The 119,921-nt window shown below is 36.3% G+C and overlaps 8 protein-coding genes, 2 long non-coding RNA genes and 1 pseudogene across 22 annotated transcripts; 7 read left to right on the forward strand and 4 right to left on the reverse strand.

The window, feature by feature from the left end:
- The first annotated feature begins 5,463 nt into the window (after nucleotides 1-5,463).
- Nucleotides 5,464-8,765, forward strand: LOC137745227 (myosin-binding protein 7). The gene is made up of 4 exons (XM_068485144.2): nucleotides 5,464-5,903; nucleotides 6,165-7,750; nucleotides 7,920-7,966; nucleotides 8,283-8,765. The coding sequence occupies exons 2-4, from the start codon at nucleotides 6,380-6,382 to the stop codon at nucleotides 8,380-8,382; spliced, it is 1,518 nt and encodes a 505-aa protein (XP_068341245.2). The 5' UTR covers nucleotides 5,464-5,903; nucleotides 6,165-6,379; the 3' UTR covers nucleotides 8,383-8,765.
- Nucleotides 8,766-10,850: 2,085 nt separating this feature from the next.
- LOC137745587 (arginine-specific demethylase JMJ22) lies at nucleotides 10,851-13,782 on the forward strand. Of its 2 annotated transcripts, XR_015954129.1 has the most exons (3): nucleotides 10,893-12,316; nucleotides 13,041-13,270; nucleotides 13,364-13,782. XR_015954129.1 is itself a non-coding variant. In XM_068485560.2 (2 exons), exons 1-2 carry the CDS (start codon nucleotides 11,007-11,009, stop codon nucleotides 13,602-13,604), a joined length of 1,551 nt encoding a protein of 516 aa, XP_068341661.2. In that variant the 5' UTR covers nucleotides 10,851-11,006; the 3' UTR covers nucleotides 13,605-13,782. The 2 variants fall into 2 exon arrangements, 1 of the variants encoding a protein (XP_068341661.2); XM_068485560.2 differs by lacking the exon at nucleotides 13,041-13,270 and having other exon boundaries at nucleotides 10,851-12,316.
- A 404-nt stretch (nucleotides 13,783-14,186) lies between these two features.
- LOC137746328 (uncharacterized) lies at nucleotides 14,187-20,743 on the reverse strand. 2 transcript variants are annotated; one of them, XM_068486413.2, is made up of 15 exons: nucleotides 20,486-20,743; nucleotides 20,045-20,196; nucleotides 19,471-19,538; nucleotides 19,267-19,396; nucleotides 19,055-19,143; nucleotides 18,817-18,967; nucleotides 18,555-18,739; nucleotides 17,552-17,766; nucleotides 17,367-17,465; nucleotides 16,801-16,922; nucleotides 16,248-16,349; nucleotides 15,647-15,756; nucleotides 15,452-15,539; nucleotides 14,883-15,079; nucleotides 14,187-14,582 (listed from the first exon to the last, which is right to left on the reverse strand). In XM_068486413.2, the coding sequence occupies exons 2-15, from the start codon at nucleotides 20,141-20,143 to the stop codon at nucleotides 14,354-14,356; spliced, it is 1,884 nt and encodes a 627-aa protein (XP_068342514.2). In that variant the 5' UTR covers nucleotides 20,144-20,196; nucleotides 20,486-20,743; the 3' UTR covers nucleotides 14,187-14,353. The 2 variants fall into 2 exon arrangements, with proteins under 2 accessions (XP_068342514.2, XP_088537392.1); XM_088681266.1 differs by having other exon boundaries at nucleotides 20,045-20,159; nucleotides 20,486-20,666.
- Nucleotides 20,744-38,097: 17,354 nt separating this feature from the next.
- Nucleotides 38,098-51,458, forward strand: LOC137744974 (calcium-dependent protein kinase 20). 3 transcript variants are annotated; one of them, XR_015954245.1, is made up of 8 exons: nucleotides 38,642-39,695; nucleotides 41,750-41,893; nucleotides 41,994-42,146; nucleotides 42,729-42,844; nucleotides 43,457-43,624; nucleotides 44,452-44,676; nucleotides 44,790-45,113; nucleotides 51,406-51,458. XR_015954245.1 is itself a non-coding variant. In XM_068484812.2 (7 exons), exons 1-7 carry the CDS (start codon nucleotides 38,783-38,785, stop codon nucleotides 44,883-44,885), a joined length of 1,815 nt encoding a protein of 604 aa, XP_068340913.2. In that variant the 5' UTR covers nucleotides 38,098-38,782; the 3' UTR covers nucleotides 44,886-45,200. The 3 variants fall into 3 exon arrangements, 2 of the variants coding, with proteins under 2 accessions (XP_068340913.2, XP_088537719.1); XM_068484812.2 differs by lacking the exon at nucleotides 51,406-51,458 and having other exon boundaries at nucleotides 38,098-39,695; nucleotides 44,790-45,200; XM_088681593.1 differs by lacking the exons at nucleotides 44,452-44,676; nucleotides 44,790-45,113; nucleotides 51,406-51,458 and adding an exon at nucleotides 50,393-50,651.
- A 4,039-nt stretch (nucleotides 51,459-55,497) lies between these two features.
- On the reverse strand, nucleotides 55,498-56,271 carry LOC148692504 (uncharacterized). Its single transcript, XR_015953954.1, has 3 exons — nucleotides 56,187-56,271; nucleotides 55,649-55,713; nucleotides 55,498-55,544 (listed from the first exon to the last, which is right to left on the reverse strand). It is a non-coding gene; the product is annotated as an uncharacterized LOC148692504 (long non-coding RNA).
- Nucleotides 56,272-62,114: 5,843 nt separating this feature from the next.
- On the forward strand, nucleotides 62,115-69,375 carry LOC137745839 (ABC transporter G family member 22). Of its 8 annotated transcripts, none has more exons than XM_068485863.2 (12): nucleotides 62,115-62,217; nucleotides 62,960-63,338; nucleotides 65,648-65,721; nucleotides 65,932-66,101; nucleotides 66,401-66,636; nucleotides 66,740-66,895; nucleotides 67,061-67,244; nucleotides 67,330-67,641; nucleotides 67,723-68,010; nucleotides 68,234-68,518; nucleotides 68,606-68,713; nucleotides 68,837-69,375. In XM_068485863.2, the coding sequence occupies exons 4-12, from the start codon at nucleotides 66,015-66,017 to the stop codon at nucleotides 69,056-69,058; spliced, it is 1,878 nt and encodes a 625-aa protein (XP_068341964.2). In that variant the 5' UTR covers nucleotides 62,115-62,217; nucleotides 62,960-63,338; nucleotides 65,648-65,721; nucleotides 65,932-66,014; the 3' UTR covers nucleotides 69,059-69,375. The 8 variants fall into 8 exon arrangements, with proteins under 8 accessions (XP_068341964.2, XP_088537817.1, XP_088537815.1 ...); XM_088681691.1 differs by having other exon boundaries at nucleotides 62,118-62,217; nucleotides 65,648-65,786; nucleotides 65,932-66,017; XM_088681689.1 differs by having other exon boundaries at nucleotides 62,118-62,217; nucleotides 65,932-66,017.
- A 3,247-nt stretch (nucleotides 69,376-72,622) lies between these two features.
- Nucleotides 72,623-82,721, reverse strand: LOC137744544 (prolycopene isomerase, chloroplastic-like; annotated as a pseudogene).
- Nucleotides 82,722-89,043: 6,322 nt separating this feature from the next.
- On the forward strand, nucleotides 89,044-92,959 carry LOC137744751 (sucrose-phosphatase 2). 2 transcript variants are annotated; one of them, XM_068484541.2, is made up of 9 exons: nucleotides 89,044-89,240; nucleotides 89,844-89,927; nucleotides 90,013-90,312; nucleotides 90,470-90,571; nucleotides 90,701-90,895; nucleotides 90,987-91,277; nucleotides 92,015-92,201; nucleotides 92,543-92,589; nucleotides 92,672-92,959. In XM_068484541.2, exons 2-9 carry the CDS (start codon nucleotides 89,868-89,870, stop codon nucleotides 92,765-92,767), a joined length of 1,278 nt encoding a protein of 425 aa, XP_068340642.2. In that variant the 5' UTR covers nucleotides 89,044-89,240; nucleotides 89,844-89,867; the 3' UTR covers nucleotides 92,768-92,959. The 2 variants fall into 2 exon arrangements, with proteins under 2 accessions (XP_068340642.2, XP_088537230.1); XM_088681104.1 differs by having other exon boundaries at nucleotides 89,104-89,240; nucleotides 89,833-89,927.
- A 6,289-nt stretch (nucleotides 92,960-99,248) lies between these two features.
- LOC148692505 (uncharacterized) lies at nucleotides 99,249-100,772 on the forward strand. The gene is made up of 2 exons (XR_015954076.1): nucleotides 99,249-99,652; nucleotides 100,482-100,772. It is a non-coding gene; the product is annotated as an uncharacterized LOC148692505 (long non-coding RNA).
- Nucleotides 100,773-107,727: 6,955 nt separating this feature from the next.
- LOC148692506 (uncharacterized) lies at nucleotides 107,728-108,958 on the forward strand. Its single transcript, XM_088681075.1, has 2 exons — nucleotides 107,728-108,074; nucleotides 108,197-108,958. The coding sequence occupies exons 1-2, from the start codon at nucleotides 107,912-107,914 to the stop codon at nucleotides 108,427-108,429; spliced, it is 396 nt and encodes a 131-aa protein (XP_088537201.1). The 5' UTR covers nucleotides 107,728-107,911; the 3' UTR covers nucleotides 108,430-108,958.
- Nucleotides 108,959-113,120: 4,162 nt separating this feature from the next.
- Nucleotides 113,121-116,033, reverse strand: LOC148692507 (uncharacterized). The gene is made up of 5 exons (XM_088680962.1): nucleotides 115,926-116,033; nucleotides 115,322-115,799; nucleotides 114,788-115,288; nucleotides 114,594-114,617; nucleotides 113,121-113,683 (listed from the first exon to the last, which is right to left on the reverse strand). Exons 1-5 carry the CDS (start codon nucleotides 116,031-116,033, stop codon nucleotides 113,121-113,123), a joined length of 1,674 nt encoding a protein of 557 aa, XP_088537088.1.
- Nucleotides 116,034-119,921: the final 3,888 nt, after the last annotated feature.

Consider the following 119,921-nt stretch of genomic DNA (forward strand, 5'->3'; position numbering starts at 1 on the left):
ACTGTTTTGATAAACGATGACCATCTTGGGTAAATGTCGTCTACTAGGTAATATGGCCTTCTGTTGACCTAGTACGTGACTCTTGGTGCTTTTCCTTGCAAGACATCGTTGAACACTGGGGATTGGGTAAGGACATTAAGGTCATTTTGAGCCCCCAGAACACCAAAAAAAGTGTGCCAAATCCATGTATCAAATGATGCCACCACCTCCAAAATGATACTTTTTGCTCCTTTTATGTCCACATAAGCTCCTTGCCATGCACTGGGATAGTTTTTCCAGGTCCAGTGCATACAGTCGATGTTTCCAATCATCCTAGGAAAACATCGCGTCTCGGCCTTTTTCAAAAGCCTTTGCAAGTCCATCTAAGTAGGTCTTCAAAGGTACTCTACGGTGTAGAGAGACTTGACTGCAGAGCAAAACCTTATCAGGGACTCAGGAATGGTTGATTTTCTCATCCTCGCTATCTTGTCCACTAGATCTGCAGATACTCCATATGTAAGTATCCGCAAGTCAGCAATAATTTCTTGCTCATGAAGGAGACCCATAACACCAAAAGCATCATTCTTTTGCACAAAGTAAGAATCATGATCATGATTTTGTTAAATAAATGTCATTTCATTCTAAAACGACGTCTAAAGTACGTATCAGGAAATGCACTGTTACGGACAAAATAATCGTCTAAGAGATTCGTACCTCATCGTTGCCTGCTTCTATCAATATTTACAGAACCGCTGGGCCTGGAGATCTGAGCCACAGCTTGGTTGACTCGACAGGAATGTGAGGCTCTTTGGCTTCTTGCTTCGTCATCTCTCTTTCTATGCTCATCATCCTCAACCTCTTCCATCACATTTTCGCCCACCTAGTTTCCCCTTGCTTAAACAATTCTTTCTCTTGCTCATCAATTTCCCACAACATCCTTGAAGAAGATATTGTAAGAATGAAGCAAAAACTATGAATAATGATAGAGATTTTGATTTTGGTGTGTGATTTCTTAGGATAGATGGTGGGTTATATGGAGGAAAAAGAAAGGATTAGGTTGTAGATAATGCCACATGGCATACTGTTATTCATTAAAAATCTGATCGAAATCTATCCTCAAATATTGTAAATAGATTGTGACACATGGTGCGACATGATTGATTAAAAATCTTATTGGAAATCTATCATCAACGATTCTGAAAATGTAACAACACGTGGCACCACGGCATTGGATAAGTATCTTATCGAAATCTATCACCAAAAATTGTCTTCTTGGATAATGACACGTGGTACAACGAGAATGACTAAAAATCTTATCCGAAATTACAAATAAAATTTTTTTGTATTATTTTATAAAATAAAAAATACTAATATTTTATTGCATATTGTCATGGCTATTCAGTTTAGGGGTGGAGATGCACAAGACAGTTACTGTTCACTAGAGGCTATTCAATAGTGAGTTACCTTAGGGGACCTTTGCGACGCTGGAGTTGCTCTCATAGTAAGTAAACATACCCTTATCTTTATTACTTAAATGTTAATTATCAATTATCTACAAGAAATTGGCCCGACGGAGTAGCAGAAACTTTAATGATAAGTTAGCCCTGTTCTCTTAATAATAGTATATATGAGCTTGCAATGATGTGAAATTAATAATTATGGTTAATCTCAGTTTACTATTCTGAAATTTCTTAGTTTTCAACATTTGGTACATAAAGTTTTTTTCGTCTCAATCTAGTACCTAAAGTCATATTCTGAAACACTTTCATATATCCGTTAACTGATGATGTGGCACCTCTGTGAACAATAACCGGAAGCCATCTGTCACTGTAGCCCACGTGGTAATTAAAAAAAATTTTAAAAAAAAAAATTTCTTTTTTGTCTGGGCTATACCCTGACCCCCAACCCCCTCCATCCCTTCTCTTCTCTGCACTCTCCCTGCACACCCACCTCCTTACGCGAAAATTAATTCATCACCGTCTCCACCTTGTCGTAACAAATCTAATAGCTTAAACAACTTCCTCTCTCAATGCTTTTCGTCATCTTCGCCGTCGTCGAACCCCAATGGGCGCTTGCCGTTGGTTGGATTGGAGGAGCTCCAATTCCATTTCAAGTCATCATCTCCACCGACGCCAGCATCATCGGCATTGCTCATTCAAGCCACAAGACCACCGCCGAAGAAGCAGCAGAAAATGGCGACGAAGCGAGGCAGCGTCTGCGGATTCTTCTCTCCGCGGGCACTGCGGATTCTGATGATATTGATTAATGCCTTCTTCCTACTCCTCCCGCTCCCATTTCGCGACGGCAAGCGAGAGCTGTAGTCGTCTACTGCGGTTGCTTCGCCAATCTCGACGGAGGTGAAGAGGGTGGAGGTGGGTCGGGTATAGAGGGTTGGGTGGGCGCAGAGGAAAGAAGGGAGGGAGCGGGGGTGACGTGAGGTAGGAGAGGTGGGTGTGCGGGGAGGGTGGGTACAGATGGTTTCGGTGCAGATAGAAGAAGGGATGGAAGTGGTTGGGGGCTGAGGAGTGAGGAGACAGCCCAGGGATAAAAAATTAGTTTTTTTAATTTTTTTTAATTACCATGTGGGCTCACAGTGATACGTGACATTCGATCATTATTCATCTAGACGTCAAGTCATTAACTAACAGATGTTTAGACGAAAAACTTAACGGATGTATGATAGTGTTTAAAAAATATGACTTTAAGTGTCAGAGAAACAAAAAAAAAATTCATGTATTAAATATTAAAAAAAAAAAAAAATTAGAGTAATAAATTGAGATTAAATTTAGTTAAAAATCCTTGATAAAGAGAATGTGAAAAGAGAGAGGCATTGCCCTACATTTTTTTTTTCCCGATATAATTATTTCGTGTAATTTGAAACCCACTTGGTCCATTAAAATATATAAATTATGACAATCACTTTTACCAACCTTTTGTTTGATCATTAATTAATTGATGACAATGACGGCGGCGGTCTTGTGGTTTCCACATTTAACTCTATCCGCCACCACTCACAGAATGTTTGGTTCAATAAAGAAAAGAAAAGTGTTATTGGTATTCTAAAAATTTCATTCTACACTTCTTATAAGTGTATTTTTTTTTCAAAATATAGTAAGTTTGGAATGTAAAATAAGATTTATGAAGTGTCAATAACAACTCCCTAAGAAAAAAAAACCAACAATAAAATGCAGATTGAGTGTAATTTTTTAACTTGGGTCTTATCATTGAATTGGTGGGTCGAAGACGTGCTATACTAACGTATAAACATGCTAAGAGTATCTCCAAAAGAGACGATGAATTCAAAATATTACATTTTAATTTGATGTTTGACTTGCCAATTTCACATATTATCAATATCTTCTATCCATCCGATATGCAAAATTTTATTGTTTCATTTATGTTATCTTGAACAAAAATAACAAAAGTTGTTTGGTTACTAGTTTATTGCTTTATTGGTGTTTCAGTTGAAATAATATGGTACGTCATTTGTTACTATTACATGTCTATATGTCATTTTTGACATCTCCTTTTAGAGATGGTCTAAAAAGTTCTTGATGGATTTTGACGGTAGATATCCAAGTGATGTAAAAGATAAACGATATTGACAATTTTGATCGATTTGAAATGTAAAGGACTAAAATGATGAATTAGTCAAACTTTATGAAACTACTTGCGATTAAAATCTTTATGAAAATTAGGGTAGTTTGTACACGAATTAATGGAGATACTATAATGACTCGATCATTTTGATTAGGATGTGATTTCAGTACTTATAGTTTAACATCATCTTTTTTTTTTTTTTTTAAATGAGAGAGGATTCTTGCCGGATTATCTTTGTGAGGATCTTAGGGATCCTCTAATCACATCCGTTTATCGTGGATCATGCGGTCAATTTTCGTCAAGTACTGTTTATATTTAATTTTAAATAAAAAAATTTACAATGATTTCTAACCGTATGATATATGATGAACAAATGTAATTTAAGGATTTTCAGAATCCTCACAAAGAGAATCCGGCGAGGATCCTCACTCTTTTTAAATAGCTTCATACATTTTAAATTGAGTATTTTATAATTTGTATAATCACAATATATGGTATCAATATTAAATTAAAAGTGTCAAAATCACCATCATTTTAAATAAAGAACTTTAACGAAAAATTCATAGTACTATTTACTTTAACGAAAAATCATATTTTTACACTAAAAGGTCAATCATGGTACTATTCACTTTACCATTTATTTTGTCTTTATTGTTAAAACTCAAAGTTCTCAAATTATTTTCATTAGTTTTCCTTTTTAAATATGAGACTAAATCAACAACAAATGAAGAATGGAGGTCCTACCCTCTCTTTGCATCTTTCTTTTTTAAAAAGAGATAAGCGGATGGTTTTGCCACGGTAATCCATCTTTTTAGAAGTTAGGATGACTCACAGATGTATTTCAATCTCTTCCTAATCACCATCATGCGATTCACCAGCATTAAAAATCAAACTCAAAACATGTGCGAAATATAAACCTAGAATTTGTCTTCCACCACTATGTCACCTCTTTGCATCATACTCACTTTATCAAATCCCCATTAAGTATGTTTAGTCTCAGGGCTATAGGCTATAGGTGTACCTAAATCTATATTGTGATTATTTGTAAATATGTGTCCCGTGAAAATACAGAACTTCAATTTAAAATGGATTTGGATCCCATCTGGATTTAAATTGTGGGGATCATAAAGATTTTTACATTTTAGCCATTAATCGTGCATCGTAAGGTCAGAAATCATTTAACTTTTTGTATTTTAAATTAAACACAAATGGTAATTGATGAAAACGGGCCACATGATATACAATAAATGGTTAAAATGTGAAGATTCCTAGGATTCCCACAAAGTCAATCCGGAGAGGATCTTCTTCCGTTTAAAAATTCAAGACTCAACAAAATCCGTACTATTAAACATATAAAAATCTAAATTACACATCGCTTGTCATATAAAATATAATACAAAACGGAACTCGTTCACAGTATTCAATATGACTCACAACAAATTACTAGAACTTCTTACGTAAATTTAATAAGGTTAATGTTCGAGCCACAAATCTCATAACCAAGTTGTGAGTACCTATCATAACGTATTTTGTTTCCGTAGATATATTTTGTTAAATTATTTTTCAACAAAAGACTGGAAAATGCATTAGCAGGACTTCACAATGTATTAGTAAAACTGAAGTGCATTATCCCAAATTAACCATCACAACCACACAAACAAAAATTTTACCATGAAATGGATAAGGTAAAAGTCCATGTAAATCCACCAAGGTAAACGCCTCACAAAGCTGATGATTAACAACAGTCATTAGTGGTTAACCGCGGTAATTATCGAGCTGTATACGTGTTTTGTTCGTGTTGTATCGGATTATGCGAATAGTAAACAAAAAATTAGAGGTAATTAGTAAAAAGTAACTATAAATTGAAAAGGGGCAGGGTAATTAGTTGGAGAGGTTGGACAAAAGCTGCCTCCGTCCCCCAAACAAACAAACAGAACCAGGCAGGTCCTCAATGAGAAAATCCAATCAAACCGTCCGTCTCTCTCTCTCTTCAAGCGACGTCACGAAATTCGAGACGATTAAAAAACAAAGAGGGCAAAAAAATTTTAAATAACAAAAAATCTAGGGTTTGCTTAATTTTCTCTCTCTTTCTCTTCGATTTTCTTTCCCTCCAAACAGCCCCGGGAGCGCGGGTGGGGGCGAAAAAATTATTTTTTACAGCTCGGCCTTTTTTCGTTTTCATTTTTATTTTCCTGTTTTTTGTCCTTCGTTCCTCTTCAGATCCTAAGTTTTCTCGGGAAAAAACTTTTTTCCGGGAAAATTTGGCCTGCACCTCCTGCTCTCCGCGACTTTGAACGGTTTTTTGTTCTTCAAGCTCGTCCAAGGTAATTCTCCCTCTCCCCATCCCTCTCTCTCTGCGACTCTGTTAATTCAATGGAATTTTCTGGGAAAATTTGTATCTTCAGTTTCCTAATCCTCCAATAGGTAAATTTTCAATTTCTTCCCAGATTTTTGGGGAAAGTGTAATTTTTATGCATGCTTGATGGTAGCTATTCATTTTTGGTAAATTTTTTTTTAAATTAAGGCAAAACAGAATTTATTTTGGTATTTTTAGTTTTAATATTGTTGGAAATTTTGCTTTTTAGGAGTTTTATGTGTGGATTGTTGATCTGAGAGGGACGATAGCTCGTAGTTGGAGTGCAGGAAGGGAGGGAAAATTGTTGAAGGTCTTGGATTCATAGAGAGAGGATTTGACAGCTCCAGGATAAGATTTTTGATATTTAGATGGTTGGTTTGTTCAAATAGTCGAATTTACGGTCGCTGATCTTGAATTGGTTGAATTTTGGATGCACGTTGCTCTATGGATTCAGAAGCATTTCCATCCTCAAGGCCGACGGTGAAATGTTGTAATTGTGAATGTAGTTGTTCGTTGGTGAGTGTTTCTTCAGGGGGGACTTGGCTTCGGTCTGTAAAGAGAAAGTATGGCGAGTTTGAGGATGGTAACCGTTTCTTTATACCCGGGATTGAACTTTATTATAATGCACGAGTCCAAATGGAGAACGAATGTGTTGCACTACGCGAGACGCTTAGTAGCCAGCAGAACACGATACAAGATTTGTATACTGAGCTGGACGAGGAGAGGAATGCTTCATCATCCGCTGCCAATGAGGCTATGTCAATGATATTGAGGTTGCAGGGGGAGAAGGCTGAAATACAGATGGAGGCCCGGCAATTCAAGTGTTTCGTTGAGGAGAAGATGTCACATGACCAGCAGGAGCTTTTGGCACTGGAAGATTTGCTGTATAAGAGAGAACAGGCGATTCAGGCACTCACGTGTGAAGCGCAGGCCTATAAGCATAGAATGATGAGTTATGGGCTCACGGAGTCTGAGGCAGAGGGTGAGAATGGTTCCTTTAGCCGTATCCAGAGTGTGGGTGACTTTGAAGCCCAGTATGAACTTCCGACAACGCCCACATATGAATACCCACCTTTGAAATGTAAAATAAATGAGACGCAAGGTGCATTGGAGTGCGATGATGATGCAGATATTGAGAAATATGCATTTGATGAGACCCCTCGTGGGAGCGAGCATTTGAGAAATTTGGAAAGCAGGCTCCATCAGATGGAGAGGAGTCCGGGCGGCGGTCCGATGGGAGGGGATTTTTCAGGTTCCAAGAACATTTTTGAAAAGGTGGTGGTTGGCCATTCTCCTCGGCGGTCAAGACATTCCGGAAGACATTCAAGTGACTCAACTGTGTATACGGTTAAAGAAACTGGTCCAGATTTTGCTGAATCTCCTAGATATAACAGCAGCTTCAGGAAGGCAGACTATGTCTCACAGTCTGAGGACTACCCAAACACAAGAAAGTTTGATAATATATCAGAAGTTGGAGACGACACGAGTGACAGAATTTATACCATTGACTCTGTTCACAACGGAGCACCTTGCAATGGTTATAGAGAAGTCAAATCGGGAGTAACTTCGAGGGGACTGACTGGGCCTGATTTTGAGGATCCTGATGTCATGAAGCTCTATATGAGGCTTCAGGCACTTGAGGCTGACAGGGAGTCAATGAGGCAGGCAATGCTTTCGATGCGAACGGATAAAGCTCAACTGGTATTGCTTAAAGAAATAGCTCAACATTTGTGTAAAGATATGTCACCAGAGAAACAAATGATTGTGAAGAAACCATCTCCCGTTAGAAGCTTTTCTTTCATGTCTGTTTTTAAGGTAATTTTGGATTTCATCTATTGGCAATTGAAATTTAATTTCTAATAGTGCTACATGGTTGATTATTTTCATTTATTCTTATGTTTGAGCCAGAGAATGCTATCAACATTATCGTTTCCATGGACCATTATGTATTAACACTAGTTGTCTGTTTAATTGTTGTGTTCAGTGGATCATGTCCTTTGTTTTCTGGAGAAGGAGGGCGCGCCGAAGCAAGTATGTAGCTCATACTTCTTACTATCAGAACAAATATAAATCAGTAGTTTTACCTTTGTTATACAACTGACACGATCATTTTGTTGACGAAATGAGAACCAATGCATGTTATAATTTGGAAAAGACGAAGGCATGCCCATCTAGGCAACAAGCACTGTTTACAGCAACAATTATAAGCTATGCAGAAGAATAATTTGAAACAAATAATTCTAGTCTCACTATGATGTATATCCACGGCACTCTGGTTTTTTTTCTCGCATTGCTGGTTGTTTATGGCCATATTATCGTTTTCTAATATCTTTGAACATAATTTCAGGCATATGTTTGGGCTATCAGCCAATGTGGGTTTGCTTATGCTTCTAGACAAGGGTCCCCATGTAAGGCAGTGGAGATGTCTTACAAGTACACAAGTGTAAAACCAGTTAGCAAACATCCGTCATATCCATATTGAAAGCTATGCTCACATGTGGACACACACGTACCAAAGGGCATTTTATGTGCAGAATTTGGGTTCTACAAGTAGGTTCGGCATTCTTTTCCTGGCTTGGTTGGTTGTGCTGCTGAATTTGGGTTTATGTGCAGAATGTTGTTTTGATTCAATTTTTCTCTTCCTGGGGGTTTGAGTGTAATTTTCTGGCTGACCGACGAACCGTGGCGATGTTTTGAGCGTGCTTGATCTCATATATGGTTCCTTGGAATTCAGCTCAAAGCTGTGTCATTCGACAGTCCTCTCCTGTACATTGCAGATGCTTGTATGATTGATTTCCAATTCAAAATATGCAATAGGCTTATTCTTTTAGCCCTAGTTTTTGCAGGTTTTTACGGTTTTACCATAAAGGGATTTCAAAATCTTGGTTCTTGTTGGAATATAATTTGGTCATTTACCCCTGTATTATTCCTCTTTGAAACCCAACTGCTCTCTAAAGCATGAGTGGATATGCTTTTTTGGACCACCACCACGCAAAAGTGCTTTTAACAAATCAGTTGGTTTGCTTTGTTTTAATAATGCTGGTTTGATAGGGCCATGTGTACTGTCTTTCACTTTGTCATAATTGCTTTTTTTTTTGTCAACTTTGTCAAAATTAAGGTAAGATTTCCCCAAGTTTCAATTGTACGTTTTCAGATGCTTTCATGTCAGATTTGGACAGTGATTTCTTGTTCTAAACTACTTTAATTTACCGGAGGAGATTAGAACACGGTATTAAGTTGTCTTACATAGTTGACCTAGCACTCGTTTTCTAATTGCACTTTTTCACTTTGGTTTTATGTTGTAGATGGTTTTTAATAATTTTCGTCAATAGTTAGAACTACTTAGTAGTACGAAAAATGAACTGTCAAAAAATGAATTAGGGAAAGACATTTTTTTATTTCCTCAACTAACAATCTAGTGGATAAAAAGTCGGACATACTGAAGACAAACTGTAGCCTGCTGAATTAATCTTGTTACTAAACATACTGATTAAGTTTAATAAGGTTAGAGGAGCACATTGTTTGACCATTCTCATTGACCAGTTCAATGGCAAGGCAGCCAATGGTGGGTGGGTGAGCACATTTTTTCAACCTTAAGACATATTCCTCATGACAACTCATCCTTTTTTCTAGAGAGTATTAAATCCAACCAATACTAAATCTTCTTATTTTCGTAAATGAGAATAGTTTTGAATTTTGTTTTACCAAAAATAGCATGTGTGGCTAAACCAATTAGTCAGATCAATGTGCTCGTCTTTTTGTACCAAGTAAAAATCTCCTTCTCATAGAATTAAAGTAGCTTAGAATATTGTTTTGTAGAAGAAAATATGAATCTCATTCCTTCAATAGCGGCACCATAAAAGAAGAAAGAATAAAAGGGAACAATTAAGAACAATGTGGTACAGCACGTGTTATAATATAAGTGAATGACGAGCTTAAAATGTCCCATTTTAATGTATACTTTTTAATATCCTTCACTTAAATTATAACATATGATGTACCGCCTGATGTTCTAAAATATCTCGAGTAGATGATTTAAGAAATCCTAAAAAGAGGTTTGTTTTCATTGAGGGGTAACTAATTATCTTCCTTTCTATTGTTTTAGTTCGAATTTTAACATATCTAGATTAGTTTGGGAGGGTCAGAATTTTAACATACCTAGATTAATTTTAACATAATCATAACAATTAAGTTCTCTCTCGTGGCTTTGTGGAAAAATATGATAACATTCCAATGTGGGATTTTTGGTCCCAAAAATCACCATACGGCTTCTAAGAGTCAAGACGATGTTGTGGGGGACAAGTTCGACCTATAAGATCGTAGTAGTGTCATATTTATTTTTCCCTACCACAAATCTACTACGTTGTTCAAGAGGGGTTTTTGATTTGGGAAATTGAAGGTTATAGAACAATTTTAATTTTTATGGGAAAGTTTATTTGACCGACATGACATGATAAACATGAATTTTCACACGATAAATATCTAAAATGCCTATGAATACTCAACATGATCGACAACCTTTAGGTCCATTCGATACTCCAAGTGCAAAATCTTAATTGTCGATCGTGTTGTTGTTTAACATGGTATACAAATAGGGGTATTTAAGACATTTCACATGTGTTTTGTGTGAAAAAATGCGGTTACAACGTGTTCTACTACAACTAGTACATCAAAACTTTTCTTTTTATACAAAGATATATTATAAATGGAGAAGAATACCATTAAATTGCAGTACTAAATGGCACAATAAAAATAATTCGTAATAGATCTATCACGGAGAACTTACATGGCATAGTTACATCAACATGGTAGCATTCCGTGCCAATAAAGTAAAGACATATAAATTTTGTCTACATATCTTTTTTTATTAACATAAAACATCATATAAGAGCGTAACCGTACCATATAAGTTGTTCTTCTTCTGCGGTCCGTTACCCTTTATTAGTTTTCTTTTACAAATATTCTTTTTTCTTTAAAATGAACCAAAAAAAAATCGTCGCGCTCTAGCTAAAAACCCTGCCCCATCACTCAGCCGTTGTCCAGTTTCAGCAAAAACCCTCTCCGTTCTCCAATGCTTAGCTGCAAAACCCTATTGTCCCAAAGGATCAAATCCATCAGGAAGAAGAAGAAAACTAAATCCAAAAACAAGAAAACAACCAAATCTGTATCCACAAAACAAAACCCCATTTCCAAAAACTACCAAGAATTAGAGGAAGAAGAAGAAGATGAAGATTTTGAAGAAGGTTTCAATCTCAAGGCCTCAGCTCCATCGAGCTCCCATGGAGTTCAGCCACTGGGTAATCTCTACCTCAGCCCAGGTTCTGTCAACTCAAGGAACACTGGATTAGGTAATCTCCAAACCCTAACAGATGAGCTTGTTCTTGAGATTTTGGGGCTTTTGGGTGGGACCCACTTGGGGGTTTTGGCCACTGTGAGCAGATCTTTTTATGTTTTTGCAAATCATGAGCCCCTCTGGAGGAACCTTGTGTTGGATGATCTAAAGGGTAGGCTTTTGTATAATGGGTCTTGGAAATCTACTTACATTGCTGCTCATTACCCTTCGTTTGATGTGTCAAGTATCCGTGTTTCGGGTTTGAGAGTTAGGGACTTTTATTCTGACTATCTCTTCCAGAGCTGGCTTTGTGCCAATCTTGAGATGAAACCCGAGTGGCTTGAAAGGGATAATATAATCAGGAGAAAGGGAATTTCGGTTGAGGAGTTCATTTCAGATTTTGAGGAACCGAATAAGCCGGTGCTGTTGGAAGGGTGTATGGATAACTGGGTTGCATTGGCGAAATGGGATAGGGATTATTTAGTTCAATTGTGTAGTGATGTTCAATTTTTGGTTGGGCCAGTGCTGATGAAGCTTGGGGACTATTTTCGGTATGCTGATCAGGCGAGGGAAGAGAGGCCGCTGTATTTATTTGACCCAAAATTCGGAGAAAAAGTTGCAACTTTGGGTTCTGAATACGAAGTTCCGGTCTACTTTAGGGAGGACTTATTTGGTGTTTTGGGCAATGAGAGGCCAGATTATAGATGGATAATAATTGGACCAGCTGGGTCAGGTTCATCATTCCACATTGATCCTAATTCGACTTCTGCTTGGAATGCAGTGATCACGGGGTCAAAGAAGTGGGTGTTGTTTCCTCCTGATGTGGTTCCTCCCGGGGTGCATCCCAGTCCAGATGGAGCTGAGGTGGCATGTCCTGTTTCAATAATAGAATGGTTCATGAACTTCTATGGTGCAACAAAGACTTGGAAGAAGAAACCCATTGAATGCATTTGTAAGGCTGGGGAGGTGATTTTTGTACCTCGTGGATGGTGGCATCTGGTTATCAACTTGGAGGAATCAATTGCCATTACACAGAATTATGTTAGCAGGTATTGTTCTTATATAACTTATGGTTCATAGTCTATAACTTTTTGTTGTTTTGCTTGTTATAATGGTGAACTCTCTGCTCGTACTATGTATTAAAAGAACAGATTACATAACACCATTTTTCGAAGCCCACGTGGAAACCCTGTGAATTTAGGGGATTATTAGGTGAAATTTTAAGCATTCAATTGTGATATTTCTCATTGAGTGATTTAAGAAGCAGTAAATGATATACCCTAAATTGCCGCAGCCCTAGGCTGTGATGAGAAATTCGTAGATGCTTGAATCATGGCCGTAGTCCTAGGGGTACAAAAGTATAATACTTTTAAGTAGTCCTGAATGCTGGTTGTTTGATTCTTTGTTTTTCCCGTTGTGTGATTACCGAATTTGTTTCCTTTGGAGTAACTTTAACCATGCAATTTGAAGAAGATTCTTTTAAAGGAGGGGTATTTGATATCTTTCTGCTGTGTTGATAAGAAAGCAAATAGATTTAGTTTACATAAAGATGCTTGAAGTAGAGGCTTCATCGGTCAAGTTAAATCTGTTAAAACTATTACGAAACTGAAAGATGTCTAATAGGCTTGACGGAGATGAAGTTAGTGAATCATAAGGGTTGTGTATATTCTTGATCCCACATTTCTAAAAAAGTAAAACTTTTTAATTACTCCTGCCCTAATGTTTTGTACTTCTGAGCAATTAGTTCACTGTGGATATAACGATGTGGAGCAGGTGTGTCGTGTGGCTTATGACAAATAGGTATTTGAATTCAAGCATATGGGAGAAAGCAGAATTGTTTTAGCAAATAGATACATCATGTTGACAGGAAAACTATGTCAACGTGTACAAAGATTCTTACAGCTATATGTAGCTTCAGATGAAAATGGAACTCCAAAAAGAACCCAAATAACACGTAAAACAGTTCAGGTTGTATTTCTTAACATCGTATTGGCAGGATAAGGGTCTGCATTGCACTGACCATTCATAATATCCACTGTTTTGGAACAGAAAAGGGTGGTTTGCCGTTAGTTACCTGGCTTTTTTTGCATTTGCAGGAGAAATTTGTTGAACGTCTTGGATTTTCTTAAGAGGCCAAATGCCAGCACTCTGGTATCCGGAACCAGAGATCGAGTGAATTTGTATGACAAGTTTAAAAATGCCATTGAGGCTTCTTTTCCCGGAACTATCGATCTCCTGACTCTGAAAGCAGAGGAGAAGAATGCCCAGCAGAAAAAATCATCCTTCTGGGATTCAGTTACGGATTCACAGGCCGGTGCTTTCAAGTTCTCTTTCTAGACGAAAGAGACCACAAATACAGAAAATCCAACTAGTCCTTCCTCCAGAAGAAGAAATCAGAAAAGAACAATTTTGACACTAATTTTATTGGTTTGACATTGTTGTATTTCATTCGTTGACCATATGAGCTTGTACCTTCTTATTGTTCCCAATTTTCAAATATCAAATTCACTAGGAACTTGCTTGGCCATAACTTTAGGAAACTCACGAACATGTACTTGAATAAAGTCGGTTCAACATAATGAAAGCTTGATACTGCCAAGCCGCCATCGAGAAATAACTTACATGTCACCGTGGTGACGCACCTGTGCCATCGATACATCATATGGAGAAACTTACATGTCTTTGTGTCGTTGGCACAAAATGCCATATTGCGTATGTACCTATGCCGTGTAAGTCCTTAAAAGTATCCCAAATGGGGATTTGGCCAGCTCTTTGAGGAGCATTTCGGTATTTCCACTCGCACGTTAACTCTGTTATAGTCAGTCTCAGCCATTCACAGGGAGAAACTGGACATTTTATTGAGGCGTTTTATTCCTCCACAGGGAGAATAACTAGGAAAACATCCAAATAGCTGGCAAATTTCTCATAAGTTCTGTCAATAAAACCATTCGGTATTAAACTGGTAAAACAAATCTTACAGATCGGTTCAAAATTAGATGGTGTACCAAATTAAAGTACAGAGAAATTAAGTTAGGATCAAAGAATGATATCAACCATCACCGTGGCGAAAATATACGACTGTATTTCTAGTCGATTTCCAAGGTAGGAGAAAGGGAAGCTGAATAACAACCATTTGAGAACTTCAAAGTTTTCAAGAAACCCAAATGCAAGTGAGACGTAACGATGGCTTCTGGAATACCAAAAGTAGAGGAGCTTTTGTGCAAGTCTTCAGCTGGCACATCAGGACGATCAGATTTCTCATGAACTGCTTCTACAGCAACATTCAACCCGATTGATGAAGGTTCGTTCATAAAGCTGGAAGCAGGTCAAATCAAATAAAAGAACTAGTTAAGATCGATATTGGATTAGCGTGATAATGCCAACTGAATGCAGACTAGTGTAGTGCAAGCTGTAACAAACTCCAGATTGGAGATAGGCTCAATGCAGCATGGCATCCAAAGGTATAGCGAAATCCATCGTTTCACTTGGCCTTAAATTTGTGGGTATTCATCTACTTACGGAACTTGGTGCACACTAAATCATGGATAAACCTAACGAACTCTGAGCATTAATGCATAAAGGTTCATATAAAACTTGAATCACGTTAATGTTTACCTCGCCTCAAAGCTTCTCCCTTCAGAACCCAAAAGGGCACATAGGCTGCAAATAATCCATGGTGGAAGATATGCATCCTTAATTTCAACACTCGAGCAGAGACCAGCTGATGAGCCTTGCATGGATCCATCATCTTTTGTGGTGGTCTTTTTGGGAGCAACAATATGGTCTGCTCTTTTCAATTCCGTGCATTTAATCTGGAAAAAGGGTACAGTAAGAAGTTCCATTAGTATTTCTGAGAACATTGCAGCGTAATGAAGGCAAGTAGGCACATTCAGAACAAATGGAAGGGGGGAGCGGGAAATTGTTCTCTCCATAAGTCTGGGAACTATATTAGGTTACAACATAGGGCCAACGAGTCACTATCTGTGATGCGCTTTAAATCAGGACTTCACTCTAATACGTTATAATAGCACTGGCAAGCATGAAGCTCCAACCAAAAGCACATTCTCAAACAGACGTAGAATTCAGGTTTTTGGTAACAAGACATGCTGACTCTGTTGTCTAGGTACAGTCCCTGGCACAACAATTAATGGTGCTAAGGAACCCCAAACATTTTTCGCACTCACCTCTGGAGAAGAAATGGCAGCATTCTGAAACGGCACAGGTGAATATAATACAGGGACATCCATTACCACTAAAGCAGTCAACAACGACCTTAACATGAAACCAGAAGCAAGGTAGAGTGAGATGATAAGGATCCAAAATACATATTTAATCAATTTAGCCAGATGACATGGAATTGAAAAGTAAGTATAACATACCTATAATTTAACAAAATATCGAACACTCCATGTACATCTTTATTGCCATTGAAAACTAGCAATGATTCTGGGGTATTATCTATATCAGAAGAGGAACTCAAGCGCCGTGTCTGCAACAATTTTAAATGGGGGCACAAATAAGTGGAGCAAAAAAGTGATATTTGAAACTTGTAAGCCAAGACCTGAAAATGGCATGAGTAAACCAAATACACACATATGACGGATGCAAATGGTCTGAGATGCAAAACCATCCTTCCAGTAATATCTTTTAAAGAAGAAGGGTTTGAGATGAATGATACAAATCACATTGTCTAATAATAATAGTTGGAATGATACAAATCACATTGTCGAGTATAAGACTGACATAACTTTTCTTTCCTTTTTCTCTTAAACTACCCAAAGTTTTAACTATCAAATGGTGGATAAAAACAGAAACTGCTGCCCAGTATACCCAGATCAGTAGAACAATATAGCACCACGTCTTATTCGCCATCAAATCCCACAAAAGGCAGGTAAAGGTATTCCACGACCCTCACCATGCCTACAATCAGATAAGAAAAACTAGTACAAACTGCAAATGGGAAGAACAACAGATATTAACCTGGCCAAAATTCTGTTTCTCCATCTCTGAGAGCTCAACAAGAACATCTGGAGTGACTTGCTCTAGTTTAGAACGGCAAAGAGGCATAGAGAAAGAAACATCCTAATGGCAATATTGTCAAGTGAAAAAAATGTCAGAAATGATAGACAAAAGGGCAGTACAAGGTCCATCCTGATATAAAAACACACCACACAGAAAAGGCTTAACCTTCAGAAATTAGCCATGGTCCATAATTGTGTATGAAAAGCAATATTGAACCAAGAGCAAAAGCTTGCAGCTCAAGTGTTATATACATTTTCAAAGACTTTGTAAGAGGAAAAGGTAGAAGCCATAAATTGGAACCCTAGTTAATTTATTCAGTTCAATGATTTATGACTTTCATCTAGTAACTTAGTGAATATCTAAATGCAAGAGAAAAATGTTCAAATGAAAAATGACATAGATTACATCTAAACAAGACTTCTTTCTGTAAATGCAGTAAGCATTACAACAAAAGTACAAATTAAAGAAAAAAAAAAACAAAGTTTTGAGAAATACTACAAGTAAAACTTACATGCTCTCTTAACAATGATCGTATGGCTCTTGTTGACTGGGAGATATAAGCATTGCTGATGCGTTTTGAGCCCACAGAGACATTACAAGCCGTGAACATTACCACAAAATATGGAGTACACACTAGAAGAATTGTACATGTAAACAGCAATCAGTGTGGAGTCCATGTGGAAAGAAAAATAGGAAACTAATTGGTTCAAAGATATTGCGATGGAGCACAAGACTCCGGAAAGGGAAGTTTATGCCTTCTTGATATGAATGGCAAGCTGAAATTTAAAAAATAATAATAATAAAACAAATATAAAATTGTTTTCTGTTTGATGGTTATAATTCTAATTACAAGTGTCATCATGCAAACACTACCATAACACAAAGGGAGAAATCAACCTTTGTAGATTGAATAAGACAGAATACATATGTATCCCCACTCCAAGAAGGATGGGTACCTCAGGAGAGAGAAACAACTCACAATCAATGATAGTAATTCGTCCGAAAGTAGTACATATATAGTCAAAACATAAGCGAAAGTGGCTTGAAAAAACATAATATACAGGCAAGAGTAATTACCATAAAAGATATCACAGGTACCATTACGAAGCATGTAGTATAGACTCTGAAATGAGTCATCCCATGCTACCTGTCGTTTTCTCAAGAATTCTGTTTCCACTGCAAAGGGGAAAATGATTGATGAAAACATTTCAGGAAAAAGATACATTGGGAATAACAGTATACTAAAAGCTTATGTAGCGCACCTCCCTCAGCTGTTGATGATGTCAAAACTTGTATGAGAGAAGGCGGTAAGGTAGATTGAGGGTAAACCCACGAATATAATTGTTTAGAACTAATGACTTGGGAATTAGATATGAACCCTGAGCCACGGCTCATATTTTGATCCTGATAATGATCGGATTGGAACTTGAGATTCGGCATACTAGTGTAGGCACCGCACGCTATTGTCCTATGAATCCTAAAAATGTGAAAACAACATAACCTGAATAATCAATTACCAACATCCTGCCAACAGTAACCAATCAAAACGAATAGAAGTAACCACAACATTAGCAGAGTATGGGTGTGGCAGGAGCATAGTATGTTGGTAAATTTAAACTCTAAAGACAAATGATATGGGCAGTTTCCTCATGTTTGCACTACCTATTTTTTTAATCATTTATTTACTAATAAAAATTAATGTATGGCTTGAATCCATATGATACTTGCATCTGGGCAATTCTTTTAATATAATATTTGTATATGAACCATCCATAAGCATAATTTGATGATTTGACCAAGACATCAGCAGTGGCCAATGCCTTATATGCTAAAAATTCATTTTTCTAACACTTTCCAGACTGTCTTCAAGAATGTTTAAGTAAAATGTCACATATTTGCACCCCATCTTCAATATTATTAAAGTGAAATTAGACTGAAGATACCTGATTAGGTTGAAAACTTATAAACATGATCATGACAAAACAAGTGAACATACACTACGGGTCATCTTAGTTCAGTGTCTTATGCATGCACCTAAAGAATTTAACCAAGCATTGGGAGAGAATAACAAATCAAAAGGAATGAAAAATTAGTGAACGTCCTGTCTTAAGCACTGGAAACTAAACTAACTGTCTTTTTAATAAACACATTTTACTAGCAATTCTAAAAGAATACAAAACTTTGTAATCAACCACGGAGATACAAACTCAAGACTAAATAACAGAAATGAAAACTAAACAGATTTTATAGCAGTTGTACACTTACCAATTCACTGGGGAAGAGGACACCACCCGCATACTACTTTTCAAAGTAAAATCCAGAGGAACCTTTCCATCAGGCAAGCAAAAGTCACTGAAACCAGGTGATGTAGGATTGCCACTTCTTTCAGAAATATAAGCAGATGAGCCAATTGTAGATTCCTGGGCATCTATTCCTTTTAACGCTTTATCCTGTTAAAATTAGCATAAAACTGTTAATAACAGATTCTTTTAACTATGTAGATAAAAGGAAAGGCTACTAAGTATACCACATCGACAGCTGCAAAGTCTGATAATCTGTCACCGCCTGATGAAAGCTCAGTAACACTACGGAAAGTAGTTTGACTACACTTTTCAATAGTTCGAAAAACTTTTGCCGCGCCTTCTTCAGTATGTTCAGCAGAATCTACATTTTGGGGACTTCCCAGAAAAGAAAGATGGAATTGATAAGAAAATAAGAATGTGCCTGTTTTTCATAAACCAGATAATATTGGAATAAAGGCATACCCAGAAAATTGGTGTTTCCTCTTGGAAGCCAAATTAGAAAGCAACGAAAGATTCTTCACACTGCTAGGTTTCTCCATTGAATTAATTTCCTGAACACAATATTAGGGTATTTTTGCACAATACCAACCACATTTAAAATTGAGTAGTAAAATAAGAGGGAAACAGTTTTCAAGAAAAATAAATAGAACATCTATTTAAGATTATGTGCAAACCTTAGCATTCTCTTTTCCAGAGAGTATCTTGAACCTAGATTTTTTTGCAGGGTAAACTTCATCCATACGAATGTCAATGTATCTAGGATTCCTTGACAGTTCTTGTTTCTTTTGCCCATTTTCCGCTTCACTAATGTTGCAGAAAGAAAATAAGTCGGTGACTTTCAACAATAAAAAACCTGAAAAGAAGTAAGGAAATCTTACTTTGTAGAACCAAGCAAAGGAGCTGGAGATTCATCACTTATCTCCACAGCATTCATCCGCTGCTCTCCCTGTCAAGCATGCATTATAAATCAGAACCTTCTTACTAATATAGCCTGTCAAATTATATGCCAAGCTTTTGAAAATCCACTTCAGTTAAAATCTGTGTGTGTAAGAGCACTTAGTTGTACATCAGTGTTGCTTTGTAAAAAGTAGATGTAGCACTAGGCCTTAAAAACACGCATGACCCAGTGCGGCAGTGCCAATCCCACTTAACACAGGGTCCTAGGAGGAGAGATCCTCTTAAACTGTTTTCAGATTGATCAGAAATGTTTAACAAAATAACCAAATAATAAGAAGATCGACGATACAATGATGGCATCTCTACATATCCAGCCAAAAGTTGAAAAAAATGTATCCAGACAAAAGCCAAAAAAAGTTGAAAAAATGTATCCAGACAATGAAACGATAAGAATTAAAATCAGGCAATTAAATAAATTTCTGCTATCTCCAAAAGTGCTAATAATAAGAAGACCAGAGTCCGGACAGAAGCAAAACCATGAGTTCAACAACTTACTCTCAGTTGAGATGGTGTCTTTCTCTTGACTGTTGAAGTCCCACCACCAATCTTCAGAGAAGTGGGAGGCAGAGAACCGGGTGGAGCAACCATCGCCATACGTTAGTCTCAAACACTATTAACAGCAGACCTTTTACTTACAGTTCGAGTTCCTACATACGGTTCGAGAATCGATTCAATATTCATGAGTAAAATAAAACCATTCAAATTCCCAGCTAGCTAACCCTCAATTCCAAGGAAAAAGAAATCACTTTTGCAATTCTTTCACCTATCTAGCAGTTGATCTTGATTACCATTCCAGCTATCCCAATCTCAATCTTGATTACCATCGAATACGATATGAATCCTAATCAACTATTGAGTAAAATTACCCAAAAATAAATTAATTGCGTCAAAATCTTGAAATTTTGTAATCTGAAGATTGGTAGAATAATGTCTAACCTCAGCGAAGGAGAGATTTCCAGGGCAAAGCCATTGGCAGCCGATGAAATCTCAGTGCAGCGCAGCGACGGACGGGATTAATCAATCCGGCGTGTCGATCGATTTGCCCCGAAAATTTTCGAGTTCCGGAGAGTAGGGCAAACCGAAGATGCAGAGAGAGAGAGTGGGAGGAGAGAAAATCTGGTGGGAAAATGAGGCAAAGTTAAGAGATTTGAGAATTTTGTTTGAACAATTTGGAGTTTCCCTCCTGTTGCTGACGGCGTCAAATCTGACGTTAGTGTCCGTTTATGAGGTATTCATCAATTTCCCCCCTGAACTTGTGACCATTGGCCAATTTCCCCCCTGAACTTTAATTTTGGCCAATTTCCCCCCTCAACTCTCATAATTAGTCAATTTCCCCCCTCAACTTTAATTTGGCCAATTTCCCCCCTCAACTCTCAAAATTAGTCAATTTGCACCCTACTGTTAATTTTTTTTTTTTTTTAATTTTCCATCTATTCTTTTCTTAATTTTCAATCTTTCTAATAGCTTCCAACAAAGTACTAAAATTAACATAAACTCACCTGCATAATATAGGGTAAAATGTACAAAAATATAATACAGTTAGTATGTGACATGGGTTGATTATAAGAAAAAGTTATGAATCGGGTTTAAAGCATGTAGAAGAAGAAACAATAACAGAAAGAAATAATAATCATAAACTCATGGATCAAACCTATTTCAATAAAATGGGTTAATCTTAATAAGGAGTCGAAAATTATGAATAGACTAGCCATTTTTTCACTAAAGCTCAATTCTCCGCAATTTACTTGAACTTAGCTTTCACTTTTATAAAGAAAATTGTATTCACATACAAAAATTTACACATCAATCCTTTTTGTTATCAATTTTGTATAGTAAAAAATCAAATAAAATTACTCCATACTGATTTATTATGACTAATAATATTATCTATGATAAATTGTAAAATTCTAAATTTTAATCTATTTGTAATAGGATAAAGATATAGGAACATGATTAACATACATCTTATTTAGTTTCTTACACACACTTGTTTAATTATGATCAAATTAAAAAATTAACAGTAGGGTGCAAATTGACTAATTATAAGAGTTGAGGGGGGAAATTGGCTAAATTAAAGTTGAGGGGGGAAATTGACTAATCCTGAGAGTTCAGGGGGGAAATTGGCCAAAATTAAAGTTGAGGGGGGAAATTGGTTAATGGTCACAAGTTCAGGGGGGAAATTGATGAATACCTCTTTTTTTTAGTACAATCATATATTTTACGCTATAAGGATGGAGAATTCTACTAAACCATACTAGCATATGGTCACACACAAAATGTGTAAGAAAATTTTTTATTTTTGTTTTTGAAATAGAAGGAGAGATGAAGAAAGTCATAGAGAATGTGGGAGTGAGATTTTTTTTTTTTTTTTTTTTTTTTGTTTAAATTAGAGATATGTAGGTAAGATTTTGTTATAATTACATGTAGGTAAGACTTTGAAAAAAAAACATAAAATTTGACTGTGTGAAATTACATTTCTGTCTTATATTTCTTATTCATGTTCTGTTTTAATTAGAAGGTTAAACTGGTTATTTCATATAATTTTGGTTAATAATGAATGTTTTATTAATTAATAAAGATAATAAGTAATCTAATTTGATATCAAATTCGCCATCTCGGATTCCAACCTAACGACGCAATACTGAGTGGCTAGTATCCGTTTATATTAAAACACCAAAAAATATATATATTTTTTCAGTACACGTCAAACACCTTAACATGATAGCAGTATTTTATTCACATTATTTGCCACACATATTTAATTAACTTCTGCCAACAACGCAAGGTAATATACTTAAGGGCTTGTTTGGAACTGTATCTGTTATAGTTGAAATTTTTTTCGTGAAAATATTATTTGAATCAAGTTTTAATTAAAATACAAATAAATTTTGAAAAACATTTAAATTGCTTCTTACAAAAAGCACATAAGTATTTTGAAATTTATAAATATTTTATATAAAAACGCTTTCAATCATTTTAAAAGTGTTTTCAAACGAACTCTTAATCTTTTTTGCATATTGGTTAGGCCAATGTACATGGATGTACAACCTCGATTACCATTACTATCAGGGTATCGTTTGGTATGCAAACAGGACGGGACGGAACGGAATGGGACGGGACGGAACGAAACGGAGAGGGAGCAAAGATGCCCTCGGATGGAAACAAGGAGGAAGAAGAAGGAGACGGAGAGGTTATAATTTTGTATGTGGAACGAGTCGTTACAGGAGGTGAGGTGGAACGAAAATTCACCCAAAACTCGTCCCGTGGAACAGCTAATTCCACCTGTTTTAGGCGCACCAAACGTGGGATGGAACGCCTTATCTCACTCTGTTCTGTCCCGTCCCACATACCAAACAGTACCACGTTGCACAATTTTTTATTATAAGTGTCTTTATTTTATGTACCACAAGACATGGAAAAACACTTTGATCTTGTTTGGTACGTTGGATTGTAGTAACTATTTCAGTTGGATTAATTAATATGTTCATTGGATAGTATTAACTAATAATCAAACGTTTGAGGTAGTGTCGAATTAATTTAAACATTGAATAGTATGTCAGACAATAATAATTTTTCACTTAATAATTGATGTTAAAATGGAAAAAAATAAATTAAGGAAAAACTGAACAAAAAGAATTAATCATAGCACAGACAAAATATTAAAAAAGGGAAAAAAGAAAACAAAACCCCAGATTTCTCTCGACTTCCTTTCTTCACCATCTTCCTCACTACGCATCAAATCTCATCCTCCCATACAAAAAAATTTTAACTTTCAATTGAAAATGGGTATTATGCAATTGAACAAGGATTTTGAACTTTCAAAAAAATTTGAACTAAATAAATAGAAATAATTGCGCAGGCAGGGTATGGCTTTCTTTTTTGCTTCTGGTTTTTATTCTGTTGTAGAAATTAGAAAAAAAGAAATAGATGAAGGGTGAGAATATGGAAGGAAAAAGAGAAGGATTGCTTTGCACTGGGTAATCTCTTTGATTTCTCCCTAAACATTCTGGATAGTCTTTGCTCGCGAAGATCTGAACGGAAAACAGAGAAAGATAGGAGACTAGGATCGGCGGCAATTGGCTTTGGAATGACTGCCGGAATCACTCCGATTGCTGCCATGGTTGGTTGGGTAGAAGTAAAGACGTGGGTTGGAGGAAGAAGAACGAGGAACGAAGAGATACGAAATCGACTAATTATCCTTCCGTTTTGGAGTGTATTAGTTAGCAGGTATATAGACCGGATAAAATAAGTGAGTCCGAATAATTAATTAGTCGGCAGGCTATTTAATACGAAACTGCACCAAACAATTGACTTCGTACTATTAATTCTATCCGGTATTTTATATGATGCGCCAAAGGAGACCTTTGGGAACCAGGTAAAAGATAAGACATACATAGAGGCTGGGGTATAGTGAAAAAGATTGTAAGGAAAATTTTATTTTAACTTATACAACATTTTTCTACATTCAACTTAAAATTTAAATGTGAATTATCTTTTTTAATCTATTGCATAATTACCATTAAGTACAAAATAAAATTAATAATAAAAATAAAATTTATCAATAAATTCACACTCAATAATTTTAGAGCTTGTTCCCCAATTGAATTGGCGCCGAATTAGCTTTGCGATACATGATTTCTTCATCCTTGAGAACAACAATAGGGAGTTTCTCTTGCCATTCTTTGTTCTTATTAGTAGCAGAGCTCTGGATCTCATTCACAACCCTAATTGATAGCCAATTAGGTTGGGGTTAAAAGTTTTATTTTTTTTCTTTCTACTTTCTGCATTTTCTTAGTAGGAGAACATAGTTGTGTGTAGTGCTGGATTTTTCTTATTTGGTTCATTTGAAGCGTTGTGCTTTGCAATTTATGTTGTTTTATTGGCAGAATCCATGGACCTTAAAAACCTTTGGAATCGAACTGATGTTGCCCTTAACACGATAATTCGACGCTATGATACTACTAAAACTGAAGAGTTTCTTCAACCTTGTATTGAAAGTAGCTACAACAGTTTTGGATTGCATAATTTCTTGATATTGTTTATTATTTGTTTGGGAATATGCATATGTAGTTTCCACTTAAAAATGCTAACTTCGGTTGTGTATAAATGTCTGTATTTACCTTTTGATTTTTCGTAAAACAATCCAGCTGCTCTCAATTTCGGGTGCATAGTGAGAAAAGCTACAACGAGTCAACAAAATACTAATCCTAGGTATTATCTGATGCCCGTCATTTCCAATGTCCCTATTGTTTCTCCTGGTATGGTAGAGGATGCTAATCAAAAGGATTACGTGTACAATTCACAGTATAGCCATATTTTTCAAGTTATGTGAGACCCAAGAATAAAGAAGTCATTTACAAGTACAAACTTCATCAAATTATTCAACATATTCACAAAATCAAACTTTATAAAACTTTCATTCCCATAAACAAGTAGAAACTTCACCAGAGAGCCTCTCTCTAGAAACCTTTCCCTCCAGAGCAACTAACTTCCCCTTCCTCCATGGCTGCTGGCCTCTGGCTAAGGCTGGGGGTCGGTGGCCGCCTCTCCCATGAATCAATCAAGGACCCTAACAATATTTTGAGGCACATCCTTGATTGGGACGTGACTCCATTATCAAAGATCTGTTGGAAATTTTAATTAAAGAAATTTTATTTTATGTTAATAGAAATTATATTTGATGAGTTGGGACTATTCATGAATAAAGTTGTGATTGTTCGATTGAAGAAAAGATACAACTATCTAAGGAGTCACCTTATCCTATTGAGTCATAGGTAAAATTAATAGGTTGAGTCATGTAAGTTCATATGAGCCATACTATATTTAGAGATTAAGTGAGTATGAGAGAGTTCAACACAATTGTGGTCCATTGGAACCTTTGGCGTGCTACTACCGTAAGGAGGTCGCTGTAATCTGGAAGATAAGCGTCGATCAACCATGATAAATGTAGTTGAGGCATAAAATAAGAACTCAAATGAGTCATATAAGTTCATAAAAATATCATATTTAGAGATTATGTGAGTCTGAGAGAGTTCAACACAATTGTGGTTTACTGGAATGTTACGACTTGGTCTACTACTATCGTAAGGAGGAGGTCATTTTATCTTGAGAAACAAAGACCGATCAACCATGAGCACCGTAATGGGGGCGTAAATTATCTTAAGGAGAGAACCAAATTCTTGATTAGACCGTATTTTTTAAGTTTTTCTAATCCAATTTCATGTGCATTAGCATTGTGTTTTGTTTATTTGTATGCATTAAATTGTGATTGTACTTGCATGATTTGTTCCTTAATTTTCTATGTGATTCATATAGCAGATAGATCCTATATTTTCTAACAAGATCAACATCGGTACCTCATGTCTAAGGGTATTTGCATTATTGCAACCTTTTTTTTTTTTTTTTTTTTCAAAACAATCAGTGTACCCAGTGATAATCATTCGGAACCTACACATTTATGTGTTCAATGACGAGAAATTTTTTAGTGTGATCAGAATATGAGATGATATATTACGTGTTATTATACAAATTATGGGATATGTGTTTTATAAAGTTAATAACTTTAAAAATAAAATTTCCTACCACTTATATAAAAATATGTGATATACCACTCGTGTTCCGACCACAATGAAAAATTTCTCCAGAATGATGATACATTTTTCTACTAAGAACAGGGCTTAGTACACCAAATGTCACAATACAAGTGGTTAGATACTTGAAAAAAAAAATCCAACTACTTGTATTATGACACTTGATGTACTGAGACTTATTTCCGACATAAGGAAAAATTTATAGTGTGTACTAGTCTTTGTCGTTTGACAAATATAGTGTGTACTAGTCTTTGTCGTTTGACAAATATGGTGTGCACTAGTCCCTTGTGGTTTGACAAATATAATGTGTAGTGTGTACTAGTCTTAGCAAAAGAAAATCATGAACTAAAATTATTTCAAATAAAGTGTCCAACCAAAATATAAATCAAACATCCTACAAAACTCATAAATGAAAAAAATGGCTTATATGATATCCATCAAATAATCTTAAGTTAACTAATACTGGTATACAAAGCTAAAAGCTAGACTGTAATATATGAAACGTATTGTATGCTTATTTCGAACTCAAAGCAACCCAGATAGCATACTTTAAATTTTGATCTTAACATGCACATAGTTCCGCATATATATAGCTAGAATATTTCAGCAAAGTTGGAAGTTGTAGTAGGTATTCCAAAAGGCACACGATCACCATTGAACTCATCTGCCCTATTATAGTTGTGCTTCTCTCGGCTCTCCCTCACGAAAGCTTCTTGGTTGATCGAACAAGAAGTTGTGGAAGAACAAGAGCAAGACTGGGAATTAGCAACACTAATTTTATTAACCTTGGATGCTCGACAACCTTGATTATTATTGTTGCCAGTGAGCCGTTGAACCAAACCCATAAACTCTTCAGGTTGGACATGAATAATCTTGGGTGAGATGAGATATACTACGACTGGCTTCTTCTTCATCACCTTCTGTGAATTCTTGCTCACCATAAGAGGTGCAGGCCTTGGACCCTGCAACTCCAAATGCCTTCTTAAGGACTTCATCGTCTTCACCAAAAATCGAATTATTAAGTTGGTAGTGAAAATTTTAGAGGTGCAAAACATTTATATATACTTGGTTTTAATGAAGAAGGGTGCAATATTTTATTTATTTGTGACTCGTCAGCTTGCCTTTGGCTTGATTTGTATCATTGAATTGGTCTTTTTTGAGATAAAATATCTTTGCTGATTCAGTAGAGTTTGCCGGCTGTCTCTCTAGATTACATAGAAACCAAGAATTCTGGTGCCTTTGATATTAAATTACATATGTGGACAAAAGTTTTATTCAAAAAGCAGGGATTAGGTGTGAAAAAGTCATAATATACTAATCAGTAATGGTCAAAGTCATGCAATCATGTACTATTCTGGAAACGGAGGACCAAGGGAAAATTGAGGGAGGGAGCCTGGAAGAATGCAACAGAAGTCATGTAATATTTTAGGCTTAGGTTTTAAGTTTTAACCCCGCAAAGATGATGTAATTATATCTACACCAGTGAATTCAAGTCTCGCTTAAGTTTGAACTCCTCTAAACTCAAATTTTGCATGTTCCCTTTAAGTCAACTTGTGTTTCACTTCTGCTCATACCGTTCAAATGTTATCTTCTTATGTCAATACGGTCTTCACGTTATTTTCTTGTAGAACCGTATTTTTGTGCTTCTTTTTTATTTTTTATTTTTTTTATTTTTTTCATGCCAAAACTCCTAAAACTTTATACATTTTTTATTAAAAAAAATAAGTGATATTAGAGAGAAATTTAAAACGCCAGTGGACTGAAACAAGGATATTAATAAAAAAACATTTAACAAACTTTATTAATAATAATGACCTAAGTGACGAGCCATTTAGTACTACAATCTAGTTATATAATATCCTTTGTTAAAAAAAAAAAGTGACGAGGTCATGCCTCTTCAATCAACATTTCAAGTTTTTTCTCCCTGCAATTCAAAATTAAAGTTGTTACATCCCGGTCCGGGGCGGATCACTTTCCGGGCCCACTCCACCACCATAGCACAATATTATCAGCTTTGGGCTTACCATTCCCTCATGGTTTTGTTTCTGGGAACTCACACAAGAACTTCCCAATGGGTCACCCATTTTGGGAATGCTCTCGCGCGCTACTCGCTTAACTTCGGAGTTCTCATGGAACCCGAAGCCAGTGAGCTCCCAAAAGGCATCGTGCTAGGTAGGGATGAGAATATATGAATAAGGATCACTTCCCTCGGCGATGTGGGATGTCACAAAAGTAGTAATATCACTTGTTTCTTTTTCTTTTATAAGGAAATATATAAATTTTTAGGAGTTTTAATAGAAATGGCTTTAAACAACAAAATTTTAGTAAAAGATACTTCATAAACTTATTAATAGAGAAATGCTAAGATTATCTTTAAATGAGATATCAAAAATATCACATAGATATATAACGGTAACAAATGACATATCACTTACTGTAACCGAGATGTCAAGGATGACATGGAAAAGAAGACTAGCTAACATGGACAAAGAGATGTCAAATTTGACGCTGCCTTCAAATTTTATTTTTTTTCTATTTCTAAAAGCATTCCACTTGCTTTACCTTAAATGTTAGCATAGTTAAGTATTATTTTAAAACTAACTAACAACAACTCAATTTTTCTTATTTTTGTTTAATAAAAACATAAATGAAGCAAAAAAAATTTGGCGTACCGGGTGGAGGGAAAATATTAACAATATGTCAAATTGCTAAGTCAGCCTTCAAATTTAAATATGATGTTTTGAATTTAACGTCTCATTTGGAGATGCTCTAAGGAGATTCTCAAAGTGGGATTCTCTATGGACTCTTTGCCACGTCACAGTCACAATTGCAAAAAACAATTTGCGCGATGAAATAAGTTTGTTGCGCAAAGTACAATTTCGTCACACAAAACCTTGCGTGACCAAATTTTGGTCGCACATGGTTCGTCTCGCAAAGCTCGTGACAATAGGGTTTGCACGACGAAATATTTTGTTGCGCAAGGTTTTTGACTTTTTGTTTTATTATTTCTCTTATATTAATTTAATTATATTAATTGTTTGTGCAACGAAATATTTGGTAGAGCAAGATTTGTCGAATTTTTATTTTTTTAATTTAATTTAATTGTGTGATTTTATTTTTTTAATTACTTTAATTTAAATTGACATATTCAAAATAAACTTACATATGAAAAATAGTGATCAAATTATCCAATATATAATATATTCAAAATGTACACATAAATTAACAATAATAAAATCCTAATACAAGTCTATTGTGGTGGTAGTGGTGGGGGATATGTTTCGATAGCATCTTAATCCTTAACTTTAGCCGTCAAAGTCTCAACGATTCTCCACAAAAAAAAAATATGGTCAAATAACAAAAAATTGGCATAATCTCCCCTAAAATTGGTATACCCCAAATCCGACCCCAATCTCCACTCCTCATCCTATACTTGACCCCAAACCCCACACCAAACTCAAAACTAACTCCAAAAACAAATACTAATGAAAAAAATTAAATTTTGGGGAGAATATACCTTTTGGCAAGATTGAGAGTGAGTGAGAATGAGAGGGAGGAGTGACTGTGAAAGAATTAGAGGAGATAGTGAGAAAGAGATGAGAGAGTGAGTAAGAGTGAGAGATAGTGAAGAGAAATAAGAGAGATTAAGTGAGAGGAGTGAGCGTGAGAGAGAGGGTCAGATTTGGGAAGAGGGAAAGAGAGAGGGGAGGTAAGAATAGAGAAGACATTGAGAAAATTTTGGATGAGGTATTTTGGTTTAAAAACGGTATCACTTTGCACGACGAAGGATACGAGTTTGCGCAACAAAGTCTTAAATTTTTTTTTTTAAATTCCCGCGTCTCATTTTTTTGCTCGCCCAAATTTTTAGAGTTTTGCACGACGAAGTGTTGGTTGCGCAAGGTTTTGCGTGCGGGCGAATTATTGGTCACGCAAAGTTTTGCGCGATGTAAGATCTCACATCGCCTAGGGGAGTGATCCTTATATGTATATTCTCATCCGTACCTAGCACGAGGCCTTTTGGGATCTCATTGGCTTCGGAGTTCATCGGAACTCGGAAGTTAAGCGAGTAGAGCGCGAGAACACTCCCATGATGGGTGACCCACTGGGAAGTTCTCATGTGAGTTCCCAGAAACAAAACTGTGAGGGCGTGGTTGGGGCCCAAAGCGGACAATATCGTGCTACGGTGGTGGAGCGGGCCAGGGATGTGGTGGACCCCAAGCTGGGATGTGACACGCGACCACTAAATTTTTTTTTTTAAAATTCCCACGGGCCATTTTTGGTGCCCACCCAAATTTTTAGAGTTTTGCGCGACGAAGTGTTGGTTGCACAAAACTTTGCGCCACAAATGGAATAAAATTTTAAAAAAAAATTCCAGCGTCCCATTTTTGGTGGCCGCCCAAATTTTTATAGTTTAGTCTCACAAAGTCTTAAATTTTTTTTTTTTAAATTCTGCATCCCATTTTTGGCTCCCGTCCAAATTTAAGGATTTTGCGTGACAAATAATTTTTATAAATAATAAAAAAGAAAATAATAAAATTTACTGAAAATGTGACTTTACTCCCTTCAAATTCTTTTTTTTTTTTTTTACATAAAACCCACAATAATATATTTTTCTATCAAAAACCCAATCCGCACTACAATAATAAATTTAAAGCTACTTAATGAATATATATACCGTTCAATTTCTTATGTGTTATACGTACAAAATAAATAAATTTAAAGCTACTTAATATATATATACACACCATTCAACGATCCAACCGTTAAAACTTGTTTATATATACTTCGAGATCATATACGCCAAAAATTGAAAAAAACAAATATTCAGAGATCAAGTAACGAGACAAAACTTTTTTACGGTTATAAACGAAAAATCACGATTTAACGGTTATTTTAGCTCCGATTTTGATGATTTTTTAACAGTTACACTCCTTGATCCTATATGAATAAAATGACTTAATTTGATCTTCAATTTAAAATATTTACACTAGTGGATACCACAAAATCTTATGTTATACTTAATGAAAGTATAAATAAACTAGAAATGTTAGTGAATCTATTGTTTTGATGGGATACGCATTCTACGAAACTGGTTTCAATGATCCAACCGTCAAATTTGTTTGTATATATTGCGAGATTGCATACGCCAAAAATCACAAAAAACAAACATTCAGAGATCAAGTAATGGGACAAAACTTTTCGACGGTTATAAACAAAAAATCACGATTTAACGGTTATTTTAACTTCGATTTTGATGATTTTTTTACAACTATACTCCTTGATCCTATATGAATACAATGACTAAATTCAATCTTCAATTTAAAATATTTACATTAGTGGATACTAGGGGTGGGCAAACAGGTACATGAACCGCAGGTCGGGGTAGGTAATCAAGGTTCGGGGCAGGTATGGGTCGGTTCTCAATTTCGTAAAAATAGAACGGGGCAAGGCGGGCTGGGCCTTTGAAGTTTTCGATTCGGGCCGATTCCAAAAGTATAGGAACCGCGGGTACCCGGACTGGCCCGTTTATGATTATAATGGATGGAAGAGATTTAAGATATCATCTCTCCATCAAATCTCAACCGTTAGTTTCAACCCTAGCCAATTCCACCTCACACTTAGTCTCTCAGACTCTCAGACTCTTCCTCGACTGCCTTTCCCTCGACTCCATGTCTCTTCCCTCTCGACTCCAATTGTCAGACTCTCACTCACAGTGCTCACCATCGTCGGGACCAACACAGCAGCACCAACTCCGCCGTCTTGACCACCATCACTCACCCCATCACCACCGTTGAGCTCCAACTCTCAAACTCTCACAGCGCTGTCGCGACCAACACAACGGCACCACCTCTGCCGTCGCGACCACCATCATCACCCCATCACCATCGTCGAGGACACTCTACCAATACCAACCATCATCCCTTTAAAATTTAGGTAATTTTAAATTAGGTTTTATTATTAATGTGAATTTCTGGTGTAGGGAGGGATTTTAGGGGTTTTAATTTTGAATCTTGTTGCCACCATTTAGGTTTTTCTTAAAATTTGATAACAAAATTTTTACGGAAAAATATTAATGTTATTAATGTTATTTGGGTTACTGAAAAATATGGTTTTACGAAAAGCAATGAGATTGTACCGTCTTTATAAGTATAGGGTTTAGGATCTGGAATATGAACTGGGAGAAGTAGAATTTAGAGATGAAATTCCGGATGTCAAGTTTAGTAGGGTGAGAATCATGTCTCGATCTCAATATGTACAAATGATAGACATAATATTGCTTGGTGCCTATAATAATAGTTAGTAGAGGCTGATTGTAACTGTAATTTTTCTGAAGGTTCTGAGTAAAATCTGGTCCGTGGCCTTCAAGTATCATTTTCACATGCCATAGGGTATCAAATCTCATTTACTCATATTTTTTGTATCTTTATTCTTAAGGACACTCGGTAGGCTGTGTTAATTTGCCATACACTTTGTTTGTTCCTTTCTTCGCATACGTATAAATGTAAAATCTATTGTGTAAAACATGTTAGTTTAGGCTTGGTAGGTATTGGTATAGCACATATAGGAAACTTTGGACCCTTCATTTGATTTCTTTCATGATTCTGATTAATGAAAAGATAACTTGTTTGATGATCAAGGGCATTGGGGTACTTTTTGAAGGACAAAATTGGACGTTATTATGCTAATCATCATCACAATGGGATGCCTGAAACTGTTTTCATCTTGAATGAAACTTCCTGTCAGATTTTCGGCATGTTTGTTGTTTATTTACTTTGTTCACTCAGTGCAGTTTGCAATCTGTACAAATTTTAATATTATTTTTTTTTAAACAAAAAGGAAATAAAAAAAAGGGACCCGTGGACCCGGCCCCAACCAGCCTGTTTCAACCGGACCGGGTAATGTTCGGTTCTTATATTAGAAAATGTAATCCCCGGCCCAGCCCAACCCGTTTCCTTTGAACCCAGGTCTAGTCCGGTGCCTTCAAAATTGGGCCCGGTCCAGCCCGTGCCCAGCCCTAGTGGATACTGCAAAATCTTATATTATACTTACTGAAAATATAAATAAACCCTTTAAGTATTAGTGAATGAGATATGCATTCTATGAAACTAGTTTCAACGATCCAACCGTCAAACTTGTTTGTAGTTCAAGATCATATACACCAAAAATCACAAAAAACAAATATTCAGAGATCAAGTAATGGGACAAAACTTTTCAACGGTTATAAACGAAAAATCATGATTTAACGGTTATTTTAACTCCAATTTTGATGATTTTTTTACAGCTACACTCCTTGATCCTATATGAATACAATGAGTAAATTTGATCCTTAATTAAAAATATTTACACTAGTGGATACGACAAAATCTTATGTTATACTTAATGACAATATAAATAAACTCTAAGTATTAGTGAATCTATTGTTTTGATGGGATATGCATTCTACGAAACTAGTTTCAATGATTCAACTGTCAAACTTGTTTGTATATACTTCGAGATCATATACACCAAAAATCACAAAAAATAAACATTCAGAGATCAATTAACGGGATAAAACTTTTCAATGGTTATAAACGAAAAATCATGATTTAACGGTTATTTCAACTCTGATTTTGATGATTTTTTACAGCTATACTCCTTGACCCTATATGAATACAATGAACTAATTCGATCGTCAACTTAAAATATATTTTTCTAACAAAAATTCGATCCGAACTACAATAATATATTTTTCTAACAAAAACCCAATCCGAATTACAATAATAAATTTAAAGCTACTTAATAAATATATATACCATACAATTTCTTAAGTGTTATGCGTACAAAATAAAAAAATGAAAATAAATTGGTTTAGACGAAATATTTGAATTATGTCGCGCAAAGATTTAAAAACATAATGTTTTTATTTTATTTATTTTTGTAAAGACTTTGCGCGACGATATATTTTTCGTCGCGATGTTTTTTCGCTTTGTTATGCAAAGTCACTTTGCGCGACGATGTTTTTTTGTCGCTCAAAATTTCGTCGCGCAAAGTCACATTGCGTGATGATGTGTTTTTCGCAGTGTTCTAAAAAACGGCTTAGGCACTGGGCGGTCACCATCCGAGGCGTTTTCTTGCAAATCGTCCAAAAATCGGCTAGACTCTAGTCGGCGCCTAGTAGGTTAGGCGGTGCTAGGCGGCTAAGCGGAGCTGGGCGTTTTTTTTTTTTTTTGAAATAAAAAAATAAAAAAAATCCTATCTTTATTCTAACTTCTAACTTGCCGTGCCCTGCAGCTACCCTATTTTCAAAAACCAAGTCTCGTCGTCAGCCATTTCGTCTCTTTGTCCTCAACTGCAGTGCACTTACCCATTGCGACTTCGAGAGGCTTTCTGGGCCGACATCGTCGATTGTCTCTCCTAGTTTCCACCATCTCCACTCTTGCCAGCGTTGAAGGCTTTGCAACTCTCGTCATCTTGAACTCTCATCAGATCTGCAAGGTTTCTGGAAAAAGAACGAGAGAGAGAAAAAGCCATGGTTGCTTTGCTAGAGGTTTCTAGACAGAGAGAAAAAGCCATGGTTGCTTTGCTAGAGGTTTCTAGAGAGAGAGAGATTTCTGGGATTTTGTGTGGTTCACGGGCTAATAAGAAACTAAAGTAGGAAGAGAGTTGTAGGAAGAAAGATGTGGCTGTCCATTTGCCACGTCTATGTCATTTTTTTTTTGTCATTTTTTGTCTATGTCATCAGGAGTAAGAAATTTGTTTTTATATAAAGAAACAAAGTTGTTTATTAAATGAAAAGTAAAGCCCAATCTTGATCAAGAAAAGAAGCAAAGCTAATAATAATTAAAATATGTGGGCTAAGTAAATGTTATAAAACTAACATAAAAAGTCCTAAAATTTTACAAATATACTCATATTTTATAATAATATATAATAAATATACATAAATCCACCTAAGCAGCCTAAGCGCTAGGCCCTTGTCCGCCGCCCAACTAGCACCTAACGTTTTTTAGAACCTTGGTTTTTCGTCGCACAAGATTTTACATGACGAAATTTAGAGTTTTGTCGTGCAAAGTGACGTTGTGCGAAAATGTGTGTTTCGTCGCGCAAGGGTTTTTTTTTTTTTTACTAGTGATTATGTCTAGGGCTGGGCACGGGCCGGCCCGGGCCTAATTTTGAAAGAATCGGACTTGACCGAAGTTTAAAAGAAACAGACCGGGTCCACGGGTCCTTGGTTTTTTTTTATAGCAAAACTACCACGGAAAGGACTCCAGAACCACCACCATGTTGCCGCGCCACAACTTCTTCGACTTGCTAATGAAAGAGAACAAAACAAAACACACCCTTTTAATATTCAATACCCAATTTTTCAAATGGCAGACAGATCTGAAGCAGCTAAATTCCCCAATCCAATTACAAAAACCCCATTTTTCTCTACCTTCACCATAATCAGATTCCAATCTCATAATGTCCAAATTTGCCACATTTCCCAGATTTCACTATCCTTTTTGCACAAATATTAACACACACAGAAAATAACTCACAAAAAAGCAGCCAAATTCCCAAAAACCAATCTCTCTAACTTTAGGTGAAAAAAAAAAAAAAAAAACTGAAAAATTAAATCCCATCAAGCAAACTCAATCAATCTCTCAGGAGCTCTCTCAATCGATCCTCGACGAAAGCTTTTACCTCCACCTCTGTATCCACCGCCTAAGCAGTAGCCATCACCACCTAAGCCGTAGTCTCCTCCGCCAAACCCACCGCCTCCTCGACGGTGTACTTGACCGTCTCGCCGTCTCCAAGAATGCGGAAACCTTCGGAACTGTTGGAACCCCCAGTCCCACATCGGACAGAGGGAGAAGAGAAAAGTGCTTTAAATAGAAATACCCCTCTCTAATTAACACCGAGGCCTTTTGTGATAAAACCCCACACCTGAGGATTGTGCAGGTGGTTAAGTGGGGACAGTATCGGTGTTGTTGGAGTGGGCCCTCGGCCCGTCGACCTGAAAATTTCCACAGGAACGAACAAAGATCAAGAACTGGTTACACGCCGTCAAAGTCCCGGAGTCCGAATCCTTCAACCCCTGGAGTCTCAATCCTAGCTGAGATTAAGAACTTGAAGAAGAAGAATAAGAAGGTTTTGGGAGAGAGAGAGAGATTGTGGGAGATAGAGAGGCATTTGAGACTGAGAGAGTGAATTCTAGAACCTTGAACTCGGGTAGAAACTAGGGTAGAAACCAACGGTTAAGATTGGATGATAGGTTATCATTCAATCTCGGCCGTTCATTATAATTAGAAATGGGTCGGTTCGGGTACCTATTTTTCTAAGTATTTGGACTCGGCCTGCCCTGTTTCTTCTCTAAAATATTAGGAAAAGCCCGTACCCGCCCCGAACTGTGATTACCCACCCCGACCCGCGGTTCCTTTACTCGTTTGCCCACCTCTAAGTACGTCAATTCTTGTGCCAACATTATAAAACATTGTGCAAAAAAAATGAAGTGGCAGAGATTCTATGAAGAGTCTCACTTTTGAGAAGGTCTCATTCGTAATAAAGACAAAACAAAGAAATGGTGACATTATCGTAAATCAGTTGAAGTTTAGTGGCTTTGAACAAAAAGTTATTGATGCCACGCTTCAATTTAATTACGATACTACCACCATCTTTTATACTTGTGATTAAAAAAAGAGTAAATTACCGTTTGACCCCTGAACTATTACTCTAGTTGAAATTGACCATCTAAACTTTTTTTTGGTAAATTGACCCCTTGAACTATTTGAAATGTGCCAATTAACCCTTTGTCGTAAGATTGCGTCCACTATTATGTCAAATTCAAGGGCAAATTAGTCTTTTTACCATCAGTTCTTACATGTCACTTATAACCACCAATAAAATTATGACATGTGGACACATAATAATGTGCAATGACAATGTGAAATGGTCCATTATGTAAACGTTTGGTTTCTTTATGTTTCTTATTATGCTATAAGTTTTTTGAATAATTCTGTGTTCACATAACATTATTTTATTGGTGGTTATAACTGAAAAGTAAGAATTGATAATAAAAAGTTTAACTTGCCCTTGAATTTGACGAAATAGTGGACGAAATCTAATGGTAAGGGGTTAATTTGTTGATTTTAAATAGTTCAAGGGATTAATTTACCAATAAAATAGTTTAGGGGGGTCAAATCGCAGTTTACCCTTACAAAAAGGGTAACGTTGGAGATCGAAATGAGAATTTTGAGTGCCAATAATAATTTCCAGTTTTAAACCAAACTTTGTAAACCAAATGATGTGGTTGTTGATAATTGAATTATCACTCTAGTGTTGATTAACGTGTTTATTTTCTATTGGTGACACATTATTTGGTTTGCAAATTTAGTTTCAACATTTGGTCCTAAAAAAATCGTAGGGCTCATTTGGATGTGCTTTTAAAATGGCTGCTTTTAAAGAAAATGTTTTTGGTTTCCAAAAGCACTTTAAGTGCTTTTCTAGGATTTACTTGTATTTTTACTAAGGATTGGTTCCAAAATATTTTCACCAAAAACGGTTTCAAGCTTTTTAAAAGTAATACAAACAAGCTCATAGTCACTGAGGCGTTCTTCATTAGTTTTGTGTAACCTTTCTTGTTAGTTACTTAGGAACTCTAATTATCTTTACCTCATTACCCCTCATTGGAATAATAATAAAAAATAATAATTACATTTTCGCTTTGAAGTACTACGATTTAAAAATATTTTTTCACTTATAAATAAATGATCATATATTTAAATAGCGTTACGAATTTTATATTAGTTTATTTTCTACTCGTGACATTGTAAAAAAATATAAATAAAATAAACATGATTATTGTACCGGTAATACGGTACGAGTTGAACGCGTAAGTATGGATTTGTAGCGTCGATCACGATCTCTCTCCTTCTCTGCATGCAGAACGCGGATATGGCGTCCCTTCAATTTTCGAAAATTATCCAGAACTTCAGAATCCCAGCATTTGAAACGTTTCAATTGCTTCTCATTCTTCTTCACGACTCACCGAGCCGCTCTCAATAGCTCAGTTTCCCGCACTCTCTCTCTCTCTCTCTCGCTCTCTCTCTCCCCCGCCCCCTCCTTTTAGCCTTCATTTTTTCCCGTTTCCCATTTTTTAGGGTTTTCATTTTCTGGAAACATTTTTCTGTTCATTTTCTGGTGTTCTTGTTCCCCATTGAAATTTGTTCTCTGTACATTTTCCTGAACTGTAATTTTATTCATTTTGTTTTAATTTTCCAAATTTCATTTTTATTCCGCACTATTTTATTGTAATTTTTCCCATTTTAGAAGAAATTTTTTTTTTATTCATATTTCTTCATAGTTGATTCCCGTGATGTGTATCGAAATTTTGCGCGTCTCAATTCGTTTTCGGACCCAAATTTCTCTTTTATGTCATTGAATCCAAGGAAAACATCGATTTGTTGGAAGTTTGAATAGAACAGGGTGCAATTAGGGTTTCCAATCATATGCTGTTGGGCGCAAAGAATCGAGCTAGGTGTTGTTCAGGTCCCTGATCTGACCTGCAGAGATAGGGACTTGATTGGATTGCTTATTATTGTAGTTAATGTGATTGAAGAAGAAGATTGATTTGGATGTTGAAATTCATAGAAGGACCTGAGATTGGTGCTTTTATTATTTGATGGGGAACACATGTGTAGGACCAAATCTTGGGAAGGGTTTCTTTCAATCTTTTACTGCTGCCGTTTGGAGAAACCGGCCGCCGGAAAATAGGCTTCCTCCTCCCAATGAAGGAAATAGTAGCAAAAGTGCCCCAAGTTCAAATCATGATTCATCTAAAGGAGGTAATGAGGGGAATAAAGCTCCTGATCATCAGGCTCCTAAAGCTATTGAGATTCCTCCTAATCCAGTTCAAAGCACACCGCCTCCAGCTGTGAAAATCGGTAATGATCCACATCAAAAGGCAGAACCTGAAAAACCTAATAAGCCGGAGGTTAAGGAGGAGGTGAGTAAGCCTCCTCAGGATGCTGAGAAATCAAAGAAACCTGCTCATATGAAGAGGATTTCGAGCGTTGGACTGCAAGTAGAATCGGTGTTAGGACGGAAGACTGGGAATATAAAGGATGTTTATAGCTTGGGCAGGAAGCTTGGGCAAGGGCAATTTGGGACGACGTTTCTCTGCGTGGAGAAGGAAACGAATCAAGAGTTTGCTTGCAAGTCGATTGCAAAGAGGAAATTGACAACACAAGAAGACGTGGAGGATGTTAGGAGGGAAATTCAGATAATGCATCATTTGGCAGGTCACCCCAATGTGATACAAATTGTCAGCGCTTATGAGGATGCTGTGGCAGTTCATGTTGTAATGGAACTGTGTGCAGGTGGGGAGCTTTTCGATAGAATTATACAAAGGGGGCATTACACAGAGAGAAAGGCAGCTAAGCTTGCAAGGGTTATCATTGGTGTCCTCGAAGCGTGCCATTCTTTGGGTGTCATGCATCGGGACTTAAAGCCAGAGAATTTTCTATTTGTCAACCAGGAAGAGGACGCACCACTTAAGACAATAGATTTTGGGCTCTCAGTGTTCTTTAGGCCAGGTATGATATCACATTTATGGACTAGATTCATATCTGGAATCCATATGGAACAAATTAGATGCAAAGATATGTTGACCCTATTCTCATAAACCTATGAAATAAGTTATATGCTTTTGATTCATTATTCAGTTGGTATTTAATTGGTTTTTGGTAGAATTCCCTTACTATTTCTTCCTATTCATTGGTTTACTTTGATGAGTGTAAGGTTTTCGATTTTATACTTCTAGATTGTAATGGTGGTTCTGTGGAACTGAATTTGTTGGACTTGACCATTTTTATCTTACTTGATTGCTTCTAAGTAGTTACAAAAACGAACCTTCCTTGCTTTGACATGTTGAATGTTTATGATTGTGATGTTAGGTCTCATATTCATGAAGTGAAAAGTAGTCGACCATAAGTGTGAAAATATTTTATCCATATATAAGCAAACTTTATTTGCACATGTGAGATATCAGTTGAGAGAAAAAAAGAGGTGTGTAGATGGGGATATACTGGGAGAGGTAAGTGTGTGAAAGGTGGTGGCAGGGTAGATATCAAAATGTTTTTGGGGTGTGTGGCTTTGGAGGAGGGTGATCAAAACTGCTTTAGAGATAAAGATGGCCTTGTGCAATATATGAGTATGAATAATTTCCAACATCAACGTTGAAGCTTGAAAAATCAAGGATATGTATTGTTTGATATTAAATTGTGGCTTTTTATCCAAAATGGTCCCTAAGATTTGCATAACTCCTCATTTTGGTCCCTGAGATTTGAAATCAATAGAATTGGTTCCTGAGTTTGTTCACTATCAATCATTTTGGTCATTCCGTGAAAAATCTCCATCAAATAAGGATAAAATAACAAAAATACCCTCAAAATTTGTCAAATCATTTTGGCTTATTGTTTATTAAATTGATGATAGTTTTGTCATTTTAATCTTTATTTAATATAACTATTCACGAAAGGACCAAAATGATTGATGATGGACAATCTCAGGAACCACTTGTATTGATTTTAAATATCAAGGACCAAAGTGAGGAGTTATGCAAGTCTCAAGAACCATTTTGCATAAAAAGCCTTAAATTGTTTACTTTTGTAATGGAGTGAAGTTAATTGTAGAAAAAGTTTCAGGTTCAAATTTTTAGTCGAATTTGCTTTCTTTCTTTTTTGAAGTCTGTCTTCAACATTTCAAGAATTGACAAGTTTGTTTGAGTTGGGTTAGTTGCTCCTGCCTGTAGCCTGTACGACACTTTGTAAGAGTAATATGGAGACCATGTGTCATAAGCTTGCCCTAACAGTAATAATTCATCACACAAGGTTACATCAATTCATGTATAAGTTATAACTGTCATTTTGGGTAATTTTGTGGCTAATTAACCTTTTGGAGCTATCTTGATATCATGTCATTTCTGGTAGACAAGAACAAAGATGCTATTTCATCTTTCGAATTTTTCATGTGTCTGGCCACAATATATGTTTTTTAATACATAAGGTAAAAGTAAGGACTTGAACATGAAAGACATGAAACTAATGAAACTATTATAACACTTTGTTCATTATTTAAGCAGAACTATGCTAGCTAAAGGGGAGAAGAAATACTATTTGTTTATTGTCTTTTGTTAATTGGTTTTTCGTTTTCATTTCATTTCAAAATTATGTATGCAGCGTGTTAGACGACTCATGTTGCTTGTGTAAATTGCTTGCACCCCTCGCGGCACTTTTCAAAATAACTGCAAAGAGCACAAAGGATGCAATCCTAATTCACAGTAACTATTTAAGCGAGAATTCCTTCAGAAAAAAAGGATATAATTTTTGGTTAATTCTTAGAATGATCATGTTTCTGATAATCATGTTAATGTTTTGTTTCCTCCTCAAATGAATGATTCCCATGCCGGATAGCTGCTACAAATCAGCATGTTAATATTACCAGTAAATCTCTGTTGTAAATGATATATTTTTTCTAAAGCCAGCATGCTGTCTGAATGTTGTCTATGCTCATTCGAACTTATTTGACATACTTCACATTGTTAGAATTCTTCCAATATCTGAATTATAACAAAAACCCATCTTCCCAGGAGAAACATTCACTGATGTTGTTGGGAGCCCTTACTATGTGGCACCAGAAGTACTACGGAAGCACTATGGTCAAGAATGTGATGTTTGGAGTGCTGGTGTGATCATTTATATCTTACTCAGTGGAGTGCCCCCTTTCTGGGATGGTGGGAATATCATGGCTTTATCTTATTGAATATTCGTTAAATTTTAGCCATATAAAAGTTACATCTAATCTCTAGTTTTTTTTATGATGTTCTGGATCAGAAACGGAGCAAGGTATATTTGAGCAGGTATTAAAAGGCGAGCTTGATTTCATATCAGAACCATGGCCCAACATATCTGAAAGTGCTAAGGATTTGGTTCGGAGAATGCTTGTGAGGGACCCAAAAAAGCGGCTAACGGCCCATGAAGTTCTTTGTGAGTAAATTTTCTCTGCAAATTTTGAACTTCTTGTTGCAACCTTTAAGCTCCATTATATCATGCTATACTGATTTATTTTGCAGCAGAAGCGTCTTTTAAGCATCAATTTATATAACCAGATGGCTAAGTATGCATCAATATTTAGTGTGAACAAAGTGGTTTAGAATTAGATTAAGTAAGAATAATAAAATATAACATAAGCGGGCGCATATTACAGTTAACTCAACTGGATTTTTCTTTCCAAACATCTCACAAGAACCGACTTTGTGGCAAGTTGTAAACTTTTCAAATTAGAAGTATCTGTTAGTCCAGTGATTAATTGGGTAGCTTGAAAGTGTACTACATAGCTAGAAGTTAAATAGGTTTTTTGGAATTCACTTGCCCTTGGTGCTTGCATATCATGCTTATAGACTATCTGTTTTGGCCATATCAACGAGTTGATAATTGAACTTAGAATTGAAGGCAAAATTGTTGACCTGAGAGTCAGTTTTCTATTCAAACTGTTTGATCCTAAATGTTTTCAGCATTTCTTCTATCACGTACCATAGCATTGCATTAAGTACACTTTTGTCCTTGTAGGCCACCCATGGGTTCAGGTAGATGGTGTTGCTCCTGATAAACCACTTGATTCTGCTGTTCTAACTCGCTTGAAGCAATTCTCGGCCATGAACAAGCTCAAGAAAATTGCCATCAGGGTGAGTATACTCATCCTTAAATTTTGCAACCGTAAGGTTATGTTTGGATGAGGGCTTTGCAAATACCAAGGGATTTGGGGTAAATTAGTTAGAAATGCACTATTGATAAAGGGATTTGAAATGTTGCATCATTACAAAGCATAAACATGGGATTTACAAATGACTCCTTTCAACTAGTCATTTACAAATCCATCTTAATGCGTTGTGTCTACAGTCTACTTGTTTCAAATCCCTCCTCCTAATCTTTTGTAGTGCATTTCTAACTAATTTAGCTTAATTCATTAATACTTGCAAATCCCTTGTCCAAACTTCAAACATATCCTAAAGGATTTTACAGGTCGGGTTTGCATGGTTACGACAATGTCATTAAAACTTCTGCGATAGTAATTTTTTCATTTTGCAATTCTGTGATTTAAAACAACTGCAAAAGAAAGATCTTAATAGTTTGGTGAAGGAATCTTGGGTTGGTTGCATGGATTTTATTTATAACATGAAGAAGCAAACATGGTTGATATCATCCTTGGTAGCCTAGCAATATTCCTGCTTGAAGACTGTTGCGATGGCTGGTTCTTCTGTTCGGATATGACTTACCCATCTATGCTTGTTTTGTAGGTCATTGCAGAAAGCCTGTCTGAAGAGGAAATTGCAGGCCTCAAAGAAATGTTCAGGATGATAGACGCAGATAATAGTGGGCATATCTCCCTTGAGGAGCTGAAGAATGGTTTGGAAAGAGTGGGTGCTGACCTCAAGGATTCCGAAATCAGTTGGTTAATGCAAGCAGTAAGTGCTAGTTTTCGATCCACATAGAGATTTTTTGTAGTCTTGTAGAAAACATGATCAGTTTTTAGTTTTATTCCAATAATAGTTTTCCTTGTCCTACTGGATTTAATTAATATAGGTTGAATAGGCTAGAGTGCTATTATATTTAAGGATGTGCAAATCCAGAGTTATCTAATTAGTGAGGAAAATGCAAAAACGTATACTTAAGAATCATAAGATGACACAGATGTGGGAGTCGCAACATTGGCTAGAGTGGATGTGTTTTCCTCTGTGCACCCAAGTTATTTTGAATACATGTCCCTGCATTCTAGACTAGTTTAAAGTACAGTAGCGCTTTGTATAAAGAGAAGTATCTTAAGATGATTATTACTGTTAAATGAAATTTCTGTAAACATAGTCTATATTTGTATAGAGATTAGCACTATAAAGTATGATCAATTAGGAGAGAGGTTGGTTGTTTTATTTGGTTTCCTAGTATAACACTAGAAGCATTACACACATTCTATGCATGTGGAGTGCGATGGAAGTTATAACAAGGAGAGAAAGCGTAGGGTCTGCGAGAGAGTAGGTTGCCTTTTGATTACCATATTATCTTTAGTTTTGAATTTATCAATTTCTTAGTTTAAGTGAGGCATAGTTCATGTTTCTTACGTTCCAATTGATGGAGTTCCATGAACAGCAGTATAGATCAACGATAAAGTGAGGTCAGTTTTCAAGATCACCTGGCTGAATCCTTCCTATGTGTCTTGGTTTCTAAGTCAAATCAGCAACTAGTAGTTTTTTGTTTTCTGATTGACGAAGGGTTTCCTTTTCTATTACTAATTCAGGCGGATGTAGACAACAGCGGTACCATAGACTATGGTGAATTCTTAGCAGCAATGCTCCACCTGAACAAGGTCCAGAAGGAGGATCACCTGTTCGCAGCATTCTCGTACTTCGACAGAGATGGAAGTGGGTACATTACTCGAGATGAGCTGCAACAGGCCTGTGAGAAGTTTGGCTTAGAAGATGTTCACTTAGACGATATAATACGTGAAGTTGACCAGGATAATGTAATTCATTCGACTCCCCGGCCAACATGCTCGATTCTCTTTTGCCTTTTCTTCCCTATGAAACTGTTATGGATACAAAATTGTTCATGATAATTTACTTTTATGCTTTTCAGGATGGGCGAATTGATTATAGTGAGTTTGTCGCTATGATGCAAGACACAGGTTTCGGCAAGGGATTACAAAGTAGCATGAGTAGAAAGGTAGCGTGAGTATTCGAATTCGAGGAAGCCCTCAAGCATTAGTACCTGATGTTATGCCTAGTCAACAACACAGTCTATATAGTGAATATGTACGTACTAATATTTGCTCCTTAAGAAAAATTAACAGAACTAGAGATGCATACTGTTGTAGAGATCAGCCAGATTTCAGGAGGTGAGAGTGTTAGGGCCCTGTTCTTTCTAGTGCTTTCGTTTTGTATTTACCATTAATTTAGTTTTGTATTAAGTATTTTCACTTTTGAAAGTACTGCAAATCATCTGTTCTTGAAGCTATTTTTGTAATTGAATCTATTTTTCTTTGTACTAGTTCTCTTTCTATCATCGCAACTTTGCTTCTAGGGATCGATCTTCAGTCGAAATACGTGTTCCTGAAGGAATATACAAGAAATTTTGTCCATGCCTTCATCACATCCTTGAACAAAGCAGAGGTTATGTCACAAGATCAGATGAGCATTTGCATATAACCGTTCGTTCATTAGGCTATTACATTGCCTGCCTACTTCTTTTTTCCTAAAGGTGATTGGCTGGTGGCTTCGCTATAGCACTCTACCCTTTCGGGAGCCAGGAAGAGTCCTAGAGGCATTTCAGCCTTCCTCTGGCCACCATCACTAGTACAAAAACACACTTGCGCGATGAGAACTTGCGCAACGTTGACAAGTAAGCGTCACGCAAGGACATTTTGCGTGACAGAACTTTGCACAACGAAGCATACCGTCATGCAAAACCATTTTGCACAACGGGACTTTGAGCAACGAAGAATTTTGTCGCGCAAAACTGTTTAGCGCAACAAAGGTGTACCTTCGTCACACAATGTTGGGAAAAAAGCAATAAAAGCCTTGGTTTGGCACCAGAAAATTGCACGACGGAGCAAATGCGTCCCGCAAAGGGTTTTTGCTCGACTAAACAACTGTGTTGCACAAAGGGTTTTTGCGCGACGTATTCACCAATGCGTTATGCAATGGGTGTTTGCGCAACGGAATAACAGCGTTGCGCAAAGGGTTTTTGTTCGACAAAGCAAATGTTTCACGCAAAGGGTTTTTACGTGACGTACCAACCAATGCGTAATGCAAAGGGTGCTTGTGTGACTGAACAACCGTGTTGCGCAAAGGGTTTTCGCACAAGGGACAAATGTGTCGTGCAAACACCCTTTGCATGATGGTATGAGTCTTTGTTGCGCAAAGAGCCTTTGCACGATGTGGTTGGTTCATCATGCAATTTTCTGGAAAAATTCATTGCAATCGAAGTTAAAATAACGATCGAATTAGTTCATTGTATTCATATAGGGTTAAGGAGTGTAGTTGTAAAAAATTATCAAAATCGGAGTTAAAATAATAGTTAAATAGTGATTTTTCGTTTATAACTGTCGAAAAGTTTTATCCCGTTACCTTATCTCTGAATTTTGTTTTTGGGGTGTGCTATCCACACACCCCATTTTACTTCTTATACATCCCTTGATAATTTCTGTTTGTTGATCTTCTTCAATTCATCCGATCCGACAGTCGAAAATTAAAAAGATGTGTAAGAAGTAAAATCGAGTGTGTGGATATCACATCCCTTGGTTTTCACGATTTTTGGCGTATATGATCCCGAATTATATGCAAACAAGTTTGACTGTTGGATCGTTGAAACTAGTTTCGTAGAATGCATATCCCATCAAAACAATAGATTCACTAACACTTAGAGTTTATTTATACTTTCATTAAGTATAACATAAAATTTTGTGGTATCCACTAGTGTAAATATTTTAAATTGAAGACGAGTTCATTCATTATATTCATATAGGGTCAAAGAGTGTAGCTATAAAAAATCATCAAAATCCGAGTTAAAATAACCGTTAAATCATGATTTTTCGTTTTTAACCATAAAAAAGTTTTGTCCCGTTACTTGATATCTGAATGTTTTCTTTTCACGATTTTTGGCATATGCGATCTCGAAGTATACGCAAACAAGTTTGACGATTGGATTGTTGAAACTAGTTTCGTAGAATGCGTATCTCGTCAAAACAATAGATTCACGAACACTTAGAGTTTGTTTATACTTTCATTAAGTATAACATAAGATTTTGTGGTATCCACTAGTGTAAATATTTTAAATTGAAGATCGAGTTTATTCATTGTATTCATATAGGGTCAAGGAGTATAGCTGTAAAAAAATCATCAAAATCGGAGTTACAATAATCGTTAAATTGTGATTTTTTTGTTCATAACCGTCGAAAATTGTCCCGTTACTTGATATCTGAATGTTTGTTTTTCACAATTTTTTGCGTATACAATCTCGAAGTATATGCAAACAAGTTTGATGGTTGGATCGTTGAAACTAGTTTCGTAAAATGCGTATGCTTTCACGACCTTTGCGCGACGGTTTGACACGACGAAGAAGTCGTTGGGCTAATTTTTAGGCAACGTTTTTTGACTTTGCGTGACGAACTATGCGTCGTCACACAAACTGTTTTTTGTACTAATGCATCGTGTGATTCACCAGCACCAATAATCAAACCCAAATGTGCCATGTGGAATACAAACTTGAAATTCATTTTCAACCACTAGGCCACCTCGTGATGGTTGCCTGCCTACTGTTGACTTTTCATATTGTGTCGGTTACTTTTATCTTTCATAACCTTGGCATGTTCCTCATCCTCACCATTTGCAATTCATCATATAACACTGAGATTCATATGAATATTGTGTCGGTTCCTTTTATCTTTCTTGGTATGTTCCCCATCCTCACCATTTACAATCCATCATATAACATTGAGATTCGTATGAATATTGTGTTGGTTACTTTTATCTTTCATGAACTTGGCATGCTCCTCATCCTCACCATTTGCACTCCAAACCTTCTTTTTCTCTTAAACGCGTCGATTTGGAATCTGAGTTCATGGTTCAGCTTATGTTAGAAAATTCTATTGGATGCGCCCGTCTATCTCATACATTACATTTGTCATGCTGGCATAGTTTATCAAACTCATATTTCGTTAATTCACACAAATTTTCGAACCACAAACACAAGTATGTGGACTAGTCGCACTTATGGATCGTTTTCGGAGGTTATGTATAACGGACGTACAAGAACTTTTCCACAGAAAACAACAACATTCATGCATCGTGGTCCTTTATATTTGATGCAGCCACCGTAAGTGATACGACGAGGCCTAGAATGCTAAACACACGTACACAGATTTATAAGTAATAGTCCATTAGCAGGGCTAGTTAACAGCCATGGTCAAAATTTAATTAATTTGTTGGTAAAAAGTAAAGCCATCCCTAATAATTAATGAACCCTTGTATAAATGCATACATGTCAGTGGTACTGATAAAGTGCAATGTCCACACCCCACAATTGATATAGGGCTAGAGATCGAGCACGTACTAAACCATCTAATTTGCCTAATGGACCGCCATAGCTGTTGGCCAAAATGCTTGAAATGAAACCATGTGCTGATATGTCCTACGAACAGGGAAGAGAACGATGCTCCAGGTCGAGTTTTAAGAGACCACTTCAATCTGTTAGGGCTTTGCATTCAATGTCTATATAGATCCGATCATGGAGACTGAATAATCGGTAGTGAACTGGATACAGGATGCATTTATAAATCCGTATTCAAAAGGAAGGGAATTAAATTGAGGTGGAATCAAAATCAGATTCTTATTAAAACTGTTTACTAATACTTTATGAAATCGAAATATGAATGATGTTGATTTATATAAACTGTTTACTAATTCATATAGAAATAAAAACTAATGTGAATATTAAAATGTCCTTGTGTCAAGTAATTTTTTTTATTTTTATTTTTTTGGATTCAAACACCCCAAAACAGGGCCAGCCAGAACAAAGGGCCAAACAGAAAGCAAAAACACCCGATCTGCAGTGTGGTGGGGATCCACCCTTCTTCCCTGCCGTTCGTGCCTGTTCACCAAATCTCTCTGACAAACGCCCTAGGGAATAAGGGTATGCCGTTCACACCAATCCAAGCAATCAATTTGTGACTTGCAGCCCCAAATTGCTCTGCAACATTCGCATAAAGAAGGGTCTGCCGTTCCAGGAAAGGGTGTAAGGGTGGTGTCGTGGTGATGGTCAAGGTGTAAGGAGTCAGCAGAGGAGAAACGAAGGAGAGGGTGCGCTACTGGTGGAAGGTACAAGGGTATTTTGGGTAGAAATATTTGGTTCCGAAAGGAGGCTTCCTCCGGGAATTCAATTCCCACTCCATATAGGTAATTGAATTCCATAAGATTAAAGAATTCGATTCTGGATTTTAAGTGGGTTCCACTTACTTTTTCATTCCTTACATGTTGGTAAGCGCCGGAATGCTTCGGAAAGAGTCTAATTCCGTTTCTTTCCATTCCATTCCCATTTGGTAACACACGCCCCCATTGTATTCAATAATTTCTTATTCAAATGATTAAAGAAATTAACAAATACCTTTTCAATCGAAGTTCAAGTTTTGTAGTTTTTTTGTTTCCATTAAGATAATGTTTTATAGTTAGACTTATGTTGTTCAACAGATGTATACTTTGCATATAATGAATCTAGAACACATAGACCGCATATGCAATGTATGTAAGTAGGTGCTCTCCTATACCTAGTAAACAAAATTGGCAAGAATTCAAACCCTAATTTGGTACTGAATATTTCTTAACGATATTGAGAATGTGAGATTTGAACTTAAGACCTTCTGTGCAATGAAGAATACTTTTAATTAACTGATTGTGTTTCAAACCCTTTCTAAATTGGTAGCTAGAGTTCTTCATTTGTAGAAAACACTGAAGAAAATATAGTCTCCTAATAAATTCTTTGATGGTCACTTCATAGTGTCCCCATAAATACTAAAGAACGAAAGGCAACATTATTAGGATCGTTTGAGTGACATATTTTTATTTAAGAATCATAAGATGATGCAAATGTGGGAGCATCCACATTGGCTAGAGTGGATTTGTTTTTCTCTATGCACCCAAGTTAATTTGAATCCCCCATCCTTGCATTCTAGGTTAGTTTAAAGTACAATTGCTCTTTGTATAAAAAGAAGGATCTTAAGATGATTATTACTTTTAAATGAAAATTCTGTACGACAGTCTATATCAAACTTTGTATAGGGGAGTGCTAGCACTATAAAGTACGAACAATAAGGAGAGCTTGGTTGTTTTATTTGGTTTCCTAGTATAATACTTGAAGCATTACACACATGCTATGCATGTGGAGTGTGAGGAGAGAAAACGTTAGGTCTGCGAGAGAGTAAGTTGGATTTTGATTACCATATAATCTTTAGTTTTGAATTTATCAATTTCTTAATTTAAGTGAGGTATGCATGGTTCATGTTTCTTATGTTCCAATTGATGGAGTTTCATCAACAACAGTATAGATGAAAGATAAAGTGAGGTCATTTTCAAGATCACCTCGCTGAATCCTTCCCATGTGTCTAGGTTTCTAAATCAAATCGGGAACTAGTAGTTTTCTGTTTCCTGATTAATGAAGGGTTTTCTATTACTATTACTAATTTTCAGGCGGATGTAGACAACAGCGGTACCATAGACTATGGTGAATTCATAGCAGCAATGCTCCACCTGAACAATGTCCAGAAGGAGGATCACATGTTCGCAGCATTCTACTACTTCATCAAAGATGGAAGTGGGTACATTACTCGAAATGAGCTGCAACAGGCCTGTGAGAAGTTTGGCTTAGAAGATATTCACTTAGACGATATAACACGTGATATTAGTACATATATTCACTATATAGACTATGTTGTTCCTTAAGAAAACTTAACAGTGTTGTGATTGGCTCATATTATGAGTTGGCAACAATTTCATCTCAACCATGTGGAGTGCTATCTACTTTCGGCTAAAGAAAGGGACAAAGAAAAAGGGGGACATCATTATGATGTCTAGCCCTTGATTTGTGGCTTTTACAAAGGCAAAGAATTGGCCTTGTGTGATGAGCCGAAAGAGAGAAGAGGAGAGAGAGAAGGCGGGACCTTTTGTTTATATTAAGGCATTTGGTTATGCCTTTGTGAAGTGGGAAAGAGAGCATCCAAGGGGGAGAACATTCGGCTCTCCCATGGAAAAGGTTGAACATGGGTTGAGAGAAAATCAAGAGAGCTAGAGTGAAAAGTATTCTAGTGAAAGAACTCTTGGGGTAGAGTGAGGCTCTTGGGAAAATTCTGTGAGTGGGTGTACAAGGGATATGGGATTGGGTTATGTCGATTTAACTCATGTATACTTGTACTGTTATTCTCATAGTGAAGAGCAATATCTCTCCGGGGACGTAGGCAGTTTTTTGCCGAACCTCGCAAATTTATCTGTGTCTTTATTTCTTGTATTTTATTTTGTTCAACTGTGTATGATTTTGGTGAGGTTGTAATCTGAATCTCGGTTCCGCACTAACGAACGGGCCAAGGCACAACAAACAGAACTAGAGATGCATACTGTTGTAGAGATCAGCCAGATTTCAGGGGGTGATATAGTGTTAGGGCCCTGTTATTTCTAGTGTTTTCGTTTTGTATTTACCATTAATTTAGTTTGTATTAAGTATTTTCACTTTTGAAAGTAGTGCAAGTCATCTGTTCTTGAAGCTATTTTTATAATTGAATCCATTTTTCCTTGTACTAGTTCTCCGTCTATCATCGCAACTTTGATTCTAGGGATCAGTATTCATTTGAAGCACGTGTGGCTGAAGGAATATGCAAGAAATGTTGTCCACGCCTTCATCATATTGTTGAACAAAGCAGAAGTTATGTCACAAGATCAAATGATCAATTTGCATATAACCATTTGTTCATTAAGCTATAACATTGCCTGCCTACTACTTTTTCTTTTTTTTTTCTTTTTTAAAAGGAGACTAGCTGGTGGCTTTGCCACAGCAGTCCACCCTTTCGGGGGCTGAGAAGACTCACAAAGGCATTATAGCCTGCCCTTGGCCACCATCGTGTGATTCACCAGCACTAGAAATCAAAACTCATGATGTGTCCTGTGAAATACGGGCCTAAAATTTGTCCCCAATTACATGGTCATCCCGTGGTGGTTGCCTGCCTACTGTTGATTTTTCATATTGGGTTGTTACTTTTATTTTTCATGACCTTGACGTGCAAACCATAGTATAATAGTGAGACTCGTATGAATATTGTGTCGGTTACTTTTATCTTTCATGACCTTCGCATGGTCCTCGTCGTCACCATTGCACTCCAAACCTTCTTCTTCTCTTAAGCGATTCGATTTGGAGTTTGAGTTCATGGTTTAGCTTATGTTAGAATATTTTATTGGATGCACTGGTCCATCTCATACACCACATTCGTAATGCTGACGTAGTGTATTGAACTCATCTTTCGTTAATTCAACAAATTTTTGAACCACAAACACTATTATGTGGACTAGTCGGACTTATGGATCGTTTTTGGAGGTTATGTACAAGGGACGTACAAGAACTTTTCTAAAGAAACCAACGAAGTTGTCTTTCAATAAATGGCTATATGTCAACATTCATGCATCGTGGTCCTTTACATGTCATGCAGCCACCGTATGTGAATCGACGAGTCCTTGAACAACAGTTGTATGCATCAACATGCTAGCTTAATTGTCATCTTCCTACATATCAATCTATGTTATACGATGCTATCACGAATTGGGCCTCTCACATTCAAATACCATAATTTTTCTTTGCAGTGATGCCATATTCTTAAATATCAAAATTAACAAATAACGTGATATATTTGCATGTAAATTTTCGAAACCTGTATTGAGTGTCCTGTGCAGTCGCTTCACTTGCTCATCACCACACCCGCCTCTGATTATCGTGGGTGCTGGAAACTGAAAGTAAGACTGTCGGTTGTATGCTGCTTCTTTGTGCCACATTTCAATTTTTACATATTGATCTTGGTGTAAAAATGAATTTGCTAGCTGCTGGTTTAATTTGTTGGTAAAATGTAAAGCCATCCCTAATAATTAATGCACCCTTGTATATATGCATGTATGTCAGTCGTGCTGATAAAGTGTAATGTGCACACCCGGCCCACAGTTGATATTAGCCTATAGGGGCTAGAGATCGAGCACGTACTAAACCTTCAAATTTGTCTAATGGACCGCCATAGCTGTTGGCCAGAATGCTTGAAATGAAACCATGTGATATGTCCTACAAACAGGAAAGAGAATGATGCTCCAGATCGAGTTTTAAGAGACCTCTTCAATCTGTTAGGGCTTTGCATACAATGGCTATATACATATATATAGATCCGATCATGTAGACTGAATAATCGGTAGTGAACTGGATACATTCATTGTATTCAATAATTTCTTATTCAAATAAGTAAAGAAATCAATGAATACCTTTTCGATCGAAGTTCAAGTTTTGTAGTTTTTTTTTTCCTGTTAAGACAATGTTCTATAGTTAGACTTGTATTGTTCGACAGATGCATACTTTGCATATAATGAATCTAGAACACATAAAAAATCTACCATACCACAGTCGCAATGTATGTACGTAGGTGGTCTCCTATACCTAGTAAACAAAATTGGCAAGGTTTCAAACCCTAATTTGGTACTGAATTTTCGATATTAAGGATGTGAGATTTGAACTTGAGATCTTTTGTGCAATGAAAGATACGTTTAATTACTGATTGAGTTATAAGACCTTTGTCTCATAATAAATTCTTTGATGGTCACGTGGTAGTGTTCCCATATATACTAAAGAATGAAAGACAACCTTATTAGGACCGTTTGAGTAGCAGGTGGTCCAATATCTTAATGGATAGAATGTTGGGTTGCTACGCGTCCTAAGTTTAAAACTTCTTTATCTTCTAAATTATTGTAATAGTTTCGAACTATCTTTCCTTCTTCTAACAATAGTAAAAAAAAAATAAAAAAGTTAAAATCGTTTGAGTAGTATTTTTACAAATAACAAGGGGTTTTTCTCTCAAGTTATAAATCTCAACTTTTCCTTTTACTTTTCTCTATTTTTTTTTTCTTTTTAATTATTTTGAAAATTTTGGTTTCATATTAATATCCGGAAGCACATGATCTTTGACCTACCACACACAATCATGTACAACTTTCGATGAACTTTCTAAAAACTGTAAATCACACCAACCTTTAATTCATCCTTCACTTTCAGATCCTCTTTTTTTCAGGGGATGAAAATGAGAGAAGAAAAAGAAAAGAAAGTTGTAAGTCCCTACCATTGACACCCTTACTTTCCTGTTGTCAATTCCTCCTCTGCATTATTTGGACCACTTAATTTTTGTTTTTACACTAATTTCCTCTTAAAAGATAAAGCAGATGATAGAAGACAGGCTGGTGGATGATGGTGTCTGTCCCTGCATCGTGCAATTGTCGTGGCCACATGCAGCTGATGCTTGTACGTTTGTTTTGTTTTTTATTTCTGTATTATGTACGACTAAAGTCAAATAAGTCTAGACTTCATTTATGTTTAATTCTCTTTCTGTATGTGAACATGAAGTAGTACTACTTGTACCCTCTCTAAGTGGTTGTTCAATTTTAAATAGCAGAGCCCATGAATCTATTAATAAAAAAACGGTTTAAATTGAACTGCAGAACATTTTAGTAATACATTAATGACTTTTGGTTCGATTAACGAATGAGATTCTTCAGTATACATAGAGAATAACGTCACATAATGTTAAACTAAAATTATAACACGAGTATTTGTTTTTCATTAACATACTCGAAAAGTTAGGCATATCAACTATATTGCACACTCATGTTATATATAATATGTAGAATAACCCATTGCATGACCAATATTCTCAAAACCATAAAAATTTCTCAACTAAAGGACAATTGTCAAACCCTTTACTCAAAGGAGTTTCTTATTCTTTACCAAAAAAAAAGGAGTTTCTTAAGTGGGACTAATGACACGTTTAAGTTAAGGTAATCGAGATAAAAGAAAAAAAAAGGGAATTGAATTTGGATTACAGAACACGCTATTGTTTACCAAATAATAGGAAATTAAAAAAATGGTGGAATCTAGGGATTGTTCGGTATGAAATCCCATACCGAAACCCTTGTCCCGATTCCCAAACCGAAATTTTTGGGAATCCCAAATTCAATATCAATCCCAAACCAAATTTTCGGGAATCCCAATTTTCGGGAATCCCAAAATAATTTCGGGATTTCGGGACAAATCGGGAATCCCGAAATGCTTTTGGGCTTTTGGACTAAAATTTGACATATTATGTTTTTGGGCTAAAATTTGACCGTATGTCTATTCATTCCTCTTTTCATAATTAACCGTACCAAAACCTGCACAAAAATGTATAATTAACCGTATGTCTATTCATTCCTCTTTTCATAATTGTGGAAATTTGAAAACATGAAAACAACAGCCTCTTAAAGACTAGAGAACTGTAGACTTTTAAATCATAGAAGATTTCACCACCAAAAAAAATGATGACATTCTAAGGAGTAACAGTTTATAATAGTTGATTGAACCTAGGATAACCAAAATCAACCCAAAAAGAGTCAAAGCGAACTCATATACTCAAACCTGATGGTTTTGTTTTACAGTTTTAATTCGATATTCAAAGTTCGCTAAATAAATACACAATGGCAATCTACACAGAACTAGATTGACATCCTTACCTTAATTATCTCAACTAGTATTTGGCTACTTTAAAGATTTCTCCTCGGCTTCCTTTAGTTCCACCAACTGTACTCCACAGAAACATAACACCTCAGAAAGTTAGACTAAAGGACAGATGAAGATAGAGATAAACAGATAAACAGAGAGACAGCAAGAAAGAGATAACTAACCAATTGATCAAACTTAGGCTTGTACTGAGGTGTGACTGTGTCTACATACTTTGGGATTTCAACGCCTGCAACAATTTTGTTGTTTTACTTTTAGATAAGAAATATGCATACGAAAGTGACAATATAAATAAGCAAACTAAACAAGGCTAAATGCTAATACTCCGGCATTGTTTTTCTCTCTCTCTCTCTCTAGTATACACTATACACCCATCATTCTTATCAACTCAGCTAACTACACAAGTTTGATAAACACCAACTCATCAAGAAAGAGTGTCTGATTTTATATCGTTAATCAAGCACTGAAAGTATCGTGGTTACTAAATATATGAGAATAGAACCACAAATTCAAATTTAAACAATAGCACTACAACGTCTTATTTATTGGGCACAAGATATTTCTCAAAATACTACAAATCGTTATCAAATACCACATGCCAAGTTTTCAGCTCAAAGCAAGATGCAATTGCATGAAACAAAACAAAATAACACATGCATTACACTTGTTGAATGCATCCATTCATCAAGTCAGAAGACATACTGTCATAAGCCTCCTTGTACATATCCACCAATCGAGACCCGGTTCCTTTCCTGTAGTACTCCCAGTCTATGGGTTCAGGCTCCTGCACAAAATGAGAAGTGGGACTCAGAAAATATATTGAAAATCATTACAGTAATGTCAAAAAAGTGAAATAAATGCACCATTTCGACAATTATGTAAAAACCCATACATAATTTACCATTTCGACATGATTTCCCATACATAATTTACCATTTCGACATGATTTCCCATATAATTAGTTGCTAAATACAAAATTATGTAAAAACCCATACATAATTTACCATTTCGACATGATTTCCCATATAATTAGTTGCTAAATACAAAATTTCCAATCCCAATTATCCGAGGTCCTTCATCCTCACCTTAATTATCTCAACTAGTATTTGGCCACTCCACTTTCGCCAGGAAACAAGGGTTGCAAGAGAATTTGGCTACTTTCTCAGTACAAAGGATTAATCAAATTACTACTAGTATTTCACTCATAATGACTACTTTCTGAATTAGCAACAGCAGGAGCATTTTTCATGCCGTGAAGTCACCATGAAGCGGATAAACTTAACTTACAACGCCGTGAAGTCAGAGACGATTCGTGAAGGAAGGCTGGGCCGCTGGAGAGTCAGAGACGATTCGAAGGAAGGCAAGCTGGGTGGTGATTCTGGTGAAGCCGTGAAGGAAGGCTGGTGGCAGTGGCACACGCACAGCGGCTGCGTTTTCAACTTCAAGCTCACAGAAATGGGTAATTCTGGTGAAGCCGTGAAGGAAGGTTGCTGGAAGTATGGAAATGGAACGGAAGTGAAAATTGAAATGGGGATCTAACCTAAAAACAAATGAACGGCACAGATTAAATCTAAAACAATGAACGGTTGAAATAATTCTCTTATAATTAAAAAATAATATATATATATATAATATTTATTTCGATTCGGTATGGGAATACCGAAAAAATGGAGATGCAATACCGAATCCCATACCGAAAATTTCGGTTTGGTTCGGGATGACATACCGAAAATTTCGGGAATTTTGGTTTGGGATCGGGATTTTTTCGGTTTGGTTTGGGATTTTTGGGATTTTTTTCCAGCCCTAGTGGAATCTATGCAAATTTTGGAATTCAATTCCAAAATTTGGAGGAATTGGATTCCCTACATTTGGTGGAAATTGAACTCTGGATTATTGGGAGAATGGAATGGATTTTTCCTCCCCATATATGATATACCCTCACTTAATTCTAATATTCCAATATTTCCTTCACATTAACCCAACACTAAATTTTGTTCTTTTAACAAAAAACTAATAAATAAATAAATAAATAAAATAAAAGAATTAAAAAATTTCTCACAAAGTTGAAATAAAATAAAGTTTTACAAAAAAATAAATAAAAAAAAAGGAATTACATATAAAATAGATTACTAGAATATAAACATTTTTGTATAATCATAATGATTTTCATTTCGATTCGTGTGAATTATATAGTTCGGTATTATTTCTACTTCGATTATCAAAAAATTTAATAAACAGTTTAAACAGAAATCTAATTTTGATTCCATCATTTCAACTTCTTATTAGTTTAATTCATTTTGAATTTAACCTCTTGTTGTAATCACTAATTACTAAACCGGCCATAATAGTCTAATATTTCAATTAAAGAACGCGCGTCACCTTCACTCAATTTGGCCATCATTTCCTCCTAGTCGGTGGGTGCGACAAATGATGTGAAACCCCTTCTATTGTCAATGGATCGAAGTTATATGCATGTTGAAATTTGAGACTTGGTTTACTAGCTAAGTTGAAAGCCAATACCCATCAGTGCCACAGCCACTTCTACCCCAATTATGTTTGCCCATTCCACCATTTTGTTCCACTAGGGTTTAGGGCATTCCACTTCTACTAAATAATGGAGGCCATTTGTATACTTTTTAGGTTCATAATTGCCAAGGTTTTCTTCCTGCCCATAATCCAAAGCTTTCTTCACATTTTTTACCGCATGAATACTTAAAAGGACGAGCATGAAGGGAGCTGTAAATTCAATTTTAAATTCAAATGTAATTACAATAATGAAATTTTTGATATTGTCTATTTGATTATTAGTGCACTTATCTAATTTCATCTGATTTCATATCTGATAAGATAAGAGGATAGATAGATGAAAATATTTTTCATAAAAAGGAGAATTCTCAAAGTTCTATTACTTTTTGCCGTTTTCACCTTTTTTCCTCCTATCCAATTCCTCATGTGCTGGCACTTTTTAACACAGAAAGGGTATTCAACTTTTTTGCTTGTGTGTGGTCTGCAAATTGAATTTCATAATTCCTCCACCTGCTTTGCGCTTAGATGTGCAATGCACATGCATAAAGGACCAAAAAGGAAGGAAAAGTTTAGAGTTACAATGCTATCAGATACGTGATCTTGATCCAATTCATGATATTCATCTATCTGATAAGAAAAGGATTGAGCTATAATGTTATTTGATACGTGATCTTGATCTAATTTCATCCAACTCATTTTGATAAGATAAGAGGATTAGATAGAAGAGAGATTTTTTGTAAGAAAAAAGAATTCTCAAACTTTTATTACTTTTTGCCGTTTTCACGTTTTCTTCCCCCATCCAATTCCTTATGTGCTGGCTTTCTTTTACACATAGGGGGGGATTCAACTTTTTTTGCTTGTTTGTGGTTTGCAAATTGAATTTCATAATTCCTCCACCTGCCTTTCACAGTTGCACTTAGTCCTGCAACGCACATGCATAAAGGACCAGAAAGGAAGAAAAAGATGGAGTTATAATGCGCTCATATACGTGAGCTTGAGATCCACGTGGTAGCAGCACAGGAAAGCTGCATGGGATCGAGCCAATTGATCAGCCAACGTGTCATGGCAATTGTGGTGGTGACTCCACGCCATCAAGTCAAAATGAGCTGTCAGAAAGCAATTTCTGACCCTACACGTGGCAAGTAACGGACCAAGCTAGAAATAATATGCTAGCTACGATCCCCTTAGGGTTTAGGACACAGTCTCGACCTAAGACTGGCTGTCTATCCTTTACAACCACGTCCTTGTCACATGCCTTTCCCTCTCAAAGACGGCACCGGCTTGCAGATTTGGGATTTGGAGGGAGAAAGCTTCAACAGATTTCACTCTGTTTTTGTTGTTGTTTTGAAAAGGAGAAAGTTAGTTTTATGTATTCCTTCGTGGACATCAATTAATTTTGTAATACAACTAATTACTATCGTAAGTTAAAAGAGTCGAACATAACATTTCTTGTGTAGGATTATAAGCTCTTATAACTAGTGAAATTACAAGTTCTTTTCCATCAAGCAATGATAATCATTAATATCAAACTTCTCGGCCTTGTTAATCAAGAATTTTGTATATTAATATAGAATCACCGTCACAAATTATCGTTGAAATTATTGATTTGAGAACTCTAAGTGTAATGGCAGAAAAATTTTCATTCTACACTGGCAGTAAGTTAAAAAATCTTGTAACTTTATTTCTTGAATCAGTACATACTATAACTTAAATTAATTTCAGATAAACCTTGTTAGTTTATACGATCTTATTTCCTGGAATATCACAAATCAAAACCAAAGTCTAAGATGCAAACATAATTGAACTCTCTTATTCTACCTTGCTTGCTTTCATTTGATTCTCTCCAAAACCGTCCTCCGTCCTCATGTGTATGCCTTCATCTTTGCCGAAACCCTAAAAACAATACTAAACACATGTACACATAAACCCTAAAAGCAGTTACGAACGTATTTTTCAAACCATATGTTATACTATTAGGTGTCAATATGTAGTTTAGTAAGTTTCAAGTATGATTAGTGGCTTATTCAAATAGTTACTCGATGAACACTGTATATTACTTTCTAATTTGATGATTTGTTCAGCTAAAATGGATAATCCTTTAGGATGCGAATAAAATCAATTCATGCAGCTGGTCAATTATGAGGATAGTTAATCTTAGGGTGCCAACAGCCACGAGGCAAGGATTTGATGGAGCAATCGAATTCGATGGTGACCAACCATGGAACAAGCACCGCAGCAACAACCCCTTAATCCTTACCATCAGGAACCACCAAAAATGTCCTTTTGGCGGCCAACATTTTGTTCACTCCTCCAGCTTTTTCCTGCACACCCATCACCCGATGGTCCATCATAGAAACCCTAGAAAGCCTCCACCCTGAAATACTACTATATATACCCTTTAAACTCTTTACGAAAATTATTGGATGTATCAATTTTTTTTCTTTATCATTGGTCAAGATATAAAGAAGCTAGTAGGGTAAGGCATTATCCCTACCCAACTTGGCAAAATAATTTCGATGATGCTACGTATAGTTCTATCTAGATTGCAATGACACTTTCGGTGGGGAATTATAGAAATTTGGCCAAACACACCCCAACCACAAAGAGCAAATTCAGTGATATTGAATGACCATTTGTGAAAATTCTAACATGTATTAGAACCAAAAGAGAACTTTTGTCATTCTCTGTCCCTAATTTGTGTAAATTTGTAGTTCAATTCATATCTGCACATAGATGGCACGCACTCATCTTACTTTTCTCTTTCGTTAATATGTGATGCACAATAGAATTATAAGCTTTTTATCTTTAGACCATTGGCCGAGCACAAGCTAAAGATGCAATTGCCTAGACTTGTAATTAATAACCCTTTCATCAAATTAATTTAAAAAAAAAAAAAAACTTGTAATAAGATCTATATGTGGCGGAAAATGGACAAAAAAGGTTGAATTATACAAAATTTGTGCAACACAAAACTGTAAGTCCTATAATTAATCACTTTTTTTAACTGTTAGATGTGACAAATTCACTCTACTTGATGTACAAAAATAATGTATTTTCCCTCACTCTTTTGTTTTCTCAACATATATCATGAATTGCTCTTTGCATGCTAATGCCTATCATGCTCTTTGCATGCTAAAGCCATATGCATGCCAGGCGATATAAATATGGCAGTCTGTGTTATTATTTCTTGCTCCGCTTAGCTTTTCGTTCATACAAGTCTTTCACTCTTAAAGCATAGGAATGTGCTAAAAATAACTGAAGTATTCCTTGAAAGTTGATTAATTAGTAAAAAATTGTGGTAGGCCGACCAATTACAAAGGAAATTTTAAATCTAATAAATTACGCATAATTAATACCAATTTTTTTACATGCATATATACAAAGTTAAATCGAAGTAAAGATTCGAAACTCTAAACCTTAAACTCTTACTCAACCCGTTGCAGTATCGATTGAACAATGTTGTATATTATATGGTTGTATTTGCAATCCTACGTCAGCATACGCCAATATTAGAGACACATACGGTAAAATTAATTATAACTGTATATATATTGAGAAGGAAAAACGTGAACCGTTTGTGAGCAAAATACCAAAAAAAAAAAAATTTGGTGCCCTGTTCAAAGGGTAACCTGAGACCAACCAAGACCTCATGTTGCAGAGACATGCAGGCCCTCCAAACAAAGCAAACAAATACTTGATTAGGCGGCACATCATCCACCCTAATGAGGTTAAACATCATCAATGTCAAAAGTTTCCCAATTGATCACTCACAGCAATGCTAGCAATTGAACAAAATCTGCAGATTCAATTCCACGAAAAAAAAACAGCTACAAAAAATTGTCCTAACACGTGTACGACAATGATGCATGGATGGACTCACTCAACGAGTTCAGATTTTGATTGATTGATTGATATCGCTGCTCTATCCATTTATCATCATATCTCTTAATATTTTATATGTTCGAGTCAAGTTATTATCAATATTATGGAATTACATGTTTTTGATAAATAATGGCCAAGTTCAGGGGTATTTCGGTAATTCACGTTACCACTCTGACTGCATACTGCCCCCTCTATAAGAAGGGGGACACACCAGTTGAGACCAACTCATCATATTTTCATACCTCCAAACACCAAAAGCAGCTCTCTCCTTGTAGCAATTCTTACTCTCAGCTCATTCCTCTTCTGTCAAATAATTAAGAACAAGGTATGGAGATATATTTGGATTACCCTTATCTTTTTCCTAGCTACCTTATAATCATATTCATATTCCCATTTTATGAAGCGGTTGTTTACCTGCATTTGCATAATCTTTGTACGATATTCATTTGGACTTGGTTAAAAAATCTCCAGTTGACCAAAAAAAAAAGAAAATTACACTGCTACCATGTCAAGTATATTACGATGCAAATGAACCCAACTAGATCTCTTTCGATCTAGAGTTCCATTACATTTTAATTTTGAACTTCCACAGGTGTATTGTGATGTTGGCCAACTTATTTTCTTCTACTTCTGGATCTTTAATTTGTTTATATACACACTAAAGACATTAAGGAAGATTAATTCATAATTAGGTAGCTGTATATATATGAACCATGCGCCCCTCCTTTTCCCTTTCCTCTCTCCATTTTTCTAGTGGAGTCCCAGAAAGTTCTCTCTTTAAATTTCTAACATGTCATCATTTATGCTCCTATCTTAAAGTGCCGATTTGTGGTGTGTATTCATTTCCAACTTTACACTATATAAACTTTGTTAGCACTATAGATATAAACCTACCTCATCAAAAACATTACCAACAAAAAATTGATGCTTCTATTTTTCCAAATTGTAAGTGTAATTTTAGCATCACATTCACTCATTGAGTAAAGTTACATCTCGTTTTTGGTCAATTATATATCACCTGCATGCACATGAAATTCACTAAACTGTGCTTATTGTTTTGGTGAAAGATGGAGGAACCAAACTCATCTGGGTTGGCAAGGACCAAGTCTGAACAATTGGTGGAAACTGTAGCCGCGGAGTTGAAGTCACCTCTGCCGGGCGAAGCCATTTCGACGGTTGAAGGCGGATCAACACTGTCGAGGAAGTCAAGCCGGCGCATGATGGGGGCGTCACCCGGGCGTGGTAGTGGCAGTGTTGGCAAAAACACACACATCAGGAAGTCCAGGAGCGCCCAAATGAAGCTGGACGTGGATGAGATCAGCAGCGGCGCTGCCTTAAGCCGCGCCTCTAGCGCCAGCTTAGGATTTTCGTTCTCCTTCACCGGCTTCACTGTGCCTGCTGATGATATCGCCGATACAAAGCCTTTCAGCGACGACGATGATTTACGTAAGTACTTAACACTTCAATAAATTTCAAACAAGTGCTTGGTAATTTTCACACACAAAAAAGGTCTCAACAGTTAATTCATATGGTGCATGCTCTTCACCCACATGCAAAGATTAGAAAACTAGATTTTAATCTTTAAATAAGATGAAATTTAGAAAAATGTCTTATACAAGATTAAAATTTGATTTTAGTCTTAGACTCTATTTAATGCCAACATATTAAATGTCTCTCTTTTTTATTTATAATTTTATGGTGTTCATAAATTAAATTTTATGAAAATATTATAAATTTTAATTCTCATTATGGTAAGTATCTTATATAAGAAAATATTTTTGTAAAGATTTTCGGTACACATGTTTTTGCATATTTTCTTATATGCCACTAATTCATTACAATATATTTAGGTACAAACATTTTAGTACATTAGATTAGTATAATAAGTTTAGGTACGGACATTTCGGTACACTAGTTTATTATAATATATTTAGGTACCGACATTTTGGTACACATGTTTAGTATCATATATTTAGGTACACTTATGTTTTTGCATATTTTCTTATGTGCCACTAATTCACTACAATATATTTAGGTACGGACATTTCGGTACACTAATTTAGTAAAATATATTATGATACGGATGTTTAGGTACACTAATTAGAGGAAGTAAAATATATATAATGAATTAAAATGTGTATAATAATATATAATTTTAATTTTAATGTAATGATATTAAACAAGATATCTATTAAATATTAAAACAAAAATATAATATAAATTTGAATTAAGTACACATTAGAGGACTAAAATTAATATTCAATCTAACACCAAGTTTTTGTTGAATTTTAATATTCTTCAAGGATTAAAGTTCAAAAACCCCTATAAAGATTAAAAAAAAAAACTATAAGTTGAGGAATATTATGCTAATACAAGAGCTAATATACAAGGGCAGGTCGAATTTCGCATATAAGTTAGTTTATAATTTTGAGTGTGGTGTGCATATGTAATGTGTTACACATGTTTTTGCACATAATAATTTTTTGGCTTTGTTTGTTATTTTTATTTTGTAAATTTATGGTGCATGTTACTCTCCACTCTCCTAATAAAACCTGGAAATTATTTAACAGTTTTGAAAATTAAATTTAACAACTAAAATTCATCTATTAGCATTGAAACCCCCCCCACCCACAAAAAAAAAAAAAAAAAAAAAAAGGGTGAGCTTCTGAGTAAATGATTGGGGTGTTCAATCGGTACTTGGTCGGTGGGTAGAGATAAAGAGGCCATGGACGCAGCTTATGACTTTAAAAAAGATGAACACAGTGCTTTACAGTGACATGGAAATATGGAGTTGGTTAGAACGGGGCCCCACTGCTCCCATAATGCAGGAAAACTGTCTTCCTTCCACAAACTGATTAAGAAATCTTGCGTACAAAAATGGAAAATGGTACAAAATGGAAAATGGAAGGGAGACTTACAAATATACAAATTTTTAGATCATATTTTGTTTTGTGCATGATATGATAGGATAGTTAGTTGTTGAATTTTTTAAAGAATTTAAAAAATAAGTGTAATCATCAATCGTTATATATGTAATTTACAAAAGAGAGTCTAAAAATTTGATTTTTATAACATTATTTTACAAAAATTAAAAGAGAATACATTAAATCAAATTAAAATTTTTCATAAGCATTACATAAAATTAAGTATCAAGTCTTGTCTTGTTTGTGTAACCATATCTTCCCCATTTTTCTTTGTTTTACTTCTCTTTTAAACGTTAGGATTGGATCGAATTGAGAACTGAGATCATGTTTTTGACGTGAAGAAAAACCAGTCATATGTGGGTCCCGAATATGGGTGAAATGAGACTTTAATCCTTGATGATGTGTTTGTTGTCTAATGGGATGTAGTAATTTGGCATATAGTCTACTAAGACAGCTTTTGGCCTTGAAGAAGATTCTCAAGACTAAAATATTAAAGCTACTTATTACTATAGTTATTAGTTTAGTATTAGAGATCTAAAATTCGTGAATAATTAATTTGATATTAATTTTTTTTATTTATTAGGTTAAAAATATAAATTTGTATAAAAAATATGTATACTAAAAATGAGAACCCGTGGATGTGGAAGATTATTGTTAATGGAGAACAAAAGAGAAATAAAATTTTGAAGTCAATATACTATGTCTAAATCTATTTGACATTAAATTATAGTTTAAAAATATATATATTTATATATATTCGTTTATAAGTAAAAACAAGGATAGAAGATATATTTTAAAATATTAAAATGAGATGTGTAATTGTTATTGCAGCAGAATATCTTGAAGCTGGCATCACCAGGAAGCCAAAATTCCAAACAGAACCCACACTACCATTATATCTCAAGGTTTTTCTTCCTTCCAAGTATTTACGTACACAAGTTACAAGCTTACAAGTTGCCATATTTTCCATGTATGCTTTCCTTCTCCTTTTTATCCCAAAACCCTTGCAATGTTTGCGAACTGCATCTACCGGTGTACGATTCAAAAACCCAGTACGTGTTCAATCGTACCGCTCGATGAGAAATTGATGTGATACTTACTGTCTATTTGAGCAGGCAAGGAACTAAGGAAGGAGATTGATCATCTAGCTAGACACATCAAAGGGCGGTCCATAGAACATGGCTAGCAATATATAAGCATGGTCAGGTTCAGTCTTGTACAGAACTTCATTCTACACGGTGACTTGTTTGTACAAGACTTGCCCTTTCTTTCCAACCAGAAAAAGGTGCTTCATATTGATCATGTATAACTAAATCACATAATCTGCTTTTAGATAGGGTTCTAGAACTAAATCAAATCGTGGGTTTTACACCCTTCGAAAACTAGATTAGAAACCGGCATTGATTAAGGTTTAGGTGCACCACAAGCATCTGAGGAAAGAAGGGTATGGACAATCTGATATTTTAATCCCCCTGGAAAGTTATTATCATCTTTTGACATTGCGAAAATTCGAATTGTATAGAATTAGCTAGTCATAAATCGTAGTAATGAAGGCTAAATCTTGCTGTGGTTTATTCATCTCAGTTCACAGATGTGACATACAAGGTCATTTTCAAAGGAATGAGGACAACTGAAGAGAAGTATATCTTGAATGGGATTGCTGGTTTGGTTAACCCTGGTGAAGTTTTGGCCCTGATGGGACCCTCAGGAAGTGGAAAGACCACGCTCCTTAATCTGCTTGGAGGCAGGGGAAGCCAAGCCAATGTCGGTGGTTCAATTACTTACAATGATCAGACATATTCCAAGTACCTAAAGAGCAAGTATGAATCTGGAACCAAGTTTTTTCACCTTGATGATTACATAGATTAGGAGAAACAGAAACTATGTTTCTAGTGTTCATACATAACATGAAACATATGGCAGGATAGGGTTCGTGACTCAGGATGACGTTCTATTTCCTCACCTTACGGTGAAAGAGACATTGACATTTGCAGCCCTCCTACGGCTGCCAAAGACTTTGACAAAAGAGCAGAAGGAAAAACGAGCGATAGATGTCATCTGTGAGCTAGGCTTAGAGAGGTCAGTTCTTCTACCGGTTTCTGTTGGATTTTGGAATTCCTTTATGCATTGTCATAAATGGACTCCCTGATCGATAAATACACATATGACGAAGACTATGTTAGAAAGTATCAATTTTCTTACTAGATTAAAAGGCTAACATGCAAAAATTCTTGATATGCACAGGTGCCAAGACACTATGATTGGTGGCTCCTTTGTCCGCGGGGTATCAGGTGGAGAGAGGAAGAGAGTTTGCATTGGCAATGAGATCCTAATCAACCCTTCTCTTCTGTTTCTGGATGAACCAACTTCCGGCTTGGATTCTACAACTGCACTGCGAATTGGTCAGATTTTACAAGACATAGCAGAGGTATTTAATTAGAATGGACATTCAGTGATGCCAATGCTCTACTAGTAATATGAACACGAAGAAGTGAACTTTGTTTATGTGGCAGGCTGGCAAGACTGTGGTGACGACAATCCACCAGCCATCAAGTCGACTCTTCCACAAATTTGACAAGTTGATCCTTCTTGGGAAGGGAAGCTTGCTCTACTTTGGAAAAGCATCAGAAGCAATGGTGTACTTCTCATCCATAGGATGTTCTCCACTTATTACCATGAACCCAGCAGAGTTCTTGTTAGACCTTGCAAACGGAAATTTAAATGATGTTTCAGTACCATCAGAATTAGAGGATAACGTGCAAATGGGAAATTCAGAAGCAGATGATACAAGAAATGGAAAGCCATCTCCAGCAGTTGTGCATGAGGTAAATCTTACGAGACACGAGTGATTTTTTACTAACAAGAAATGGAAAGCATACTTATCTGGTGTTTCTATTTGGAAGCAGTATCTTGTGGAGTCATACGAGACACGAGTTGCAAACAAGGAGAAGAAGAAGCTTATGGCTCCCCTTCCCATCGATGAGGAACTGAAGTCAAAGATGTCATTTTCGAAGCGAGAATGGGGAACAAGCTGGTGGGAGCAATTTTCTATCTTGTTCTGGAGAGGAATTAAGGAAAGGAGGCATGACTACTTCAGCTGGTTGAGATTCACCCAAGTGCTCTCCACCGCAATAGTTTTGGGCTTGCTCTGGTGGCAGTCAGATGCTAACAATCCCAAAGGCCGGGAGGATCAGGTAAATCCTTTTCTTGTCAAATAAATAAAAGTTAACTGACCCGTTCAATACAAGAAATTTTTTAGTGTGACCGTCATAGTGAAAAATCTCTCCCTTGATACTCAAACCCTCCTCAATTTACACTCACTCACATACACACACACACAACTACTTAACAAATAGTCGGCCACTTCATGGAGTATAGAATCAGTTCTAAAGCTACAAACTTAACCCCAAATTGCAGGCAGGGTTGCTTTTCTTCATTTCTGTTTTCTGGGGATTTTTACCCGTCTTCACAGCAATCTTCACATTTCCTCAAGAAAAAGCAATGCTGGTGAAGGAACGATCGGCTGATATGTACAGATTAAGTGCATATTTTGCTTCTAGGACTACTAGTGACCTCCCACTTGATCTAATGCTACCAGTTATGTTCCTTGTCGTTGTATATTTCATGGCTGGCTTAAGGCTGAGTGCTGAAACCTTCTTCCTAAGCATGCTTACGGTTTTCCTCTGCATTGTGGCAGCACAGGTATGCCTATTTTCAGCTACTAGTTGAGAAAATTCAATGAATATTTGTACTGCCATAGTTAACTAATTACAAATGGATGCGGAAAAGGGACTTGGACTTGCTATCGGAGCTACATTGATGGACCTAAAGAAAGCCACAACTCTTGCATCAGTAATTGTGATGACATTCATGCTTGCTGGAGGGTTCTTTGTGAAAGTAAGCATGCAATCCTTTATTAAAAACCTATATTTTGTCAACAAAATTATCAGTGAAAATTATAATTCCTGAGATTGGAAATTATACCTAAGAGTCTTTAACACATTGTTCATAATTTTGTAGGAAGTTCCGGTGTTCATATCTTGGATTCGGTACATGTCTTTCGACTACCACACATACAGGATTCTTCTTAAGGTGCAGTACGAACACATCGCACCGACTGTTCACGGGTTGACCACAGACTGCGGTTTAACAGAAGTTGGTGCCCTTGTAGCCATGGTTTTTGGATACCGGCTCTTGGCATACCTTTCTTTGCGAAGAATGAAGCTTCAAGGTGGGGCATAGTATTCAAGGAAGCCTGCATCTTTTAAAAGCCATCGTCTAAGCATAAGTTTCGAATTAACTGAGGAAACTAGTGAGGTTCCACTGATCTGCACCTTATGTATTCTCTGTTCTAAGAACTTTGTTAAATTTATGTGGTGCAGCAGGTAAAAGATCATATAGATTGGTTAGCTGGCTAATAGCCAAAACACTGTATGGAGAGAGAAAGACTTTAGAGTTGTTTTGGAAAAAGTAAACTCTAGATAACAGTGGAATTCAGATCATAAACTGTACTTTGTTTGTCAATTTTAATCAACGAAAACTCGTATGATTTTCCTTAACTCATGAATGAACTTTGCTGAACTACCAGAAACGTTTTTGTGTTCAAACTGTTAAATCTTTGTTTCTGCAAAACGATTAATTAAGTACGCAACCAAGAACTTGCAAATTAAACAAAAGTACCTCAAGTTGTTACCCTCACGTCAATGGAAACAAAGATGGGGCCTTAGCATAAACTTTCTGAAAATCTTCCTCTTCTTTCGAAACCTCGTGTCCATTTATCAGTTTCATAGAACAAAGTTGAAGGTAATTGGATTTTCGTTAAAAGATCTACATATAACAACACAACAATCAGCACTACATATAACAACACAAATCAGCAGAAAATAACGACCATATCCAATAAATTCTTGAACTCTTGGTCACACTTACCAAAGGTATTCTATCTAGTCGCATTTGATATTATGGTTTTGGCAAAGATTTCCTTATCGAAATCATCTTTTGACAAATATAAATACTACATATCGAAACAACGAACTGTTATCTGTGCGTCACTTTTAAAGACTAAATTTCAACTCACGGCTCTACCCTGATCAACTATGATGCGCCCTCAACTTTTTTCAAGAGGGCGGGGTGGTACAAAGCTTCAGTTGCTTGAGAGGATGATGCAACAGTTTTTCCCAGAAGCAGCTGGCCAGAATTGGCCTCCTGCCGTGATCCAACACACTTGGAAAACTGTTTGGGAGAGCAAGACTGCTTCTCTCAGAGAAGGGGTTTTCAGGACGCCCTGTGACGAGTAGCTTCTTAGTGCATTGCCTCCTGAGAGTCACAGTGCAAGAGTTGCATTTCTTGTTCCAAAATTGGTTCGTTCCTCCTTCGAGGATTGCCCGTTTTGTTCATCTTGTAGGTACCAACAGTGGCATGCCTATTCTCTCTCTCTCTCTCTCAAGTCATCTCGTGGCATTGAGATCGAAAGAAACACTTGGGAAAAATAAGTGTTGAACCGTGTCAAGCTCCGTTCGAGTTTTGGCACCAACAAAAGTACAAGTGGAAAAGAAAATCAGTTACCAGACTAACCGAGTCAGTTCACATATATGATCACCAGGACCAATATTTTCGAACAAATCTTCGAAGAAACTAAAATTACTAACATCTCACATAATAGGTGCATTGATAAACAAATCATTCCCGTAGCTGTCCTCGAAAGAACGATTGCTCAACCATAGTTGGACTCCAAGCTTCCTCCACTCCTCCTCCGTCAGCCGTGATCTCAGAAGCGGTTGGAAAAATCACAACTTGGGTTTCAGCAAATATTGCTCAGGGAAACTTGTACTCCAAGCTTCCTCTTGTACTCGTCCATTTGTAGCAATTCCAAAAGCAATCGGAGCAAACACGTCTTGGGTTTCAGCAAGTAATTGCTCAGTAAAACTTGGACTCCAAGCTTCCTCTTATACTGCTCCATTTGCAGCAATCCCAAAAGCAGTCGGAGCAAACACATCTTGGGCTTCAGCAAGTAATTGCTCAGTGAGACTTGGGACTCCAAGCTTCCTCTTGTACTGCTCTTCATGACTATTTTTAGTCTATGTGACGCAAATGTGGCTTCCTAGTCAACTAAAAAACGAGTCTCATGGTCGTCATCAATTTTAATGAAGGGTTAAGGGCTGGTTTGATATTACTGTGCTTTAAAAAAAAGCTGCTTCTGCTGTGCTGTGAGAATAAGCAGCTGTGAAATAAAACAGCAGAGTGTTTGGTAAACTTTTTTGTAAAAGTGCTTTTGAAAAGAAAAAAAAGCAGTATTATAGTGTTTGGTAAACTTTTGTGTAAAACAGATGTGAAAAAAAGCCGGTTTTTCAAAGCTGGGTTTTGCAGCTTCTTGTTTTTGGCTTTTTTTCATCCAAAACTGTGAAAAAAAGCTGAAGTTGAATGTTTACCAAACACAAAAACAGCTCCCAGCTTTTTTTGATACCAGCTTTTTTCAGAATCACTTCAGTACCAAACCAGGCTTAAGTAGGTCAAACAACTGGAAGGCTTAAATTACATGATTTTAAAATATTTAAGTTAGGGATGGCAACGGTTCGGTTTGGGGACGGAAATGCTATATCCATCCCCATAACCACGAAAATTAACCATATCCATAACCGCCAATTAACCATCGGGTATTATCCATAACTATACCCACCGGGTAACAGATTCATCATCAGTTAACGGTTACATGCATCTTTGTCAATACAAAAAATATATTCGTTCAATTGACGCATGATAATTTAATAAATATTAATTTCGTCATTAAATATTTGATGTATAAAATGATTTAATGAATAGATCTTATGGAGCATAAAAATTAAAGCTAAAAATTGACAATGTTAGCTGATCTTTGATATCTCCTATAAGTACTATTGGTCTAGATTCTCGTAGATTTTGATTTATATCAAAACTTTTTAACTTGCCTACAAAATGCAACTCACACAGTGCAACTTTTGTATTCTCAAGGTAATGGATTTGGTGAAAAAACTATATATATATTATATTTATATAAATGCTATTATATTATATATAATTTGGTTCGGATTTGGGGACGGATACGGTTTGAGGACCCCTATAACCATATCCAAAACCATAACCGAATATTATTCACAGTTTTTCCCCATATCCAAAATATACTTGAATTTTCATACCAAAATCTAATCCATTTGGGTGGTTATCCACGGTTATTGGGTTTAACGGTTAGAATTATCATCCCTAATTTAAGTGCAATATGTCTTGTAAACTTTATGTCATGTATGTCAATTGCAATCGACTCGTATGATTGTATTAACCGACGAGTAATTGTACTCCATATTCAATTGTAATATCGACTCATATGGTTGTACTTAACTCGTGAATTAACTTTGTTAAATTCAATTAGAGATGGCAAGAGTGCAAACCGAAGGTAAATTTTTTATAGATTGATTTCATCAAAGGCAGTTTATAGAGTTGCCACTTATAAATATACATTTCTTGAGAAAGAAGAAAGCGCAAGTAAAGAGAAAAACCATCAGCTTACAGATTTGGCAGGAAAAGGTTGTGCTGCATACCGCATGGAGACCACTGTACAGTTTCTCTACAGCTCATGTATAAACAATATGATAACGAGCTACATACGCGTCTATCTGCTGCATAAGAATGCTACTTACAAGCAAGATATATACGCGCCGTTCCAGCCAAAGGGGTCAGTGATCTTATATTATCCTATTGACACGTCAAACCTGCTGTCTATCGCTGCTAAATAGTTTGGAAGATAATATACCCCAACCTGCTATTAGAGCTACCGTGTTATGTGATAAAGAAGAATGCATCTGCAGCCAAAATGCCAAGCTGCATTACATATTGTCCTGTATGGAGTCTCACGCTAATGTCCTTAACCATCCAAGTAGTCGAAGGAGGGCAGCATCCAATACTGGGGACTTCTTCTCAAGCCCTGGCAAAGAAATGTAAAAATTAAGGAAATTAAATAAATAAACCAACGTAAAAGCTCTAAACAGTTCTACACATCAAATCACCTATGGATGGCTTCATTTGAACTCCGTCTGATCGCTCCTTCATCACCCCGATATTTTATGCTGTTACCCTTATCAATATTTTAATTCCACATCTTTTTACGCTAATTTACTATGCTGTGAAAAGAAAAGACTGCCCATCAAGACCAAACGTGGCAGGCTTTTTCTAGGGACGAGAAGGAGGTAGGAGGTGCCCACGATGCCTCTTTTGGTTCAAAAAGAGGAGCTGCCAGTGGCGCTTTTGTTCCATTAAATTTTCTTTTCAAGAGTAAAATCAGATTACAAAACTAACCCAAAAAAAGGGAAAGAAAAGCACTGAGAAAATACCTATATCAGCAGCTACTCGATGAGCACACATTACTCCTGAGAAGGATACGGCTATAACTCCTTGTCCTGGAAAGCAGCTATCACCAACACAGTAAAAGACCATCCATAACCTGCATTTTTCATCATATCATAGCACACCTTGCTCAGTATGCTTAAAATCAATGACTATTAAAACATCCGTTTTATATCGTAATTGAACTTACTGTTGTATTGAATGGCATTCCGAATAATCCTTTAGGAGTATTACGCGGTATTGGTCAGTAAGTACCCTTGTCACGAGCCAGGTACTGCCTGTGTGTCTTTGGCGTTCCCACCTGCCAAGATTGGAGAAACTTTCAATGATCGTATCAAATGGTGTAAACTAAAAGTTGTGGAATCCAAGAACCTTAAGCATACCAAAGTATTCACCCATAGAAGGGCATATTTTGTGGAATCACCTTAGGTAAGTTCATAGAAAGCAGAGAGCCTAAAAATCAAATGCCCCTTAGGAAGAACATTTGTTAAGTTGAAGAGAATAAACACGTATTTTAATAAATATGTAAGTTCTACTCGAGGGAGAGAAGTGCTAAGCTCTCAAACATTTTTGGTAATTTCCTCTCATCTTCTGCTCTGTCTCTCTCCTTTCCATGTCACAAGGCTCACAACCGTAACACTATTTCAGATATCTCAACTGCTTGATATACATTAGAAGTGAATAGGGTACAGTATTACCTCCTTAAAAACGATGGACGATTTGAGCCCTGGAAATAGTTTATTCTCTAATCTGCGAATGATTTCATCTGCTACAAACTCCTTTGCCTCGTAGTCCTTTGGAGAGAGTCCCTATATAGAAATCTCCACCTCTTTAGTTACTCAAGTTACACATGCATATGTACAAGGAGGGGGCTAGCCGGCTAGGGAAAGAGAGTGGGGGAGGAATCAATGTAACTTTGACAACAGATGGTTACCACCCAGTCCTCTATGGAAGAGGTTGTAAATATGTGAAGAATATGGCGTCCTTCTGGAGCCAATGATGAATCAAGAACAGTTGGAATGCTTAAAATATACTTCCATAAGGCTCTTCTAACTTTGTCCAATCATCCTGAAAAAGATGGAAGACAAAGAAGACAGATGAGCGAAAGCATTCCTATCGCAAACATTTCCTAGCAAATGATGGTACTGAAAAGGAAAAACAATGGTACCTCAAGCACAAAATGGTGGCAATCTGTTTCTGGTGGCAGAACCTCAACCTTCACCCCCATGTGAATGGAAAGAGAAATGGGGCCTTAACATAAACTTTCTGAAAATCTTCCTCTTGTTTCGGAACCTGGTCTCCTTTTATCAGTTTTCCTAAAATAAAGTTGAAGGTAATTAGACTTCCTTTAACGAGCTACATATTGTTGTGCTAGGATAGCACCAAAATCTTTTGGAACCAACTCAAGCTAACCCACAGGAAATTTATCAAATGAAAATGCAAGAACAAAAATATACAGACACCAAGATTTTAACGAGGTTCCTCTACAGTCAGTGTAACTGGAGTACGTCCTCGGAGCAGTAGGAGCTCACCCAATAATCCACTATCAACCAAATGGGAGTTTACAAAGTGTTGGCAATCTCACAGCCCAAATAACCCAATACACCCAATAGCTCTCACACACCAAAGAAACAAATAGAGGAAGAAATATAATGAATAATTTCTTCTCTATACATATAGCTCAAAGCTATTACAACAACAACTACTTTGGTAGATGATTACTAACCAAAGAGAGGAGCTCTTTTCAAATGGGGGATGCGGCACCTCTTATGCTCTCTGCCTCTGCAAATCAGAAAGTGCTCTCTGTTTTCTGCTCTCTCAACTCTCCCTTGCTCTCTACAACTCTTCCTTGCTCTCTCACCTCTACCTTCTTTCGGCCGTACTTATCAACACAAGGCCACTCACATTTTCTTCCCCAACATCATAATTGCTGCCATAATCATAAAAGCCACATTCAACGGAGCCGAATAAAAACAACCACCTTTACTTTTTTCTTACAAACATCATCATTATGTCTCTACTCATAATGATGTCCACCAAACTTTTCTTTGTTTTGTTTAATCACCTAAAGTTTTCTTGGACATTTGTCCACTTGGCCACTTGGCCAATTATTCAACAATCTCCACCTTGGCCAAGTTCCGAAAAACGCCATGATAAGCCAAACAACACAATTAGCACACAACATCACTCCTAATCACTAGCAAGAGAACAACTCATGCCGAGCCAAATGCTCCAAAACTCCTACTGCTCAACGCCTTCTTTATATAGGCAAAATGTGAGCCAAGTTCAAGCAATGAACAAACTTGGCTACACCAACAACCTTAGTCAACATATCAGCGGGGTTGTCTTTAGTTGGAATCTTCTGGATAATGATTTCTCATTCACCAACAACTTCACGAACAAAGTGATAACGCACATCTATGTGCTTGGTCCTCGCATGATGAACCTGATACTTAGCCAAATAAATGGCACTCTGACTATCACAATGCACCTCCACCTGCTTCTGATCAACCCCCAAATCTCTAATCAGCCCATGTATCCAAATGGCCTCCTTTATAGCTTCAGCAACTGCCATATATTCAGCCTCTGTAGTAGACAAAGCAACAGACGACTGCAAAATGGACCTCCAACAAACTGGCCCTTTAGCCATAGTAAACACATAGCCTATAGTAGACTTCCTTCCATCTAGATCACCTGCATAATCTGAATCAACATAACCAATTGCAAAATGACCAATACCAGAGTCATCTCTCTCAAAGCATAAACCAACGTCTCGAGTACCATGGAGATATCTCAATATCCATTTAGCTGCTTACCAATGCTCTTTACCTGGATTATGCATATATCGACTCACCATGCTAACTGCATGAGCAATATCCGGTCTAGAGCATACCATTGCATACATCAAACTACCAACCAAATTTGCATATGGTATATCTTTCATTTGCAGCTTCTCTTTATCAGTTTTAGGACACTGTAGAGAACTTAATTTAAAATGAGGAGCCAAAGGGGTACTAACCGGTTTGGTTGAATCATGAACTCCAAACTTCCGAATCAACTTCTCAAGGTATTGTCTTTGATTCAAGCATACCAAACCTTTCTCTCTGTCTCTAGTGATCTCCATGCCAAGGATCTTCTTTGCTTCACCAAGATCCTTTATCTCGAACTCATTCTTCATTTGCTTCTTCAATTTCTCAATCTCTTCGACATTCTTTGAGGCAATCAACATATCATCAACATATATCAATAAATAAATGAAAGACCCATCTTGCAACTTCTTGAAGTACACACAATGATCATATTGACTTCTAGAATAATTTTGGCCTCTCATAAATTTATCAAACCTCAAATACCATTGTCTTGGAGATTGCTTCAAGCCATAAAGTGATTTCTTCAACTTGCAAAACAAATTTTCTTTCCCTTTCACCATATACCCATCCGGTTGACACATATAGATCTCTTCATTCAAATCACCATGTAGGAAAGCCGTTTTCACATCGAGTTGCACAAGCTCAAGATCATATTGTGCAACAAGAGCTAAAATAATACGAATTGAGGAGTGCTTCACAACTGGAGAAAATATTTCGTTGTAGTCAATGGCCTCCTTTTGTGCATACCCTTTAGCAACTAATCTTGCTTTGAATCTCACATCGCTTTTCTCATCAGCATCTTCCTTCTTGGCATACACCCATTTGCAACCAATAGCTTTCTTACCCTTAGGCAATTTAGCTAACTCCCAAGTCTTATTCTTCAAGAGAGAATTCATCTCATCACCCATGGCATTGCACCACTTCTCCTTTTCCTCACTCTCAATGGCTTCCTCAAAATTGGATGAAATCTCATCAGTGATAATAGGAAGAGCAAAAGCAACATAGTCACTATACCGAGCTGGCTTGGTAATATTTCTCTTTCCTCTGTTCTTAGCAATAGACTCTTGAGGTGAAACTTGCTCTTCAACTTGAATAGAATCTTCAAGTTCAACTTCTTCAACATCCTCATGGTCTTCCACTTCTTCACTTGTAGTGGCTTCGACATCAGCGGAAATAGGATTTGAAGTACTAGAGGCAACTTTCTCAAGCTCCACCTGTTGGACATCTTTCACATTCTTCTCAGAGTCTCTAAACATATTTTCTTCATCAAATGTCACATCTCTGCTGATTACAAGTTTTTTCATCTCTGGGCACCACAACCTGTAACCTTTGACACCACTACTAAAACCAAGAAAGATAGCCTTTTTGGCTCTTGGATCAAGTTTATTTTCAGTTACATGAAAATAAGCAGGTGAACCAAAAATACAAATATAGTCATAATCAGAAGAGGGTTTTCCAAACCATACCTCCATTGGCGTCTTACCCTGAACAGCAGCTGAGGGTAATCGGTTGATGATGTGACATGCATAAGTAACTGCCTCTGCCCAAAACGACTTGCTCAAACCCGACTGAGACAACATGCATCTAACCTTCTCAAGCAAGGTTCGATTCAATCTTTCTGCAACTCCATTTTGTTGTGGAGTTCCCCGGACACTAAAATGTCTCACAATCCCTTCCTCTTTGCAAACTTTAAAGAAAGGGTCGGATGTGTATTCACCACCATTATCCAATCTCAAAATCTTAATCTCTCCCAGTCTGGTTCTCAACCATTTTCTTCCAACCCAAGAAAATGCTCAACACCTCACTCTTGTGCTTCATAGTGTAGACCCAAGACCTTCTTGAATAATCATCAACAAAGGTCACGAACCAATGTCTACCACTCAAAGAGGGAGTCTTTGTAGGACCCCAAACATCCGAATGCACATAATCAAGAATGCCCTTCGTTTGATGTACAGCAGTACCAAACTTCACTCTAGTTTGCTTCCCCAAGACACAATGCTCACAGTAATCAAGCTTACAAGTCGTGGCACCTTTTAGAAGACCTTGTTTCACAAGCCCTTGTAGAGCTTTCTCACCGGCATGGCCTAATCTCATATGCCACAATCTAGTAGTATCATAATCGGATGTGCCCATATTTTCTGAGACTACAGATGCTTCACCTGTCACAGTGCTTCCTTGCAATAAATACAAATGGCCACATCGAGGAGCTTTCATCACAACAAGTGCACCATAAGTCACCTTCAATGTCTGCCCATCTGAATGAAACCTGAAGCCCTTGGCTTCCAAAGTTCCCAAAGAAATAAGATTTTTCTTCAAATTCGGTACATACCGAACACCTGTCAACTCTTTAACCATGCCATCATGCAACTTCAAACGAACTGTACCAATCCCTTTTGTTGTGCAAGGATTGTCATCTCCCATGAACACAACACCGCCATCAAACTCTTTCAAGCTTGAAAACCAATCCTTGTGAGGAGTCATATGATGAGTACAACCCGTATCCAACACCCACTTAGTAGCACAATCAAATGATGAGAAAGTGGTTAAAGCAAAATCAGGAAAATCTGTTTCAACTTCAGCAACATTAGCTTCAGAACTTTCTTTACCTTTGGTCTTCAATTTAGGACAATCTTTCTTCCAATGGCCCTTATTACGACAAAAGGCACATTCATCCCTTTCCAAAGGTTTTCTACCTTTAGAGTTTCCTTTAGGTCGAGACTGTGATTTTTTCCTACTAGAAGATGATCTTCTCTCCGATGATCTACCTCTAACAAATAAAGCTTCCGAGGTACTATCATGATTTTTATCTCTATGCCTCATTTCATAATTCATCAAGGCATTTGACACATCTTCAAATTTCACAGTTTCTTTACCATGCATAATAGTGGTAACAAAATGTTCATAAGAGTCCGGCAAGGAATTCAACAATATTAAGGCCTTATCTTCATCCTTAATATCCTCATCTAAATTTAACAAGTCGGCAATCAACTTATTAAAAGCATCAAGGTGTCTAATCATTTTTGTACCTTCTTTGTATTGGAAGCGGTTGAGCTTTTTCTTCAAGTGTAGCCGGTTCTCTGCACTCTTCGTCATATACTTGTCTTCCAATTTTTGCCACAACACACTTGCCAATGTCTCCCGCATCACAAAATACTTCTGAGTTTTTGCAAGGCACAACCGAATTGAAGAGCAAGCCCACAAATTTAATTTCTCCCATTCCGGCTTCGACATAGCTTTCGGCTTCTCTCCCAAAGCGGCAAGTGGATCTTGTTGAGCCAACACATCTTTGACCTCACATTGCCACATTTCAAAGTTGTTTGTGCCATCAAACTTTTCAACTTCGAACTTTGCATTTTGCACCATAGTTCTTGCAAATCCGGAGCTGCTTCCAAAAGGATTCTCATCTTGCCCGTCTGACATTTTTTGGCAATTAGACAGTACCCAAGAGCAACCAGTGCTCTGATACCAATTGTTGTGCTAGGATAACACCAAAATCTTTTGGAACCAACTCAAGCTAACCCACAGGAAATTTATCAAATGAAAATGCAAGAACAAAAATATACAGACACCAAGATTTTAACGAGGTTCCTCCACAGTCAGTGTAATTGGAGTACGTCCTCGGAGCAATAGGAGCTCACCCAATAATCCACTATCAACCAAATGGGAGTTTACAAAGTGTTGGCAATCTCACAGCCCAAATAACCCAATACACCCAATAGCTCTCACACACCAAAGAAACAAATAGAGGAAGAAATATAATGAATAATTTCTTCTCTATACATATAGCTCAAAGCTATTACAACAACAACTACTTTGGTAGATGATTACTAACCAAAGAGAGGAGCTCTTTTCAAATGGGGGATGCGGCACCTCTTATGCTCTCTGCCTCTGCAAATCAGAAAGTGCTCTCTGTTTTCTGCTCTCTCAACTCTCCCTTGCTCTCTACAACTCTTCCTTGCTCTATCACATCTACCTTCTTTCGGCCGTACTTATCAACACAAGGCCACTCACATTTTCTTCCCCAACATCATAATTGCTGCCATAATTATAAAAGCCACATTCAACGGAGCCGAATAAAAACAACCACCTTTACTTTTTTCTTACAAACATCATCATTCTGTCTCTACTCATAATGATGTCCACCAAACTTTTCTTTGTTTTGTTTAATCACCTAAAGTTTTCTTGGACATTTGTCCACTTGGCCACTTGGCCAATTATTCAACACATATAACAGCACAACAATCAGCAGCAAACAACAATCATCCAATAAATCAACTGCTGGTAGCACCAACCAAAGGTATTCCATCTTGTAGCATTTGATATTATGGTTTTTGCAAAGAATCCCCTCCTGTCTGAAAGCCTTACTCAAACCTACTACATGCACGCTAAAATAACATAAACAAAATCATCTTTCGACAAATATAAATACTATTTATCGAAGCAAAGAATAGATATCTTTGCATCACTTATCCAAGACTAATTTGAACGCACCGCTCTGCCCTGATCAACTATGATGTTAGTAACATTGGCCTTGTAAAGTATCTCACTGCCCTGGTCTACCAGACCTTTTGCTAAGGACTTTGCAATTCCACCAACACCACCAGCAGGGTAGTTAATCCCACCATAATGCCTGTCACACATAACCTGTCGAAAACATAAAGAACAAAAAAACAAGAGGAAAATACACAAGATAGTACCCAAAAAGCAACTTGAAAATCTTATCATGCTTGCATTGATCATTGGTGTCTGCAAAGCCTTAACTGTACTCACAATAAAACACTGTGGATACAAATGTAAAACTTTTTATGAGATGGAGGGGAAGACCGTTGGTGAACCACCAAAGACGACTAAATGAATAAATGATATAAAATCATAAATACGAATTTCAATAGGATCAAACAACCCACCTCCGCATCTATGAAAGACAACAGTTGGGGATCCTGAATGTATTTGCGAGCTATATCCCCAGCATTTTGAGGCAAATAGTTGGCTGCAATAGATACCCATCACGTAAGCTAGATTAACGGTATAAAACAAAAGTGCAATAATCCTTGCCCCAAACAAACCCCAGTCCTATTGTTATTTTTTTTTTTAAGTTTTCTGTACCAGTAACAGCATCAATAGATCTCATCGGATAACTGCAAGCATCGATCAATCAGGGATGCATTTTTACCCAGTTTCAATTACTTTAATCAGTGATTTAATCCTACAGACACATTACTATATTGTTGTCTGAAATATATCTTGCAACATGACTCGAATTTAGGTTTTAAATTCATTGCAGTGAAAAATAAATAAATACAAAAACTAATGCTTACCAAGTGTCAAGCATTCAACAGACTTCTGAAAGAACTGTCCGAAAAGGTAGATTGGCTCCTCAAGTGACTTCGGTTCCAATGAGTTCAAGGCATTGAAAACCTATCCATATGTACACAATCTGTTAGTATCAGTTCTGAATTACAAGTAATGAAAATATCCCAAAGGGACTCCCACTCAACTTGCAAATTATATGAAAAAAGAAAAGAACAGACCTTCCAACATACACCATAGAATTTCAGATTCCCTTGCTTTTCATGGGGAAATTTACTAGTAAGTTCTGAAATAAATTCACTGTATTCTCTGTGCACTAGGACGGAAAGATTATCGGGTAGATGGTAATGGACAGTAGTCGGATCAGGAATTACCGGCATCTCACAACCTACAGCTGCCAAATTACCAATTCAGTGACTAGTTGACGAGAAAATATCAAAACTGACAGAATGCAGGCCTCACTGAACATAATACAAATAAAAGTTCTTCAACCAATACAAAATGCCAACAAGATGGAGTTCATGCTTAGAACATTAGAACCCCATATCATCATCAAAAGAAGAAAAATATAAAGTTATATCAAAATATCCAACACGCGTGAGAGTTAATTATCTTTCACATATTTCCAGACCGCTTTGCTGTAAATTTAAACATTTTCAGTTAATGACTACTTTCCCATCCAGACATGTGTCTGCCCTTGGACAAATCTCTCCTTTTTCCCCAGCGTCAAGGATCCTCAAGCTCTAAATGTCACTTGTTAACTCACTGTAGCGTGTTTACAGGAAATAGTGGAATAAAGAATGTCTGCTGTTACATTCCCATGCATACGAGTTTCTATAAGGATACAATGCTCTTCATGGTATTAGCTCCCAACCTCCAGTAAGTTTCCACGAGTTCTTTTGATTAAGAAAAGAAATTCTTTGAACTTCTACATGATTATTTCCACCACATATATCGAACTAATTTCACGGAAAGTCAAAATCATGCGCAAAGTAACACTTCAAGCAGTCAAGAACCATCGATAACATTGTATAATATACATTGAACTACTAGAAAGAGAGGACTAATCCTTTCTACTTGTTAGTAATGCTGTTTTCCTTTCGGTAAGATAATAGCTCTTTCACTTGCTTTTACATGCTTTCTTATTAGCAGAGCAAAGCATTTCAACTTTTTACATACTAGTTTTTTGACATATGGACTGATTAAGTTCTTTTCAAACATTTACAACTCAAGTGATATAGCTAACTAGTAAACCGCAATGTATGTAAGGAAAAATCAAAACTTTTCGCTACAACTGACCTTATCGCTGAAACCGAACATCACAGAAGATCCAACATCAAATGTATAACCATCCCTCTCACTAAGAACCATCCATTCCTTTTAGGCATAAAGTGATGAAATGGTGGAACTTTTGATTCATTCCAATTAGAGTTGGTTCATGAGTCTGTCAAGAAGGCTGTATCAAAATTTCAGCATCTTGTTCCCAGGCGTTTGAACGTGGCGAAATTTTAAGGACTAGCCCGTAGTGCTGGCAGATTGACCTGTTGGGCTTAATTATGACTTTTGGGCATAAAGATGACTTTTTCTGGGGTTGGACTGACACGCCCCGACCCCGAGGTCCTAGGGACATCGAGATGGTCACGTGCTGGCCGACACTCGAAGGGTGACGAAAGCCATTTAATTTAAACGAAAACTGAGAAATAAGCTAAAAATATGCAATAGGGCTAATTTCAATACTTAGAAGTTGAACTTTTATTGAAATTAGCCCTATTGCATATTTTTAGCTTATTTCTCAGTTTTCGTTTAAATTAAATGGCTTTCGTCACCCTTCGGGTGTCGGCCAGCACGTGACCATCTCGATGTCCCTAGGACCTCGGGGTCGGGGCGTGTCAGATTGGTATCATAGCATGGTTAGTTCAGAGCATACTTAGGGTTTCATTCCACCATTTGGTAGTCATAATTTCCACTGCATTCTTAATCTCTAGTTATTCTAAATCATTCTTGCCTTTTTTCAGAATTATGGACCCCACTGGTGGGAATGTGCCTCGTCGAGCCCGTTCTAGTGTAGGGGGAGGAATCCAACAACTGACTAATGCCATACGAAATGCTTTTACTGGTGGTAATAGATTGAATCGCATTGACATTGAGATTGCTCGCAGTTATGGTATTCCGGATCTTCATGCAATTGGGGCTTGTCCGGAGGCTGAGGAATGGTTAGAACAGGTGGAGGACACTCTGGAGAGTATGAGATGTCCGCCAAGTGAATGGGTGGATACTGTAACTTATTTTCTAAAAGATGATGCTAGGCGTTGTTGGAAATCAATGAAGAATTCTCGTCCACCTAATACTCCAATGAATTGGGCTGAATTCCGGAGGATTTTCAGCGAATATTTCCTGAGTCCCAGTTATCAGTTGAGGATGAGACAACAATTCCTGGATTTTCGCCAAGGCGATCTGAGTATCACGGAGGTAGAGAGTATTTTTCGGCGCCTGTCGAGACATCATGCAGGGACTTATGGAAACCCAGGTGAAATGATGGTCCAGTTACTGATTTGTTTGAATCCTGAATATCGTGAACCAGTGGCAGCACCCCAACTCACTTCTTTTTCTCTTTTTGCCCCCACCTGCCATGACTTTCCTTCCTTTCTTTTTCTTCTTTTTCTTTTGTTTTGTCTGCACTCTTTCCTCCCTCTTTCGAAACCCTCCCATTTCTCTCCCTTTCCTACACCGTGACAGTGTGCACACACACCCATAGTTGCACCAACTCAGGGAGACAGTCACCATCATCGCCATCAAACTGCATCTCTCTCTCTCCCTTGCTCTCGTCGCCGAGAGGACGGAGGGACCGAGCACCTCCGGTGAGTTTTAGTATTTTTCCGGTTGGGTAAGCTTGTCTCTTCCCTTTTATTCATGTTAGTCGTTGCTTGGATGTGTTTACTAAGTTTGGGTTCATTAATTCCAAGGTTTTGTAGTGAATTTGGCACGGGTGAAGGCACACCTATCTCCGGCGAGTTTCGTGGTTGCCAAGGGATTTTCCGGCCACCACAGGCCGTTTTACGGCGAACCAAAGGTATAAAAATACTCCTCTCGTCTAGTGCTTCATTTTGGTACCTAGATCGGAGTCTCATTTACATGTTTGAAGTTGGCCGGAGCTGTGAAAGCTCCGACATCCTCCTCCAGTGCACCCCAGGCCTTCAGGCCGTTTCCCCCCCCTCACGGGCCTTAGGCTTGTTTTGGTTTTTAGCCCAAAAGCCCAACCCTTTTCTTTTTTTATTTTATTTTGTTTCTTTAAAAACCAAAGGCCTTAGGGCCGTGTTAACAAAACCCAATACCCTTTATATTTGGGCCTTTGGGCCGTGTGATTTCAAACCCAAACCCAGCCCACCTAAAACCTAAACTCATTTTTTTCCTAACCCAAACCCTAAAGCCCAAACCCGGATCCAACACCCAAACCATAAACCGGGTTGACCCTGACCCGTTGACCGTTGACTGGGTCAACGGTCAGCGTTGACTTTTGACTTTGACCAGTCAACGTTCACTTTGACCTCGGGGTTGACTTTTTGGGTTTTCGTGCGGGACCCCTCCTAGGCTAATTTCGACGTTCTAAACCCGTTTTTGATGTCCGTTTTCCCAAATTTAATCGTTTGAGTAGAGTTTGACTGAAAGTACCAATTGTGTGTTTAGATGCGATTCCTAGCAGTGATTCCGTTATTCATGTTTGGTACGGCTGGCACCAACGGTGTACGGTGAGTGGACCCCTTCTAAATATGCATGTTTTAATGGTAGAATTGCATACATAGAAAAGCATGACTTCACAATTATGTTTTACGAAACACTTTGAGATAACATGCTTACTGAGGCTAGTTTGAATTATTACTATTTTTCCTATAACCCATGTTCTTATATAATATCTGATGGATGACGATATGATACTTAGAACATGTTTAGAACACCTCTTTATAGTATAGATGATGGATGACTTTATACTATGAAGTTGATTTTTAAGATATTCACTGGTTTGTACTTACCTAGTGGTCATTTCCGCTACGGGATGTAGGGATAGATCCGGTCCGTCCCGGGCGAAGGTTTGGTGTTGGCATAGGGTCTGGAGTGTGTTTTCCTCTGACTGTCTGCTCAAAGACGGGGAGCCGGCATGGGGCCTGAAGTGTATTTTCCTCTGACGGTCTGCTCAGAGACGGGGAGCCGGCATGGGGCCTGAAGAGTTATATCGGACATTCATTAGTGTTTATTATTTTTATGCAAATTATGATTTGAGGCATTGCACAACATGCTAGGTTTCGGAAAACCTATATTTATCATTACATTTGTGTTTTCATAAAACCTGGGGGTTAGTACATTGATAACTGTTTTATTATATATATATATATATACACACTTGGTCCACTCATATTTGTTTTGCGCCCCTTCAGGGCCTATGAACGAGGAATACGACCTGAGCTACGAGGCATTCCCCTACCATTGATATTGTGTTATATTCACTCCGTTTCGCCATCTATTGTTATAGCACTTCGCCATCTTAGTTTATGCTTGTACTCTGTGATAGACTTATGCTCTGGACGTGTTGTGTATTTACCTAATTTCAATACTTAGAAGTTGAACTTTTAATTGTGTAATTAGCCCTATTGCATATTTTTAGCTTATTTCTCAGTTTTCGTTTAAATTAAATGGCTTTTGTCACCCTTCGGGTGTCGGCCAGCACGTGACCATCTTGATGTCCCTAGGACCTTGGGGTCGGGGCGTGTCATGGACCATTCTACAAAGTTGTAAAAGACGGTCTGCTTTAAAACAAGACATTTTGGGCCAGTTTTGGAGCTGGTTTGGTCTAGAAACGTGAAGAATTTCTGATTGGGCAGATTGCCAAGTTAGTTTAGGATTGTGATTTTAAGTTATCCTTTTGTTGTTTCTTTTTTGTAGTTTCCTAAAAGATTTTATTTAGATAGGTTTCTCTACATGACATTGAGAGAGAACTCGGCATAGGCTTGTGGTTTGCATATTTCAATTGCAAGGTGAACATCACGCTCTTAATAGTTGCATGGTTTTCAAAAGGTTTTCACAAAACTTAATGAGTCTTGGATGTCTATATTTGATTTGAGCATCGCAGACGGATTGCATGCTAGATATACGCTCTTGTTTGAACATCACGAGAAGAATAGGCATTAGGAAAACCTAACCTTCAAGCAAGTGTGTGGTAATTCATAAGTAATTGACATAATTGCTTAGGATTGTTAATGACGACAACTAAACCTAGTTCCGTTTATAATTGAATTTTCCAAAAAATATTTCATTCTTTTCTGTTATTACCAAGTCAAACTATTTTTCACCTTTAACTATTTTGTTTCTTGTTTTATCTTTTAATTTCACAATCTCAATTCCTTTCTTAAAAATCTGTTTTAAATAATTAACTAAGAATGGGTTTTAAATACATTTCGTTCATATCAATCCTTGTACGAAAGATCTTGTTTGAACAATTTATACTATAATAACCTTATTTTCTTAGAAGTATTTTTAAGTATTTTTATCCCTACTTTTACATGTGGAAAAAATCCTATTATACTACCTCCTTTTTCATTGTTGACAAGCAAAGATAAGTGTCATGTGTGGATGCAAATTTCCGCCTTCTTCTTCTTGGACAAAATTGCACTTACAAAACAATTAACACCTTAGGTCAAGGCCAAGAGCCTCACGTACTTTGGCTGAAGAACCTCCGATGCCAAAGTTAGAATTTAGAGAGAAAAATGTTTGGAGAGTTTTTGGGAGTTTTGCAAGAGTGTGGAACTTAGCTTTTTAGAGAAAATAGGGTCATATATATAGGGAATGGAGGTGGCCGGCCCTTAGAGGTTTTTTGTGTGAAAATGGGTGATTTAATTGGTGATTAATGGATTAATTAGGAATTAATCCATTAATTAGCCAATTAATCTCCATTTATATGGAATAATTTGTAGGTTATGAAGTAATTACCTAAGATGAGGATGGATGAGATAATTTAGAATTTGTTACCTATTTTGGACACTCTTGGCTTGATTAAAGAATGATTGTCTATTGCTCACGTGTAGGACAACCGGTGTGTCTCAGGGGTAACTTTATCATTTTTACCAAAAATCCACATGTCGCCTTGTGATTATTTTTGGCTTCACATCATGGTTCTCAACAACGTTCAACCAAAATTAGTAGGTGTTTACAACATTATGTTTTTTTTAAGAACTTTTATAAATAACTAATTAGTCATCACCAAGACATGGCACTGAAAACAATGATGCTTATATATTATGGTGCGATCTACACCGATCTCTTTTTCTCTCTAAAATTTAACAATTTAATCTACTAGCGCTAAAGTTTATAAAATAAAATAATAATCACCATTCCATTGCATGATTGAGTGGTCATTTTCACAAACACCATATCTACACGCTCATGAAGGGCTCTCACTCCCACCTCTGTAAAGGATACATCCCAGTAGACCCAACCCAACTATGGGCTAGTACCTATAATTTGAATTCATGATGTTACAAATTCACTCAAGTTATGAAGAAATAGAGTTTATACATATTTTATGATTTTGAAGACACAAATGCATATTATTACGTTGATTTATCGGGAGAGGAGGTGAGGTTGAACCCGAAAGCATGAGTTGGGCAAGCACTTTCTTTCGACCATTTGTGGTGAAAAATCTTCCTAATGAGGCTCATTCTGCTTGGTTTTAAAATTTTTGTAACTTTGCTTGTCGTAGAAGAATTCTGTATAAGCTGTTGTAGAGAAAGGAGGAAATGAGAACATGTTGAAGCACGATTTGCTATCCTACTTAGAGACAGTTGATGAAGTAGTCAGTCGGACTTGACAAATATTGGAAATTAGAAAGAGTTTCAAGGAGTTAGGGGTACCTATTCGGCACAAGCCAAAAATCCTCTGACACTCAAGTCAGTGGATGTTTTGAGAACTTTAATCTATCAGGCATGAGAGCCTTGTAGGTAACAAAAGCAATGTTCGAAGAAGAGGAAGTCATTGAACTCTCTTGCTTCTTCTTTTGATGCTACTCCGTAGAGAAATCGGGAATGGACCTAACAGTTATGGGCAAGTGTAAGGCCATCAATTACACAAACACCTGACAGTCAAGTTCGAATGTATACGTAAAATAAAATAATGTAAGAGACATGTTCTGAAACTATGACACATTACTTTGAATTATTAATATAAAAATATCAACTTGACTGTCGAAAAATCTGTGTGGCGTCACACCAATGCTACCATAGCTTTCGAAGATCAATGTGTTAGGCAGATTATTCTAACCATTTTGGACACATACAGATTGTATTCCAACATATCCCTAACACATTGAAAGACAAAATTAAAAAGTAAAAAAAAAAAAGAAAAAAAATCAAGTAAAGAGAATATGCTTACCTTCTATCCTGAAATTTTTGTACCTCTCTCTTGGGTCCTTCCATCAAGTGTGTAAAGCCTACCGAATCAACGGTAAACGTCATGTCACAGTGGGTCCCCGCGTCCTGTAACGATGCCCAACCCCTCCCGGGCCCTCCTAATCTTATACAATCATGACCGTCCTCTGAACCCAACGCCATCACAACCGTCGAATGTACCCCAAAGTGGTCCCCACCCCCACTTCACATGCCCCACAGTCCCTTCGCAAGATGCCACGTGTCCAGAGCTCACATGCAAGCTCTATTCTTTCACAAAAGAAGCGCCAAGGAATTTGGATCGAATTCGCTTCCCATTATCTGCTTGGCTCGTTTAATGCGTACCCTTCAATCACTCACTCCCTTGTTCCCCCAGTTCCGTGAAAACCTAATAATCCCAATCTTCGATTCCCAATCGGTTTTTTGCTCTCAAGTTTCCAGGTGATTTCTGAATTTCCTGCTAATTGTTCATCGCAATTGGTGTTAATTCGTTGCGTTTAGTTTCATTTGTGTCAATCTGTTTGGTTGCCGGGAAAATTGTGTTGAAAGTGAAAGAAAATTTGAGGTTTTGAGTTTTTCTTTTTGTTAGGTTTGTTAGAGCTCAGAATGTGTGAAGACTCGGGATTTAATAAAAAAAATTTATTTTTTGTTTCATTTTGTTGAAACTTTGGATTTGGTTCAGGGTCATCTTAATGAATTCTGGTGTTTGGATTTGAATTTCTCAATTGTTGTTCATCGCAATCGTGTTGATTCATTGTGTTTAGGCCCATTTTCTGTCTGACTGTTTGGTTGCCGGGAAAATAATGTAGAAACCGGGAGAAAACTCGGAGATTAGAGCTATTGGGTTTTTGTTTTGTTTAAAAGACTCGGATTGAACTTCTGAAATTAGTTGGGTGAAGAACAAAAATATGTTTTTTTTTTTATTTTTAATTTCAAACTTTGGATTTGATTGAGGATCATCTTAATGAAATCAGATGTTTGAATTTGGGTTTAGAATGGTTTTGCTGATGTTTTTATTTTTTGTATATTATAAATTCGGTGCAGGTTTGCGTTGGATATAGGATAGTCATGGATCGGCTCGAAGCTCCTGCCCGGCTAATGATAGTTTCAGATCTTGATCATACAATGGTAGGTTCTGTAACTGGTTTTGTCATCGTGGTTTCGCTTCGTTCCCTTTCTGCAGCGATTTAAGTGGTGAATGCTTCCATTGCAGGTTGATCATCACGACACTGAGAACCTTTCCCTGCTTAGATTTAATTCTTTGTGGGAGGCGAATTACCGTCACGATTCTCTGCTGGTTTTTTCGACTGGAAGGTCACCGACATTGTACAAAGAACTGAGGAAAGAGAAACCCATGTTAACACCAGATATAACAATAATGTCCGTGGGGACTGAGATAACATACGGTAACGCAATGGTTCCTGATGATGGCTGGGTTGAGGTTCTGAATCAAAAATGGGATAGGAACATAGTCAAAGAGGAAGCCAGCAAATTTTCTGAACTTAAACTTCAGGTATATTTTATAGGTTATCGGCATTTGATTAGTTTCTCTCATTGTGTCATGCCATGAATTCTGATAGAGAACTAAATTTAACTAAACCGAAGTGAGCACACAAGAAACTAGTATGCATATGAAATTTCTGAGGTTTTAAACTTTATGTGAAATTCAGGCAGAAACAGAGCAACGGCCGCACAAGGTTAGCTTTTATGTCGAGAAAGCCAAGGCTCAGGCAGTGACAAAGGCTCTTTCAGAAGTTTTTGAAAAGCATGGGGTAACGTATATGACTCTTAGATAGCGAAAACTGTATAATTGTTTCCAGAGGAAAATTTATTGCTTTTGGAGTATCAGATGGTATTGTTGCTCTTGCTATTGACCTAGTTGTTGCTTCATCTTTGGTTAGTTGGATGTGAAGATAATCTACAGTGGAGGAATGGATTTGGATATATTACCACAAGGTGCTGGCAAAGGACAAGCTCTTGCATATTTGCTTAAGAAATTTAAGAGTGAGGGAAGTTCACCCGTCAACACTCTTGTTTGTGGTGACTCTGGAAATGATGCTGAGCTTTTTAGCATCCCAGAAGTTTATGGTGTCATGGTTTGTAACTTTGTAGCTCAACTTTTTCTTCAAATTTAAGCCCCGTCTGCAAAATGAGGTTTTCCACATTAATTGGTTGCTGATCCTGCAGGTTAGCAATGCCCAAGAAGAATTGTTGCAGTGGCATGCTGAAAATGCTAAGGGTAACACAAGGATTATTCATGCAACAGAGAGATGTGCAGCTGGAATCATACAAGCCATTGGCCACTTCAAGCTAGGTCCAAGTTTGCCCCCAAGGGATATTGCAGATTTTTCTGACTATAAACTGGAGAATCCAAATCCTGGTCATGAACTAATAAAATTTTTCTTGTTCTATGAGAAATGGAGACGCGCAGAAGTTGAGAATTCAGAGATCTATTTGGCAAGTATGAAAGCGGATTGCGTATGTTTATATCTTCCTTTCTCCTAAATACTGAGTTTTATGGTATTACACCATTTTATATTTATTGTATAATTTTAGGCTGTCAGAAGAATTATCATCTTTTCCATCTTTGGAAATACTTCATTTCTATACAAATATAACTTAGTCGTATTGTGATTAGACAAAGCAGTGGAGGTGAGCATGTATGATGCCATGTTACATGAGAGCTGATATGAGGTTTTTGGGATCAATTGACATTGACCATGCATGCTTCATGTTTATCACTATTGACATTTTGGTATATTTTGTTTTATAAGACATCAAAATATACGAAGATAGTGAACTGAAAAAAAATGAAATTACCAGTCATGTTTGGACAATGTGTATGGGTTTCGTATCTGCATGCCAGAGTGTGAACTTGCTCAATTTTCTTGGGTGCATGCTGCATTGTCCAAATCTACAACATCTTTAGAAAGAGAAATCATTCCTTTGAAATTATTATTGAACCCTTAAAATTGTTTAGTGTCAGCATTTGGTTCCAATTCGCTGAAAACAACTGTAAAAACATTTATTTTTCTGGTTTAATTCTGGGTTAAATCCTGGGATTGAGTTAACTTTTTCTGTGTACTTTCGTAAAAATAAACAGACCTTGGATATTTTGGTGTAGTTATTTCGCATCATATGTTTCCCTTTTGCATCACCTTAATTGTGTTCGTCTCATCAGCTACTAACATTTAATTATGTTTTCTTTGGGTCAGTCTTCATCTGGTACATTTGTCCATCCTTCTGGAGTTGAGCACTCTCTTTCTGACAGCATAAATGCTCTGAGAAACTGTTACGGAGACAAACAGGGAAAACAATTTCGGGTTTGGGTGGATGGTGTATTAGCTACTCATGTTGGTTCAAACACATGGCTAGTGAAGTTCGATAAGTGGGAATTATCCGGTTAGACTTTCCATCTTTCTCTTCTTCTCCTTCTATTTGAGTAATCGAGCAATCCAACATGTTGATACTATTTGATGAATATTCTTTTAGAATTTAAGAACATTAATATTTCTGAGAGACGGCTTCGTGGAATATGCTACATGCGATATCTTATTCATATCCTGCATTTGAAGATTTTAATGAAAATAAAATTGCATCCTTTTTTATGGACTATCACGAATCCTGGTCATTGACGTTGTAGGAAAAAGTTGTATATATTTAAACGTATCATGACTATCTAGGTTGTAGCACCATATACGTGCACATTTCTGCTGCTCTGTTGACTCTACTCCTGATTGCAGGTGAAGAACGTTATGCAACAAAGGGAACTGCTGTTATAAGTTCGAAGGTAAGAGATGAGATTGTGATTGGTTAATGTCCTCCAGCACTCCCGCTTTAACATTTTCTAAGATCATATTATCGGGTTTCAGGGTTCTGGTGTTTCAGATGGTTTCACCTGGATTCGAGTGCACCAAACGTGGTACAAAGGATATGAAGCAAAAGATGATTCGACGTGGTTCTTCTAAGTTGTGATTACAGGTTCATTTCAAAGGTCTATAGACCCTGAAATTTCTTCTCTGAAAATAATTGTGTATGTTTAATATTCAAGTTGTGGTAAAAATCACTAATCATCAGCTACACGGAGATGGTTTACTGGATGATAATTCACTTCAAAAGAAATAACAGTAAGGCTGTCAATCGGCTTCGTTCGACACAAACGTTTCATAAACTAAAACAGATGACACAGAAGAATGAGAATGATGTCATCAATGAAAATTCTTTCGTCTACGTAAAATTTGCATTCAATCATGGCTCATAGTTTCATGAATTGTAGCGATTTTGACATTTCTTTTTTGTTAGTTTAATTTTTACTTAACATAACTATTCACATAATGATTAAAATGATTGATGGTGAACAATCTCAAAAGACCACTTGTATTGATTTGAAATCTCAGGAACCATTTTGGCTAAAAAGCCTTATGAAAATGACCACTCAATCATGCAATGGTATGGTGATTTTTTTTCCATAAACGTTAGCATTAGTAAGTTAAATTGTTAAATGTTAGGGAAAAAAGGAGATCAGTGTGGATTGAACCTGCACCAAAGTACATAGTCATTATTACTTTCTGTGCAATCGCATGGTGATGACTGATTAGTTATTTGTCTTTTAAAGAATAAATAATGTTGTAAACTCCAACTAATTTTGGTTGATTGTTGTTAAGAACCATGACACTTATCTTTGCTTGGCACCAATGAAGGAGAAGTTAATATAATAGGATTTTTTTTTTTTTTTACCTATAAAAAGTAGGGATAAAAACACTTAAAAATATTTGCAAGAGAATAAGATTATTATTGTAGAAACAGTTCAAGCAATATCAATTTTTACAAGGATTGATATGAACAAAATGTTTTTAGAACCAATTATTAGTTAATTATTTAAAACACATTCTTAAGAAAAGAATTGAGATTGTGAAATTAAAAGATAAAACAAGAAGCAAAAGAATTAAAAGTGAAAAAGAATTAGACTTGGCAAAAACAAAAAAGAATGAAATTGTTTTTGGAAAATTCAAACTATAAATAGGACTAGGGTTTAGCTGTCGTCATTAACAATATTATGCAATTCTATTAATTACTTATGAGTTGCCACACACATGCTTTGAAAGTTAGGTTTTTCTAATGCCTATTCTCTTCTTGATATTCAAATAAGAATGTATATCTAACATGCAATCCGTCGATGTTCAAATTAAATATAGACATGTAAGACTCATTAAGTTTTGTGAAAGCCTTTTGAAAAACCATGCAACCCTAAGAGCATGATGCTCACCTTAAGTGAAATTACAATTATCAATCACAAGAATCCCTCCTCAGTTTCAAAGTGATGTTCGAAAATAAATTGCATCAAATTACTTGTCTAAACATCTTAATGGTGATCAAGCATTAAGACATATAGATAGTTTAAAATCGATGATTAATAATTCAAAACAAGCGTGCATAATTTCATAAGTGAATTGAAAGAACTACATATTCATGGTAAGGTTTATAGCCTTGTCCTAGCAAAAGGAAATTAGTTATGCATAACCATAATTAAAAAGCAAGGTAAATACTTTTGAGAAGAAAAGGATGGAAACACATAGTAATTGAAATATGCAAACCACAAGCCTATGTTGAGTTCTCTCTCAGCATCTAGAGAAACCTACCTTGATAAGGTCTTTTTAAAATCTAGAAAAAAAACAAAAAAAACAAAAAAAAAAACAAAAAGGATAACTTAAAATCACAATCCTAAACTAACTTGGCAATCTGCCTAGTCAGAAATCCTTCATGTTTCTGGACCAAACCAGCTCTAAAACTGGAACAAGATGTCTTGTTTTAAAGCAGGTCGTCCTTTACAACTTTGTAGAAGGGCCCAACTTCATAAAACATCATCTTCATGCCCAAAAGTCATAATTAATCCTAATAGGCCAATCTGCCAGAACTGTGTGCTGGTCCTTAAATAATTCGCCACGTTCAAACGCCTTGGAATAAAATGTTGAAATTTTGGTACAACCTTCTTGACAGACTCATGAACGCACTCCAAATGGAATTACTCAAAAATTTCATTAATAGATAACAAAAGAAGTTACATTTATTCTGGGGATATAAAACTTTACCTCTCATAAATTCATAATGCAAGAGAAAAGAAGAACATAATAAAAAGAGGAAAAACATAAACCTGACCCTTATTAAGCAAAAGAAAATACAAGAAGAAAATGGAGGCAAATGACCGAACCCCTATACAACAAAACTTAAAAGGTAAGAACCTGCAAAATAAGTTGCAAAACAAACAAACAAATAAACTATGGAAAAAAAAAAATCACACATCAATAAGGGGAGACAAACCCGTAAGTTGAGGAGAATTTTTTCAATGTGATCGGTATACGAGGTGGTACACCATGTGTCACTATACAAATTGTGGGATATGTGTGTTAAAAAGTTAATAACTTAAAAAACAAAATTTCCTACCACTTATATAAAAACACGTGGTGTACCCTCCGTGTTCCGGTCACAATAAAAAACTTCTCTAAGTTGAGATGCCTAATATTTGAATGTAGAAAAGGAAGAGTCTCTAAGAGTGGAGTTGCATGCTAAAGAAGTGAAGACAAGGACAACATTAAACAGGCTAATTTTTGACAATCCTTCTCGAATATGTATGAGTGCAACGGGAAATCATGTATTGCAACCGTGAAAAATAATTGGGTAAAGTACAAAAAACTACCTCAACTATTGGTGTCACGACACTTTCATACCTCATCTTTTAAAATTAACAATGTCATACCTTATCTTACGAATTTGCACCAATGTCAGACCTCCGTCAGTTTTTCTATTAAATGTTGACGTGGCCAGAAACGGGATCCATTAAAAAATTAATTAAATATTAAAAAAAAGTAATTAAATATTAAAAATTAAAAAAAACAAAAAAAAACCTATCAACTCGTGTCCCCTCTCCCCAAAAACCCAGATGCCCTTATCTGAGTTCTCTCCCACCCAACCCTCTTTCTCGCCTCTCTCTCTCCTCTCTCCCTGCAAACTGCATCCCTAAAATCCCAAAACCTAGAAATCCTTCCCACCCGTCCCCCCCCACAACCTTCCTCTCCGATCCCACCGACGACAACCCTACCTCTGTCATTGACTTCAACGATGACAGCCACGACCCCCAATCGCCCCCAAACCCTAACTCTAGCCACAACCTCCACAACAACATTCCCTTCTCCTCTTCGCCCCCGGAGTCTGCCCCTTCGGCGATTTGCGAGAGAAAAACAAAATAATAACAACAACAACAACAATCCCAATAGAAAAACTCTCTGTTTTTCCTAGAAAATTATGAGATTTTCCGAGAAAATAAGAGGGGTGAGAAATAGAGAGAGAGAGAGAGAGTTGTGATCTAAGAGTGGCTCTCTTTGGTTTGAGTTTCCGATAAATGGTGTATATAGGTTAGTCGGATGAGGAGGAGAGAGTGGAGGTGAAGTCCATGGCGATGGGTTCTGAGAGGGTGAAGCCTCTGCATAATTTCAACTTGCCGTGTTATTTGAAGTGGGGGAACCAGAAGCACCTGTGGTGCTAGAATGAGAGCTCTAATGCCAACGAGAGTGGCGGGGAAGGGTCTGGGGTTAATCGGCGATCATCGGCTCAGAGGATTGAGAGCTCGTTGGCGGTGATGACTCAGGTGGGAATGGTTTTTGGGTTTTGGGATTTTAGAGATGCAGGTTGCAGGGAGAGAGAAGAGAGAGAGAGAGAGAGAGAGAGAGAGAGAGAGAGAGGAAAAAGAGGGTTGGGTGGGGGAGAAGTCAGAGAAGGGGATTTGGGTTTTTGGGGAGGGGGGACACGGGTTGATGGGTTTTTTTTGGTTTTTGGTTTTTAGTTTTTTTTTTTAATAAAAATGGGTCCCATTATGGCCACGTTAGCATTTAATAGAAAAAGTAACAGAAAAACTGACGGAGGTCTGACATTGACATAAATTCGTAAGACGAGATATGACATTGTCAATTTTAAAAGATGAGGTCTGAAAATGTCATGACACTAATAGTTGAGGTAGTTTTTTGTACTTTACCCAAAATAATTTTTTTTCAATGAGTCTAAAGCGGCCATTGAGGAGAAAATGAGCCATAATAAGCAAAGTAAGAAATCACAATAGAAGATCGAAAAATGCATGTCATCTTTACCTTTAAATTTGGTACGTAGGAAGAAGCATAAACAAATATACTTTTACTGTTGTAATTTCAATTAATTAATTGGGATGGATCGATTAGAAAGAGATGTCCACTATATAGCTCGCGTTGCATATGTAATAAGTGTTAGATTAGCAGTAATTTCCTTTGTTTTCTCTGTTTGTTTTGTGAGAAAGTAAAAGAGAAAGGGAAAAAGGAAAGTAGGTGCAAAACATGCACCATTGGAGGAGTACTACTAGTAGGACCCTGTTGCCTTAGTTAACTCTGTGCCCTACACAGCCAGCATATCAATCCTTCCAACCGTTTTTTGCCCCTTGCCCCAACCACCTTAGTCAAATTTTTTTTTGTGGTAAGAAAAGAAAATTTCATTAATCCGATATAAGGTTATAGGCCAAAATAAAGGAAGATAAAATAACTTAAATACATTGGGTGGAAATAGATACATAAAAGCACAACCTAATTAAATAAAACTAAAACGGAAATCCAAATCTCTAATTTTCGGCCGTAGAAAGCAGCATTCACTGCCACGAAAGTCTTACTAGCAGCTACCGAAGCAGCAATACTAGAGAAAACAATCAAGTGGTGAAAACGAACAAGACATTGTATCACAAAAGTACCAAACCCGCAACAAGAAGCACACCACATCCATATTTCTTCACCAAATACGCTGATCCAAATCTTATTCACTAATCCCTGCAAATATATACAAACACAGTAACACATGGATAGAAGGTGAGGCTAAAGGGGTATGTAAAATATCCTTACTTTGGCCCAAGCTGTAGTACACTAGCCTTGAGGGAAATCCGGCAAGCCGTTTTTTATTTTTATTTTTTTTGGGAGGGGGGAAGAAAGTGAGGAAGGGAAATAAATCTGGTAATCATATTCAGTCGGAGTCTGCAGATCAGAGCAAATGATGGGGTGGGGATGGTTTATGGGGAAGGGAGGAAGAGGGGAAAAGTGAGGGGAGATGGAGTTTTAGGTTTGGAAAAGAACGGCCAGAGGAGAGGGAAGGGTGGAGAGAAGGGACATGAAGCCCAAAAGTGAGATAAACTCACGGGAAAATTTGAGGCAAAGCTCAAGGAAGTTGAGAAAAATCTCAGGAGAAAATTGAAAAAGAGAGAAGAGGATTAGGAGAAAGAGGGAAAGAGGAGAACAAGAAACTTGGACAAGGATAGCCACTGGTACCCAAGCCAAAGCTAGGGCTGGCGACAAAAGGAGATTGCAAGATGCGGCAATGCCTCCCACGCTCAAGTGTCCTTGTGGAACCTTTTCACATGATTACTTTCTAAATTACTTAGTACTAATAAAAATATTTTTTCTAACGGTCATAAACGTTTTCTAATAGCCAAAGACGCTTCTATTTTCTTTGGTTGAAAAACTTAGAAGCATTTTTGAAGCTAAATGCTTCTTCATACTCCCAAGTGCTTTTTAGGTTGCACTTGGATTTTTTTTTTTGACAATTATAGGTTTTATAGATAATAAAAGCATTTATAGTATATGTGTTTACGAGTAAAAGTAATAATGCACAATTATACGTTTTAACTTTCTACATGATCGACTTATAATATCAAATTTAAAAATAAATAATGATAATTTTTTGTTACATTGTAACTAAAGGAACGGGATTGTGACATCTTTTGAGCTTCAAGTCACATGCTCCTCGACTTTGTCCATTATTCACTAGACATTCAATATGGGCATTGTAGTTAGTGATCATGTATTCGACGAAAGAAAAAAAATGTTAGTGACGACGTAAGCTTGGGCATTGCCAATGAAACATACTTGCTTTCAGTCAGTAGCAGGACTTGAAGGTAACTCAAAAGTTTAAAAAATTATACTTACTTTTGAGTCCTGCTACTTTGTTGATTCATTTTTATGCCGATTCGTAGAAGTTGATGAATTATATAATATGTTAGATGTTTGTAGCTCTAGTTCTCTAGATTTAGCATACTAATTAATTGAAGAGTAACTTTTTTTTTTTCTTTTCAAGATTACTCTTACAAAAAATTAGACAAGTCTAAATTTATTAAGACATCTAATTGTAGTAAGAAAAACAAACGAATACGATTTTTTAAAGAAAAGTATGGCTATCATTTAATCTAATGACAAATAGTATCGAATTAGGGTGATTTCTGGAAGCATAACCTTTTAGAGAAAATCTAAAAGATTGAACGATTCATATCCCTCACCAGAGGGAGTCTATGTAAAAGACCATAAACCCTAAACCAAGTTATGCAAACATACAGGTGCACTAAACCATGCCCCCACACGTACTGACTCCCTCAATCCAACTTCCCACGTGTCAAAGTCGAAGTTGCCCTTCACGACACGTACGTACAGCATGGGATGAAAACCAACTTAATTCAAACATTCAAATCTTATCAAAAGAAAAACCCTTATCTACTTTAAATCCAAATTCCAATCCCTCCACCGCTCCACCACTCTCTCTCTCTCTCTCTCTCTCTCTCTCTCTCTCTCTCTATAAAGATGTCTTCTTCTTTTGGATCTCTGATCTGATAGAGACTGAGACACCAATAGTAGGGTCGTTATAAACTCACAATATATACATATATGGGTTTGAGAGTCGTTTACGGGCTGCTGTTCCTGTCCTTCTCGTGTGCCTGCATCATGCTCATTCACCTCATGCTTCACCCAGTATTCTACTACACCACCTGAGATACTCTCAGAAGTGACAAGTTGGAGCTGCAGGTGAAACATGGGTTAACCCACCAGATTCATACTTTCGGATTTGTTTTGTAGTAGTTATACTTCAAAATTCCATTTGGTTTTATATTTGTTTATTGATTCATGTGTGTTATAATGGTATTGTTATAGATTTTATATTTATGAAGAGTAGTGATTGGTAGGCATATGTGTTGTAAGTGAGAATGAACAAGAGAATTTCTCTCTTCCAGTCAAAAGATATAATCTCTGTAGCGTAACTCGGCAAATGCAAGTTTGACACGGGTCAAAAGTACTAACACCCTGTTTAATAGAGTATCTCTCGATGAATTGTGTTTTGTGTGTTTGTTGAATTGGCGTGAATTGTGTGATGAATGTCGCAGGCAATTGTTCTAAGCTAATGGCTTGATTATTATAATTTATCTACTTTTATATTCATGTAGATTGTTTTTTTAGCGATCCATTTCGTCTGAGTTTGATTTTCTCCAATGTAATAGAAAACATGTAGATCATTTAGTTGTATGTTTTCAATTTTATAATGATGTGGTAGCTGTTTTTCATACTACGTATTTATATATATATATATATATATATCGGTTCTACTTGGCGTGAAACCTGCCGTACTAAGGCAGTCTCACCCACATACTGTAGATCCAACGGTTCATTGGAAACTTTGGAATATTTTTAGGGGAATTGTGAAGTTATTGGATCTCTCTTGCCAAATAAAAGACTGATGGTACCCAAGCTAATATATGCAGAATTACATGTTCCCCTTTTCAAGTTGCTTCATTATATTATTAGAAAAGTTGATTTTAATAGCGGCTACGACAACATCTCCAATTCATCATATATGCAGGAACGCGTGGAAAGAATGATTTGCCAAGGAGAAGAGAAATGAGAAATGTGCCAGAATTATGTGATCGAAAAGCACCAATCATAAAAACGGCAACATCATCATGTGTCTTCTAAAAAGTTATGTACTGCTTACCATGTTAAGACGGTTATAGTATATGTATTATAAAATTTCAAAATGTATGTACGTCCATGTATAAATGTATATACTGTATAGTAAGTTGGTGTTTTAAGAGAATGTATAATTTAATGTAGTATTAAGACGTATACAAAAATAAGAGTATTTTTAACAAAATATGTGTGCGTAAGTGTATAATACACATATAAATAACTCTGTAAATTTGCCAACTAGGCTTGTTTACACGAGAATTCAATTAATAAGTTGGTAAGCAGTGGTAAAGCCATGATTTTTACGATAACGAGGTCATGATTTCGACAAAAAAAATTCACTGCATCATTCCGTCGAGCTTCTGGTGGGCACTTATCAAAATCACTTACATTTGTCAAAAGCATGTGATGATATTTATTGTTCGTTGTTTTTTTTCTAGCATCTACATCTGTCAATGTGCGCTTAGGTTAGTAGATTGTCAAGACCTGTTTGCCAAGACTTTTTGAGTGAAACATTACGTCAAACATGTGGTGCCCACCAAAAAGGAGAAGGAAGACACGGGAAAGAAAGAAGAAAATTGGAGAAGAAGAAGCAATAATAGGTTGTAATTCAATGTTGTTCACTCTCTCCTTAGTTGGGGAAGATACATTTATCAACAAATATACGTGGGTTTAGGAAGCTGTTGAGATCATGAGCAGCCATTAACTCCAAGATGCCTCCACTACTGCTGGTAAGTGATGTATATGGATTGATAATTTCACATTTGTTTGGATGTTGGTTGTAGACCTTATTTTTCACATTATAAGTGATGTTTTAACAACATTTTACACCATAAGGTTGGGATTTGGGTTAAGCCACATAACAGGTCTGTCATAATATTGTGGTATCGAACTCCATATGAAGAACTCAAACTTAAAATCTTTTACTTACAAGTAAAGAGAAATAAAATTGCATCATAGCAATAGTGGCTGGTATATTAAAAGTACGCTCTCCTTTAGCAATATTATAAAATTGCTACATTTTGCATGAAGGTGCTCTTTGTTCTTTACGGTTTTTGTTTCCACGTGGTTTACTAAGTCATTATTTTTTTAATTCTATGGGCATGCCCCTGTTATGTGGGTAGGTCCCATCCATAGATTAATTAAGTTCCACTTGACCTAAAACAAAAACAAACAAAGATGGCATATTATTCTAACTCGATTTTTTCTTCTGCAAACCACATAATACATAAGAATTGAGCACGTTGTCTGTCCAAATTTAATAAATTTGTTTGTGGGAAACATGTTACAAGGATGTGGATTTTCTAGTCTATACACACTGTGCCATGAAAAGGTCACAATACAACTAAATTACTTAATAATTATTGTTTCGAAAAAAGAAAAAATTGAATTTAAGAATAATAAATACCATACATGACCTAAAAATGTTTTTTAAAAAAGGCTCTGTCCTCCTGATAAAACCCACCTCAGATATCCTGTATTGTTCAATGCAAAACCATGTCATAACCTTTCTTTTTGATATAGCTAGTCTCACTCATGCTTAAAAATCCCTTTGTAAAGAAAGTTATGGAATGAAGTATCGTTGGCAATGACCCTTGAGATTTTTAGTGCACTAGTGTTTGGAAAACTTTTGGCTTCTTGTGGATTATGGTAATGAGCAGTAGAAGAAAAAAATTTATCTGTCATGATGGATGTCCGTGATAGATTGCAATTCACTATGGGCATTGTGCCCGTTAGTAATCTGACGTTATAAAAGGTCTTAGTTTCTACTACGGGCTATACTCGTTGTCAAATATAATTTAATGAAACACCATGTGCACTTGACCGTTGTGGATTACAAATTACCACGGCCAATGCCAGGTATAAAAAAAAAATTCGAAAAAATAAATAATAAAAAATAAATCATTTAAGAAATATGTACAGGCCATTTATTTAACGGAATCCCCATTTTGTGTTAAAAATGGGGACTAGTTGTGAGACCTACTCCATATTGAACTTCATCGATCCGAACAGTCTATGTTTCAAGTTGCACTTTTAAATCATCCTTGCAAAATATTAGCCTAATCGGAAATTTTGGAGGCTTTTAATTGAGTTCAAAGAAACTGATGAACACTATATTCTAAGAAACATTGAAATTTCATCATGACAATCAAACAAGTAAATGAGTTTAGATTGATCTATGAATGAATACTTGAAAAATAGACAGTTTGGATTGTTGAAGTTCGATGTATAATGGACGCCACAATTAATTCTCATATGTATAAATATTTGTATAAAAATTTGCACATAAGGTGCTTTTTAAATTGGTTAACAACCAAGTAATGATGTAAGTGAATACGCATCTCTTAGTTCAAACCCATGTTATTTCAATGAACCAAGTCTGTCTCTGAACCTTATGTATGTACACGCAAATTAAAAGACCATTGGTCGTCGTATGGTAGAAAGCCGGTCGTTCTTGTATTTAGAAGCAAATATTTCATGATAGTGACGGGCTCGTCGTCCTTGTTGGTACCGAAAAAAAAATGTTGATGATAGTGTTTGATCCAAATTAAACCTTTTGATTCATCAGAAAAAGAAGCATGAAACTATGAAATTTATCAAACCCATTAGCCATACAGTGGTCGGGTGGTCTTCCTTCTATTATATAAGAAGTTACGACTTTATTGGTTAGCCCTAATGGCGAGTGTGGCTGGGAATGTCAAGAGTTTGTTTCCCTTCTATTATAACAAATTGGGTTTTTATCACAAATAATCTTTAAAATTAACCCACGCTATCAAAATGATCTATAAAAATAGGTGTCGCATATCAATGCCCAGCAATGAAGGCGGCGTGCAGGCCGTCGTGAGTCTATAAATTGCAGATTGCCAACCACGATGTACTGTCTTAGCGCGACTTCTGGTCAGCATGGCTTCAGTACAGGGAGTTTGGTGATGAGGTCTACAAGGGGGAAGACAACTAAAAGTCTTCGTTTCTTTGTGCTAGGGCGGGAGCTGCTGACTAAACTAGCTAGCGGGTTGGCTCGGCTTAAGCATGGTTTCAAGTCGTCGTTTCAGCGTGATATAGGGTTTGAAATCTCTTTTTTCCCTTCTTTTTCTTTGTTTATTCACATATATTCAATTTACATAATATATAATGGTATATTATGAATATAATACAAACACAATTTTAGCAGAATCTATAATTCGTTCGCAAAAAGTTGTGTTCATGCATTACAGTGAAGGTTCATGCGATCAGGTTGAAAAAAATATCAACAATTAAGATTGTGTTTTAGTAGAACCTGGATTGTAATGATGAATATTGCGAACGAGTTTGTAGGAGTTCTTCCTTCCGATTTCAAATGCCCATCTTCAAAGCATTGTATATCCTTCAACACAAAAAACAAATTGAATCAATAGCATGTATATTAATTCAATAAAGTCAGAAGTTATTCAAATAAGAGTAATTAAAACGTAATACTCCCGTGATTAAAGATAGCCAATTCTCTTCAGCACAACGTTAATAGCATGCTGATAACTTGTTATGAACTATTTTAGAGAAGGAGAGGGACGACAGAAGGGAAGAAAGAAGGAGAATAAGTTTGAGAAATTTTGTATGTTATTCCCAGACCTTGTGCCTTTATTTATAGCAAGCTGAGGAGGATTCCTTGCCTTGTAAGTAATACAATCCTAAAGTAGAAAGATCTTCTGGTATTCTAAATACAATATACTGATAATTTACTCAATCATGCACATGATAAAAGTATATTCACAACAAATAGTCGTGGTGAGTTTGCTTCACTGTAGCCACGGAGAGGGTGAAATTCCCCATAACCTCTCCAGACCCACAATTGATGGATAACCGTGGCTTGGCACCAATTGTCCCCCTTTTTTCTGAAAAGGAACAAATAGTTATTTTTTCTGTTCAATTCTTAAAAAAACAAAACAACAAGACATCTCTATATATATAAGAGGCATTTAGATCTGTGTCCGAAAAATTAGCATGCTATTAGGTTAAGACCAATGTTACCTTTTCTTCACTTTATTTATTTTGTATACTCATTTTTTTTTTTTAATATTAGAGATAATAAAAATCTTTTAATTTCATGCATTTTTTGTATCTTTGAATTTTGAATGTGGGACCATAATTTTTTGTGCCCATGACATGTGACACTCAGGGTGATTAGCCAAAAGCCCTCAAAGTGAGATCGGAGCTATATAGGTATTTCAGATCGGGCTACCACAGACGAAGGTAGTTCGGCACAGTTTCATTAGCTCTAAGCACATTAAAAATATTATTTGTCTCCAAAGTAAGGTTACTCCAATTCAAGTCAAATTAGGGTATCTTGGGATTACGCAACGTAATCATAATCATAGGATGATTGGATATCTTATCCTAAATTCTCTCCTACAAAATATCCCAGTTTAATTGAGATTGCTCTCTCAAGATCTCTATAAATAAAATAGCTTGGGTATTTGTCTCTCTAATTAATAAGTCTTTTATGGTGGACATTCCATTGATATTCTCTACGTTAACATAGGATCACATATTCTCTACACACTGTTCATCTACATGTAGACATGGAGAAGCGCTCCTACATGCCCACCATAAGATATTCGTCAATGATGGTTCACAATGTTGTACACATCACACCATTCCTTTTCTAGAACTACACCAGTGATTTGATTCTGCCGTTGTAGAGATATGTAGGCAATCCAATTTGAATAAAATCGCACCCTCAATCAACCCCGTTCTCCTTTCGCTGGAGTTCATGGACAATTCTGATTGAATTACGCCTCCATTCATGGATGTGAGCGATTTTGGCTCCAAAGTTATATTGGAAAATTAATATATTACATAAACCCACTTACAGAACATACGACCTAACTTAGGGAATAAATGATGGAATTTAGCACGATTGTCACAGGATCAAACTCTAATGTCATTAGACTATTGATTACTATGTGGTATTGTCAAGGGAGAAATAGCACACAAAAGGGAAGAAGAGAGTCTGTTTCACATTTGATAATTTGTCTAGAGGAATGAATCATCCCTTTATAGACTTCATCATACCCTTTCCATAGAGTTGTGAGACTTCTTTGAATGGTCTTATCCTTTCATGATAAGACTCATCACTTATAGAAGGGTACAACTCTTATGATAAGTCATACCTCTTATCACACTCTTTGGTTAAGTTTATATTAGTACACCAATCTTATGGTGCACCTCCAAACATCAAATACACACATGGTAAAGCCAACATCATCATGATCATATTCCAACAATAAATACATAAATGGATAATATACCTATAAGTGAGATATGAAACCTAACTATAAGGTACAAAAACATAATATACTCATAAACGAGACACATTAATCTGTGATACATGTTGATTATCAAAAAAAAAAAAAAAATCTATCATATAGGGAGATAAATTAACTTGTGATTTAGGTAGATTATAAAAATTAAAAATAAAATGGCTTATTTTATTAACACCCCACATATTGTTGAATGCACCCCACAAACTTAATACACTCCACATTTACTTGTTTAATTAAAATTTATTGTAATACACCCCATTTACTTTTCCATAATACCCTCACACCCCACATTTTCTACATATACCCCACACCCTTCATATCTTAAAAAAGAAAAAAAAATTTAGCCCTCCCCCTTCTCCAGCAAGAACCAGCCACAATTATTCTTCTTCTTCTTCTTCTTCCACGCCATGCCAGGTGTTGATTAAAGAGTAACATTGATTTGATTAAAAACTTGAGGTCACAACATTTAAAGGAAAGGTCAGTGCTTTAGTTCCTCCATTTCTTTTTGTACGGACTTCAACCCAAGATAAGCAGGACAATGTTGTGAAACCTAAAAGATGCGTACGCAAAAGAAAGGGACAACCTTTTCGAGCTCTCCTCGAAAATATGTGGAAACCATATATCCTTAAAACAAGACTTGCAAATGAGGGCCTTTGTATCGCTTCTCTGAGCCGAACAGCTAACTAATAAGACTAATTAAGGGGTTACTTGATTGGTATGGAAGATTGATTTGATTGAAGGAATCAGGATCAGAAAGATGGAAACTGCCCAATTAGGAATATGAAAATGGGGACAAAAGTTGGGATTAATTGATTGAATATCAATTATCAATGTGAAGTGTATTTGGGTTTCGATTAAAATTCTCTTATGAATAATTTTTTCAGTCAACGTCTTTTTAGTTTTATTGATTAGGGTCTTGTTCTACATACAATGGAGAGTGAATGATTTTGAGAGTTGAAGAAGATAAATAATATTGGGATGTGTTATTTGAGGTGTAGTTAGAAGTATTTAATTTTTTTATAATCTTATGAGGTTGAAATAGTCATTGCATATTAAGGCATACAAGTCATTTAACATTAAATTTTAATGTGAGGTGTATTCAACATTATGTGTGGTGCTAATAAAAAAAGCCAAATAAAATATATGAATGGATTTAGAGGAGGAAGAAGGAGAAAAAATAACATATATGAATGGGGTTTAGAGGAAGAAGAAGAATAAATAACAAAAAGAAAAGAGTAATGCTTCTCGTATCATATTTTATACATTTGTCCCACCTGTGTAATAAAAGTAGAACCCACCAATAAATATGAGTTTCATCTCTATTAGAGACGGGGTACAAATGTAGTATAAAAAATGTGATAAGAGAATCAATTTTAAAATGAAACATTAAAAAAAAAAAGATAATTAAATCAAATTCTATAGTATATTTTATTATTAAAGAGATAATTATCGATAATAAATAATCCTAAACTCAAAGAATGAAACTTATTTTAATAAAATGACAATAGTAAATTGGATGATTATTGTTATCCAAAATTTATTTTAAGACTTTGTACCCAATAAGGAAATGAATCTATTATTTTCCTGGTCACCAAATTTAAAATTTAAGTAGTAACTGACCCATAAGGCTTTTAATTTGCGGTTAACACCAAGAATCCAGATAAAAACAGCAGGTTTGTTAGTTGTTGCCAATTAAAGTTAGACACTTAAAGGCATTGGATAAATACAGGCAGAAAACTAAAAACAATTAACTATTAACAACGATTAATCAATTCAAGTTTTAACCAATGAAAGCAGTTAAGCCGTCTTTTTATTACTGGGTCTTACAATTTTAGGCAATCCAAAACCCCTTTTTTTCTCCTTCTCTCACTATATATGCAATCTTCCACCAACTTTCATTCCTCACCAGTTTCTTATTTTTCTCCCTTTTGTAATTGTCCTTGTTGGTGCAAGAAAATGTTCATGATAGTGTTTGATCCGAATTAAACATTTTGATTTTAGAGAGGGAAAGAGTGAGGAGAGAGAGATGGATAACTCTATTGGTGCAGGGTTCATGGCTGTTTTTGCTGTATCCGGAAGCGTGGTTCTTCTTGCCCACCAAGTCCACAAACGACTTCTCTCTGATTTCATGAAGAATATTGAATCTGAATTAGGTGGTTTCCTCTCTCCCCACAAAAGATCGGCCCCTGGTAATCAACTTTCTCTAATTTTCTCGTGCTTAATTGTAGCAATGCGTCCTGAACTTTGTGACCCCTTTTGCACAAAACCGAAAGTCTAAAATTCAATTTTTGTTATTTTTTGATGTACTTAGAAGGATCTGAGAAAGTGCAAACCAAGAAGAGTGTTAGATTTGCAGAGGATGTTGTGGAACCATCATCAAACAACAAAGAGTTCCGCAAGAGGAGATGCAGTAATACTTCAAAGCAGGCCAAAGAGGGTTATGGGAATTATAAAATGGAGGACAACACCATGCCGCTCAACAGGCAAGCTCTTTACAAGGGGATCATTGAATTTAAGGCCTTCAAGGGCACACATGTATATTAAAGAATAACTGTTGTTGGTTTTGAGTCATCCATGTCTTTCAATTTGTAAATATATGATTCATACAACCGATCTCACTTAGTATAATGAAGTTTGGTTGTTGTTGTATTTCCCTCCCTAAAAGAAATAATGAGAAGGTTTGGAAGAAGTTTGCGGCGAGGGCATGTGTATATATTTTCCTTCTCAAAATTACTCATCATGTAATCTCTATATGATGAAGAAATTGTGAAACGAAAATATATATGTTCCGCTGTACTAAAGATTTTGTAATCCATAGATTTAGTTCCATGGATGTGAAAAGTCTTTTAGGTGGTGTGGGAGTAGGAAGAAGTAACTCCTTTTGTTTGAATAAAAGGGTAATTTGGCTGTTCATTAGTTGACCAAAACCTAGGAAATATCAAAGATGCTTCCATAGAAAGACTGGCATCTACTGCAGGACTCAGTCTTTGCTTGTATATTTATGCTGTAATGTTTCTGTATCTTGTACATAAAATGATGGAAATAATACAGTCAGTCTGCAGGTTTTTTATAACTTTAGTGTCCCTGGTGATTTTGTAGTTTAATTTTCTTTTATACAGAGCAATGTTCTCTTGTCAAACTTATATTTTTAGACTAAATTTGGATTGCAAATTAAAATAATTTCACATGTTGACAAATGGTATGGTACGAGAACACTTCCGTCTATATAATAATGTGAATCGAAAGGCTATAAATTCATGAAAACAATTTTTTTTTAAATAATAAAATGTATGAATTGATCATTCATGATTCTAAAATATGTTGCTTAAGGAAAATAGCTACACATATTTAGGAAAATCAAAAAGTTATTTCACACACTATAATAACAGGAAAATACAACAAAGATTCAAAGGATTATACATGCATTCAGATTACCGAGGGGGATGAATAGGAATCTTTATTTTCTCTCTAAACTTTCTTATTCAGATAGATCATTGTTTTGGACTCTAGGGCTAAGTAAACGAGGATTAGATTGTAATTAACAACTCATTATATTTAAGGTATGTTGAAAGAATACATAAAAAATTGTATCCAATTTGAAAACGAAGGATGATTTACCGAATAAGAAAATTTACTCCTTCAATCTACCGAGAATTTATAAGGTTAAGACTTTGAATGTAACTCGAAACTCAACTTAAGTCGGATGGATCATGCAAATCCTCTTGTTCTTGATTGTGATTAATCCCTAAAATAAAAAGAGTGGGTTTACAATCTTGATCTCGTTGAACTAGTTTTTCCCCAACACAAGATGCACAAGTACAAGTAAAAATTTGAATCAACTGTCAAATGAGCAGAGATGAAGATCATAGATCAAAACTATAAAGAATCTAGAGAGAGAAAGAGAAATCTTTCTGTGTATTTTTCATTAACCTCCAATGTAACAATACAAGACTATTTATACTATTGACTTTGCTTACAGATTAAGCTAACTGAATTACATAATCTTCTGACAAGTGTCACCATCTGAGACTTGAGCTGAGTTCTTTATATCTTTACATCCCTCCTCAATCTCATGCTTATGGGAACTAAGCATGAGATTGAAACAATGATGAACAAACAATGAATTAGAAAGACCCTTTGTTAGAATATCAGCAAATTACTCTTTTGATGAGACATGATAGGATTAAAAGCACACCACAAAGTAGCACACAAATGTCCTATTGATTTTCTTTATTAACACTAAGATTTGTCAATTGTAGCATATGAAAACAAGGGCCTTTCCCCCAGAAGATTGTTTTATCTAACTACTTAAAATGTCACAAAAACTGGGCTGTTGTCCTTACTGGCCAGCCACTGAAAAATAATTATTAGACCGACTTACACTTATCTAAAGTCTACGAAATTTTATATACAGACACTAGACACACAGAACTACACTCACACAAATTTTATTTTTGGGATTTTTGGAGTTGATTTGCTATTTAAATTAAATCGAACAAAAACATGACGGAAACAGATTTTAAATAATTCACAAGTTAAGAAAAACGAGTTAGGGGAATTGCTATCCACCACCAAATAATCATGCAAACATGTTATGTTTCATTCAAATTCCTTCTATTTCTGGATGAAGATGCTCAAGTTGGTTCAATGTTAGAACTCAACCTATTACTCTTTCTTATGTGGTATGTTAAGAGAATGGCGTTTTCAACTTAACTTAATCCCTAACATGCAATCTAGAATGTCGTGTTCATAGATTTAACAAGTAGAAATCATTAAAAACGAAAAGAGTTTGAGTCATCACAAGGCATCGTAAGTACTGATGTTGTCTTACTTATCCTAGAAATTGGTTCACATGTTAATCACAATTAACAAGTACTACTCTAGAACATATTTAGGTCCTCATTCGACGAGGGCAGGCACACACATATTCATAGTATTAGAATCCTAGATATGCTTACTAAGTATGCATCCGTAGAAAACACATAAAGAATTCATCAATGAGACAAGTAGTGAACCAATTTTCATCAATTCATAAAAGTAATTCAAACGAAATGTCATAACAAAATTGCAATCATATTAGGGGCTTCAAACAGCCCCTAACTACCAAAAATTTAGTTACACAATCCTTAAGTTAAAACAAAAGATAGACATGAGTTTGAGAAAATAGAACCGAAAGAAATCAACTGAGGCCTCCTTTTTCCTTCCTTCCCCAACGCTACTTTTAAACCAATTCTTGCTGCATCACTTTCTTCTCCTTAACTCACCCACTAATAGCCATTTAGTGATGACAATAAGTGAGAGGAAATGGTAAAACAATTGTAACTCCTTGGGTAGCCTTTATGCCAATTACTCCCTCTTAATCCTCATCTTTAATTCCATTTCCTCTAATATTTGAATAGATGTCAGCTATTTTGTTCTTGACTACATCAGTTTTGGCCGCTAGATTTATTGGGTTTATTGCCTTCAATGCTTTCTTGTCAGTTACAAACTGCTCAACCTTTTGGGAACCCTTTAGTGTTAAAACAGTCATAACTTCTTCTAGAATAATGATATGAACAATCCACGAAATGCTCCAGAAAATAGACATCCGTAGCTTTCCAAGCATATAAGGCTCATTCTCTAATTCATTCTGAGATGTCCGCAACTTGCTTCCAAATTCAGCTGACCTGCACATGCAGTTTTGACGAATTTGTTACTTAAAATCCCACTTGTGCTATTTTTCTTTTCTTTGCTTGACAAATCCTACAAAACACAAAAACAAAGTAAATAGCTAAAAAAATATAAGGAACTAACTAAGAAAAGACAAGTAAATTTGATGTAAAATATATATAAATATGAGCTTATCAAGACATGATGCACATTAAGATCCCCTCTGATGACTCTTTCACGAAGAAAATGGTAGTTGATCTCAATGTGTTTAACTTGAGAGTAGAAAACAGGATTGGAGGATAAAGCAATAGCTGAAATACTGTCATAGTAGATCATTGGTGCTATAAACAAAGGAACTTGAAGATCATAAAGAAGTTGTCGAATCCAGGACAACTCTGCAGCAGCAATAGCTAAAGCCATATATTCGGCTTCAGTAGAAGATCTGGACACTGTGTGTTATTTTTTATTAGCCCAGGAAATAGGACTTGAACCAAGATAGACTACATAACTAGAAGTGGACCTACGATCATTAGGATCTCCTGCCCAATCAACGTCACTATAGGCTTAAAGATGCAATTTTCCAGGCTGAAAATGAATACCATAGTTGATTGACCCACTAAGATATCACAAAATCCACTTAACTGCAACAACATGACATTCCATAGGTTACTGCATAAACTGACAACACCGATTGATAGCAAATGCAGTATCTGGTCTGGTAAATGTCAGATATTGCAAAGCACCAACAATGTTTGTGTATTGTTCTGGATATTTGTAAGGCTTACCATCATCCTTGATCAACCTATGAGAGGGAAGCCATAGAGTGACACAGGATTTGGAGTTATGCATATCCATTTTGTGCAACAAATCTTGAGTATATTTGGTCTGGGAAACGAACAGTCTAGAAGAGTGATATGAAATTTGCAAACCCAGAAAATAATGCAACTGACCCAAGTCCTTCATGTCAAATTCCTTAGTGAAAGCCAATATAACATTAGAAATAGAGATGAATCACTACCAGTAATGATGATATCATCAACATAAAGCAACAATATTACTATACCAACTGAAGAAGTCTGAATAAACAAAGATGGGTCTGCAAAAGAAGCCGTGAACCCCAAGTCAGGTAGAAAGCTAGTAAACTTCTCATTCCAGGCTCTAGGAGCCTATTTTAACCCATATAATGATTTGTGCAACTTGCAGACATAATTTGAAGGATATGCAGTACTAACAAAGCCATAAGGTTGAGCCATGTACACTTTTTCATTAAGAACACCATGGAGAAAGGCATTCTTGACATCTAATTGTCTCGAAGGCCACTAAAATTGTGCAGCAAGTGCTAAGATCAACCTGACAGTAGTGGGTTTTACCACTGGACTGAATGTCTCATTATATTTAATGCCCTACTCTTGGCTATACCCTTTTGCAACTAACCTAGCTTTAAGTCGAGCTATGGAACCATTAAGATTCTTTTTAAGTCTGTAAACCCACTTGCAGCCAACCAAATTTTTCTCTGGAGGAAGGGGAACTAGAGTCTAGATTTGTTGAGCATGAAAAGAATTGATCTCTTCTTGCATAGCAGCCTGCTACTCTACTACTTTACAGGCAGATTTGAACGAACTTGGTTCAATAAGAGAAAGATCCCTAGAAGTAACAGAAACTGAAATAGATTTTCTCTTGGATATCCCACTTTTAGAGCGAGTTTGCATAAGGTGTAAGTTAACTGAAGGAACTTGATGAACAACATGTAGACTTTCAGGTAGGAAGTCAGGATCCACAGGGATAGGTGACTGTGCAGTAGCAGGTGACATTGGTATGGGATTAGAGGTTATCAAGGACTCTGAGGCACTAGGAAGTGTTTGCAAAGAATCTGAGGCACTAGGAGTTGAAGACAAAGATTCTGAGGCACTAGGAGTTGAGGAGAGAGGTGATGTTGATGATGATGAATAAGGAATAATGGTGTTGTGTATGGTAACCTGTGCAGGTGTAATAGATGGTGGAGGAGGTGTAAGACTTTGTGAAATAGGTTTATCTAATGTCAAGGTAGGATATGGAAAACTAGACTCATCAAATAAGACATGTCTAGACACATAAAGTTTTCCCAAAGGAGGATTATAACATATATAACCCTTATATTGACCAGCATAGCCTAGGAAAACACACTGAGCAGTTTTAGACTGTAATTTGTGAGAATTATATTGCTTAAGAAGAGGAAAACAAGAACACCCAAAAACCTTTAAATGTGTTAAAACTGGTGGTTTACTAAACAAACAGGTATAAGAAGACTGCATAAATAGGTTTTGGCATGGCATTCTATTAATTAAATAAACAGAAGTAGCACAAGCATGAAACCAAAATTGAGAAGATAGTTTGGCAGTTTGAAGTAGGGTGATGGCAGTCTCAACAATGTGCCTATGTTTTCTCTCAGCAAGGCTATTCTGCTCAGGTGTATAAGGACATGATTTTTGGTGAGAAATTCCTTTGGCAAGCAAAAATTGTTTAAATTGGCTGCTAGAATATTCACCTCCACCATCGCTCTGAAAAGTTTTAATAGAGATAGAAAATTGAGTAAGTATATAGGCATGAAATTGTACAAACACTTTGAACACCTCACTTTTATTCATTAAAGGAAATATCCAGGTGAACCTGGTACATTCATCTACAAAGTTAACATAGAACCTAAACCTTTCAGTAGACATGACAGGTGATGATCCCCATACATTACTATGTATGATTTCTAAAGGTTGAACAATTTTATTAGCTAGATATGGAAATGGAAGTTTAATAAACTTCCCTTCTAAACAAGATATACATACACGTTTTGAGTAGTCCAAAGAAAAATGAACCTGTGACTGATGTAACATTGCAGAAACAACAACATTGGAAGGGTGTCCTAATCACTGGTGCCACAAATTGGACTTGACTTAGTGACCAAGAAAGCAATGTTGCTGCTTGGACAAGTGAGGTGCATGAACTTTGACAACTTGATTGAGAAGAGGTTGTGGTATGTAAAAGGGTATGGGATATAAGCCACCTCTACATAGTCCCTGAAGAAGTACCTTCCCTGTGATCTTTTCCTGAATCTAGAAAAAAAAATTCATCACAGATAAAATGACATTTGTTGTCCTTACACAGCCTATAAATAGATAGGAGATGTTGAGATAATTTTGGAACAATATTTTCTTTAATTGAAAAGCATATTCGGGAGCATGTAGAGTGGAAGAACCAACATGAGAGATGGTCAAACTTGAACCACTAGCAATAGTGATTGTATCAGTGCCAATAAAAGGAGCTACAATATTCAGAGAGGCAAGATTAGAAGTCATGTGAGAAGTTACGCATGTATCGGCAACCCAAAATTGTTCCTGGGGAGCAGAGGGCTGATAATTGGCATGCATTGCAGTAAGATTTGAAGATGGAGATCTCCCTTGATAAGAGCAATTGGCTCTGTGATAACACTGCATTGCAGAATGCCCAAACTTGCCACATATTTGACACTGAACATGAAAAGAAGTCACTGTTGTATAAGAGTGCCTTTGAAAGCAATCAGCAGCAATGTGCCCTCTTTTGTTGCAGATTTGATAAACTGGAATGTCATAACCATGATCAGGACAAGTGGAAACATGTGTTTGACCCCTTGCTGGACCAAGAATACCAGCACCACCATTGGGAGAACCATTATTAGAGAATCGAGGATGATTGCCATACTGATTTCTCCCCCTTGCACTACCTCTGTAATTGTAACTCCTATAACCTTCTGGATTAAAAGAGTTGCTATTATAACCACCAGCATTATAATTCCCAGTATTGTGAGTATAGCCTCTATTGGTACCATTATGAGAAGAAAAGCTGCCATGAACCTCAGATTGAAACTGAGAACTATTTTTATTTGATGACCCTTCATCAAGAATCAAAAGTTTGCCTTTATCCTTTCCCATCATCACAGACATGAACGAATCAGTAGTGAGAGTGGCTTCAACAACTACTTTTTCTGCAATTAACTGTGCTCGAAAATCTTTGAGTGTAATAACATCTTCTTTACCTCTAATTTCTGTCCTGAAAGTATTGTATTCTGCAGGTAATCCTTTAAGAGCAAGAATGACAATATTATCATCATAAAAAACAACACCAGCTGCAGAAAGATGGTCTCTAGCATCTTTGATCCTTTGCAAGTACTGAGAGACTGATTCAGACCCTTTCTTAATATTCTGTAATTCAGTTTTCAACTGAAAAATACAAGCCTTTGTGATAGTAGAAAACCTATCCTTCAAGTTTTACCACATTTCATGAGAATTAGTGCAGCCAATGATACAAGACATGGCGGTGGTAGACAAAGTGGCAATGATTAATTGCATCAAAGCACGATCATGCATTTTGCAGATCTAAAATGCCTCAGTTTCAACACCTTCCTTATCAGAACTTTCATCAAATCGAGATGGACAACATCGTGTGCCATCAACAAAGCCAAGTATGCCATGACTTTCAAGAAGAAGAACCATTTAATAACTCCAAACAAGATAGTTTGTATCATCAAGCTTAATAGTCACAGAATTCGACATAGTAGAAATTAAACTAGTAATAGGAGATTGCACAATCTGTAATTGAGCAGCAATCACCATGCTTTCACAATTCTTGATAAGAAAAGAGGATATCGCATAAGAAAATCTTGAGAAAAACCAGAAATTAGGGTTTCAAATGATACTGAATCTTGAAGAAATGAAGGAAGAATGACAGATTGTAGAAAGATATGCAGAAGAATTGCGCAGACTTTCAATTACACAATTCGTTGAACACTTGGTGCACACATTTTCAAGATGCACCAATTTGTACAAATGCACAGAGAAGAAGATCGCAATTAATCAAGAACACCAAAAATTCATACCAGATTCGAGATAACTAGAATGTGGAAGCAGCAGATGAACAGGATCGAAGAGAGAATTCCATAACCGGCGAAGATACCATATCAAATGAGCAGAGATAAAGATCACATATCAAACCTATAAAGAATCTAGAGAGAGAAAGAGATACAGATTGAAGAACAAGAGAGAGAGAGAGAAATCTTTCTGTGTATTTTTCATTAACCTCCAATGTAACAATACAAGACTATTTATACTATTGACTTTGCTTACAGACTAAGCTAACTGAATTACATAATCTTCTGACAAGTGTCACCATCTAAAACTTGAGCTGAGTTCTATTTATCTTTACATCAACCACTCTATGCCTATGCGTATATCCTTGAGTTGTTTGCTGTCTTGTTGGGAGGAGGCAATTGTGATTTTATTGTGTTAGGTAAATTTTCTAAAGCCCAAAAACATGTGACTCGACTGCCCTTTTCTTCAGCCGGGTTACTGGGTACTAGGACTTTGAATGGTTTTTGCACAACCCTGTTAAGAGGAGCTAAAAATGTCAGAAGACCCAAGAAAAAATTTATATAGTCCACATCACAAGAATAAATGTTTCCTTGTTTAATTGTTTTAATTAATGGAGTGAACCGATTCGAACTTTGTACATCAACCCGAACTAGAAAACAGACACAATTATTTCAATTGTGTTTTCGACAAGCACTTGGATCTTTTTTTTTTTTTTTTTGAACAAACGATATTATCTACATTAGGAAGAGACGATGAGCTTAGCCTCACAATAAGCTAGCAATAATCTTTCAAACTCGTCTTTGGCGAGAATCGAACCTAAGCGATATTGAAAGAACATCGAATAACAGGATAAATACTTTAACCACTTAAGTTATAAGTCCTTTGTAACATTTGGATGTGTTGAGAAAAAAAGAAAAGAATGAACCAGAAAAGAAACAATTGTTATATTGGATGACAACTTGTAAAAGACTAAATATTGCTAAAGCGTATGAAAAGGATTAGATTTTATAAAAATTTGAAGGGTTTTTATTAGAAATAGTCTCTAAAATGAGCACCAATTATCAATTTAGTCTTTAAAGTTGAAAATCAATAAATGTCTTGTAACATGACTAAGAACATTTTCGTCAAATATTTTGTTAAAAATAATGCTAGACAAACTAAATTTGTGCACCAAATGATGTCTCGCTAATCAAATGTGTTCCTTAATTCAAATTAGAATTTAATTAATAATTGTAATAAAATTTTTATATAATATAAAATGTGCCACATCATTTGATGTGCAAAATTAATCTACGAAAGTGTGACACACCTCGACCGAAATCAAGGCATGATTGTCCAATCGGACTGCACTTAAACTACTTATGCTATGATACCAACTGACACACCCCGACCTAAATCAAGGCGTGACGGCCAGCACACCTTGATTTCGGTCGGGATGTGTCAAAGTGTATGTAGCACCATCATTTTGTTAGTAAGTTGACGTGGCATACATGACAAGTGTATTAAAATAAAATTAAAGTTTCTAAAATGATTTTAAAGTTTTGAAAGAAAAAAAAAAAGCTTATTATATTAACACCTCACAAATTCTCGAATAAACCCCACATATTTAATACACCCCACATTTACTTTTTCACTTAAAAATTATCTTAATACACCCCCACATACTTTCCCATAATACCCCCACACCCTACATTCTCAATATACACCTTATATTTTGTACATACACCCCACATCTTCTATACACCCCACATTTCTCAATATACACCTTATATTCCTCCACAACAACACATCCACAACTACAAGATTAATGCGATTAATTACTAATCTATGATCTTTCATGTTCGATTCATTGCCATATGACTAAGGGTAATTAGCTGATCACCAATTAGGGTTTTAGCATGCATGCCAGTTTAAATGAACATTACATACCTTTCTATACATACCTTCTGAGTTGATTAAACTTAATTATTTTTATGAGTGCTGTTAATTGATGATACATGTTCATCGTCACCAATTAAAATAAGATCGTGATTTATGTGGGGTTCTAACAAAATTAGAATGTCTTTGCTAGCAGTTTCTTTTTCGCTTTAAGATAGTACCAAGGATCTAGGATGCTAGGACTGCAGTAACGTTAGTTTAAATGGTACCAAAGATATCGTATTATAGAGTGTCTCAAAGAAAAACAAAGCCCAAAAATTAACAAAATCCTAGCAGCAAAGAAATTGATGAACAGACACAGGGATCCTTATGATCCCTAAAAGATGAATATGAATATAGAAGTTTAAATAACGCAGCAAACATAAGATTAAATTACCTCATGTGAAGCTTTTAAAACATCGATTTCGTGTTCCATTCGTAAAAAGCAATTTTTCTCAATCAACATATTTGTAGTTTCATTGGTTAGGGTTTTGTTCAACAATGGAGGGTGGGAGGGTTTTGATAGTTGAGAAGATAAATAATATGCTAAAAGTGATTTGGAGTGTATTTAGAAATTTTTTTTCAAAGCCTAATAAGGTCATGCATAATGGGATAAATAAGTCATTTAATATTAAATATTAATGTGGGGTGCATTCAACATTTTGTAGGGTGCTAATAAAAAAAACCCAAAAAAAATGACAAAAAGAAAAATATCAATAAAAAACTGAAACAAACACAATAAACCCACCCAGCAATTCCGGCCGGAGCCGCCCACCTCCACCAACGTCAGCCCCATAAAGTTTAAACCCTAAACAACCCTAAGAAATCCAACAGAAAATACCGAAAAAAATACCTAATAGAAAATAACCCTAATTAACAAACTATCCCAGAAGGATTTTTTTTTTTTTTTTTTTTTTTTGGTCAAGCGATAGAATTTTGTTAAATTAGGTGTTAAGATTAGCCACCGATGAGGTTTGAACCCAATTAAATTAGGTGTTACATTAACCACCGACGAGATTTGAACTCATGCCATCATATAAGGATTCAACACCTTTCCCAACAGGATGCAATATTGTTATTAACTAACTATAATTGGAATAAAAACATATATTTAAGTAGTCCTAACTCCTAAATGATCCATATTGACTAGCTCGTGTATATGTTCTCACGATATCGATGTCGTATTCTGATCAGAATTGACGTGCATGCACGCATGCAAACCGGACGTTACTATATTGCTAACAAATTAGGCAGAGTGTATTATAGGCTTCTTTTTTTGCTACGTTTCTTAAAATTTTAATTCAATCTTACTTTGCTTTTTGAAACTTAAATTTTCACTTTGCCCCTTTCATTTCATTTTGCCATTTTCTGTCGATTCTATTACTCTATCGTGACATAAGTGGGACCCACTAGTTTGCTGATATGTCTGCCACATCAATTGTTTTGCTAAAATGCAGAGAAAAATCAGGAGATGCATTTTCATGAAATGCTAAAATGCAGATCTAACAGTCAATGACCATTAGTAGAAAAAAGCTCATCTATCATGGTCGATGATTGCAACCCACCACGAACATTGTGCCCGTTAGTAATTTGAAT

Source organism: Pyrus communis, chromosome 12 (assembly GCF_041283825.1).
Source record: "Pyrus communis isolate YQ-2024b chromosome 12, ASM4128382v1, whole genome shotgun sequence".
NCBI lineage: Eukaryota > Viridiplantae > Streptophyta > Magnoliopsida > Rosales > Rosaceae > Pyrus > Pyrus communis.

Bases quoted from the DNA above. Each gene is read 5' to 3' on its own strand.
- LOC137745227 (XM_068485144.2), top strand. From the start codon at position 6,380: ATGGATTCAGAAGCATTTCCATCCTCAAGGCCGACGGTGAAATGTTGT. The intron at 7,751-7,919 runs GTAATTTTGGAT...TGTTGTGTTCAG, and splicing joins CTTTCATGTCTGTTTTTAAG to TGGATCATGTCCTTTGTTTT. The intron at 7,967-8,282 runs GTATGTAGCTCA...ACATAATTTCAG, and splicing joins AGGAGGGCGCGCCGAAGCAA to GCATATGTTTGGGCTATCAG.
- LOC137745587 (XM_068485560.2), top strand. From the start codon at position 11,007: ATGCTTAGCTGCAAAACCCTATTGTCCCAAAGGATCAAATCCATCAGG. The intron at 12,317-13,363 runs GTATTGTTCTTA...TTGCATTTGCAG, and splicing joins ACACAGAATTATGTTAGCAG to GAGAAATTTGTTGAACGTCT.
- LOC137746328 (XM_068486413.2), bottom strand. From the start codon at position 20,143: ATGGCGATGGTTGCTCCACCCGGTTCTCTGCCTCCCACTTCTCTGAAG. The intron at 19,144-19,266 runs GTTTGCACATAA...TATTGTGTTCAG, and splicing joins CTGGAAAAGAGAATGCTAAG to GAAATTAATTCAATGGAGAA. The intron at 16,350-16,800 runs GTAAGTTTTACT...TATTGCCATTAG, and splicing joins GATCATTGTTAAGAGAGCAT to GATGTTTCTTTCTCTATGCC.
- LOC137744974 (XM_068484812.2), top strand. From the start codon at position 38,783: ATGGGGAACACATGTGTAGGACCAAATCTTGGGAAGGGTTTCTTTCAA. The intron at 39,696-41,749 runs GTATGATATCAC...CCATCTTCCCAG, and splicing joins CTCAGTGTTCTTTAGGCCAG to GAGAAACATTCACTGATGTT. The intron at 44,677-44,789 runs GTAATTCATTCG...TATGCTTTTCAG, and splicing joins GTGAAGTTGACCAGGATAAT to GATGGGCGAATTGATTATAG.
- LOC137745839 (XM_088681685.1), top strand. From the start codon at position 62,817: ATGCTTCTATTTTTCCAAATT. The intron at 66,637-66,739 runs GTATGAATCTGG...AACATATGGCAG, and splicing joins TCCAAGTACCTAAAGAGCAA to GATAGGGTTCGTGACTCAGG. The intron at 68,519-68,605 runs GTATGCCTATTT...GATGCGGAAAAG, and splicing joins TCTGCATTGTGGCAGCACAG to GGACTTGGACTTGCTATCGG.
- LOC137744751 (XM_068484541.2), top strand. From the start codon at position 89,868: ATGGATCGGCTCGAAGCTCCTGCCCGGCTAATGATAGTTTCAGATCTT. The intron at 89,928-90,012 runs GTAGGTTCTGTA...CTTCCATTGCAG, and splicing joins CAGATCTTGATCATACAATG to GTTGATCATCACGACACTGA. The intron at 91,278-92,014 runs GTATGTTTATAT...TCTTTGGGTCAG, and splicing joins CAAGTATGAAAGCGGATTGC to TCTTCATCTGGTACATTTGT.
- LOC148692506 (XM_088681075.1), top strand. From the start codon at position 107,912: ATGGATAACTCTATTGGTGCAGGGTTCATGGCTGTTTTTGCTGTATCC. The intron at 108,075-108,196 runs GTAATCAACTTT...TGATGTACTTAG, and splicing joins CCACAAAAGATCGGCCCCTG to AAGGATCTGAGAAAGTGCAA.
- LOC148692507 (XM_088680962.1), bottom strand. From the start codon at position 116,033: ATGGTTCTTCTTCTTGAAAGTCATGGCATACTTGGCTTTGTTGATGGC. The intron at 114,618-114,787 runs GTTCAAGTTTGA...TTTTTTTTCTAG, and splicing joins TACAATCACTATTGCTAGTG to ATTCAGGAAAAGATCACAGG. The intron at 113,684-114,593 runs GTACTTCTTCAG...GTGTTTTCCTAG, and splicing joins AGGAAAAGATCACAGGGAAG to GCTATGCTGGTCAATATAAG.